Genomic DNA, 144,179 nt, shown 5'->3' with positions numbered 1-144,179 from the left:
TCCGACGCTCTTCTTGCCATCGCCTGAATACTCCTTTCGCCCAATCATTTTTGTACCTTGTCGTTCTTGGAACACATCGAGATAATTTCCTTTCAATATCTTCCTCAGTCAAAGGTGCCGCGAAACGGAACAGAAAATCATCATCATCATCATCAGCAGCAGCAGCATTGTCATCATCTTTCTTAAACTGCGACTGTGTTAAAAACATTTCGTCTTCGCTCTGGTTTGCCATGGTTAGCAATGAGCGGATTCAAGTAACCACGTGGTATATAACTGACTCACTCACAAAAAACACGTGCACTGCGTGAAAATCCCGTGCGTTTTCTAACTTGTGCATTAGAGTTGCGACATTGCTGTCATTCCGAATGTTCGCGGTATAGTGAGGTCCTAATTCCTTATAACGCAATATTTAAAATGACGGTTTATAAGCAAGAGAAAAAACTTCTCCTCAGTTTTGGTAGAGAATGTAAACCTTCGGGGGTCGGGAAATCCCTCGGGGCTACGCCCCTCGGGATTTCCCTACCCCTCAGGTTTACATTCTCTACCAAAACTTCGGAGGCGTTTTTTCTCCTATACTTCTAAATTAGTAACAAAAACATGTTTACTTTCAAACGCGAGGCAGGCTAGGGTACTGAGTGACAATGGTTCTATTCATAAAACGATCTATGTTTAAAATATGTAATAAAAGGGAAGAGTAATGTTACTTGTAGGTAGAATAATTGCGCAAATAGCTTACATGTACGTATCAAAATGTCAAGGTTTTCACATCAACAGGTGAGGTACGTCAAAGGATATTTTAATACCAGGTGAGAGTGATAAACTAAATATTGTACGCTTAGACCAGTTGTGTATTATACGGTGCAGTCTAAATGAGGAGACTCTTCGGAGTTAACAAAACAATCTGTCAGCAATCTGAAGTGAATGAGTGAGGTTAGGCAAAAAAGGCACAGCAGGGGAATGTACACCATTACGGGGCTCACCTTTATAACAGTTAAATATCAATAAACACATGATTATCATAAATAGATAAATCTTCAATTCCATGTTATAAGAGGAGAACCCATGGCTGAATTATTCAAGATCCCTATACCTGACATAAAAGATTTTAGTTTAGTTCAGCAATATTCAAACTATATGACGTCGATCTTTAAATAATCGAGTCTGGAATGTACAATCCAGTGATTAACAACATGGACACCGATCCACGCAATTGGGTTATGATGACATGTGTCAACAATCACAAATCTGGAAAACGATGTTTCAAAAGGTAACGAATGACACTAGCAATAGGGCTCAAAATCAACAAACAACGTGCCTCTGGGTCTTATGTGTAATTACCTCACGAATTTCCTGTCCCAGATAGAATTCTTCCACCTACGCCAAGACAGTGGTCAATACAAATCATTACAGTCCTACTACACATCGTACAGACCATACACATTGGTTCTAGTTCGGGGAGGAATCACATTTCTTTCTATGAGACGCCCAACCTACTAGCTTCAGAAGGCAGATACTTAACGGTGTCCCTCGGGAACACTCACCGATGGATATGTCTACCATCCTTATCACTGATATAATGAGTCACAACAGAGGATAGAGGAGGATTGAATGAAGAGATTGCAAAACATCCCACACACATATGTAGATAGCATTCATATTCTTCTTGGTTCTGCATCGGGTCATTCCGTCTGTATATTTGCAGCTATTGCAACATGTTTTGAAGGACATCATCACTTAATGCTGACTTCCTGAAAGGAGGTTCAGTGCTGAAATGGCACTCTTATGGTTGAAGCAGTAAATTTCTTTGGTTCCAGTCGTAGTTTATAAACAATTGGATTCTTTCAAAATACGTATTTCATCAGTGTTTTATCTAATCTAATACATGCGTATTGCCAATTATGTTGCAGAGAAACATCCCAATTTCATGATATTTATTTTCGGTTCGGTAATTTCATCCATGGCACTGATTTGTGTATCAGCGCTCCTATTTCTTTCTGCTAAACAGTTTATGAGGCATTAAGCCTGATTATACTGCAAGAAAACATTCATTACAACCGATCTATAGAGCGCCGTTCGTGCATCGAATCTTGGAGTCCGTCAATATTGTAATCCCTTTAGATTGTTGTAGACAAAGGGTCGGTATTTGGACACCCTCAACAGAACCAGTCCGTGCTGTACGTGTGAGACTGACAATCTACTGGAGACCCATATCTCTACATTTATTCCTCCGAAATAACGTAATTATAATCAGGAGGTCCCACGTAATGCACGCCCCAAACACAGGTTACAGACAAAGAAATGACCCAAATTCGAGCACTATTTGCACATAATTATGGTCGAATTGAAGATAAACATGAAACAGTCAATGCCAATCATGTTTGGGGAAGTCTGCTCGATGTTGTTCATCCCAAGCCAATAAGAGTCTGAAAGAGGAAAAGAGTGTCTTTCGTACAGTTTACAAGGTTCAGAGTATTTCATTTATGTTGGTCAATAAGTTATCTGAAAGAGAAATTTGTACTTGTGGATTATACCACGCCATGACTTCCAGAGGAATATTTCGGAACAGGAGATTTACTTCGAAAGTTTCCGGTTCTTCTTCGGTTGGGGTAACTATTCTTTTGTGATAGTACTTTGATCTATAACGATGTGACTGGTACTTGCCGGAATGCGGAAGTAATTGTTTTTGTGTAGATTTGTTTCTAAGTGCTGTGTTTCAGTGACGTAAAGTGCGTGTATGTGATGCAGCAGTGCCTCGTCCATAAATCTGTAAGCAACTGAACTTACATGAGGTTCTCCACTGTAAATCTGGACATGGTCGCATCACGTATTTGACAAGCAGATCCGTTCTATCTTAGGCCTTTGGTCCCAAATGATATATTTGCATGATAGTATAATTACCGTACGATAATATCAAATGGGTAAACTTTTGTAAACTTTTTATATTCCCAAACATTTGAAATTTAACAAAGAGAATTTTTATACCATGTTAAGTATGATGTCTCTTTGTTCTCAGTTTGATCACTTTGTCCATTGATGATTTCATAAATATCCTACCTACAAGATTATAACATTGACGGAATAGAAGCAGAACGTGATATCCGTCTTGAGCTGCAGTACTATTTTGTCATACACCAACTCTCCTGTCATGAATTAGTTTTAAGCCGACCAGTTTCAAGTAAGGGATGAAAGTTACATCTATTGGTCGTTGTCTAAGTCCGAATTCGAAGTGAAATATGGAGTTGGATGTGTCTCTATATCAAACACTTCGAGGAGTAGTTGACAATCCACGGCCTCGTAGAGAAAAGCAAAACTGAAACATGTATTTCCTCAATATAGTGCAGCTACCGATTCTCTTCTTATTACCTGGACTAAGTGGCCTAGTCCACCATAATGACATCCAAGGTACCCCAAGACAGGGCGACCATAACCGTTCTACAGCTGACATCTTCGTGAGTGGTGGTCACACGCTCCCATTGTTAAGGGGGTTATTACAAAAGAAGGATTGAACAGTTAAATCTAGGGAAATCGTTGGGTCAACAGGGCTCAATTTGTTATAAAATGTCTGAAGCATGCGAGTCCAGATACCTCTCGACACATTCTTCCTTGCCAAAGTTTCTGGGACGATGGAGTGTACTCTTTCCTCGAAGAGTGTGGGGAACTAGTAACATGGCGCGCTGTCATTCGCCGGTCGGTCATCATCATCGTCGATATTCAACATCACGTCTGACGAGGCAGGCCATCCACGGGACAGACTGCCGCCATAGCTCTCCCGCGTGCAAAACCCTTTACCGTAATATGAACAAGAGCATCTTTTGACTGCTGTTGTACTCATATAACGATTAATTCCACTTGGTGCCGAGCACTGTTTCTAGAAATACCTAAACGCTGAACGTTCCGTAACTTTGACCATTATCCAAACTGAACCCCTATTTATTATGCTGACTGGAACAATTTGTTCTGTCTACTCAGGGCTTTTTTTAAAGAAACGTTTAAACGTTGCATCTTGTAGCGTCCACACGAATAGATTCTATAACGATACGTGCATGATGTATATCTATTTTCTGGTGACTGTTCCTAACAACCTAAATCGTTCTTTTAAAAAGTCCAGAATTAGTGATATTCATGCCACACAGATACGTTTTCTTTGTAAATGTTCTATGGGAAGTTGAGCTAACATGACGATTATGAAAACGTTTCGTGTGATTGAGACTCATTTGCTCATTTGGAGTGGAATCTGTAGGACATGAACAAATGAAATAGGTAACCAAACATGTATTGTTTGGGTAACATGCTGTGCAATGATTTTTACGGTTCACACATCACATATTTAGATTACACATGCCTCTATGTAATCATAAAGCTTGTTATGAGTGGCCAAAATGTTCCTCAAAAGGCTGTGACATCACATGAAACATGGAAAAAGTTGCGTATTTACCCAAGGATGTATGTTTCCAATGAATGCTGCGAGAGTTTCACCAGACAATTTCGCCAGTAAACATGAGCTCAAGAGGCCGAATGATCGAGAGCACTCCCTTTGGCTCAGAGTAGTTGACTATTGGTTCGAATCCCAGTTCGATGGGTTCGAATCCCGATATCTTTCTTAATGGGTTTCTTTAAAGCGACCAACGTCTGATACCTCCATCCCTTGAATTTCTCCTACACTTAACTGACAAGTCGTAATAAATATATTGATAAATCAACTTACTCGTCTTTAAAGCAAAAGCACAAGAATGTCTTTGTATCTCACTGTATTGCAGTTACTGAGATAAACAAAAAACATCAGGGAAATCCCTGCACATATTTATTTTAGTGATTTCTTCCCTCATAGTATACATCTATGTCCACGTTGGGGGCAAGGCAGTTACATAAGGAAGGACACCCATGGGAATAATCTGCGCTCCGCTCTTGTGTTGTTTTCATGCAAATGGATCGGCATGTCAGCTCGGATTGGCAAATGCAAAAACAAGGACTTAGACCAAGAACGTGAACTTTAAATTTCAGGTATGTGAATGGTTTGATAACATTCAGTGCTAATCAAATCGGGGAATTCCCACCGATTGATTTACTTACCTGAACTAGAAATAATACAGAGTTGTCACAGCGCATCTGTTTCGTGTTTAGATCTGTAGCATATAAACATCCTTGTCAAACAGAAAAATTCTTTGCACAAAGGGTTTTGGTATTGGAGGATGTATTAAGTGCTCTTGAGACGGGCTTCTGTTTACATGGCGAGAACTAGAGAACTGTGTTTTGACGAAACCATGAAGTGTATTAGGTCAACAAAACGTAAGTATTGAAACAACTCAAAGTACCTCAGAATGAAAAACAGACACAATTCACACTGTTGACAAAGGATATGTAATCATATCACAAAGGTTCGCGCATTAAGTGGGCATACCATAATAGCCTTAGACGAAACTAGCTTCATAAATATTGAAGTCATTGATTTCACTTGAAGTGTTTGCTAGGAATTTGGAAGAGTGTCTGGTTTGTTTCAGATTCGAAATAAAATCGAAGAAAGTTGGTTACAACACCTTGCTGCGTCTCGTGAGACTTCTAAATTGCTTTACTCTTTCGTTGTATTTAAGATGAATCGATTAAGGTTAAAGAAAGGGAACTGCTGATAGACTTATAAGAAACTATGTGCATATCTAGAGACCGTTAAACCAAACAAAGCGGAAGGACATACATAGTGAACTCGTACACCCTGGACAAATAATAAATATCGGTCACTCAAAGAAATCGATGATCTGCGTCGGCGAGGAGGAGAGGAAAAATAAGTTTAACCTAACTTTTGACAGAATGCCAACATGTAAATAGGGGATCCAAAAGCGGATTTGAATATGAAGACACTCTAGGCATGTGTGGCCTATCAGTAAGCATCCAAGCTGTAGGCTCTAAGAACCTTTCAGTTTTGTATAACAAAGCTAGAATGGAAGTAATATGATATTGCCATTTCGTAATTTGCCTGAAGGAGATTGAACAAATATCCTAAAGGACCAACAAGCGTGACGGAACATAGACACTGACCACGCTAGTAGTGTGGTATGTTTGTGCACGTGCAATTTGTAGCGGATATCCAGTCACGTGATGTTGTTTTGTTAGCGGGGAATTAGGGAATGTATACACAATCAATTACACTACTTGGTTATTGGTCTCCGATGAAAATACATGTGTTGGGGATTTTCGATCACCCAACATCTCCGAAATTACGTCAGGAAACTATAAATGTATATCACAGTGGAACTACCCACATGAAGTACGGTTAAGTCCAAGTCTGTTTTTCGTATTAATTTCGAAGACATAGCACCCATCTGATAAGCTGTGACAGCCCATTACTTCAAACACACTGAAATTTACTGTGTGTGTGTATCCGTACTTGAGGGAATGAGTGGATGATACTGACAATGGTCCATTGGTTCCGCAAGTGCCACCGACTGGTGGTTGGGCAATTCCAAACGTCGACACCGACAGCTGAGTAATGTCTTCAATATTTAGGATGGGAACCAGAGACGTTATGTGACTTTGATATAGCCTCAGACACACTAACTCGATTTAAAGTGCCGGGACTCTCCCTGAAAATTAAATTGTGTCCACAAATGTATATATCTACGATTCACAGCCGTCTAATTCTTTCGTTATTGTCAAGACGTTTCTCAGTTGGTCTCGTCCAACATCCCTGCTTTGCAAGTCATGATTTTAGGTTTCTGTGAATTTGTACCATACGTTTTGGACTTTGTTTTTTACGACACAAAAAAGAGTATGAAACTAATGTGCTGCGCTGACGTGTTGAGTAATCCCGTTGAAAGTGTGGGCACGGTGAGCGGAGACATTTAAAGCCCCGCAATTTAAGGTTCAGAGTTACCTCCCTTGGTGGCGTGGTATCGAAACCCAAATTCGTCCCGATTATGTTTCTAGGTTTCACGTTACCCCTGGTCGAGCTAGGACCTGGATAGTCTCGGCTCTTGTGAAATTAGAATGCAAGATCGATACGTCCATTGTCTTTCCTTGTCCAACGCTTGTCCTTCTTTGTAGGGAACTTGTATACTTAACCGTTCAAGATAACTGGTGTTTTATCGATTTAACCCCCAGGATTGCAGTCAGTGGGTGAATAAGCTCAGCGTTGTCAACACTTTTTGCGATGTTGCAGGCATTGAAACTCATGAAACGAGTTTCACACGTTGTAAATTTAAGGGCAATCATAACAGAGTCGTCGGTGTGACCGTCGGTGTGCTTTACCCACAACACTCGAACGTATATCACCGTACCTGACTTAACATGGTAATTAGATGGCATGGTGTCTCTCTATGTGTTCTCGATGCCTAGCGTGATTTAGCCTCCAGCAACTTTATACCATATGATCATGCAAATAATAGTCTGGCGCTAAGTGTTAAGTGGTACGTGCCGGCTCCAACCCTGCATAATTTGAGTAGAGTATCCATGTAGTACTGGGCCACTGGATGTGAGACGATAGCTTTACATTCCGGCTGTGGCAGGCATCACACAATGCACGCACGCACGCACGCACGCACACAGGGCGAGAGTGAGAGAGAGAGAGAGAGAGAGTGTGTGTGTGTGTGTGTGTGAGAGAGAGAGAGAGAGAGAGAGAGAGAGAGAGGTAGAGGTGAGGGTGGCACAACTTCTCTAGATGGTGTAGTGAGATTGCCACAGAGGTATTGGGGGGAATCTCAGACATCGTACGTTGTACTGCACAGTTTCAACACGTTCAACAAGGTCGTGAAATCAATTCTCAAGTTCAGTAACCATGAGCTCCAGGCTTTTCGCGAACAATAAGCTGACACATGAAATATTGCTTAAACCATACTCTCTCGCACTCATCATTGGAATGTATGTAGATTCCTGGAGTGTTCCACGCCTTCCACTACGAATGGAGACTGGAATATCACGCGTGGATAGTGCTTAGTCATTTCAGGAATAGATTCATAAAGTGTTTACTTTATGGTGAGTGAGGGAGTTGGGATTTAAGCCGTTTTAAAAAGTGAGACACCTCTTATAGCAAAATTCCAGCAGCATGGCTGCGGTCCTATAGTAGAGCCTGGATCAGACAGTCCTGTGATCAAGAGCATTAGAATCGATCTCCGCAATTGTTGATACGATAACTTGTGTCAGATACGTCAGCGAGTCCGACCACCCGACCCCGTCAGTCACCTATTACGACAAGCGTCAAAATAAATGCTATCCAAAGGATTAAGCTTTGGTCAAAGTTGAGTGAGTGAGTGACTTCGGCTTACTTTGAACCCTCTCCTGGTAATACCACGTCGTGTCAGCATATCGTCGGAGGAAATCACAAAGTTCCCGACAAGTACTATTTTGGAAACTCACAATCAAAGACAAAGAGGGAACAGATAATCACTATCAAAGATTTCTGACTCTAAGTTTCGCAACCTTTCAAAGTGTACATTATTGAGTTAGATGACTGGGACCAACCGTTCTCCACTCAAAGCTGAAGCAATGGTTTCCTTACACGAATCTGTTTATTAGGTCACATGTCAGAGTTGTTTGTAAGATCTTGTGTGCTATAGGGTATAAATACCAGTTGGACGTTTTACAATGTCTGCTGGCTTATATATCATAATTAGTATTATCGATTTTGTATTCCCCTCTCGCAATTCACGGAAAGCAACCTTGATTGCCAAGAAGAATCACGATTTATCGAGGATCCTTCTGAAAGAATATCGGTCTAAACAACCCCTGACATTACTAAAGGTAACAGTTAAAACGTCCCCACATGTATTTCATGCTGGCGTTATCTTGATTCTCCTTAACGAAAGCTCGATGGAATCTGAAAACAGAATCTGAAACCTCTTCTTTTAATTCCTTTTGTCAAGTTCATATTGTAGCAAAGAGCTAAATACACTTCAAACTTGTCTTGGTATCTGCACTGCCATGAATTAAAGTTGACACAAAATATAACCTTACATTTTTAAAAGAAACATAATTTCAGTCTCCTTGTTCCTTTCAATTACACATATGTTTCGTCTGCTGATGGTGATAGACAGCTATATGTTCCAACTGATATGTTCTGACGTTCAATAAATAGAAGACTCAAACCCCTTTCCTCATTCATGAGAAATCTCCGTCAAAGGTAGAGTCCATTGTACAATTGTAACCATATTTGTTTCAGCAGTATTACAGCTGTTTGATGTTGTTTGTAAATATGTCGGATCTGAACCAGATAAACCAGAGATTGTCACCATGCGATACGATGACAGAGTATTTTTTTATGAATCATTTAGAAATAGTGATGAAAGCGGATGATTGGGAAAACGCGAGCGTATCCTGACTCACCGGTGACACCCGTCTTGAACATATGCTATGTCTAGTCATTTGAAATAATTCGGGAATGTATGGTATAAGTTGAAATAGGGAATTGCATTGAACATCATTTTTGGTCAATAATGCATCAAATTGGGAAATATCTTGCACGTCTCCCATAAAACGTCTAGAAATCTTTACTGAGGTCTTGAATGTTGTAACCTGGATCAAACAAATTCTGAGCAAAAATGGGATGACGCCCTGTGTTCTATAACGAAATTACTGAAAGATTTTAGCATGAAGAAAACACGATGAACATTGTAGCGTTATATTGGTAATGTATATATTATGTATACATGTGTCGTTAACACCCGGGGGTCCCATTTGACTGACAAGAGTCAATAACAACACTGGTCATTAAATTATGAAAGAGTTCCTTGAGTTCAAGTAAGTATTTTACGATTGGTATCGTTCTACACAGGCCACGTTCTTGTGCAAGGCGTGACGTTCAACGAAGCCCCGAGACAGTGTCTGTTTGAAATCCACACAAACATTGATTTCAGTGATCAATGTGATCATCAAACGAGCCCCGGAGTTTCGTGAACACGAACCAAGGTCCAGAGGTCAATAGAGAAAATCGCATGGTCCGACAGTGGTCATTGCCATTCATTGGCGGTCAATATTGTTTATCGAACAGAACAATGCCTAGCAGCTCTTGATCGATGGGGTATTGTTTTTCATATGTGAAAATATGCCCTCAATGCTAATGGATTTCCTCTACTTGGACCCAGTGAATATCGTCAACAGCTTTGGTATAACGGTTACATTCTCTGGCTTCACGACATTGTGGTTGTCTAATGATCGTCTAATTGACACCTCTTTCCAAGGACATCTCTGTGAGCCCTGGACTAAGTGGAAATTTTACATTACCACATATAATTGACGTGCTTGAAGTCTTCGAAATGCTGCAAAAACTTTTGTCTAGTTTTGATGTTTTACCAAACGTGTTGAGGTTGGACTTGCTTTTTTGATGTGCAAGTAATCTCATTGGCGGATTTTGTATGTTTGTTTTACCAAATCCAAATGACGTTCATGGGAGTTTATTAGTTTTCGTACCTACGGTGAAAAGGAGACTCCACATGTGTAGTGAAGCCTATGTTGGAGTCGGATTGTCAGTGTCGGGTGGCTTCCTGAAGAAGAGGCATGCAACTGATCTACTATACATAGTACTGTGTTCTGACTGTCCTGTTCTGACACTGGAACTGGAAAATAAGAGTCGAGATAAGGATGTGGTGTCGGGACTATCGATTGCTTTGATGGCTTTCAAAAAACTTTGTCAAAAAGTATGAAACAGGCTGACTTGACGTCAATTAGTTTTGGCAGTTTTGGGAAAACAGATTCGGCTATCGTTGGAAACGCGCATCTGTTATTCACAAATCGAATCACGGAAGTGGGGACCCTCTGCAGAATCATTAACAATTTAAACTTGGTGTTATAAGTTACTTTGTCATTGCTGCTATGATTCAGGTTGTGTATGACTGTGGCTGGCGTATAAGCAAATCTTTATTTATATGGTGCGATTTACAGTACCGGCCGTTTCAGGGTGAAAATGTTGTCTTAATGTGAAAGAGACACACGTGAAACAGATTTGTGATAATATTCCGACGGTATTTCTGAGCCTGTACTTGTATTGGACTCATTGGGATCTGTCATGAGTATTGTGGCGGCAGCTTCTCTGCTTGTGAAGAGATCATGCTAGCATTGAACAAGGGGGACCTTGGAGATTATGATGCTGGGTGCTATATTTCCTGGCTCCGATTTAATGAAGAAAAACTATGGTATATGTAAGAGTATTGATGGACATTCGTTATCAAATTGGACTCGATATGAAAACCTAATCATGCAGATATCCCAAGCACTCTTCTCAAAGAAGAGGAACTTCGTGCCATAAACACTCTTCATCGTGTTCAGGATAAGAGGGAAATAATTCGAGAAGGAACAGCAACCACAGCAACAGCAGATGCTCCTCATATGGCTGTGTTTCATAAATACTTGAAGACCTGTACGTTAGGAAGACATACAAGCCTCCTTATATAGGATCATGCCGTCGTCAATAGCATGCGTTGTTTATAATACAGAGATCCATACAAAATAAGTGATACACCATGAAGCCAGGCGTTCAAAGACAAGGAGCAGTAGTTGGGTATTCAATGATGCATCTCTGAACAAAGAGTTGGAATTAGGGATGGGCGGTCTCCTGAACAATTAGAGGATTGCAGATTTATATCAGTCTACTTCGACAGACCTTTGTCCTTTAATTCTCCCAGCAGAAGTACCAAGATACAAACAACAATACTATGTGTTGAATTTTATACTTCGTCGAATATGTAAAGTTGCTGCTATCTACTGTGGGAATAATTCATCAAGAGGCTCATGGAGTTAATCAGTCATTCAAAACGACATTAGAAACAACAATGTATTGCGAATCAATGTTCAGCGAAAGCTTTAAACGGCAATTGAGCAGAGCGGATAAAGGCGCGATACATGTCTAGTTTAGATGATGAGTTAACAAGATATCTGATAAAGTAAGCTTTATAGAACGGATACCTTCTGACATGTGGAAACGTGTGAGGTTCACCAGGAACCCGAGGCTGCTCCGGTCATCGGACCCTTCCTACTGTTGGTACCAGGTAAGTGCCCAGCGGATTCCAAGACTAAGTTGTGGACAGGAATTAAGAAGCTGTAGTATCTATCTTTTCAGTGTTGCGAGATGAAACTTTGCAATATACTGTGGGTCCATTGTTGTATCTTCGGTAACCAGGAAGAAAGTATTTAGGGAGTATCTAAGGTCTCGTTCCATAGAGAGTGAGGTAGATTCCAAAAGCCTGGATACCTTGGCAAACGTGTTGCGGGGGAAGATTGATGAATGTATCGCTCAGTGTTGTGGATAATATAGTGCTGCATGATCGTTGTGCAGAGATAACAGATAGCTGCTGGCGGCCGCGAGGACGTCTGTTTGATGTCATTGTTTCACTTTCATAACCTTTTTGTTAGGGGATGGTATATACCGTCGTTAGCATTAGATAATCGATAGTGGCTGGTGGTCGTGAGGACGAGTGTTTGATGTCATTGCTTCACTTTCATAACCTGGTATATACAGTCGTTAGCATTAGATAATAGATAGTGGCTGGTGGTCGTGAGGACGTGTGTTTGATGTCATTGCTTCACTTTCATAACCTGGTATATACAGTCGTTAACGTTAATGCAATTATGTTTTTATATGCTTCTACGCCATCTTTGCGATTTTAACTCGCTTTAGACAGTGTTCCAGGTACATGTATATCATGGCGTGTTAGCTTAACGTGGGAGGAAAGATATTTTCACATGAACCATGCAGCCGATATATACTCATGATATCGATCTCTTTATTGTCCGGTCCGGTCCAGGTTGTCAAGGTCGTTTCGTCCCCTGTCATAGAATGAAGTGTCGAGTTAAACGACAAACATTTAGTCTGTGTTGTGATTCACAGATGTTCTAACAGTTTGTATATGCTATTCATTCTTATTATTCAAAAGTCTAAAATTTTTGTGTTTCTGGTTAAAAATATCCCCTGGTGAAAATAACCCAGGTTAAACTTGTTTGAAGTCGACTTAAGACAGGTTTTTAGCCAAGTCGACCGCTCCTCGTCACTTCAGTGTCAAATTAGCTGGATTAAATGTCTCCAGCGCGAATAGCCGTCACACGGTGGACTACTACATCTATATATTGTTGGACGTTATGTTGTGACGGAAGATGAAAGACAACTCCTACATTGGCGAACATACGCCCTTACTTGTGTCCAGTAGCACACTTATACATGTTTCTCCCTTTGAAGATGATCTTGTTGAACATGTACTGAGACGTGTTGAGTTCTAACTCAGGGGTGTGGTTTCACACCATTGTCATGTTTTTAATTCCATTTTCACATGGTATATTTCGTTTGGTTTCTCTTCAAGGTATCAGAGTGAAGGCCAGTCATGTTCTGTGTCATGTGCATATAAACCACCACTTAACCATGCTTACTTAACCACCAATCCGTGAAGATGCAAGTTTGAGTTTGATTCTTAGCAGCCTTTTCCGACTAACAGGATCAGGTGGTCGGCATTGATATCCATGGTGCGAAGGTCTCTGCTCATGATATCTATAACTGGATTGTGGGATGCAGAAATTATAGTAAACAGTCAGCCGTCATTATTCTCATACATTTCTGTGTGCGGAGTACCAAAACATCTACCGACCCGAGAACCCACCCCTACCTACTTACCTACCTTTGAAATATCAGAGGTACATTATTCATGTGTATGTAATATCTATTATAAAAGTTACATAAATACTTTTAGGTCCACTTTACATTTCCCCAGCTGTATGTGTTACATGCTTGCTAGCACCACATATACTGAGAAGCATATGGTGTAATACTCATTGGTGTGCCTTTGCATGTGTTTGTGTTATCTGTAGGTCAGGTTACCACAGCTTTTCGATTACAGCTGTTATCCTATTTGATACTGATGCGTGATTTTGTTAAATTTGGATTTATTATTTGTTAAACATTTTCATAATACTATGACGGCGCGCACAATATCAGCCTTCGTTGTTAAACATACTGTTGTCAGGCCATTACATTATCTAACACACCAGACTGCATGACGTCATACTGACATTAATATATTAACTATATTAACTATATATTGACATAAAACTAAGAATATGAATAACCGAGATGATGAATGTTACAGAACATATTTACCACCTTGCCCAAAAAAGATTCGTTAGATGTGCTGATTACCCATGGACACACGGAGCTTTTAACAAAAATAGTAAATATACAATAAAGTATCAACCTAGGTGTAACATATTCGTCATGGTGCCATTGTACTCAGTATAAATATAAAACACAATCAATACGTTCAAATACACTGGTGTTGTATTTTTATGAAATATTACTTAATGTCTTGTTATGAAGATGAATTTCTCAAACGTCCGCACATTTCAGACGTTTTAGAAAAAAATATGCTTATATTGCTATAGTACTGATATTTCAAATAAAAAAGATTAAATGTCTCTGTTTAAGCTGTAACTGTAACTGTCAGCAACATGTGTGTATGCCGTGTACTAACTTCGTTGGGTCAAAAAAGGAACAATGAGACAATGTGCCAATGCATCTAAAATTTTTCCAGATGTTGAACTAGGCAGAAAAAACGAAAACGAATTGTATAAAATTTGTGGACAGATCACAATTGTAACCGTCAACATTGTATTCGCCACGCATTACGCCCTGAAAAAGCTTATACCGTTTCGGATAATATTTGTTCCCGCCCCGTGTAACCACGTCATATTTAAATTACTCAATGGTTCTCTTGATAAAAATGTAATTTGTAAAAGCGCGTTAATACCCCTGTACGTGATGGCATCTATAGGTTAAATCAATTAATCGAGGAAACGAGTGCCGTTGGCAAAGACTGTCACAAGTTTCACTCCAAGGTAGATTCAACTATTACATCTCAACATTTACATGACGTTTCTTGCTGAGCTTGTACCCATCCTGTGCAAACATTTTAAACTCTAGAAGTCACCACATTTCGCCATTTTGTTGCAAAGACCTGCAGAACGGGAGAGCGATGTCTCGTTAAAGCGCTACAAATGGGCGACATCGTATCGACGCGCAAAGAAGCAATAAAGCGCCATTCTATTGGCAACGCATGCTGGTGTTTATATGTTTGGCCCTTGTGGCGCGTCGTTACAACCACAGCTGGCTATCAATTATAATTCCTTATAAAGAGGCTATCGAAAAGTTGCATTGTACGGTGTCATCGCAAACAAGTCTGTCTAAAGGTATACTCCAGTACGCCACAAGTTGTCATATCGCGCGGGAGGTCGCACGCTCGCGTCATTAGCACATTGTGGAAATCAACATAGAAGATACACAAGAATACGTGACAGGCAAACTGTACCACCCGCTGCTACAATTCCACAGTTCGTAATTGTTCTTAAACTCGTGAAGCCATGTGGAGGCGATTGAAAAGATCGGTACGACGAAAGAGAGGTCCGAACCCTTCCGATGCGCAATGTACCTATCGGGTGAGTAATGTAATATTAGGCAATATATAACACTTGTTTTGCACGGAAATAGATTTACAACACCCTATGATAAACAACAACGAGCATAAATTCTCAGTATACGGGCAATATCTCTTTACGTGACTCTTCTTCCGCATGTTCATTTGTTTTTTAAAAGACACAACACAGGTAAAACACAAACATGAACAGTTCTCGTGTATAGATGGTTCATCTGAAAGACCATTTGGACAAGACACTTAAGTTTAAGCTAACATCAAACATAGGTGTGTACATTCTTTAGCCGGGTGTGTATTTTAACGAAAGAAAAAGCATTTTAAGTGATTGACAAAGTGAATATACTGTTTACTGAATGACTTGAGATTTGCTGTGTTTATGCCTATAAAAGGCCATGCTGATGGTAGGACAAGGATGGGTACGGCAGTTAAAGCTCCTGTGTGTAGCTGTGGGTGTCCGTAGCAAGTAACACTACGACCCACGTACAATATTCCATAGTACTATTAATTGATGAATGATGGACATATATCACTCTTCATGGTTGCACAACATTTGTCAACAGCTGGGGTAATGCCTACGATGTTTTGGCACATACAAAAGAGTCTTCAGTAGGAAATAAGTGCCCCTAGTCATTTTATTATACTATGGCGAGACGGTCGATTAAGATGTCGATATATTTACACATTTCTGAATTCCCCATTGATCAAATACCAACAAAACAGAGGAAGGGATTCTGTTGATTGGGTTTATGATTGCATTTATGACCGAAGCCGTCAATGCAAATGAACGGTTTAAATTGAATGGTAAGAATTCCAACTATGCAGGAAAACAAACCCGTAGGTGGGCAATGAACACACGATGGCGTTAAATGGGCAATGAAAAAGGAATCATGCGCTGTTGTAAAGCCATCTGAAATTCCTTCCTTATGCAAGGTTAAATTTATCTCAAAATGTCAATATCGATACCACAATACACATGAGAGAGAGAGTTAAAATATGACGCAATACGGGTAGTTTGTCAGACAGACAGACAGACAGACAGACAGATAGATTGTTTATTTGTGTATGTGGCCCTAAGGCCAATAGTACATCTGTAAAAACAGTTTGTCATTCATATGAAAATGAAAATTATATTGAAAGAAAACATTTCTACTGTAAAATGTCGCCGCGACAGTTTCATTGTGATGATTGGGTACAGACGGTGACATGACAGAAACATATTCCAATATGTTGATTATAATGTGTTACCGAGGAAAAGGCATTATGGTGTCCTGGTTTCACGGTTGAATTGTTAAAAATGTTGCAGTTTAATTGCCTTTCGTATTAAATATTAAAAACTGATACCTTCAAACACACAGTTTAATGTTTCTACAGACACACAACAATAACAGGTTTCTATAGCCTCTGGTTCATGATCTGGTGTCAGTGGCTTGTAGTGACTGGGTTCTGTAGGTATTAGTATCGCCCATTGTTCGGGGAATCGATAAAATATTGACCAGATTCAAGACACTCGCTTCTCCTTCCTTCTTCAGACGAGTTTTGTTCTGTAAACAAAACTAAACAAAACACAGCAGTCGATATATTACCCATAAAGCCATTAACCTCTCGACATACTTACGTGTTGTCCTTTTTGATTGGTGCTGAGTTCCAAAAGAATATCCGTTGGTGAGCTTAGTTCACAGCTTCGTTCCTGCTTTAAATCCTTACAATACTATTTCTTGCTTATCGTTGTAACGCCATTGGTGTTTTATGTTTAAACGCATAAGGTCGTAGCGGAAAGGTTGCAAATCCATATAAAGTCATGCATTGCATATTGATTGTGTTGTTCTCATTCTATAACAGGAATGAAAAACGTCAAAGTCAATGAATAATCTGTTTTGGTTTTCTGTAGAAACTGATTCCACTGGTTATAAATAGCAACTTTGAAAACTTTAGGAATGGATTACAGAATATCAGTGAAAACACCAGGTGTTCTTAAAGAATGGTTGGCATGCCCTAGCCTCTGTAAGCAGATGCCTGGTAATCAGTGAGATAGTTTGTAATTCGTCGACTTCAAAAAGAATGTTAGAATTTTATGAATATGTTTATATTGTTACCATTAATTTACTGTCTTCAACTCGTAAATAGTTTTGCTACGTTGAATTGGTAACTGGTCCGTCTGGTGTATAACATCATATTAACATCTGGTGTTAACAGGAGGTGCTCGCCCGTCACTCAATGGTCCGGGTTTGATTCCCCGCGTGGGTACAATAAGGTGTTCATTGGTCGCGGGTGAAATCGCCGTGGTGTAATTCCCATTCTTGATATTCTGAGGGACTACATATGAACGTTTCGTCACAATTTCTTTAGTGGAATGCCAGGCAAATGTTTTCGTAGCCATCGCTTGACTTTGCAGATGCCACAAGAAAAGCAAGCTTAGAGTTATCTTCCCTTCGTCTATTTGCATTCGCAAAGCATCGGTAATTTCCGCACATCATGCATGGTTCAATGTTATTCGAGTAAAGAAGTACTACCACGATGTACCGAATGAGTTGCCATTGACACCAGGGTACACAGAAATGTAACTCGCTTGTGAGTGGGGTACATTGCAAATACTAGATTGGCGCTCAGCCAATCAGCAAACCACATTTATGTGTGAGGGAAGATAATGTGCAAAGTCCATTTCTGATGTCCCCCGCCATGGTATGGCAGGAATATTCCTAATCGACTCGGAAAGCCTCTATTCGCTCACAGTAATATCTATGGGCCATTTTACTGCTGGCTTACCTGATCGTGTTGATATGAGAGACACCTTAAAATACCGCCCCAAGTTTATTAAGCATCAGTGTCAAAACATGTTGATATAGCACGTATAAAACATGCATATCAAGCTAGACAAGTCTAAAACCCCTTTGCTGCACATAGATGAATAGTATCCTGTCTGTGTTGTGCACGACTAGTAATTAATGATGCCGGTTTCCTTCACGTTCCGAGGCATGGTGAGATCGCCTAAGAGACACCTTCTTTTTACAAATACGCAGAACACCCTCCCATTTTTGCAATGGTGATAATAATACTCGGGCAATCTGGAATAGATATGATGTTAAAATATATTTGTCTTTCACATCTACAATGTATATGTATGTGTCTTGAAACGAATTGACGTCGTGATATTAAAGCAACACAAGTCCCGTTTCAACGTTAACAGTGCCATAGTCTGTACAGTAATTATTTTTTCGCGTTGAAGGTTGATATATGTTATTACTGGTGTAGAGTATGTTGAACAGCAAATGTCATTCGTTTCTACAGTCGTGACCCCTTGCAACCTTGGAATGAACAACTTTCATAGTGTTGGGGGCAGTTACGGTAGCCTAGTAGTTGAAGCGTTCGCTCGTCACGACGAAGACCCCGGTTCGATTCTCCATATGAGCTCGTGTTTTGTGAAGCTCACATTGGTATTGCTGGATTCACTCATAGAGGATAATGAACACAGCAGTTATATTCTTCACATGAGTACAGTATGTTCTGTGAAGCCCACTCGGGAATGAGCTTAAGGCTCAATTCACTCATAGAGATCTACCTGTGTATGTGGGGCTGAGGGGTAGCCTAGTGGTTAGAGCGTTCGCTCGTTACACCGAAGACCCGGGTTCGATTCGCTACATGGGTACAATGTGTGAAGCCCATTTTCTGGTGTCCCCGTCGTGATATAGCTGGAATATTGCTAAAAGCGTCGTAAAACTGAACTCACTCACTCACTCACTCACTCACTCACTCACTCACTCACCTGTGTATGTATATTCTGATAAACATTCAGGCTATATGATTGTATGGTAAAGTGCAGACAAACTTTTATGTTAGGCACTCATCACAACCTATTCCATCACAACATGCCTCGGGAAACGTTATGCCAACTCTTTGTCCCTTTCCATGAGGTTGAGAAACGTTATTTTCCAATGGAATTTGTATGTTTCCACTCCCTTGACGTCACGCACAAACGGTTTCAGAAAAAGTGAACAGTACGGTCATTGTTATTTCTGCTAATCTACAAATAAAACCTTGTGTCATGACAACATGAATATTGTCACTGATAAACTTTGAATATCGAATGATCTATAAATGATTAAAAGACCCAGTAACCTTGAGCTTCCATTGCGTTAAAGATCAAACTAGCCTACCACAGTTATCACCGATGACACCAAGTGTTCACTGAATGTAACGTCATATTAGTGTGTGGATTTAGTTTTACGCCGCTTTTAGTATTAATCCAAAATTATCTCGGAGTGGGGACACCAACGCAGTTAATAGGTTTCTTTCCCATTGAAAGGGTTATGTATTTGTCTTATTTCCAAAGGAATCGATTACTGTGTTAGAATACATCTTAACAATCTCTAACACAATACTTTGTGCAGGTTGATTAATGAAAACTTCAATATCCAAACGATACACAATGATTAAAATGTGTGTGAGTTTTGTCTAATTGTGTGCCAAATCATTCTAACGTCCGACTTAGTCTCATTTAACTAACAATATTAGTTTGGACTTGGCACACAAGACCTTTACTTTCATGAAAGACAATGATGTCTCAATACCAAAACGTCTGTATTTTCAAAAATATTTTTGACAGCGAGACAAATATATTTCCTGAATTGTGGAGAAATGCTTCACGAGCCCCCTTTTGAGGAAATTATTAGCTCTAATAGGGAGTAATAACTTCATCAAGTATTCATTTCTAGCTTTTGCTCTCTCTATGGCCATTCCACGCTCTGAAATCAGCTTCAGTGCAAAGTTCATGGCATATGGATTTACAGAAAGCATATTTTCGAGAAAAAGCTTCGAATAGGAAAAGGCTTACTCTCACCCGAGGTCGAGTCAGATATATTTCCGAGGAAAAGAAAATTACGTTTCATGATTGGTCGTGAGGTTTACCAATGTTGATACTATAGCCGTGCCAAAACGACTCACTGTGTCAATCATACGAATGCCAGGTGGTCAAAAGGCGAACGAGGCTCGTCACAAACACATGCAAAGGCGAGTCACATATTGCTCCAGAACACTCATGCAAGCTGCAATGTGTATTAGTCAATTCCAACGATCTAAATACAGGTTTAAATACATCCATATCACTACACAGTTAACGATGTAGGGGTAGCTTTGTGGTTAAAGCGTTCGCTTGTCTTCCAGATCACACGGGTTCGATTCTCAACATGGATACAATGTGTGAAGCCCTTTTCTGGTGTTCCCAGCCATAACTTTTACTTGAATATTGCTAAAAGCGGCGTAAAACCATACTCTCGCTCGCTTGCGTTTAAACGAAAAGAGTTTTGTTTTTATACGTATTTCTATACATTTACAAAAGTATTGCCTGAGTGTATCCACATGGTTTTCTGTGTTATCCAATGCTCGTCGTAAGAGAGGACTAACGGTAGCGGATGATCAGGTTCGCTGACTGGTTGACACATGACATGGTATCCCAATGGCTTATATCGGTGTTCATGGTGTTAATCACTGGATTGTCTTGTCCAGACTATATAGGTGTAATATGGCTGAGTGCGGCGTTAAACTGACTGACTCACTCTCGGTGTTATTTATAACTGACACATCTGTATAATGTTTACTTATTTTATTGATGTAGATCCAGAGCAGTGTGGGTTTACGTACCCACAGTATTGTATGACATGGGAGAGAACTTCAATTTCCCCAATATCACCTTTAACTGCATGTCGAGCAATGTTCGAGTTCATGCGTTTGGTGTCTGCTTGTCACCACTTTTGATGTCGACGATGCACCTTCAGCGAAAATTTCAAAAAGGTCATACACTACTCACTTAAACGTATTTGATCCCTGTTGCAACATTCAAAATTTCATTAAGCCTAGGCAAGTTTAGAAAAGGGTGTATGATAGGTAGTTAATTTAAGGCGTGTTCACGTTTGACACATCAGTGTCTACAGTGATATCCGATCCAATCTCCTATCGCAGCTTGAACAAATATCACAATCAAGCTTCAAGATGCACCAGCGCCTTGCTGGGCATAAAGTCGGAACTCCTTCTTAGTTGAGAACGTTTGTTGTCATAGATTTTGTTGATCTGTTCCCGCTCACGCTGTAATAATATGGAGACGTAATTAGAGCAGCATTGTTATCCAGAGTAGGGCCAGAGCTGATGATTCGGTGTGAGAAGTCTCACTTCATTAGAGCATAATATAACTCATAGAGAAAGTATTGTCTTTGATACTATTCACACGTCGCCTCTCTGAAATCATACACATGCATGCGCGCACACGCAGAGCCCACGGTTTAAAAAAATGTTTTTATGTTATGAACGTTTCGTTTTTCTCAATCCAAGTATCATTAAAGATTTATTTTAAAGTTCATTTTATTTTTTGGCCAGTATCGTTTTGTTAAACATGTGTATCGCAGCACATTTTTACCGTATGTGAACAACCTGTGCTCCTAAATTTCAAAAAGATGTCACAGCCACAATGTGAATCAGTCCCAGGTTTTAGTTGATGTCTCCTTGGATTCCCTCAAGCTTAAGGGTCTTGGTTACGTAGGTGGGTATCATTTTCCAAGACATCTGCGTTATTCTGATCACAACATTATCTATTATGAGTCATCATGGTGCAAGCGCTGTTTGTGTTACAACACTCACGCACTACCTCTGAATGGCATTATAAACGATACAGACGAATGAGGGCATCAGTCTCATGTCCTCTATTCCGTCACGGCAGCGTTATCATTCAAATGTCATTCAAGATCACTTCCAATCTGATTCCAGAATATACTGGAATAACTTAGGTAAGAGTAAATGACAGAGTTTATTTACACGAAGCACTCAGCAATATTCCATCTATTTGGCGGCGGTATGTTTATAATCGTGTCTCGATCAGCCAATCAAGTGATCAACAGCATGAGCACCAGTGTACGCAACTGTGGTACGATAAACCGTGGTATGATGACCACCTGATCCCGTTCGTCGTCGCATCGTTCGACAATGATGGATTACTGATGGTGAATTCTAACCCGAATCTTCACTGGCATCTGAGGGAAACCTTTCTGTTTGTCACAAGCGTAGTTCAAGGATGGTACATAAAGGAATCCGATGAGGATGATAAAATTGCTCTAAATATGCTCGAGATAACGAGATCTCAGTAGAAGGACTATGCTGAGTCGGTTTAAACATCGAATGGGTTAAGACAATTGTTACTTCGTCCGGTTACTCCGGACATATGCGGATTTTAGTATTATTAGTTTAAACGACACGATGTCAGAGAAAATGTCAATACCTTCCATTATTGGAAAGAAAAAGTCCAATTAATTGTTTTATTCTAACCAGACTCACTTATGTTCCGATTTGTGTTCTAATGAAATTGTGTAACACACTACAGTTTTAATTACTCTTATCCATGAGAGCCAATTTAATTTGTACATTGCTGTTTCCAGTCAGCGTTAAATAACTGTTAGCTTTCTTTATTGAGTGTCCAACTTTGTTGTCTTATCTTATCTTGTTCTTACAATGATATATAGCAACTATCCGTTTCCAGTATTCATTCACCCGATGAAAGAATATCGCAGCAAAACGCTTCGAAAAGTTCCACAGATTCTCTCCCAAAAAATGGTGCAATCTGCTGTGTCATGATAACCCCCATGATTTCAAAATATACACAGTGAAAAAACATGATTGTCGTATGTTTGATTGAAATGAAGATGTGATTCCATAAACATTCAGATAAGAAACCTAGATGTATGCGTACGATTTCAATATGCCCATCCTTCTGTTACACATACTTTAGAGTTACGCGTACCAAAACACGGACCGTGTCCGGAATTGAAATATATTGAAATATAAATATTTTAATGCAATCTACCTCACTTGGCTTGTTGCTAGTCAACAACGTTATCACCACCACTGCGGAAAGTTACACAGCAGATCAACCAGGCATCCCTTTCTTTAACGCTACGTACAAAAATATCTGTATGGACGATCTTCCCAAACTTTAAATTGGTAATTGCTGAAAATATAGACGTTAAAGGGGAAATTTAATTTTGAAGGGTGGGAATTCTTGGGGGATTTAAGATGCTAGAATCGGGGACGTGGTGATTCGTGTAAGACCCGCGAGACTCATTTGTAATCTCTGCGAGAGATAATCAATATGAGGCAATGTTTTAGTGTTCCATTGGTTCCAGTAAGTACACAGACAATGTCTGCTAAGGTTCCTTGTTTACGATTTTGGTAAAGCCACTCCTACATCAGAACCACGGGAATGTGCGTGTCAGGAAACGGATCTTGTTTTGGGAAGGTGACGCCATTGTTGCATATCATTTCATCGTTGGTCGTCCATTTGAAGAGAAGCTGTCAAATTATATGAATTCTTTTTTGAATAAACTGTTGTCAAACCAGTTCATGTTCTACCCGCGCCTTGACCGTCTTGCGAGAATCAATATGGAACTATGGCAGGGTGACTCTTTCCCATGACGGATATGTTTTCCCAGAGGTTGTGATATTATCAACGTTTATCCAGACAAGGGTCACCCTACACATGCACATAGGGCTCTCTATCTATCAACGTTACATTATCAACATAAACAATCCTGTAGGAGTGGGCCAAGGAACGGTTGCTCGCTGACATTCCACGAAGGAACATGCGTGGGCTTCACTCTCTCGACCCAAATATGTAAATTCTTGGAATATGGAGGTTTCTTCCTACCCATGCCAATTAGTTTTGATTCATCGTTGTCACTTCGATTCCTACCCAACCGATGACGTCATGGAGACCACGACAGTTCTATTTCACGATTGGCTAAATTTGTCTATTCGACGCGGAGATGCTGGAAATTCTCAAGACACCTGTACACATTGTTGTTTCTCGAGGTTGGCAATGCCTCTTATTGACAGACCACATGCAAATCTGGCGGATTTGGCCAGTATTTATTGACATTCACTGAGTGATTATTTCAGTGGACAATCTGTAATTACCATGAGCACTGTATATAGTGATTGGATTTACCAAACATTGTACGTTAGTCAGAAATGGTTTACATGATGACTGAAAGAGATCTATTGCCCTCTGATCCAAGCCAGACCTGGTTCAAGGTGAGATTTATGTTGGTTATTGTGTAACTTAAATTTAAGCCAGTATATCGTTTGTGTAATATAATTCCTTGGGAACGCACATTTCCAAACCAGCTGACCCAAGGTAGCTTTTCCGAAATATATAAAAGAATACAAATCAAGTTCATTTTCCTTTGAAGTATAAAGAGGACTTACCAGAATCATTTACTGGGTAGCTAGTGTTACTGTGCGCATTGTTAGAATGATAAGTGCATCATTCGAAACACATGAAGTCATTTACTGCTACAGTGAAACTGCTTCAGCAGAACCATTTCATATCTTCTAGGGGAAGTTTCCCAAACGAAATGCTCAAATGATGCATTTCATTTTGTTATCCTATTATCCAGTATGTGTAACAATGAAATATAGTTCTGATATCCAAATATCAAAATAAAAAAGTGCACGTATTTATTATCAAACAAGATCATTGCACCTGAGCAAAATACGAACACTACTCGACTTAGGCACAGCATCATTTTAAAGTCATTTTCCAATGTCCGAAGGAAACAAGATAATAGTTACTCAATCCGATGTATTTTAACAGCTGGTCTAGACGTAATTGATTTCTTGTGTGAAACTGATGTAACGAATCAATGTTAATTTGGTAATGGACTCTTCTGGATTGACTTAGGTAATATAAACTTGAGTGAGCAGACAAGCTAAGTGCTAACTAATCTAAAATTGCGTGCAAACTGACACGAGCTAACTTCTGTTTATGCAGTGTAAAAAGCAAATTAAGCCATTCACTTTAAAGCAGTAGCAAATGCCTCGTCAATTCTGGTACACGGGGGTGAGTCGTGTATATTGATCTAAGACGATATTTTAGGTGTATGAATAATTGTCAAAAGAAGGTGCGAACAGTGAAAAAGGCAGATGCTTCACCAGATGTTTTTCTTTCAAATTCCATTTTTCATAGTCCATAGTGATAAGAATTCTAAATACATCACAGCGAATCATCGGCAATGTTTCCATGCGAGCTAAATTTACCATTGCACGTTTTCATATGAAGAAGGTATCAGCACAAAAAGATAGAGTACATTATGAAATTAAAGTCTTAAATCGATAACAAATGAAACTACATCTGGACACAATTCATCGCCAGAGGAGCTGTTGCTATCATGATGAGCTTCTTGTATATATAACGCCATGTCTGTCTGACTGCATGAACGTGAACCTGTGTGGCCATTTTGGAAAACTCTCTGTTGTTGCATTTTTCCGTAGAATTTCACCTCACAATCGTAAACCTATGATTTAATGTGATGAAATACATGAGCAGTATCTCGACCAGACATAAGGGTTAAACTGTCTCACTAAATCACCTAAAGGAAATTAAGGCTCCATTTAAAGGCATACACGCCCCCGAAAGCCGAAAAGAAACAAGGATATCATGGTGGCTATTTATTGGCTTTTGGTCGGCAAAGACGTCATAGTTCCGTTTGCATGAGGGTAAGCCCACTTAGCTACAGTGTGTAATTCTTCAATTTTGCTGAAAGTCGAGCTGATTGGCAATGATATTCATGTCCACATAAGCCATGCTTTTTTACTTGTTGGTGTAAGGTGTTTGAGGTCTTGTGATACGTGCTTTGCGTCTTGTTTGTGTAGAAAGTAGAAATATATATTTGGCATCATGGGACGATACCTTTGATTAACAGTATTCATGGCGATGCTGATCGATATGTTTTCCTCCTGCATCGAAGAATATTTGTGAGAGCTGTTATGGATTTTGTACCCTTTCATTATGTGAATTGAACTGCTCTTCCGGGTAAATTGCACACAATCAGCTGATTTGTGTATATTGATTTGTGTATCAAAATTAATCAATTAATCGATTAACTACTTCCAACCGAATTACGAAACACATGCACCACATTTATACATACAGGAATGTTTTATATGGTCTGTGTTGATATTTACAGATTATGTTCCTCTGTTCCGGTAATGATGTTTCTCTTTCATTCCTAAGAAAAGTATTTATCTCAGAGTGCAACTAATGTCATGTAATACTGTCCCAATCTGAATGCTTTGGAAGGAGGATTGTTCCTACTCTGGCAATTTGTACTGGTTTCTGTTCTGAACTTGATTTGAGATCGGGGATGTCATGCGTCCAAAATTGACCACAGTGAATGTCTGGCGAATCAGTCAATACAAATTGTATCTGACTGGCGAATAGTAAGTCATTTGTGGTATAAATAACCGTGGAGGTGTAGGGATACTAGTTACTGGAAGAACAGAAGATGAAGTTGTAATCTTTGGAAGCATTATTTCCGCTATGTGAGTCCAGCAGTCGGCTCCAAACACCTTATTGATTTCCGCATGGCAAGCAATACACTTGGCATCGATGTCATGTCATTTACTCTTAATGTAATCTGCACCAGACATCTGGACCAAAGGATATATCGTGGCACTGATTTGGGAGGGGGGAAGGGGGGTAGATATACAAGGGACCAAACAATAAGCACAATACATCGGAGTTGAATGCTTTGTAATTCTGCAGCCACCAATACCAGGGCGAGTGAAGGTGAAAATCAATTCCAAGTACAGGGCCATGGTGACATACAGAAAGACAAGTCACTGCTTGACCATCGAAACAGTGTTGGTCTGAAAGGTCAAACATACGCAAATCAGGAATTATTATACCTTGGGATCCGACAAAAGGATATATACTTATAAGGTAATAGATCTACATCATGGGGAAATCCAAACAATGACAAGAGAAGAGATGTTTCAGTGTTACATACAGTCTATTTGATCGACATGTCTTCGTATCACAGTTGCGTTGATTGATGCTCATGCGATTGATCACTGGAGTATCTGGTCCAGACTCGAAAATGTTCAGACGGCCACCATGTAGCTGAAACTTACTTTTTCAAGTATTAAATATAGAATGGGGAATATGATAAATGATGTAATGTAATGTAATGTAATGTAATGTAATGCAATGTAATGTAATCATCTGATACTGCGAAGGGAAAATATTGACAGTTCCTGTCAAGCATACCATGACACAGAAAGCAGTAACTGTATTTATGAGATCTGTTGACAATAACACAATCGTCTGTTATGAATAGCCAGAGATTCAACTGGTAGTAAAATTTAATCGACAGAGATTATGACCCGTTAACTGATATCCAAGATGAAGATGTATTGCCTCAAAGGGATGTTATTCACGAGTACATCCCGTCATAATCAGCTGCTTGATTTATAGACATGATGCCCGCAGTGACCGTGATCCTCTCCAAGAATCAGGTTACACGTTCAGGGGATAAACAAGAATCGCGAAGTACTTCATTACTGATAATTCTCGGACGTTTTTTCAGACACGAAGTTTGGGACACTATGAACCACAGGCCCTCTCTGAAATCATTCGTAACTACTCGTGTCATTCCGGCAAGCCGGGTGGCGTGGCGTACCCCTGTCGTGGCCATGTTTACGACTGGGTCCTGTCTAAGCGCAAACGGGCATGGAGATGAAAATTGTCTAGTACTATTATCAAGGAAAGATAACTCTTAATGACATGGCTTTTAGGATATCTACATCCCGTGGGCAAATCAGCAATACGGTCATTCCCTTTGCAAAGATGTTTCACCCTTTAGCTCAAAGTTTTTGTTTAAATTGTGCTTTGTATAGTCTAGCGTTTCAAAGTTCAACGGTTCCGCCATTTTCATGTTTTGAAATGCGTTTTACTACGCGCGATTTGATTGGTTTGCCACGATTCTTGGCAATATTGGCGTGCAGCCAGTAGCTGTATATGATGTCACATCACTTGTCGAACCAAGTGTATTCTGGCAGACTGCGAAGCCGTGATATTGCTGGAATATCGCTGAAAGCGTAAAAACCCAACTCAGTCACTCACTCACTCACTCAGAGGAAACTATACATGATGTATGCGTTCTCATTCGGCACATGCCGAAGACGTATCGTTTTGGAAGATGTAGTTCCAGTTCATCTCATACGTCATGTAACATATACGCTTATTTCCACGTCACGAGACGTGGCCTGACACCGATTTTCATCTTTGCTCTCGGACCTTGAAGTATTACATGACGGGAGGGTGGTTTGTGCAGTGTATGCTTCACCTAACGTGGCCTTGTGTGTGTTGCAGTAACTACGATTATAATTAAAAGCAATAATCATTTGATCTGAGTAATCTTGTTGAAATACTAGACACCTGGTTGAGGTACTTTGTCACAATGGACACCATCAAGCGTGATTGCACCTGATCGATGAACATATACTGAGGGAAACAAATAAGGGAACATCACTTCATGGCAATCATTCGTTATTAAATTTAGACAGCACCCCTACCAACCCCAACACACACACGCATACCCACACGCACACGCACACGCACACGCACATGGCTTCTCAAATATTCACAGCCAGCTGGTAATAAAAAAGCGGCAAATATTGAAGGAACGCCTTGCATTTTCCCCTGTTCCTTTATTTGCTTCATTCAGTATATAATTTATAATTGTGCATGTCTTTGTAATTTCTATGTTGTATATTTCAGTTCCTCGCGGCACAAACTCTGAAGATTGCGTCTATGAATGGCTTGGGCGAACTGGACAAGCTTGAATCAGAATTAGAAGATGAAATCAATTATGAAAGTCAAGCTCCTCCAAGGGAAACACTTCAGAAGTAAGTGACATAAATAATATATTCCTATTAGAACGCAAGTCTATTTTCTGCACATAATCATCGTTTTATTGGATGCATGCCAAATTATTATAAGGGATGAATGAATGACCGCAGATGTGAAGAATTCTAAGAGATCACGCCTCTAGTGACTAATTTCTTGTCACAACGTTCTGAAAATATGTTAAGATCTGGTTAATAAAGCTTCCAGTATAATGACGGCATCTCACTAACCATTTCTGGCTTCAGATATAGATTGTGTTTGTTCTAGATCAACGGATCATTCTTGTTCTAACGTTGACTGTAAGGGACAGTGACACGTGAAAAGAGCTCTGGCAAAGTGTGTTGTAATCGTACTCGTAATGCCATATGTCATAGTCAGCTTGAATATAGTCTCGTATGTCAAATTGGCCAGTCTTTAAAATCTGGAAATCAAGGAATACGCAATGCTATGTACAAGTGCATGTCAAAAAGAAGACCTCACTACTTTTCCACTGAATGTCAAATAGGATAGAGAGACCTGCTAAATTTCAAACGGGATGTCAAAGTGCACAGGCAATGCCTTTTCACGTAGTTAAATAGAGGAGATCACACAACATAGAAACTTACTTTCAAGTAGCTGATCACAGTTCATACAAACTTAGTTTCAAAGAGCTGGTCACAATTCATGATGACTTCGTTTCAAACAGCTGGTGACAATTCATGATGACTTAGTTTCAAACAGCTGGTCACATGGGGTCAAACAGTTGGTGACAATGCAAAAGAACTTTGGGTCAAACCGTTGGTGACAATACATGGGGAGTTGGGGCCAAACAGTTCATGACACTACAAAGGGACTTGGGGTCAGTCAGTTGGTGACAATGCATAGGTACTAGGGGTCAATCAGGTGGTGACAATGCAAAGGAACTTGGGGTCAAACAGTTGGTGACAATGCAAGGGAACGTGGTGTCGAACAGTTGGTGACAATACATGGGGAGTTGGGGTCAAACAGTTGATGATACTAAAGAGGAACTTGGGGTCAGTCAGTTGGTGAGAATACACAGGGACTTGGGATCAGTCAGGTAATGACACAATATAGAAATTTCGGGTCAAACAGTTGATCACAATTCATAGACCGAAAGTTTCAGTTGATCCACTCCTTCGACACATCTTAACAGAAGATTCAACAAGACAGAAACGTAGTTTCCAATGGGCAACCAAACTGAACACACGGCGTGAAACAATCAACTACACTGACTAAACAGCGTCAAAAGGCTACCCTACTACACATATCCTTGAAATCAAACTGACACCAATACCAAATAACTAGGAAGTGTCAAATACGAGACGACACTGTCTGACAAACATTAGACCACACTACCGAGCCAGTTTGTGTTAAACATGAAACCACTCTGACAGAGTTATACGTGTTTAAACTTTAGTATTGAAGCATTCAATTTTTGCTTCCGTTCCTTCCTTACAGCTGCAGAATGACCATACTAATTCAATTCAATAAAACAATTCCGTTACTCGTTTATCAGGGCGGGGTCGTATATATTCCAAGCAGGTGACGACCAAATTATCAGACTGTGCACATGTAACGCAATGTCAAGGAGGAGACCTGATCTCTTCTCTTCACATGAGATACTGAAAACACAAAGACAAAAGCTGGACGTCTTGCTGACGTCATGGGCGACCTTGTTGTGACCAGATATAATACACTGAGTGCAACATAATGTATTCAGTTTGGGGACGCGTTACACAGTTAAGATATCTAGTTGAAATTATGTACGATTTTGTTATGGATCTATCACGTGACCAAAGTAAAGTGACGAAAACATGCGTGTAACAAAAGCATGATATTTTCTTATCTGTTGTCATTTAGATCTATACGTATAGTGTCAGAGTGACAAAAACTCCCGAAGACTGCATGATAAGACTAATGTATGTAGCTTCCAATTTATTTTCTTTTGGTGAGCAGTATTCGATCAGTTCCACCGTTTGTAGTCCACAGTCCAGCATTCTGTTTTCACAAATATTTCGACGAACGTCAGTTGGTACATTGGTTCCAGAATTGTTTGTTCAGTTGAAATTGAAACGTTCTTAGTAGAATTTTGGGAGCTGATGTAAGTTCCTTGTTTGGGCTTTAGAAATGTGTTTCATTAATTTCTTTCGGTTCTATGGAACGGACTTTTCTCATCTTTCCCCTAACACCTGGTGTCATCGTCTTTCATAAACATAAGTTTCAAATACAGATGTGCATGGTCTTAGGCAGAGACGTGTTACTATCAAGAATGCCGTTTTATATTTTAATTAAAGTACATACACTACAGTAGGTTTCCACAATTCCAAGTACTTCCTCCTGTGCTGAGAGAATATACGCTACTCCGTTTCCTGTCCGCCGTTCTGAAAAAATGCTATTCATCCGTCTCGCTTTCCAACTCACTAACAAGTCTGCTCGATCAATACTTGTAATAACATTAATCTGTCAGAGGCGAACATTAAATAATTCCTCAGAAAAAATCCCTTCTTTCAGCAGATCAAAGAAACTTGCCCTTCTGAATCGTATTAGCCGGAATACGTAATGCTCAATCATCCAATGTTCGTGCCAGCGTTTGAGTAGATGCATAATACAATTATATTTACACCCATACCCCTTTTTATCTAGAGCTTCTTCCACAAACGACACACACCCACATTGTGGTATGTAATAACGTCCACGGGATTCCCCTGCGGTGGCTATAAAACAAAGATGAGGATCAATAGAACAACTTGGCAATGAATCAAGATTCCCGTATTCAAAAACATTTACTGCGTCACCTTGGATAATTGGAATTGGGGATGAAAACACTCTCGTGTCTACCGCACACTGCAATCTTAAGTGCAGAGTAAATTGTTTAGGAGCCGTATATGCAGGTGCTTTGGAAAGTCTGTTTTTGAACGTTGGCAGCACTGCCCGTTTCATGTACTTAAGCCTCACTTTAGGATGGCCTGAAGCCTAAGATTTGGATATCAGTAAGAAGTGAAGGATGCTTTTAACGGGGTCATATCTGGTAAAAAGTTAATTGACTGCTGAAATATTTATGCTTAAATAAAGCCTGTGGACAGATCACGATGAGGTAATAGATGTGCAAGAGATGCTCATTGGTAGTTCATCGGCGGGTAATGTATTACTGTAGCTGAGACGTAAGATGTGTGGCCTCAACAACATTGTCATAAGTTAAAAATTGACTTCAGCAAGTATTGTATTATTGTTTCACCACAATGAATATCAGAAGATTGGGTTGGTGGAGCGGATGAGTGGGTTTAGTTTAACGCTGTTTCAGCAATAATCCAGCAATATCACGGCGGGGACACAAGGGATGGGTCTCGCACATTGATCCCATGTGGGGAATCGAACCCGGATCTTTAGCGTGATGTGCGGACGCTTCATCCACTGTACTACCCCAGCGCCCACTGGGCTGATGGAATATTAGCCATGATGCTGATAGGATAATGACCAAGAATTACTGAATCAGTCTAACAAGTACAGAGAAAACATATATATACGCTGCCTTAAGGAGCAAGAGATATAAATATAACTTTATTTAAAACACCCACAGGGTTTCATTTCACAGAATGGACAAGTCGCCCTCAGCAAATTGTGACTTAACAATCTCTTATATTGGTATACATCGAAATCGGCAGGTTTACCATATTTCTTGACTGTTCTCGAAAACCTGTGGACGCAACAGCTGGTCTGCATCAAAAACAACGGGATCCCTTGTGGGATTAGGTAAATAAAATACATGATATTCTCAAATTATGAAGAAGCTTAAACCTAATTTGATCATAGAAATATATGGCATGTTTTGGGGAAATTAATTTGAAATTTAAGGTCGATGTTTGATTCAGAACGCACTAGTTATCATCGTTGGTAATAGCTTAATGTTTTTCATAAGTCAGTTTCGTTTCTAAATGTACATTTCGTAATATATATTTAATGGAATATTTTACAACATGACTAATAACAAACATTCGGGACACAGGACGCGTGCTGGGTCATCGACCTATAAGCAATGCCATATCTTAAGATTGCAAAATACTAAAATAAAGCATGTATTAATCCAAATCGATTATGTCAAACCATGACCGTTCGCTTATTGAGTAACTTGCAAACCGAACATCAATGATTTTAATCTCGTATCAATATTAATGAAATGAAAATAAAAGACCTGTCGAGGTTGCAAAGAAAATGCTATACTGGAAAAAGGTCTGAGACAGACATGTCTCAACAAAATCAATTATAGAGCTGATATGGTTGTTCGCCCTCTCTAGTGTCTCTAAAGGTAGGTGGGAGAGTTGCCGCTATGATATAATTTATAATTGATTTCCTATTGTAAAGCGTGTATGGTCAAAGTGAAAGCAAGTCGAGACACGCGGGACTTCGTTCACAGACTGATTCGACCAAAACGGTCTGAACCCATGAAAGGCGAAACGTACCATCGATTCTTTGAGGAAGAAGGAAAGCCATCCATTATATTTAATTAGAAATTTTACTCAAGAGACACACAAAATTCTTTGGAAAGTTTCAAGCAAAACAATCGATAATTTATGGGATTTGGCAGAGATATGTTTTGACTTGATAAATGATGCCGCCCCATGCCCGTTTCTGTCAATTATCTGTAAGTGACATTGATCGTAACGTCAAAATACTCTTCAGTTCCGTGCTATGATGCCATAACTTTATGCCATATACTCCGACACTCGTGTGTTCTGTTACAGTAACGGTTCTTGTAATCTAGAGTGCAGAATATAGATAAACGTTGCCATAGACGCATGTATGAATGTACAGCCGAATAATGTAATTCAGGCAGACACTGAGGCAACACATAAAATACTTATGTGCTTAAACTTCCAGTGGATCATAATAACAAAGAAATATAATTCTAATAGGTTAATTAAGAAATCGTCTTTAAATAGCTTCCAGACCTAACCCTTCTGTTCCGAATCAAACGCGTCTATATTGTGTGGTTCTGTGACATCGCCAGTGTTGTGGAAATGGTAGTAGTTGTAGTAGTAGTAGTAGCAGCAGCAGCAGCAGCAGCAGTAGGTGTAGGTGTGTTTGTACTCAGTAATATCGCAGGTATATGACAGCGGTCTGTAAATAATCGAGTCCAGACCAGACAATCCAGTGGTGGACAGCATGAGCCTCGGTCTCAATAGTAATACTAACAGCAGAGGTATCAGGAACAACAACAGCAGCAGCAGCAGCAGTAGTAGTAGTAGTAGTAGTAGTAGCAGTAGCAGTAGTAGTAGTAGTAGTAGTAGTAGTAGCAGCAGCAGCAGCAGCAGTAGCAGCAGCAGCAGTAGTAGTAGTAGTAGTAGTAGTAGTAGTGGTAGTAGTAGCAGCAGTAGCAGTAGTAGCAGTAGCAGGAGCAGCAGTAGTAGTAGTAGCAGTAGTAGGATTTAAAGGCGTGAGTCGAACGTTATTGTATATCTATCTTTGTCTTTCAACAGAGTTCGCCGAAAGTTGGAACATTTTCTTCACTCCAAGCCCGTGTTGCTAGTTGTCGTAGTCCTCAACGTCATCGACTGTCTGCTTGTGCTCGGGGAGCTCACCTTTGACTTCAACCACGTGGGCAGTAAGTGAATGTTTGTCTACTTCTGTGAAACATGATTCTCAATTGGGATGCGATGACATGTGTCAACCATGTCAGCGAGTCTGGACGCCCGATTCTGTTTGTCACCTTTTACGACAAACATTGATTAATGAAGATCAGTTCTAACCCGGATCTTCTTGGATCTCATACTCAGTCTAAGTAAACTTAGTCTCAGTTTTATTCATTACACTGCACCACTGAGTCTAACAATTCCTAGTAGAAGGTCGCGTCCGGAAACTTTTGACTGTCCAATCAATAACGAGACGGCTAAATACATTAGATTTAACTAGTCAGACAACAACACTACTACTTCTTTGGGATCGGAGGGACTTACAAAATATTCAGGTTACTTAAATAGATAACTCCACAAACAAAAATCCGTATATAACACAGTTATGTTAGACTCAGTAGTGGAGTGTAACGAAAAGTTTACTTAGACTGATCGCATACTAGTCATCGTTATAGCTTCTAGTTGACTAGGGTCATGACTTTAATCCCAGATTATCCCACCTTACCATTCCAAGAATGACCGTGTTCATGGGAATATTGCTTAAAGCGGCGTAAAGCCATACTCACTCACTGCCTGTTTCACTGGATGTGTATTGTAGTGTGATGTCACAATGTAATGAAACACATCTAACGATTAATTTTCGAATAATGTATCAACAGAACTCATTTAAAACATAAAGTATTTATGAATTAATGCGTTATGGCATTTCAATTAATTACTAGAATTGATTTCACAGTGATCAAAGAAAGATAAAACATCATACTATCATGTATCTTAAAATACATGTATAACTGTCACACGCTGATATCACGCGTAAAAAGCGTTCTTTCGGAAGCGATTTCATAAATTATTAAAGAAATGTCGACAAGAGCTGCTTATTGGAACTTTTAAAAAGAACTCATTTAAATCCTAAGTGCAACCATTTCGAGTAATTTATTCAGCTAAATAACTTTTATGATTGGTGTTGGTTGTGTCATTTTGCAAAAGCTCCTTCTTCCTGTTAGTTAACAATTTCTCTTTAATGAGATTAAGAAAAAGATCCTTTTCAGACCAGTTCACGTAATCATTTCACGGTCGTGTTTACCCTTCATGAAAAAAAATCAACAAAATAAAATGAGTTTTAAAGTGCACTTGAAAAGTTCAGTCAAATGCAAGAGCAGCGAGACTGGGGTCATCGATCAAGTTGGCAACTCACAAGAAATCGCTTGCTTAATTGCACAAAGAATGGGAACATAGTAGAAGTAGGAGGGACACTCTTTCAAACGCCATGTAGTTATGTTGCAGTAACCGGTACACAATGCCTGACATTTACATATGAACGAGAATATTTAAAGGTTCAGTTAAACCTGGAGACATGGGTGATGAGATTTTACGTCTTGGTAGAAAGTATTAAAACTTCCTCATACCCGTGTCGGTATCGACTAACGCTTAGCCTTTGAAAATATATTTTTTTCGTTATCAAGTCTTATTTATCTTGTTATATCTTTAATTATTTACACTGAAAAAGATGTTAGATTCACTGGCTATGGGGTAGCCCAGTGGTTAAAGTGTTCGCTAGTCACGCCGCGTTCGATTCCCCAAAATGGGTTCAATTTGTGTGTCCACCGTCGTGATGTTGCTGGAATGCTAAATGTGGGGTAAAACTCAACTTACTCACTCAGTAGATACACAATCTTCAGTAGTGTGAGTGAGTATTCTTGTACCTCCCAATCACAACCTTGCTTCTTTTCGCTGTGAACGAAAGTCATGCTTTTGTTGTTTAAAGAAGACATTCTAACCCTGATTTTAAGACATGTATATGTTATAAGAATGCATTCGTTTATTTTATTCCAGATTTGATAAAAAATCATCAGCACTTGACCGAACACTTCCTCTCTCAGCTCCAAGACAAATATCCCGATTATGTCCACTACATATCGAAGCATGCGGTGGAGAAGACATATGATCGAATAGTCGCGGCAACGATAGACTGGACGGGCAATGGAACGTCCATGTGCAACAGCAACGACACCACTTCGATGCATCCCAGACATAAACGTGCTTCGGGGAGCGACGACGGTCACGACGGGGGACACAGTATTGAGGAAGAGATGGGTCATGGGTTTCACTTAACTTCTGTCGCCATCTTGTCACTTCTTGTGTTCATAGTAAGCAACACCCATTCTACAATCACTGTTAAACTCTTTTACTCTAGGCGATTATCTTCCCGTAACGTCGCCCAAACTAACACATTAACGGATTAACGATAAGGATGGATTATAGAGAGTAATACCCATTTACTGCTAAGGTTGCCAGGTTTTCTGATTATTATGTTCGTATTAAGAGGTTTTACTTCATATCAGTTAGCTTTAAACCTCAGTTTCCTTCAGTGGCATTAGTTTAAGCGACCATAGGTTTATGTGAATAACGGAATCAGGTGGTCAAGCTCGCTGACCTGGATGACACATGTCATCGTATCTCACTTACACAGATCGATGGTCATGTTGCTGATGACTGGATCATCTGGTCCAGATTCGAATATTTACAGACCGCTGCCATATGGCTGGACTCTTGCTTATCGTGGCGTAAAACTAAACTCACTCACTTACTGTCAGCATATTTCAGCTATGGTAGATCATACTATCACTTTAGAGAATGAGGATGGGTTTAGTTTCTACAAAAGGTAGACGCGTTGGTTAGAGCTCCATGTTAAGTGTTACATGATTGCAAAGAATAAAGTGATACTCGTATCAGTAATCGTAATAAGTACATTTTACTGGCGCCAGTTTCCAGGCCTACAACATCTGGTGTAAACCAAATCTGCGTGTATTGATGCGTTATTCGAGTGCCACGCATTGTGATAGATCTTGGTTTCTAATATGCAAAGAAACATGGTCAGCGGAGCGTGTTGACCAATATTAAATGCTGCAAGTGGAACGAATTATCAGATTTCCATTGTATGTGAAACTATTCGCTGGTGTGCCTGTGGTGTAGTTATGCGCCATAACTTGATGATGGAATATGGCGCCTTCTAGTATGAACCGGCCATAGAAGCAGTGCTTATTTCAAATCTGTCTGTCCTGTGTCTAGTCTATCACACAGAGCCTGCAACAAATGCATGAAAACCCAAAAGAGGCACATACAAGTCTGGCATATAGTCAAGACTACCACAGCTTTAGGAAAATAAAGAAAGTCGTGTCCTTTTTATTATATATTTTTTAATATAATTCAAGGACTGTTCTTTTATGTAAAACATGTTATTTCAGAGATGTGTTATTCTGTGCCTCCTATCAGCATCATGCATCCCCTGTAGCAGGGTATGACATTACCCAGTAGTTAGTCTGTCTCACCGTTCCTGAAGCACATTATGTCCCCTACCGCCTAGCCCTCACTGCAATGCATAAGCCCTAAGTGAAACAAGTCTAGATTTTCTGAGGTTCTGAATCTCCCATCTCACTTGGGCTCCTTTTCAAAATAAATGGGTTTATTTGTTGCTATCAACACTATATTTATTCGGGGACTAAGCATTAGTCTATCCAGTAGTTAGCAATCACTCTCGCCTTGGAGCCGCTCTACCCGAGGCATGATCCCCATGTCATTCCCAATGGTTCCACTGCTGGCTCTTGGAGCAATTGTGTATTGCTATTGCAACGCGTAGAATTATCGTCTTGCGATTAGCCACAAGTCCCCCCTCCTCCCTCTCCTTCATATATCAGTTGTCCCAAATGCTTTCCTCATTGTTGGAGATATAATATGCACTTATCATGGCAATATTGTCCGCTGGGTCACGTGAAAGAAAATATAATCTGAAGTTTTATTGTGTCAGTTAGTTCCTTCCATAGATAACCCCGTGACAGAAGCCGATAAAGAGTGTTCTAGAGATTTATTTAATTTTGCTACCAATTATCAGTGTGTGCGAGTTTGCTTTTGGTAGAAAAAATATACTTTTAAGGAAGGTCGGCATTCCATCTGAAACTATACTAGTTGAAACATGGCGAGGAATATGGATTACGTGTATTCAAAGGCAGAACCTTAACATAGTCCATAGATTGTCAATCAGTGAAGGAATATTTCCGTCTATTGTTTATACCGTTATACCTATCCTTAGGAATAAATAAATATCGGTAATCTCATATGTATTTCTTCTATTGTTTACAGACTGCCTTGAAGATAGGTGCAACAGTGCCTCGATTTTTCAGGAGCAAAATGCAGGTAATTTAATCGGCAGGTGGCAGTAAACAAATATTTTAATCAAAATATTAATACTAATCAGTAATCAGTTTCTTTGGAGCAAATATGAGAATGATTGTGAAACGTAATTTTTTAAAATAATGTATCGCACTTTTAGAAAATGTGGTTCCGTGGATAATGCTGGAGACCATTTTGGGAAGCATATTTAATGTTATGCGTGGAATTGTATGCCATTTTGTTTACGAAAAACAATTCAGGTGATTGACAGCTCAGTAAAAGGTTTAATGTGCATTTGATGTCTTTTAAAGTGCACATTAGGCATTGATCACCTTTAAAATGTGTTAAGCTACTTAAGGGTTTTACAAATGTTAATGCCAGGTGTTTCAACATTGGTATTCTTTACATCCAGGTGTTCGACGCCGTAGTCATCCTGATCTCCTTCATTATCGATCTCGTCTTCATCGAAGGCGTCATGAGCATGGACGTCAGCAACTACGTCATCGTCTTGACCTTCCTGTTGCCATGGAGAATCATCCGAATTCTGAACAGTAAGCAAAACTTTGGCTATGTAATCAAATCTGAATGATGCTTGTCAAATTCCTTTCCATAATCAGGGAAGGGTTAAACTTACAATTTCGACTATACCATAAGCAGACACCAGCTAAATATATAAAAGACGACATTGTAGAAAAAAACTTGTTTTCGAAAAACGAAAAGCAGAAAGAAAGAGAATGTCTTGAGCAAGTTTCTGAACAGTTTGTTTGCTAACACGACAATGCGGAAAATTTAACCTTGTTTTTGAAAAACGGAAGTGCAGAAAGAAACTAATGGTTTTGTCCAGGTTTGATCGTGGCGGTGATGGACAAGCACCGGTTCCAGATGAAACTTCTCTACAAGCAGAAGAAGAAGATTGACAAGCAGTACCAAGAGGCACACGAGAAGAACAAACAGCTCCTGGTAGGACACAAACACAAAAGTGCATTGTCATAGGCCCAGTTGTCCCCCTTTCAAATAACTAGTGAGTGAGTGTGTAAAGCTTTACGTCACACTCAGCAGCAGTCTAGTTATATGACGACGGTCTGTAAATAATCGAGTGTGTACCAGGTAACCCAGTGATCAAGAGCATGAGCATCGATCTACTCAATTGGGATAAAATGACGTGTTTACCAAGTCAGCAAGCCTGACCACTCGATCCCGTCATTCGCCTTTTACGATAAGCGTGGGTTTCTAAAAATGAATTGTAACCTGATCTTTACAGTTTGAAGTAACTAGTAAACATTTTTTGTGGTAGTGATAACATAAAATCATAAAAATCTTCGAGGCTCGCCAGTTTGGTGATTGCGCATAGAGCAAATGTGCAACCCAGACACACCACGGATTGTTGACGATCGAATGAATATATGTGCAAATGTCAACTAACTATTTTCAGGAGCTACTATTATTATTCTAAGACTACTGCAAATATCAACAGAGAATATTCATCTTTGAAATGAAAATTAAAACATATTTTGTAAACTTATATTTCATGGTACAGAAGAATCTTTTCAGAGGTTGGTTTGCTTAATAGAATGCTATTGTTTGTTCCAGAAACAACTTGAGTCCATCAAGGGCTTATGTTCGGAAAAAGGCATCACATCCCTTGAACTTGGAAAAGCACTTGGTATGTTGGTTATTAGATGTAATAAATGTCCAGTATGCCATTAGAAAAATAGGTAGGGGATGTTGGATTTACAACATTGACAAAATGACAATGATGAAGCCATGGAGAAAACAGATGATGAAGAGAAATTAAGAGAAAATGTGGGAATGTATACCATTCCTTTAGAAAAGTTTCATCTGAATGTGTATAAATCACTTTTTCTCACATGCCTTGGTATTGGCTAGTGGTATGCTCCTAAAATGGAATATCCCTTACTTGTTTAATGGTGTATTATTTGTAAATAAAGGAACCGGTTCCTGAAACAAATTGCCGAGAAAGACGGACAAAGTTATGTTCAATGTGATTTCATCCTGTTATTCCTGTGACATCAATCTGTGCTGATGACATTTAATGTTATCAAGTAATAGATTAAATGATAGGCAAACTGATAGATTTTAATGTGTAATAGATAAAACACTTTTGTACCTTTTGACATGAAGTCCAGCTATAATTGGTTGCTGCCCATTTAAGGCCTATACGGCTTGTATGGTCACTTACCATACGTGTAGTTAGTTATAAGGCAGTAATGTGATGAGTCCGTGGGGTCCTCTGCTCTCCGTCCAAGTACAAACCAGCAGTTTTATACTTGTCATGACATGGCGTTGACAGAAGAAGACGCCATTGATTGATGTTGCAACGTAACATGCTGCATCCTGCAATTTATCCACATTCTAATTAAATTGGGCTTGAATACATACATGTTTACAAGGCGGCCATTCATATTTATTTACCCTATGAAAACGGGATTTGCCCGGGGCGTCAGTCAGTAATCCTTAACGACAAATGCCGGGAGCGTCATGACAACAAAATCACGTATAGTTGTGACCATTTCTACTCTATAAAAATCTTTTATTGTATTCCCATAGTGTGCATGCTGTACCAGAAGGATATAACATAATGATTAACTTCAAAATTTATGTTTAAAAGTTATGTAGATGTGTGCCCTCATTATGGCAGCACGTAAAATGTCTGCACGTCAGTATCTAGACGTGGGGTGAAAGTCTGAAGGAATGCGGATCAATGACGTTTATGGTGATGAAGTGGGTTTGGTGCTGCTACCTGAATACAGAAACTCGATCAGTACGGAATACACGATTTAGGCTTCTGCATGTTTATCCTAGCTCTTCACTTCAAATTGGCCACAACGGTCCTCGATTATATGTTGTTATAGTTTAATACACAAACAGCAGGCGTTATTAAATCATCTACTTTTTGTCACAAGAAAACGGAAGAATCAAGATCCACATTTAGCAAATATATAACAAGTGGTTTACAGATTTGTGTTTTCTAGTCCCTTGAATCCTGTATTTGAATGAACTGGACTTGTATACTTACACAAGAGAATAGATAGTTAGGTGAAGATGTGAGTTCGTACCCGTTAGTAATACATAAAGACAAATCTATCTATTTATCTATCTATCCATCTCCCTATCTCTCATCATATTTAACCCAATCAACCTCACCCAACTGGAGACGCGCTTGCTTAATTGCTTCTGTCTACACTTCTGAAAAGAGGGAACCGCCATAGCAATAGATAGAAGAGACCTAGTGACACTGATATCCGCGAGCTGTATAGCATCAACTGTATAGCATCAACTCTCCTTTACACATCATGTTTTATATTTCCAGACCAATCTCAGTCAGGTAAGATGAGCAAGCTGAGAGCTCTCGGCAAGCTAGCGTTCCACACAGCAGACACACTGTCTCCCCATTCCCCCACCATCAACGGCCACGGCCCCATTTTCTCGCCAACGTCGCCGACCAACAGCATACAATCACCAAGCCTCGGCGACGCCCGACGTCACAGCAACAGCACGCCCAATCTTCCGGTCATTGACGAGACGCACGTGAATGTGGAGGATGCCTCTTCTAACTTATAATGAACCCAGCTGAAAATGGCATATCAAGAGATATCAAGCCGACTTTGGGTCTTGCAACATATTCGACTACACACTTGTTCCCTGAGTGAGTGATTGTTACTTACACTGTTTGGAAGGTGCCCAAATGCTGTCTGAAAACACTGTCTGAACCGGAGATAACCTTTCCACACTGAACTTCATTAATGACGTTATCGGTTATCGCATAATGCTTATTCCAGAGATGCAAAGGAAGGTTCAGTTGACTAAAGGGGGTCAATTCAAGTCCAGAGTTCCTGGAATATATTAAATATGGAACGTACGTTGCATATTAAGAATGGAGCGTAACCACATACCTGGACCTGGACAACTCGAGGGAGTATACCTACTTTGGCGCCGGCTTTGTTGAGGAATAGTGCGCTGGCACATGTGTATATCAACGTTTTCTGTTTCCAAGTGTTCGAGTGATGATGTGAGGAGCGGATACCTAGACGACAAACTATTTTAACGTTAAAGAGAATGTGTGATTAATGTACTAATGTCTGTGAAAATGGAATACAGGAGAAATAGGCCAGCACGTTGTGATTATATTTTCTCAAAATTCCGTATTATACTTTATTTTCTAGAATAATATAATATAGCAAATAGGTGATTATTCATTAAGTAAAAGCATTACACAACAACGATGAATTAATCAGCATTTCAAGTGTTAATTACTTTGGTACTGAAGTGAGGAAACGTGTTCAGGGTGAATGGATGAGGTACCGAGGAACCTTGTTAATACGAACATTGCTATTCCAGAATTTTTTTATTCCGGGTGTTCATAGTCCTGGTAAGATTCATGGGGAGATACTATACTGAAAGAAACAAATAAGGGAACACCACTCCATGGCAGTGTTGCTTTATTTGTTTCTCTCAGTATATGTCCTGTATTCTTTAGCTAGTTGGTCATTTCGGTAATATCGGAATGGCACTGTAGAGTTTGTTCATTTGTTCTTAGGAACGTTTCTATACGATCATAGTCTTTTTGTTGTATTTTAAATTGTCTTTTTATGACGTTTGCTTTGAATGGACCATCTTTCACCTTTGGGTGATTCACATAAATAGAAACCTATATTCAAATGTAGACAAAAGTTACATCATTCCCTTAGAAATGCACAGTCGATAGGAAACGCTCACTGTGCACAGGCGGATGATGCTAGTACTGACCAACGCCCACGGAAATGGGCTACTGTTCATGTTATGCTGTTGTGTACGAAACCTTCCACAAAGTACAAAACAACAAGAGATACCGTGTACACATTAAGCTAAGTTACACAGCAGATGTAAAATTGATTACAACAATATATAGTATTTACTGTGAAATACAGGACTGTGTTGGGATGCTAAAATAAAATCAGCTAGGCCTTCTTAATGAATTACCATTTACGCTGCGCGCGCAATTTACTTAGCGTTTTGATTGTATTTTTTAATTATTTTTTTTTCAAATAAAAAAGCATAAATTAATTTCTTTGATTTGATTCACAGTACACAAGTTCTGATCGTTGCTATGCAAGGTATAAGTTGGTTTTGCAGCCAAATCCGGGTATCACCTTCTTCGGAGTGTCACCAATATCTGTTCATGAAGTACGATGTTCGTTCATACCATGAACAGTATAATGACTCAAACTGGTTTGGGTTTGTTTTAACCAGTGTCCGGTGTTTTCGAGTTATAGCCGAAGTTGACTGTTTGATTGACTATGTAAAAACATGCAATACGACAATGCAAATGAAAAAAAATCTGTTATCAGCCTTTTGCACTGAATTTCTTTTGTATATACTGGTGTGAATATGTTGGTAATTTGTAAGTGGCATGTATGTCAGCAGTGGGTAGGGCGTGGAACAATTCTGTTGTATTGCATTGAACATAATACGATATTTCGTTAAACAAGCACTGTGTGTTTCTGTTCCATGTTACGATCGTACTCGACTGAATGATTAATTTTGTGTTTTGACCTCATTTCATAAAGTTTCATTAACACGCAGCAATGACGTCATCAATGACGTCATCATCAAATAGCTATGGTTAGTGGTGCTGATTTAACTCCAACTCTTGCTTAAGTGTGTGGATTTAAGTTAATATATATATATCCGAGAAATGATGTGATAGCCGCGTTACCAAAGCGATCGGAAATAACTATGCAGTTTTGTCACCGTCAAATCTATTGCAATGCATATGCAGGCGTCTTTAGTCTCGTTTACATTTTGATAGCAGTCCTGAGAAGAGTTGGGGGTAGTTTTTCTTTGCTTTATTCCTTCTGTGGTGGTAGTCCTATCTTTTTACATAGAAAATAGTCGTACATGACAATAGACGAATTATCTTCTTTTTGAGTTTACAATGCGTTTACAGTTATTGAACTTGGTGAATTGTTGTTTGAGAAATGTATCGTCGATGAAGAGGTCTTTGCGTAATGAATTTAAGAACACTGAACTAATGTTTCAGATGTTTTAATTATTGATGTAGTAAAATGAGGAAAGTGAACAAAGTTTATCAGTATTTCTCACGTTATGTGTTATTGGGAATTGTACATACTACAGATTAAGCGACCACATTGAACTATTTTAGATATGTCAAGGGCCACATTGAACTATTTTAGATATGTCAAGGGCCACATTGAACTATTTTAGATATGTCAAGGGACAACATTGATAATGAGCATAGGATACATTCTGGGGCCGGTACCTCGTATTGTATCTGTTAGTTTAACTCTATGGGTTCTATTCCATACATGAGCACAATGTGCAGAGTCCATTTCTGATGTCCCCCTGCCGTGATATAGCTGGAATATTGCTAACAGCGGCGTAAAACTAACCTCACTCACTGACTCACTCGAGGTGGGTTGAAATACGACCAAGGTCATTCTTGTGCCCTTCTATTTGAATCAGTCCTTCAATTGACCACACGTACTTTCCCAGGTTTAAAATAGTGTAGTAAAATAGTGGCCGATAAGCCTTTAAAACTTACAATTTCCAATAAAATACAGCGTGAAAAATATTTTAAAATTTCATCCATTTTCCACATTTTAATAGAAGTTTGTCATGCAAACGTTGGGTAATTTGCATGTTCAGTGTTTTTATTGCATTATTGTTTATCATCTCTTTCACGTGGCATGAATTTAGTTCTCTGAATGAAATTACCTTCTTAATTATTTCAATTTTCTTCGTGTTCATTTATCTCTATCTTTGACATATGCATTGTATTTTGCTATTCAGTTTGCACAGAGTGCATCTGTTATCCTTTATATGTGAGGAAAACATGTTTTATGATATAAATTTGTGTCAACACAAATGCACGAAGAAGAAACAATTCGAGAACCTTACCTTTCAGCAACGTGTTCATATCAGTTATGAAAATATTTGTTTTGTTTCGAAGGGAAAGCAAAACACTGTCTCAAAACATATAACAAATCTTTTCAACCGTTTCACACCATCTTGCACGGTCATTCAGTAAACTTCCTTAACCGTCTTGGTCCGGCATAATATCGAAATACGAATAATTCCACATTATTTCCATAGCCTCTGAGACTTCGAGTCAGTGAGGTTTCACTGTGTATCTTAAAGTGCTCTCTCAGTTGTATCAAAGACGTTGAGACTGTCAATGCCTTTGTGTTTACTATAGGTTATCTGAGAATGCCACGTATGCTACTTTACGACGACTGATAACGTAACACCTGTCATATTTGCAATTTCACTTTCTTAGGTTAGACTTTTTTGGTTGAGTCCCACCCGGGATTCGAACCCACACCCTCAGAGTCAGGCACCTAATCGCTAGCACACTGACTTTGTGTGCTTCTAGAATTTGTACTTTAATAAGAAAGTGAAATCCCAAATATGACATATGTTACATTTGGCCAGTTTCTAAACGGCATTGTGTAATCAGAATGGTAACGTTGTAAATAGTTCTTACAGCAATACATGAGATATGAACCACTGGTTCCCATGTTTTAGTCCTCAACTAGTGTTGCCTCACTTCTTTTTGGCATATGTCTATTATTGTTGACATCCTTGTACAGTTTCACAATAACGCTTGTATCTCCAATGATTTCTTGAGATTAAACAGAAGTTATATTTTTGTAGACAGACACATTTTACTGTTGTTCATTTCACACAACATGTTGGGATATGATCTGTTCGACAATCTGTGCAGTCATGTGTTCATGTTTACCAATGGAATTTCCATGTGCGCCGATGAGTGAATGAGTGAGTGTGGTTTTACGCCGCCTTTAGCCATGTTCCAGCTATATAACGGCGAGGGACACTGCGAAAAGGCTTCACTCGATGTTTCCATGTGGGGAATCGAACCCGTGTCTTCGGCGTGACGAGCGACCGCTTAGACAACTAGGCTACCCCACCGCCCCTGTGCGTTGATGAAGTCGGCTGAACGTTGGCTTGTTACAGACGTTCACATTTGTTACAGATAATGTCAGGCATAATTTAGTCACCTCTGAAACCATCGACTTTGCGAAGTGGGCGCGCGGTTAAAGCAATAGCTTGTCACGTCTGTGGACCTGAACCCCATTCCTCAAGGCGATCGTTGCAGTACGACTGTCGTACGTCTATGTTAGTGTAAGGGCGTTACGATCATCTTATCGTCTATGTTAGTGTAAGGGCGTTACGATCATCTTATCGTCTATGTTAGTGTAAGGGCGTTACGATCATCTTATCGTCTATGTTAGTGTAAGGGCGTTACGATCATCTTATCGTCTATGTTAGTGTAAGGGCGTTACGATCATCTTATCGTCTATGTTAGTGTAAGGGCGTTACGATCATCTTATCGCTTATGTTAGTGTAAGGGCGTTACGATCATCTTATCGTCTATGTTAGTGTAAGGGCGTTACGATCATCTTATCGTCTATGTTAGTGTAAGGGCGTTACGATCATCTTATCGTCTATGTTAATGTAAGGGCGTTACGATCATCTTATCGTCTATGTTAGTGTAAGGGCGTTACGATCAGCTTATCGTCTATGTTAGTGTAAGGGTGTTACGATCATCTTATCGTCTATGTTAGTGTAAGGGTGTTACGATCAGCTTATCGTCTATGTTAGTGTAAGGGTGTTACGATCATCTTATCGTCTATGTTAGTGTAAGGGTGTTACCATCATCGTATCGCCTATGTTAGTGTAAGGGTGTTACGATCATCTTATCGTCTATGTTAGTGTAAGGGTGTTACCATCATCTTATCGCCTATGTTAGTGTAAGGGTGTTACGATCATCTTATCGTCTATGTTAGTGTAAGGGTGTTACGATCATCTTATCGTCTATGTTAGTGTAAGGGTGTTACCATCATCTTATCGTCTATGTTAGTGTAAGGGAGCTACGATCATCTTATCGTCTATGTAACGATCATCTTATCGTCTATGTTAGTGTAAGGGTGTTACCATCATCTTATCGTCTATGTTAGTGTAAGGGTGTTACGATCATCTTATCGCCTATGTTAGTGTAAGGGCGTTACGATCATCTTATCGTCTATGTTAGTGTAAGGGTGTTACCATCATCTTATCGTCTATGTTAGTGTAAGGGCGTTACGATCATCTTATCGTCTGTGTTAGTGTAAGGGTGTTACGATCATCTTATCGTCTATGTTAGTGTAAGGGCGTTACGATCATCTTATCGTCTATGTTAGTGTAAGGGTGTTACGATCACCTTATCGCTATTATCGCTTTGTGAAAGGGACCAAGGTTCCATTCCCCTATTTCTAGTGTCCCCGGTCCTGACATCGTTGGGATGTTTGTAAAAGTGGCGGAACACAATATCCAAACGTGATTAACTGTACTATATTTTGTAAAATAGCGTTAGTATTTATTCAGACCTCACGCCATTGCAGTCGTCTTAATGAGAGCATGGACCTTGGCATTGCCCAGTGCATTTGGTCCTAGTCCACACGTATAAGAATAGTTGTGTGTTTGAATCATGTTCACATCACTCTATAGTTGATCAGTTATAACACAAGCCAATTGGATCGGGTGGTCAGGCTGGGTGACTAGGTTGATTACAAGTCATTGTGTCCCAATTGGGTAGGTCACTGAAAGGAAAGGATAATAGTGTTGGTCACTGAATTGTCTGCTCCAGACTCGATTATTTACACACAGACAAACACCAAACAAACGCACAAGCCCATGACAACTAATCATGACAAGAGGGTGTCGTGGATATGGAAATATTGGGGCTTCTGTTTCACGTTGGACCGTGTTTCATTCAGTAACCTGAACTTGTTACACACCAGGAATATAGATTGTTTCAGTAGACGAGCACCTTGAAGACCTAGCTGTGCTGGTCAGTTACAAGTCCAGCAAATAGGAACGTTGTAGTTACAGGGTCTATATTCACCTTAGATTGTTGTCGTAATTCCGAGATGATTCATACACTCATAACCTAAACACATATACTAACTATTTCTTTAATTGCAGGCGTATTAGGAAAAGCCCGCGCTTACACATGATTGTTGCTAAAATGGTTGGGCAAACCTCCAATACTGTCTTAATACACACCTTTGCAACCTATCGGGTTTACACGAAAACACTGGTTACCAACACGTCTGGACTGGCAGATGTTGAGGAGATGAAGAAGGAGGACAGTTTTATGGATCTACAACTTCTTTATTCTGCATAAGCGACGTTTCAATATAGACTGTACAAGGATACAGAGAACAACATACGACTACATGTCGAAACTTCGCCGATAGAGAATACAAAGTTGTATATCCATAGAGCTGTCATTCCTTCTTCACATACACTAACAACCTTGCGCATATACTCATGGCTATACACGATATACTGTCAATATACTGTCAACCATAACGCATATCCTAATAATCCAAAACGCATAAACTATCAACATAAACTCATAAACAGCCAACCACAAGCCCACACACCTCTATGTTCGGTATTTGTGTTTTTTGTGATAATGACGATCATATATGAACCAAAATATTCATAAATATTTTCGCCTAAATATTAATGCCAGAGGAACGTTAAATATTCAGTCATTCACTCTCTGTAACGACATTTAGTCCTGCTGCTGCTGCTCAACTCACAGCTTCGCAGTGCTCATCGGTTACGCCTGCACATACAACAGATCGTAATAAACCTATCAAAATCTTTAATGGCCATGTTTCATGATAACTGTGAAGATACATGCGTGCAGTAAGCCTGCTCGTCCGTAAGGTGCCCGACACACATGACGTAAGATAAAGGTCATAATTGCCACACAGCAATTTGTATTTGCATTTGACCTTTCGTAACTTGGTAGTTGTTTGGGTATTTTTGTCACTGACATCGACCTAGACACTGAAAAAAATTGAGGTAATTACCTTCCGTGAAGAATCACCCAAGACGTGTTCTTTATTCGTCGAGGTTGTCCTTCGCACCATGTTTGTCATAAGCTATTGCAGCTAGTCTGGAAAGGAGTTGGCGCTCCGCAGACCTGCAATATAACTCTCAACTCTGCGTTTGATGTTTAATGACGCACTGAGCAATATTTTAGCTCAGTGAAAGCAGTCTGTTAATGACTGTGACTAGATCTGATAAACAAGTTATAAGCAACGATCCGCGATGAGAAAACCTAACTACCTTATATGTTAAGTATCCCTTATTAACGGGTAATGTGTCTGTATGTGAATTATAACCCGGATTCCCACGGGGATTGTCCAATGAAAAATTAACACTTCGTCGCGTGCATTGCATTTTTGTCTCTGAAAATATGTAACTCTTGAAAAAGTGCCATTTAAATTAGACTGGATCCCCCAGAGAAATTAGAGATGATTAAGGTGAAATTTCATTTCACTTCATTTAGAGCTTTTGCAGGAAGCGCTGGTCTGGTTGGTTTGTCGTTTAACACATGCAATATTCCAGCTATATGGTAGCGGTCTGTAAATAATCGAGTCTAGACCAGAAAATCCAGTGATAAACATCATAGACATCAATCCACGTAATTGGGATACGATAACATGCGTCAACCAAGTCAGCGGGGCTGATAACTTCATCCCGTCAGTCGTCTCTTACAAGCTTGGGCCAAGAAAGACCAGAACTAACCCGTATCTTCACCGAGTGCAGCCTAAAACTGACTCTCACTCTAATCCATACGTTTAAGTGGAGCATCGTCTACTCCCCTCCCCCTAAAATCATCTTTGCTCTGGTTTTTGTGGTACAATGTCCTGGTAGCCAATGACAGATAAGAAAACTTTAAATTAACAAATACTCCTCATGAACATGAGTTGATAAAGGGCTTCATGTATTAGTCAGAGCCAAGGAAGTTCAACAGGTGGCATGGGACCGATGGAAGCATTTACTGATGACAACCTCAACGGGTACCTCTTGCCCAGTGTGTGTGTGTGTGTGTGTGTGTGTTGGTGGAGGGGCGGTGTTCCGCGCAGAATGACATAAGAAATTGTACTGTTTTCACATTCATAATGCTGTGGGAAGTAGTTCCAGCCTGTACATTCAGGTGCTTGCACATGATACTTCAAGACAGCCAGTATTAGCAGCAATACTAATATACAGATGTGATCAAATTGTCTTGATTCCTCGCAAGCAACTCAGTGTCTGTCTATTCTGTTTTCATCAATGTTATACCATTAGTACTGCAATGTGGTGTCCAACTCAGTAAAAGTTACAAATCATTGCATACTGACATGACCACTTATTTTTTCTTAAACATGATATAATCTAGAAGCATCGAAGTGAATGCCCATCAACCAACTTTGGTGAAAACATAATTCAAGTGCTCTCACTGACAAAGTTGTAGTGAACAACAACAACAACAACAACTTCACTTCCAATTCTCAGTTTATTTTAAAGACAAAACCATGCCATACCTTTTATCTGTCCCACATTTGTTCTCACACATGGTCTGTAAAGATATTACCTCTTGAAGTACATCAACCTGTACTTCCATATAATGCAAATGTCATAATAAACATGCCAGTTTGTAACCCATTCATGTAACTTACACAGAATGCTGAAGAAAAGCACAGAGATACCTAATAATTCGCTTCACTGTTAGACATTCATTCTTACATATAGCCATACTAAATGATGAAGTTGATAATCAGAAGTTTGGGGGTATGCTTGCCCCAGCATTCAACAGTTCAAGATAGATACAATTTCACAAAGACTGCCACAAATAGTAGATAGAACATGTGTCAACTGCCTAGGCCCATTACGGTCCTCACCAATGAAATCTTCAACTGAACAGATTTGCTTCCCCAACTGTCCACTGGATACGCTGCAAACTGTAAGACTGATTCATATGGGACTAACTGAAGTTGAAGATCTCAATATGTAGAGGAACTCCAGCATAAATCAACATAGCGTTAGTCCACAACTTCTTTAATTTTCATAAACTACCAAACCAACTTGGTAAATATATTAATGAGATGTATATGTGATTTATCAATACACATTTTCATATGTTAAATAGTAAAGACCAAGAGGTCTCATATACAAGGGAGGCAACACTTAGCTATCAAATAGATGTTAGAAAGCACCAACAGAAAACTGCTTGTACATAAAGAAATCACATGTGTGGTCCTAATGAAAGATGAGACGTTAGTCTTGTATGTGGCAACAGGGAAAGTATGGTTTCTAGTTAGTTATGGACACTTAAGGCCTGTACTTGTACATTCTGCCACCTTCTTGGAGATTCTCTGACCAGCACTCTTACTGCATACTTCATGTGAAAACTAATGACCATGCAACATTTGCAAATATACACATAACATTCTAATAACAAAATAAGATTTGTACACTATCTCAGTTTAAATAAATCAATCATCAACGCATTGCTCAAATCTATAATTTATGGCTGAAAGATAAAATGACATCAGCCAATCAAATATAGCTGAAATAACCAGAGTTATAAAATTACTACATATTTCAAATTTTATCTTATTAAATGCAACTGATTAGTGTTCTAGGTTTTATTCACAGTTGTGACATTAAATGTCATACTGCAACCTACATATTTGAGCACTAGGTTTTCAGAAATGTAAATATATATATCAATACATTTCTTCATAAAATGACCTTAAGTTAAAGTTTACTGATATTAGAATATGTGAAGAATATGTAGAACATTGTGAGACAAAGGAACAAGAAGTTAACTGCCAATAACTGTCAGTAACCATGGCAACGCATCTGCTTCAAACCCATATTACATAAAGCAGTAAGAAAAATGTTAGTTAAAAGAAAGTGTAACAGATTATGTAACACTTTAACCTTGGTACCTTTTCAACAAATTCTGTTTACCAAATAATTAACAAGCACAATAGGATAAGCCCCAAATCATTTTGAACTTTTCATAACTGTCCAAAGGGATGTAAGGGACATAACTCTTGTTTCAAAATAAACCTGGCAGCTACATTTTCAAATGATTACTTCAATGTATAAAGTTAAACAAATTTGGAAAAGATTGGGCCCAACTTCTCTCCATTTAACTACAAGGACAAGGGTATATGTACAGGATTCAGGACTCTTCACATCAATGACAGAGGCATAGATATATGTAGGGTGTGGCTTGATGCAGCTTGTTCTTGAAGTTACAGCAACAGATTCATGTATGGTTGTTCTGCTCTGAACATCCAAGAGAACATCCCCTTCACTCTTGCCAATCTATGTTCCAGCACTCCATCAACACTTAAAGTCGTCCATGCCAGTCGAGATGAAAGTCACTTCAGGTTCTGTATTCAAGCCCATGGCCCCTGAAATGACTTTGTACATATATGTACATCAAATCTCGGTCACGTAAAACAACAGTTTGTCGCAAGAAACCCTTTCCCGAATTTGAATTGTTCTATCAATTATGATGAGGCCACTGCTCCCTCTGGTGGTGCGACAGATGAGTCTGCGACCTTGGCGGGCACTGGGGCCTGTGTTTGTGTCTCGTCTGTGGCAGGCTGCTCTGTGCTACCATTAACCACAGGTGGAGGCAGGGTCATCACAGTGCTGACAGGTGGCAGGCCGACATTGGGGAGAGGTCCAAGGTTGGGCATAGGAACAGGAGCTGGCAGTGACACTGGAACCTGGGGTAGGCCTGCTGGAGAGGGAAAATGAAAACATTGTTCAAACATACTGGGACCTACGACACTTTTAATTGTGAGAGTTTTCTAGCTTTAAGAGTTCATGCTATAAACATCAAAGAATCAACAATCAGCTTCACAAGATACCCCCATAAAAATATGTTGTAACGTTGCAACAGAAGCATACAACCTTAAAGGTCACATGCAACCAAAAAATCAAACATAATTAAAACACATTTATCATTTATTCATGACATATAATATACATTGCCGCTTTTAAAAAAACAAATAAACACAATCATAAGCGTACAATCGCGATTCAAAAGTGTTATATTTTGTACTTGGGCTTACTTCCCCCGAAACGAAGAACTCGGGAGACCGAACCCAGTCATAGCGGGTGGATATGCACTCAAGTGTAACGACGGCTTCCGATTGGCTGTTTCATTTGCTGATATGCTGAGGGTTTATTGCGTGTACAGAAAGATGATCTGTTAGATGGGCATTTTTGAAGTATAGCCAGTCACAAGAAAGTAAGATTCTTTATGGATAACAACTTCTTTCTGTGTACTTGATGCGTCGTTTCAGTATGGATTCATATACTGTTATCAAACAAAATCATATACACGAAAAGAAGTCGTTATCCATGAAGAATGTATATAGAGATGTTGGGTTTGGAAAATACATGTTCTCGGAATTAGCGCTCGATCCAATAAAAAATCATGTCAGTAGAGATGGTAAACTACTGCGTGGCTGGAATCTGTCATTCGTCCAAGTACAAAACAGGACTTGAAACTGAAAAGAGTTTGCACCAGTTTCCGTCAGATCCACTCATCCGAAAAAAAATGAATGTAGTTTGTTTGCAACCCACAGACATAAAAACATGTCATGTGTATCACACCTGCCTAATTACATAATGTGGCAGACACTGGACTCGGGTGCACGAGTCATAAATGAACTTATTTTCTTTTTGTCGTATAGTCTGATAGGTGTTAAGTTCAAATTGCACGTGGTCAATGACTGAAGCTGTGTATTGCATGTTGTCTTTAGCAGGCAGGCAGACAGACATATAGGTGTGAATAAACCAGACACTGAGCTTTCTCGGTGACAGAGACTGCTTACCACAAACAACAAGTTGTTTTACGTAACGAGTAGATTATTTACTTGTTTGTGTATACAACCAAGATTAGACTACTGCTCACGACCTCAGACGTTGGGCATGCATACTGTTTCAAGCTCCGCGAACCTATTCACTGCGCATGCGGAATGGATGCAGTGCAGCACAGCTGTTGAAACCTGTTTTCCCCCCAGCGCTGCGTTTTTTTCCAACTTTATAGGTTGAATTGGCATTTGTTTCAGTAGTGCATACCGAAAGGTACCAGAATCTGCAAAGTTGTGTTTTACGTTGCATGTGACCTTTATCTTTGGATAACCACTCAATATGCATTCATCAAGTGAAGAGAAGCTAGTGTTAATGTATCTATCATATACACTGTACTCTAGATGAAAAAAATGCATAAACTGTAGAGAGTTTTGCAACTGGATCCTTATGCAAACCATAACTGACCAGAGTAATGCAGACACAGACAATACATATCTTGTCCCTTTCAGTGGCATTCCTTATAAAGAAAAGCTTTTAAAAACGTTAGTTCCTTCTCAGGGAAGTTTCTTCCATTGTGACTCAGACATCAAGGCAAGCAAAACAAAGGGACATCACTCTGAGGTGGACAAGGATCCTGCCATTTTACTGGATGAGAGCTTGTGACTTCATGTAGGAAACATGGCTGTAACTGGTAATATGTGATTTACAACTGTTACAGAAAGGGTGTTCCAACGTTCCAACTTTGTTGCATGTTAAAAGATGACACTACAGGTCTCACTGTCAGAACACACAATAAGGTGAGTCCTTACCTCTATCTTTAACATGATGACTATCTACTTTAATTACAACACCCTCCATCTATGATTGTCTAAAATGAGTTTGGATTTCTAGGTTAATTCTTAGAACAATAACTACCACTTACTTGTCATAGGAACATTCATAGGAATTCCTGGAGAAGCCAGTGATGACAAGGGGGGCAATGACACAGGGGGCATGCCTGGTAAAGATATCGTCGACGTTAAGGGTGGCATTGATGACAATGTTGGTAGACCTGCAGGGTTGGGCATGCCAGCAGGAAAACCTACAAGTAATCACAAGTACTTGTGAGGTGTGTATGTTCATAATATAAGTGAGCAAGCAATATTCAGAGTAATATCACTGCAGGGGATACCAGAATGAGCTTCACATGGCCATGAGATGAAGTCCCCAACTCTGTGGCTCATTTTTGGTACATATCAATCTGTGTTGAAGTGCAGAACTTAACATATCAACATGATCATTTCTTTTGACAAACAGGTCAAAGCAGCAACAGGTGTCACCATGAGCAGACGTATGAGAGACATGGATGTTATCTTTAGTAATTCACCAATACCTGATGCAAGACAGACATGGTGTTGTCGTGACTGACTCACCTGTAGCAGATGTAAAGTTTGGAAGGGGGACTGGGGGTTGTGCAGGGAAAGCTCCACCTGGCGGTGAGGCAGCAGCAGGAAGACCTCCAGGAGGCATCACTGGGATGGTAGGAGACCCTGCAACATCACACAAAGGTTGTCTGGGTATGGAAGGCTGAAACTGACCCGGACCTCGTTACGGTTGTCATTGGACATACTAGAGTTATGACTGCCTTAGTGTTAAGATCACTGTGTGGAATTATGAAAGGTAAGTGACCTCAAGTTGTGAAGGAAGTATGTACTTGATGTATTAATCAGCATGGGTTTTCCGAAGAATGCTTTACGTCATTAACATCTGTTTTATTATGATATCTGCACAGAAACAATACGTGCATGAACAGAAATATCTGCAATTTTCAGGACATGCCGAAAAGCATAATTGTAGGTTCAAAACAATTACTATTACTACCGAATTATTGCCTGTACATAATGCAGCATGCTCATACTCAACCTAAGGAGACACAGGGGTATGTTGTCTGTAATGCCTTACAGTTCACAACGCTTTACTTTTCACACATCATACAGCAAGAAGTCCTTCCTATTAGAACACTGTGTCATGTTCATTTTACAATCATAATGAATCATTTATTTCCTACCTGTGTTTAATGACAAATTAGCCATGCCTGCTGGCAGTCCACCTGGAGAGGTGCTCAGTGAGACCTGCAACAAAACAAGTTTAGATGCATGGGTCATGACAGCTGAAATCACATGGTAACCATGCAGTCAGCCAGGTAAAGTGTGTGGACTGCCAGGTGGTGCAGTGGGCGAGCTATCTAAGGTGTCAGGATAATAATCAAGCGAGCTTGGAGGTGCTAGGATCGATCCTAACTGTGACCGGGTGTAAAAAATCTAGGAGTCAATCTTGTGCGCAGACTCTATCAGTGTTGTAACAACCCCTAGTGTGCAGTACACAACCCTGTGCACTTAAAAGAACCCATGAATTTGTTGGTAGATGACCAGATGGTGGCCACATGAATTCATGGAAACAGCAAGTTGTGGGTACAGCAACATGCAGTAAACTTGACAAAGTACTCTGACTATGTGTCCCGTTCCACCCAGCTGTGAATTGGGGAACATCGTAAGGACAGGAAAGCCACATTAACTCAGTGAACCTTTGGAACAGCAAGAGTTGTATGAGTTGAGATTGAAAAGATGATGTACTGTTGTAATGGGCATCTAAGGGAAAAAAGCACTCCTGTGCAGTTGTGCTGGATATGAGCGCTATACAAATATTTGTATGTGTGTATGTTAGTATGTATAATGATGACAGGAGAAATCACCTCAGAGAACCCATCTGGAGACTTAGCTGGTGCTGCTGCAGAAGCAGCCTGGCCTGGGGGAACTCCCTCTGCCCCAGGCTGGTTAGGTCCAGAGGGGAACTGACGCTTTGGGATTCTATGTAGGTAGCCATACCCAATATTGCAGCCAAGGCTGGATACACGAAAAACAGAACATGATTCAAACTCAGTGGAAATACATACAAAAAAATGTTCACTTTTAAAAGTCTGTTTAACACAATATACAATATTCCAGACAAATGATGTTGGCCGTTAATAATGTCTGGCACTGATTCAAGCAATGAAGTCATGGTCTTCTAGTTGACAAGGTTATTGTACACCTATGAAAAGACGACTACCCAGAGAGATTCATATTACAGACCATAAAGTGGAGAAATTCTATCATCATGATCATAACTGAGCTTGTCATTCATATCATTTACAAAAGGCAACAAAAGATTACATCTTCACCTTCAAAATATGATTACAAATTTATGATACACTTCTTCAGCAGAAGTCATCAAAGTTGATGCAGCAAATGTTAACATCACTTACCTCCCTTCCCCTCCCCAGGCTCCATTGGGTGTGATGGTGACTTCTCTACATGAGTCAGTATCTATGTTGTACACATACAGCTTCAGGGGTTTGGCTTCATGTGATTCGATTAGAGTGAATAAATCTTCAGACTGAAATAATAACAGAAAAGAGGTTATGAGTGTTAAAATGGTGCAGATTCAAAGCGTACTGGTTATTTGAAAAACGCAAACATCCCCTTTGGCAAGAGAATGGTCAGAATGAGTAGCAGTGTCCAAATAAGCTAGCCTTTAGGTTGGTTGGTTGGTTTGTTGTTTAATGCTGCATTCAGCTATATTCCAGCCATATGGTGGCGGTCTGTAAATAATCAAGTCTTGACCAAACAATCAAGAGATCAAAACCATATGATTCATCATCAGACACACTAACTTAGTTGACACTTGCCATCATATCCCAACATGCTCATGCTGTTGATCACTGGATTGTCTGGTCCAGACTCACCTATTTACAGACTGCCGCCATATTGAGGGAATATTGCTGAGTGTAGTGTAGTTTTACGCTGTACTCAGCAATATTCGAGCTATATGACGACGGTCTGCAAATAATCGAGTCTGGACCAGACAATCCAGTGATCAACAACAAAAGCATCGATCTGCACAACTGGGAACCAATGACATGTGTCAACCAAGTCAGCAAGCCTGACCACCCAATCCTGTTAGTCGCCGCTTATGACAAGCACAGTTGCCTTTTATGGCAAGCATGGGTTGCTGAAGGCCTATTCTACCTCGGGACCTTCACGGGTGTCACTCACTGTAAACTGGTATGAATGTATAGTACTTCCCACTGGTTAAAGTTTAATTCCAAAATAGCTCAGAGTGAAAATGGGATCAGCCACCTCATCATGCATACATTAGACAAATCTGTTATCGTTTTGGCCTGGCATGTGGTGTTTCATCATTCAACATGTTCAACATTCAAGCCAACAGTAAGAACACTGATTTGCTTGATAATTGTGTTCACCATCTAAAAAATGTTATAATGTTTTACTACCAGTTATGAATGCTACCCTGCATATAAAGAGTTTCCATCTTCAGCTCGCTACAATTAGCTGTAATATTGCTGATGCAGCACAAAGCAATAATTTCATTCATTCATTCTCGCTGCAGACATGGAAACCAGTGACATGACCAACACTCCACACTCACAGGTGCCATAACATTGAATGTACCAGATCTTAAGAAATGACAATTCTTCATCATTTATTGGATTGATTCAAATTGCCACTCGATCATACTATCAACAAAAACATCTGTACCTCATGTAACACTGAGTCTGCCCCGATGACGTAATCTGTGTTTGATTTAAGCCCAGCCAGATCAGCAGGAGAGTTTGGTTGCACTTCCTGTTGACAAGGAACAAGTTCCACAATGTAACAAAACAACATCTGACAGTAAGAACACAGTTGTTTCCATATTCAGTGCTGTAATATCATTAATAACAATGTCATTTTGCTACTGTTACAAATCCTAAACATCTTCAACTTTCTTTAAAGTACTATCACTGTTTTCACTACATAGTGAACAACACATGTATGTCAATGTGCAACATTTTACATTATTTTCATTCTTATGTGAATGAATGTTGAGAATCAAAATATTAGAATAATTTCATATGTCATAAAATATTCTTCTTTGGCAATCATGTTAACACCTGACACTGCTCTAAATATTATGAATTATTCATTTATTTACAATTTCAAACCCTGAGTGACTAAGCACATGTAAAAAGTCACCTGATGTAAATATAAACAATTCCTTTTCCTAAAACCCATCAAAAATATTCTTTACAAAAAATTATTATACTGTGGCATAATCAAACAATCTAAATGCCTAAAATGACAAACACTGACAATGACACAATTTTACTGTGTCTGAATCTGATGAGCATGACAATATAGGGGAGATAACTGAGAACTTACCAAGATGTGCCATACATTCTCGTTAGCTCCTTCAAAGGAACAAAACCTGGAAAAAACAACACATTGGTGAATATACCAGTATCGGCAAAAACATCTGATAACAAATATGTGGAGAAAATAGAAAAAACACTACACCAACTGTTGTAAAAATATCATGATTTTTACCCTAATTTTACTGCCAAGGTCATTAGTATGGATAATAAGAATAATCCCTTTAAAAAGGGCAAAGGTCAAGGAGCATGTAGTAACACTAATATTACAAGATGAGAAATTTAGTGTCTGCTCTGTAGAGATGAACACTACAACACAAAGACTCAACCACCCTAGAAACACTGATGACTAACACAGAGCACACCAGATGTTGCCATGTGATTTACTTCTAAATAAGAAAGATAATTACACAGATCATCAATACTTGTGAAGAAGTAACCACATGGTTGCTGAAATGATTGTAACCTCGCCTTCAATCAATAGTCAGTAATGATCAACAATGTGTTGCATTGAATGATTTGACAAAGCAACTGGAAACTTGAACGTACATACATGCATAAAAACACTGAACATTATCATCAACAGAATGCCACAATCATCAACAGTGCGCAAGACTGCACAAAATCAAGGCAGGGGTAGATTAAACCAGCAGTTGACTGCATGATCGCTGAAGGCGTCATCTGGACATCATGACACATGATGATGAATGAGTGAGTTTAGCTTTAAGCTTCACTCAGCACTATTCCAGCGGTGGTCTGTAAATAATCGAATGTGGACCAGACATTCCAAATTTCCAGACATCAACAGCATGAGCATCGATCTGCGCAAATGGAACCGATGACACAAAAAGTCAACCAAGTCAGCGAGACTCACCACCCGATCCCATTAGTCACATCTTACGACAAGCACAGTTGCCTTTTATGGCAAGCATAGGTTGCTGAAGGCCTATTCTACCCCAGACCTTCTTGGGTCCACAAGATGAGGATGAGTGAGGAAGCTCAGTTTTACTCCGAACTCAGCAAAATTCAAGCAATATAGAGGCAGTCTGTAAGTAAGTCAGTGCACTTGACCACCCGACTCCATATGTCTCCTCTTATGACAAGCTGGGGTGAATTCTAACCCGGATCTTAATCCACGGGTACATGATGATGAGACTGAACGGACTCTCTTCTGACAACAGTCTATGAACATAACTACTTACGATCATCCCTAAATGGACACACCCACAATCATGTATCCTGTTTGTGGAATCACTAGTAGTACATCATGCCATGAAACACATTAAAGTGTTATCTATCAGGTTGTCAGGGTCCAAATTCATACCTCTAGCAGGGAGCGAGTGAGAATGGGTTTAGCATTATTCCAGCAATATCATGGCAGGACACACCAGAAATGGTCTTCACACAATTTACCCATGTGGAGACCCGGGTCTCAGGGGTACCATGTGAAAGCTTTAATCACCTGGCACTCAACCAACCCCCTTCAGACTTCAGTCATATTAAGACATGGATGGCAGATGACACTCACCATACAGCTGGAATACTGCTGATTCAGCTGGGCCATTACTGACTGTGACAGTCACTCATTCACCTGCATGTGTTAGCACTAAGCTGAAATCACTCACAAATGTCACATTTTCAGCACTGAACATGTGAAGCTCTGTAAGAACTCCACCTTAAATCAGTGTTTACAAGATATTCGGAGTAGTACCGCCTCACCTAATGCTGACCCCCAGGAGTCCCTGGCCTCCCCAGCTGTGGCTGGGGATGATGGTCACCTCCCTCACTCCCTGGGTCTTGCTGCTGTACACGGTCATCTTCACGGGCTTCTCTACATTGGTCTTAAGTAATTCCTTTAGAGTATCATTATCTTGGTTCTGAAAGTGCAGGTTGATGAAATCATAATATAAAACTTCAAAAGATACCTTGTCAAAGTCTCACACTTACACTCATGATGCCTACTGACATCAACAACAGTTTCCAGGACTTTTCTTGCTCCAGTGTGCTACAGCTGTGCTACAGCCGTGCTACAGCCATGCTACAAGGCAATTCTGATCACACATATACCACATATACTCAAAACATTATTTTCCATTACATCTATATGTTTACACATATAAACAAACATGTTCTTTCCACTACATTTTAAAATGTAAATATTGCAATAAACAATGTAAACATGGTAAACCGCAAATAAGATTAAAATGCAACCTTCATGTTTTTCTTCTGTATGAAACAGATCATATTTATTTGCTCATATGCAAACTGAGTAATCTATGCATTATTCATGATCATATTCACCTGCCTGTCCAAGTTCCCAAACAAATAGGCCAGAAACTTACCAATCTAGAATTTCCTATTGCCACAATGAAATCGAAGAACGCTTCAAGACCAGCTTTGTGACCAGGTGATCCCTCTTGTACCTGGACAAAAAGCAACAACAGGAAGTGAACATCAAAATCAATTAAAAGACGACTAAAATTAAATTTAAATATACAAAACCTTGCAAAGGTAACAACTAGTATATAATGCAACTAGTCATTAAAACTAACAGGATGCACTTAAGGGATGTCCTGACATGTTCTTACTAATCATTCCAGTAAATGTTCCAGCGTAGTTTGTATCTGTTTATCATACATATCATTCAAAAGCGAAATCCCAGCACTGGGGGGAAAAAGTGGCTTCAACAGCTATGCTGTGCTGCAGTCATAACGTATGAGGTCATGAGCAGTAGTCTAATCTTGGTTGTGTACACAAACAAGTAAATAATCTACTTGTTACATAAAAATCCCTGTAGATCGTGATCAATAGCCTCTGTCACAGAGAAAACTCAATGTCTGGTTTATTGACACCTGTATGTCTGCCTGCCTGTCTGCTAATGACATATACCATGACCACATGCAATATGAACTAAAAATCTAACAGGCTATACACCATAAACAAAACACATTGATTTATGGCTCTTGCTCTTGATAAAGGCTTCTTATCACAATCAACATGTATTCGTAAGTGTATCTTTAGTACTATATGTATTTTTAATTACTTCATTATTATTTTTCACCATGTTATTTTCATACGTTACAAGTGGAATTTTCGATTTTGATGATTTGTAACTAAAAGTCACACCTAAAGGTATCAGAATCTGCAAATCTGTGTTCTGTGTTCGTGTATGCTGTAACAATTCTGAAGCAAACACACAACAGTCTTCAAGTAAGTTCAAGGCAACAATAGACAGTTAAACAGTCATGGGAACAATGCTTTGAATACCAAATTTTGGTTGTCAGAGTGTAGTGCGAATCGTATGTATGGTATGAGGATTGATTTACACCATGTTACACAGAATCAGCAAATCAGCAACTTCCCAGCTGTGCATGATGATATGCATCATTGCATAGTGTGATACAAATATGTGTGAAATTAACACACAAATTACATTGGTCCAGAATGATAAACATGATAAATAGTATTTCACCAGCACAGCCATTACAACATTCAAGCATGGTAACTCAAGCAATAAACTGACCAACAAGTGCAGTTAAGTCTTGCTGGCCTGAAATATAAATAATATCTTTAGGGTGATGTTTGTACAAAGCTATGGTAGGTGATGCAACTCCCAAATTTTAACATAGACATAAGGTAGTTTCAACGCCTGGTTTGCTTGGTATGACAGTACCCCGGGCTGGGTAACACAAACCAGCATGATACCTGATATTTCACGTCAGCTCCAGAAGTATGAGAAGTGATCATAATAGATAATCATAATATTTGATTACATGCTGATTACAGAGACTTAAGACAGGTGGTGCACTGTCAGTACAAACTAACTCTGTAGCCTCCGAAACTGAACTAGTTGTTACGTTTCACTGTTCACACATTAGCTAAGCCTGCTTACAAACGAGATTGACCAAACTTTACCACATTAACAAAAAGTGACATAGATCTTAGGTATTTAACACTGTTTTTAAAACCAATAGACAGGTAACACATTATGAGAAACAAACAGAAAAATCAGCTTAACCGAAGTGAATCTGAGACTTGAAAGAGTCACAGAATCAGAGGATGCTTGCATACTAAGGGACACAACTCTACCTTGTGTGATGATATCATGCATTATTCCAACCATTGAACCAAGCAAAGATAACTATGAAAATGTAATATAAACTATAGCCAGTATCATTCTCATCATAATGACCAGAGCAAATATATATTGCCAATTATTTACTCTATCATTGCTAATACTGAGTCAATGCCACATCAGAATGTTCAAATTCTAACCTAGGAACATTATGGTACAAGAAAACAGCAACTATGCAGTGAAAGGAAGCAATACATAATACAAGAGCTACTTACTTTAATCTTTGAATCTACCCTACATACTGCTGACATATCTGAATTCACCATTTGCTAGTGCCTTACAATGCATATGATACATTGTACATCATCAAAATACAACTTACTATGTACATACCACATGGTGCAGCATTTACTTGCATGTTTCATCCATGTTGATACATAGAATCATGATAATTGTGTACATCAGTACATGTGCAGAATGCAACATACTAACAAGTTGTATTGTAGATAAGGGTTGACGATATGTGTCAGAATTCAGTGTGGTCAGAAAATGGATTGTGACTCATTCTTTGAGTGGTATATGTTTCACAGAAGCAGCAGGTCTCTTCTGCATCTGAAGTCCAATAATGGTGTTAGTATCTGTTCCGACACATCATACTCAAGAAAGAGCAAACAAGTTAACATTCCTGAGTCCAATTATCTTTACAGATCAGTGTCTACAAAGACTACATTCAGTATTGTGCTGAGACAAAAAGCTTGAACTGATGTAGGTATAGCATAAACATAGCACATGGAAGTATAATCATGCTGAAGAAATTTTGGACAACAGATCCAAAGACAAAAACAATGAAAACTTTACAGAAACCTCTCCCATCTGTTTCAGATGCCATCTTTTCCACCCCTAGAACTTCCCCCTTTCTATTAACTTTAATGAGAATAGCATTATACAGCATGAAAATTTATCACATGATCATCACTGATTTACAAGCTGCCATGGGTACTTATAGCTGAAGGGTCTGTCAACATCTACGTGTCCAACAGCCAACACCCTTTATCTGTTTATCAAAATCCATAAAAAAATCGGAGTGATTAAAGTTTAACACCTACTTCAATAACCGAATCCGTTGACATTACCTTCTATATGAGATCAAAGATAGGTTAAGTAAATATCAGATATGCAACGACAAACACGAATGCTACTCCTAGATTATTCATGTTTGCCGGACCTGTTACAACCTGTGCTCATCCTTCCAAACGTTAACAATATTCTGCGAAGTTCTCTGTATCTAAAGTAGTCTATGAATTGGAAGCATATAAATGCATGTCTACTGCTGAAACCTGAAGCATTACACCGAATGAACATGCAATATATGCTTCAGCAAACCATCATTTGCAAGCAGATGCTAAAATGTATCATCTGTCACAGAACTTGTTGAAGATCAAAATAAACTGAACTTTTCTGTAAACATTCACAAACAGGTTATATTCTCTGTTCAGACATACCCGTAAGACATGATATCCTTCGGTGCCACCACCGGGGATCTCGGAACTAAGAGAGCCACCCATGTTTGTAAGGGTACCGAAAGTTTCCGACAGTTGCTAGTATTTTAGTTGTCGGACAACCAACATGGCCGGAGACGTGGCAGCGTGTTGCATTGTGGGCAAACAAACTTCCGGGTGGTGATTTCTTACCTCCCTTGACGGCTTCCTGTGATCAGAAGTATACGCGGAATAAAATATTTGACGAGAAAGAAAGAAAACAAACAAGCAAACAAATAAATAAACAATAGACTAGTCCCCACAACCCCAACCCTCCCACTAAAGACTGAAGTATATATACAAGATATAAAATTTACCTTTGAACATTCTACCTGTGAGATAAAGTTACTTAGTGTGATAGTCTGGTATTGTAAAAGAAGCAATTAAGTGGATCGAGTTGTCAGGCTCGCTGGATGGACTCACCGTTGACGAATGCCATTGTATCGTAGTGGCGTTTATTGATGCACATGATGTCGGTCACAGTACTTTATCATGTACCGACCTCCATCCATCACACAGACCTAACTGTAACATTGCCGAGTGAAGCGTTAGACAATTAACGAAAACATTTGTTGAGTTTAGGGCAAAATAAAACGAACGATGGTCAGCCAAAGTTGTATATTTTACCTTAGGCCTCTGTCTGTTGTCAGTTATCACCCCTACTTGATTTCATAACATAGATTCATATATGTTTGAACAGGGATACTCTACAACAGGGATAGGTCACTCGTTTGCTTTCTTTACCATTTGTACTAATTAACGTGTGCCTCGTCATGCTCCAACACTCACAGTGACTTGATTCGTTCCTAGCTCAAATTCAGTTGTGTTTCACAGAACTTCAGCCAGTTTATTGTATCAGTTTATTTACAATGAATGAATGAATGGATTATAGTAAGAATTAAGAGCAAGAATTATGTGAATGAATGAAAGAAATAAAGAAAAGAATAAAAGAAAGAAGTACATATGTGAATGAATGAATAAATGATACACCGCGGATTTCCCTCCCAAAAGATATTAAAGAACGAAAATGTATCGCGAGAACACGTGTTAACATCAGCTGTCCTTTAAAAAAATCTACTTTGAGACATTTGTTTACATTAATAATTAATTCAGATATCTTATTGCATGTGGGGAATGGAATAGACATGAACAAAATGTTAACTGATACTGTCACACACACCTCAAAAATACAGCTTAAAACCGTCACAAAGCGTTCTAAAACACCTTTCCAGTTTTGTTAAATAATAACATCAACAAGAAAGAAAGAAGTTATGGAATTTTAACCCTCAAGCATCAATGGCGAATCAGAGCAGATCGGCGATATGTCATATTTTTCACACACCTCAAATACACCCAAATATTTTGTTTTAGATTATGAAACTATCACTTTTATTTGCAAACGCTCTTCACCTGATAGTATATTCCCTTCATAAGAATCAAAGGTGTATGTGAAAGATGTTTTTGAAGTAAAAACTAGAAACACTCAAACAAGGGCTTGTAGTATTTCAGTGGCGGATCAGAGCAGATCGGCGATATGTCACGTATTTCACACACCTCAAATACACCCTAACACTCTTTCTTAGATTATGAAACTATCATTATTACTTGCAAAGACATTTCACCTGATAGTATATTCCCTGCATGTGAATTACAGGTGCATGTGAAAGATGTTTTTTGAGGAGGTAACCAGGAATACTCAAACAACAGCGTATAGCATTTTAATGGCGGATCAGAACAGATCGGCGATATGTCATATTTTTCACACACCTCAATTACACCCTAACAATTTTTAAGTCATAGGACTGTCACTATTACTTGAAAATACCTTTCAGCTAAAGGCATGCTTTCCTTCTAAAAATTAAACGAATGTGTGAAAGAAGTTTTTATCGGCACAATTTAGTCTATCTTCACGGTGAATCGAGAATAGAAGCCAGAGAGCTGTAACATACTTGAAACTTTACTACACATCTATTCTGTCCTAATACGGACACTAATACCAATTATTTGATTTAAACTGAAGTGACAAAATAGTTAACCTATCTTCAACATGTAGGATTTCTGTTGTTACAACACTCAGCGAACATAATCAGCTGTTGAAAATAAACCGGGCTCAATCCTACATACTTCGGTGCCACCATATTGGCTACACTGGTTACGTAACCACCCGAGACATACGTTCAGCGGTTCTTCGAGGATTTCTTCTCCCCCTCTATATAGGCTTTCTGGTTTGGACAACCTAAAAACTGAGAAGCACTTTACTGTATCTAGTTGTTTTATTTTCAGCCCAAACTATTTGCTTCTGTCAAACTTATACATTGTGGTGTTTGCAGCAACTTGGAGAAGGGAGGACACTGCAGTGCGGCAGGTAATACACACAGCTGGCACGTGAACGGCTTGCGGGCTTGAATGGGTAAAGGGAGACAACTCTTACAGGTATGTTGGTATCGCTTAAAGGTGGCGGACCAAATCTGAGTCTCCACATAAAAGATACTGTATGCTCAGTAACTACATATTTAAATATATTCCATGAATCTAAACTTTAATGCTTGCAAAACTGTCACTGACAAACACAAGTTGTTTTCAACACATTTATATGCTGTCATCTAAACGACGAACTGTGGGTGATACGACTGAACAGGCCAGAATGCCGTGCTCTCTAAATCCACGCTCAGCTCAATTTTACCACTGAGGATAAGTGAGTTGCTTTATGCTGCTAATCAGTCTTGCACCTGGAATCAGGGGGTTACTCGCTCGCTGACTTGGTTGAGACATGTCATCACACCCCGTTTGTGTAGATCGGTGCTCATGATGTTGATCACTAGACTGACTTCTCCAAACTCGTTTATTTACAGACCGCCGTCATATAGTTGGGATATTGCCGAGTGAGGCGTTAAACAAACAACGAACAAACATACATGCACCTGTTTGAGACGGACCTTACTGCAACGGCCCAACAGATGGATCTAAAAAATATTGAAATGTGTTTACCGGGTATTGGAGAACAATCCAGAGATATTATGGCGTGCCTCTGGCGGTTTCGCAGCGACTACGTTTTTCCTATGTGTAACTGCTGTTTTACAAATCTACGATCCAGTTTCTTACACGCTGCGGTATAGTCAATGTATCAACACACCCAGCACACACAGTGCCACGAGGGATATGGTTTAGCCTAGTGGTTAAACGTTCGCCCCTCACACCTAAGACCCGGGTTCGATTTTCCACATGGCCATAGTGTGTCCACCGCCGGGATATTGCTGGAATATTGCTAAATGCGGCTTAAACCATTCTCACTCACACACTCACCGTGGTGACACCGGGGTTCGTTTGTTGAAACGATTATACGTATGGGTGCAATAAGAGAAGACAATTTAGGACGTCCCCTACCCTAATTACTCAGAAAAAATGCTGTAATATTCAAGTGACTCAGCGTTTCTGTTTGAAGAATTTTGCAAACTTGTTTCCCATGGCACACATGAAATCTTTCTTCGTTTTGGGTTCATAAATAATATACTATCATTCACGCACCCTCATCAGGACACGTACTCCAATTATATCTCGATCCCCTCATCCCTGCCCCTTATTCTTCCTCTCTACCTTCCTCTCTCCATCCCTCACTCGCTCCCCAGCTTACTTCTCTCCCGTCATGTGCCTCATTCACTCACCCACTCACGACTCATTCACTCGCTTCATCACTCAGCTACACATTCACTTACTTCATCACTCAACTACACATTCACTCACTTCATCACTCAACTACAAATTCACTCTTTCACTGACTCCACTCTCCATTCCTTCTTCCCTCACTACTCCCTCTCTCACTCACTCTCACTTGCCCTTTATTCCTTCATTCACTTACTTCTTCCCTAATCTTTCACTTACTCCTTCACTGTCCCTCACTTCATCACTAACTCCCTCCCTCCATCACTCGCCCAGTACACGCGTTTTCTTTACGATCCCTCCCACTAGTATAACCTTTTCACAATGCCCGGATATGCAGCAGTATAATCACACGGTTGTCATTAGGATTAGGGCCAATTTCCTTTATTGTACACGTGTGTCACCTGTCAGCATCTATAAGTGGAGTAGTGTGACTACATGGAAACCGTGTGTGTCATAGTCGTGTTTCCCGAGACCTAGTAAAATCCCCTGGTTACCAGGTTCCCGCGTTCCACCTACCGAATGGTTGACACGTCACACCCAGCAGAGGAGGTTATTTGATTATGGGTTAAGAGACCACGCCGAAAGAAACCCCCAATGTGCAACATGAATCAATATTACAAGTCTCCATTGTCTAGCTGATTATATCTTGGCAACCAAGTGGTCGACATGAGGCGGGGATGACCCCGCTGACCCCAGGAATGTGTGGCAGCAATTTTACATCTTCGACTGGCGGTTTGTTTCTTTGGAACAAACGACATTTTGGTAAAACGACGTGCCGTCATGAAAAATGGCGATGATGACGTTGAGTCCATTTAACGACACAAATGTTTGATTTAGTTTCCATTAAGCTTCATCAGCAAAATCTTATAAGATATTAGTTAGTATGCAACACGCGGTATTGATTTCATTTCCTATACATCACATTAAATGCATGTATATTGTTGTATATCATTTATCGAGCTTCTTGAACCATTGTTCAGAGGCGATGTGGATAGGAGTGCTGTCAATGATTGCTGGTGAGAATTTAATATCTGTGAGACAACTCATGCGTATATTTAGTATCAGTCACGTAACCTCTCTCTCTCTCTCTCTCTCTCTCTCTCTCTCTCTCTCTCTCTCTCTCTCACACACACACACACACACACACACACACACACACCATGTCATTATCAGGCCACTCCCGATATACACACATGACACCAAAAACATAACACAAGGGGAATTTCGATATAATATAGCACATGCACAATCTCATAAAACATTTGCCGAATTCCATGCTAGAAATCACGCCCTACCACACCATGCCACAACATGCCACACGGCATGCATAACATGAACACACCCTCAAAAGTTACCACACCACAAGATACAAATCACTCCACACAATGACACAGGCCATTCAACTGAAAATGCCACTTTAATCCACGCATCAATCAGCCGAGCAACCCATGGACACCACTGAGCATAGCTGCATCTTCCATCGCACAACACTCCATACCTTACCACGCAATGCAGCACACCACAAAAAACACACCACAGACACCACTGAGCATAGTTGCATGTTCCATCGCACAACACTCCATACCTTACCACGCAATGCAGCACACCACAAAATAACTCACCACGAACACCACGGACACCACTGAGCCTACCTACATCTTCCACCGCACAACACCCCACATTTTACCACGCAATGCAGCACACCACGTCGAACAACCAAATATCAACTTTACGCCACTGCAAGTCTCATCACGCCCTATCACGTTCTATGCCATCTGTAAATCACAACACGGTATGCAATCATCCATCCCCTGCACATATAGGCATGTACCCACCCAAACCTACCACTGCATCTTCCTTGTTATTCATAAAAGACTAAACATATCAGCCCGTATTCAAATCATATGGACAATCCAAGCGTGAAGTAAAAAATGAATAGCTATATTCTAAACAAGCACTACTTCCAGAACCCTTATCAATCCTCTTTCTGCATTGTCACAATAGCGTCACATGAAACCGCTAGGGGAACGATAGTTAAACTTAATTCAGCTGTGACCAACAAACGCAGATTTAAGACCTCACGTGCTGTCTTTTTCATTATAAGTGTTTTGCATTACATGTTATGTTTAGAGATGAGCGATTAAACAAGTTAACACGTGTCACACATAACAATAATGCACATATAGCACTATTGTATTTATCTCATCACTATTGTCTTAACTGTTTTAAATGGGAAAATAAACCCAAAATGAATCACACTTGTCATAAAAAGGCGAATAACAAGGTCGGGTGGTCAGGCTTGCGAACATGGTTCACACGTGTCATCGGTTCCCATTTGCGCAGATCGATGCTCCTGCTATTGGTCACTGGGTTGTGTGGTTCAGACTCGATTATTTACAGACCGCAGCTATATAACTGTAATATTATTGCGTGCGGCGTAAAACTACACCCACTCTCATCAAGTTACATCAGTACATCTTATTTCAAGATAACACCTTTTCGTTTATTTTTTTGATGCCATTCTTTCCTGTCATGTATGACTCGTGAAGGTCCCGGCGTAGAATAAGCCTTCAGCAACACATGCTTCCCATAAAAGGCGAGTATGCTTGTCGTAAGAGGCGATCAACGGGATCAGGTGGTCAGGCTCGTTGACTTGGTTGACATATGTCAACAGTTGCGCAGATGGATGCTCATACTGTTGATAACTGGATTGTTTGCTCCAGACTCGATTATTTACAGACCGCCGTCATATAGCTGGAATATTGCTGAGTGCAGCGTAAAACTAAACTCACTCACTCCTGTCAACTATCTTACCATGTACATGCTGCAGTCGACGGTGATCATATTCACATCTACATATACACAGACGCAATACTTATTTGTGTGTATATATATAATGTATATATTTTAACCTTCCAACCTTTCAACATCTGTATGGTTAACACGTTATAGCCTTATGTTCTAGCTGACCATACTGCATTCAACAGCAAGCATGCCATTACCACGTGTAAGGTTTTGAGGATACAGAACAGTAGATAAAGCGTGCATAAATTACAGGATCCAGAACATACGATAAAGCGTAGAAGGTTTTAAAGATACAGAACTTGAGATAAAGCGTGCAAGGTTTTGAGGGTACAGAACATATTATAAAGTGTGCAAGGTTTGGAAAATACAGAACATTCTAGGGACGCGGTGGACAAGCAGCTGAAGGCGCAAGGCATGTGATCCAACGGTGATAAGGTACCGGGATGAAGTCCACATGTGGCCGGAGTCAAGTTTGTGCGTAGACTTTCAGTGGTGTCAATACCCATCCGTGTGCTCTTTAAAGAATCCACGTATCCGTTGGTAAAACGAATACGCGAAATACCTAGTTGTGGGTACAGCAACGTAGAGTAAACTTGGATAAATACTGTGACGATGTGTCCCAGTCCACCCAGCTGTGAATGGGTACGTCATAAGGATGGGGAAGTTACATTAATCTGGTGCGCCTGGTAGGCTGCAAGAGTTTTATGATCCCCAGGGAGTTGAGATTGAAATTAAGACGTGCCTTTGAGATTGACATCCAACGACCGAGGGGAAAACAAAGCGAACTATCAACTGGATGATGGCGTTACACAAATATCATCATGTATGAAGAAGCTATAAAAATATTAGTATATGAAGTAAAGCGTGCAAGGTTTTCATGATTTTTTAGGATACGGAACATAACAGAAGAAGTGCAGTGTTTAGTGGATACAGAACATAAGATGCAGAGCGTAAGGTTTTGAGGATACAGAACATATGATCTAGCGTGCAAGGTTTTCATGATTTTTTAGGATACGGAACATAACAGAAGAAGTGCAGTGTTTAGTGGATACAGAACATAAGATGCAGAGCGTAAGGTTTTGAGGATACAGAACATATGATCTAGCGTGCAAGGTTTTCATGATTTTTTAGGATACGGAACATAACAGAAGAAGTGCAGTGTTTAGTGGATACAGAACATAAGATGCAGAGCGTAAGGTTTTGAGGATACAGAACATATGATCTAGCGTGTAAGGTTTGAGGATACAGAAGATAAGATAAAGCGTGAAAAGTTTAAAGGATACAGAACGTAACATCTAACATGCAAGGTTTTGAGGATAAAGAACTTTAAAAAGGGTGAATGGTTTTGAGGGTACAAAATGAAAGATACAGTGTGCAAGGTTTTGAGGATACAGAGCATAATGTGAAGTGTGGGGTTTTTTTTAGGATATAGAACATAACATGATAAAAGTTTTAGGTCAAACATAAAGAACATCAAGCGTGTGAGGTTTTGAGAACAGGCCTCATAAACAACACGTACAAACGTGACAAGATTTTTAGGCCAATCATAAAGCGTAGAACGTGCATCCCTTTCAGACTACAGGCGCAGGAAGAAAGTAATTAGTTTCTACCAATGGAAAAAAACCCGACAAAGCAACTACAACAGCAAAAGAAAAAAAAAGAAAAAAAAGAAAAACCTTCCTATCTCACTACATTAATAAATATGTATCTCATATCTCATTGTGTCGCGATCCCACACTAAATAGAGTCGCATCATTTCCCCTCATCATATCTCACGAATCTCATATTATCTAATCAAACACTATTACTTCATATCCCTTTACGATATCACATCGAACTCATGTTATCTAATCAAACAACATCACTTCATATTCCGCCAACACATCACACCATCATCAAGTTATGTATTCAAATAGCATCATTTTACTCCCCGTCAACATGCGACACCATCATGTTATCAAGTCATCTTGCATCACTTAGTATCCCTTGGGCACGTCACACCAATGTTTTTGTTGTCAAGTCAAATACCAGCAACATATCATGATAAACGTTCCACCATCTATTCCCACCCTAGCACTATGGGCCTAGAGTTGAGCACGTTCACCGCCAACACACAGAAGTCACTCCCAAGCACTTAACACTAAAATAACGAAAACGAAAGAAACCACCGTCGAATGTTGTGTTGGGATATTCAACCAACAAGGACAAAACTCTCATCTTTCATATTTCCCTGCTTCCGGATCTGTCACCACTACACCCCGACATCAAATATATGACATATTTTTATATCTGTCTAAAACATGATACGTGATATTTTCCTGCTGACAACGGTCTCTCCTCAACTGTCACCATCGACGGAGAAGAAGACACCAGTAGTCTTACATCCACGAGTTCTATTGCACGAAACGTAATGCCCTTAACCTTATTCATTGTTGAAATTTGGGGGTAGAATTTGCAGACGACACAAGAAAAACAAATTTAGGGGTATCTCCCTTACGTCGCAAAACATCGGTAATTTCCGTACATCATGCGTGATTCAATGTTTTTCGAGAGAAAGATGTACTACCACGAAGTACTGAATGAGTTGTCATTGGCAGCGGGGTACGTAGCGGTGTACCTTGCTTGTAAGTGGGGTTCATTGAACATAATAGAACGGAGCTTAGTCAATCAGAAAACGACATTTATGGGTGTGGTAAGATAAATATTAATGTACGTCAGTTCATTCATGTTAAGACGAATGGAAATGCTGCATGTGTCTTAATCAAAGGATTCCATGTTATTAAGCATGATTTCACAATATTTATTCAATGGTTATGTACATATTTGGGTCACTGTCAGCTGAGATTCGATGAAACACGTGATGGCATTTTTACCTCTCTCAGGGGCGTGGATCAGTGCTTACCTATGTAGCAATTATATAGCTGTTAAATCATTATGAGTAAACACTATTTAGCATCGTACTGTATGAACCCACCACAAGCTAGCACCTGCCTGCCTGCCTGCTTACTTAATACAGTTATAACATACAATTCATTGTAGCAGAGACCAAGGGTAGAGTAGGCAAATGTCGTGTTTATGTCTCATTACGAAAACAATTATGTGAAAAGCTAGTCATCAAACAGTCATTTTAACTCTTCAGCCCTTTATAGAATATAATGTGTTATCGCGAGGTGCTTTGAGTCTGCTTACAGAGCGGCATGAAACATATTAGGTAGGAAAGGTGGGCCGAGCAGAAATTCAGTCATAAGACACTACACAACGTTTTCTTCAAGAAATTTAAAGGTCCAAAGATATTACAGCTCTCTTGAAATCCAACTTGGAGCTAGGGGCTGGAAAAAGTTGGGTAGAGCGGAGATTGAGGTAGTGGTGGTGGACGTGGGGTCTGGAAACAGTCTAGGGTGGAGATTGGGAGTGGGAAACGTGAAGGGCGGAGCTGGGGATGGAAGATTGTGGATGGTGGAGCTGAGGGCGGAGGTAGTGGTTTGTGGATCTGGGAGCTTGAAGCGGTCCAGGGTGGAGATTGGTGGTGGGAAACGTGAAGGGCGGAGCTGGGGATGGAAGACTGTGGATGGTGGAGCTGAGGGCGGAGGTAGTGGTTTGTGGATCTGGGAGCTGGAATGAGTCTAGGGTGGAGATTGGGGCTGGGAAACGTGAAGGGCAGAGCTGGGGATGGAAGATAGTGGATGGTGGAGCTGAGGGCAGAGGTAGTGGTTTGTGGATCTGGGAGCTGGAAGCAGTCTAGGGTGGAGACTGGGGCTGGGGAACGTGAAGGGTGGAGCTGGGGCCGGAATACAGTGGAGGATGGAGCTGGATGCTGATATAATCATTAGGACGTTTAATCATGAACGATATCATGAACCAGTGTTTGCTCAATCAAATCATTCAGATATTGGTTTCTGTTCATGCATGGATTGATTCGATTATGTAAACGGTCATCACTTGAGCCAGCGTGTTGACAAATAGTGCTTACAGCGTATTGAAAATCGTATTCATCCTTCCTCGGTCCAGTTTGAAATGACATATTTCCCTTTTGGTAACACTCGGATGAGTTCTTCCATGAAAAGGTAATATTTTCAAGGGTTTGTACAACTTTAAAAAATACTGCAGAAATTGCATGTAGGATGTAATCAATCGTAACATAATACATAGTTACAGAGACGGTCCACATACATATTTTATTTGACGTCAAACAAATGACAGTATACTTTATGGATGTCAAGTTGATATTTTTTTAATTTGAATTATTACCGATGTAGCATATAAGCTGGTGTGACATTTCGTTACAACATTGACTTGAACTGTTCTTTAATGAATGTGACTTACACGTGGGGCACACTTAATCTACATAAGTATTGGTTTTTAGGCAAACGCGTTGAGTAAACACGTGCTTGGGGCTAATTCTGTGCACATTATCAAACACCTGAATGGAAGATTTTGAAATCAGTCATTTATTGTAAGTCATACGATATCAAATGAAAGTTCTATTATAAGGTATCAGACCCACTGGTAACTTCAACTGGTAACTCTCAAACTTCAACAAACTGAAATGATCGAAAAGATGGACTGTTCTGGTTTATGAATACAAAAATGATCATGTGTATTGGTGAGGTTCGCATAGTGAAATGATCATAGCTGTTGTTGAGGTATATATCACAGAGTGAAATTATCATAGCTGTTGTTGAGGTATATATCACAGAGTGAAATGATCATAGCTGTTGTTGAGGTATATATCACAGAGTGAAATGATTCAACTGTTGTTGAAGTACATCTGACATAGTGAAGTGATCGTTACTGTTGTTGAAGTACATCTGGTATAGTGAAATGATCATAGCTGTTGTTGAGGTACATCTGGCATAGTGAAGTGATCGTCACTGTTGCTGAAGTACATCTGGCATAGTGAAATGATCATAGCTGTTGTTGAGGTACATCTGGCATAGTGAAGTGATCGTCACTGTTGTTGAAGTACATCTGGCATAGTGAAATGATCATAGCTGTTGTTGAAGTACATCTGGCATAGTGAAATGATCATAGCTGTTGTTGAGGTACATCTGACATAGTGAAGTGATCGTTACTGTTGCTGAAGTACATCTGGCATAGTGAAGTGATCGTCACTGTTGTTGAAGTACATCTGGCATAGTGAAGTGATCGTCACTGTTGCTGAAGTACATCTGGCATAGTGAAATGATCATAGCTGTTGTTGAAGTACATCTGGCATAGTGAAGTGATCGTCACTGTTGCTGAAGTACATCTGACATAGTGAAATGATCATAGCTGTTGTTGAAGTACATCTGGCATAGTGAAGTGATCGTCACTGTTGTTGAAGTACATCTGGCATAGTGAAATGATCATAGCTGTTGTTGAAGTACATCTGGCATAGTGAAATCATCATAGCTGTTGTTGAAGTACATCTGGCATAGTGAAGTGATCGTCACTGTTGCTGAAGTACATCTGGCATAGTGAAGTGATCGTCACTGTTGCTGAAGTACATCTGGCATAGTGAAGTGATCGTCACTGTTGCTGAAGTACATCTGGCATAGTGAAGTGATCGTCACTGTTGCTGAAGTACATCTGGCATAGTGAAATGATCATAGCTGTTGTTGAAGTACATCTGGCATAGTGAAGTGATCGTCACTGTTGCTGAAGTACATCTGGCATAGTGAAGTGATCGTCACTGTTGTTGAAGTACATCTGGAATAGTGAAGTGATCGTCACTGTTGCTGAAGTACATGTGGCATAGTGAAGTGATCGTCACTGTTGCTGAAGTACATCTGGCATAGTGAAGTGATCGTCACTGTTGCTGAAGTACATCTGGCATAGTGAAGTGATCGTCACTGTTGCTGAAGTACATCTGGCATAGTGAAGTGATCGTCACTGTTGCTGAAGTACATCTGGCATAGTGAAGTGATCGTCACTGTTGTTGAAGTACATCTGACATAGTGAAGTGATCGTCACTGTTGCTGAAGTACACCTGGCATAGTGAAGTAATCGTCACTGTTGCTGAAGTACATCTGGAATAGTGAAGTGATCGTCTTTGTTGCTGAAGTACATCTGGCATAGTGAAGTGATCGTGACTGTTGTTGAAGTACATCTGGCATAGTGAAGTGATCGTCACTGTTGCTGGAGTACATCTGGCATAGTGAAGTGATCGTCACCGTTGTTGAAGCACATGTCTGTTGTCCAAACGTGTTGGACATCTGGCATGCTAAGACGACCATCATTATTGGTCAGGTATTCCTGGCATACGTATATGTCTTGTACTGTTTTAAGGTAGATCTGGCGTCCTGGGATATCCACCGTTGTTGCTGAAGTAGGCTTGAGGGGTGAGTGAGCTTAGTTTTACGCTGTAATAATCTAGTCTGGACTAGACAATCCAGATATCAGTACGATACGATGACATGTGACCACCCGATCCCGTTGGTCGGCTCTTACGACAAGCATGGCTACTAAAGATCTAATTCTAACCCGGGCCTTCACGAGTGTCTTGTTGGGGTATGTCAACAGGGTGAGATGTCCATAACTGTTGTTGAGGTATGTTTAACAGGGTGAGATGTCGGTAACTGTTGTTGAGACATGTTTAACAGGGTGAGATGTCGGTAACTGTTGTTAAGGTATGTTTAACAGGGTGAGACGTCGGTAACTGTTGTTGAGGTATGTTTAACAGCGTGAGATGTCGGTAACTGTTGTTGAGACATGTTTAACAGGGTGAGATGTCGGTAACTGTTGTTGAGACATGTTTAACAGGATGGCATGTCGATACTTATTCTCAACTTCAAGCAACATATTGAGACCTCACTATATTGAAGTTACAGAAACCGGAAATTCGATTGATCAACCAAAGTAGAGATATATCTATAAAAGATACAACAATTACGAGTAGGTCCAAAATCTGACATGTGTATTCTAATCCACGTCAACTGAACATGTGCCACTAATAACTTCTTAATTTTAATACACGAAATCCCTATCAAGCACACTGTATCACCTACTAAACATCTACACTAAGCCAACACGTGAAAAACATTTAATTAAACCATACGTGCAACATTTGATTAAAAACTACATATACCTGCACTATTAAGAAACCATATATACTTCAAAATAAAATGTCACGTAAATGAAACATTCAAGTAATAATCAGCTCAATAGTAAAGAAGCTGTTTAGAAACCCTGATGAAATGTTTCAGCTGAATGAAGGTATTCAAGAGAGGAGTGAATGAGTGTTGTTTTACACCGCTTTTATCAATATTCAAACAATACTCTAGCAATTTTACGACGGGGGATATCAGAAACTGCCCACAAGAGTGGTATCGACCCCGATTGTTCGCGTGACGAGCGGACGCTTTAACCACTAGCCTACCCCACCGCCCCTTCAAGAGAGAGTCATTACCAGCAGCGTGAGATGTTGGCTTCTCACACACCTGATTCTGAGTGATAAAGCCCAGTGACCTTGTCGACCCTGTGTTACTTCCAACTACGTATGTGCATGCTTATTCTCACAGTGTAGAGACTCAGCCAATTAAGAGCAATCGGTTGTACAGTGGTATTGTGGGAACACCGGAAGTTCATTTTCGTCATGGCTTGACCTCATTTCGATCATTCTTATGATGTGTTTTAGTGTAAGTGGATTGAAACATTGTTCCAGCGATTCCTTTAACGTGTGATCTGATGAGTATCACGTATGGTACTGAGATGTTTGAATCATATGTCGTCTTTGAAACTCGCAGTCATTAATTTTGCGTCAGGGCATTCAATGTTCAAAATGTGGATTGTTGTGTGTGAAATGTACAAATATAAATTAAGAGATAAGTAAAATTTTTCTTCTTGTTGTGTGAGTCCGTAAGAGATAAAATGAGTGAATGAGTGGGTATTGGGTGAATGAGTGAGTGAAGGAGGGAATGATGGAGTGGGTGAAGGAATAGGTGGGTGACGGACTGGGTGATGGAGTGAGTGAAGGATTAGGTGAGTGATGGAGTGGGTGAAGGAGTGGTTGAAGGACTAGGTGAGTGAAGGAGTAGTTGAAGGAGTGAGTGAAGGACTAGGTGAGTGACGGAGTATGTGAAGGAGTGGGTGAAAGAGTGAGGGAAGGACTAGGTGAGTGACGGATTGGTTGAAGGAGTGGTTGAAAGACTAGGTGGGTGAATGACTGAGTGAAGGAGTGAGTGAAGGACTAGGTGAGTGACGGAGTGGTTGACGGAGTGAGTGAAGGACTAGGTGATTGACGGAGTGCGTGAAGGAGTGAGTGAAGGACTAGGTGATTGACGGAGTGCGTGAAGGAGTGAGTGAAGGACTAGGTAAGTGACGGAGGGGGTGAAGGACTAGGTGAGTGACGGAGTGCGTGAAGGAGTGAGTGAAGGACCAGGTGATTGACGGAGTGCGTGAAGGAGTGAGTAAAGGACCAGGTGATTGACGGAGTGCGTGAAGGAGTGAGTGAAGGACTAGGTGATTGACGGAGTGCGTGAAGGAGTGAGTGAAGGACCAGGTGATTGACGGAGTGCGTGAAGGAGTGAGTGAAGGACTAGGTGATTGACGGAGTGCGTGAAGGAGTGAGTGAAGGACTAGGTGATTGACGGAGTGCGTGAAGGAGTGAGTGAAGGACTAGGTGATTGACGGAGTGCGTGAAGGAGTGAGTGAAGGACTAGGTGATTGACGGAGTGCGTGAAGGAGTGAGTGAAGGACTAGGTGAGTGACGTAGTGGGCGAAGGAGTGAGTGAAGGACTAGGTGATTGACGGAGTGCGTGAAGGAGTGAGTGAAGGACTAGGTGATTGACGGAGTGCGTGAAGGAGTGAGTGAAGGACTAGGTGAGTAACGGAGTGGGTGAAGGAGTGAGTGAAGGACTAGGTGACGGAGGGGTAAAGGAGTGAGTGAAGGACTAGGTGATTGACGGAGTGCGTGAAGGAGTGAGTGAAGGACTAGGTGATTGACGGAGTGCGTGAAGGAGTGAGTGAAGGACTAGGTGATTGACGGAGTGCGTGAAGGAGTGAGTGAAGGACTAGGTGATTGACGGAGTGCGTGAAGGAGTGAGTGAAGGACTAGGTGAGTGACGGAGTGCGTGAAGGAGTGAGTGAAGGTCTAGGTGAGTGACGGAGTGCGTGAAGGAGTGAGTGAAGGACTAGGTGATTGACGGAGTGCGTGAAGGAGTGAGTGAAGGACTAGGTGAGTGACGGAGTGGGTGAAGGAGAGAGTGAAGGACTAGGTGAGTGACGTAGTGGGCGAAGGAGTGAGTGAAGGACTTGGTGAAGGAGTGAGTGACTTGGTGAGAGTACGTGAGTGGAGGAGTAGGTGAGTGAAGGAGGGAGTGACGGAGTGAGTGAAGGACTAGGTGAGTGACGGAGTGCGTGAAGGAGAGAGTGAAGGACTAGGTGAGTGACGTAGTGGGCGAAGGAGTGAGTGAAGGACTTGGTGAAGGAGTGAGTGACTTGGTGAGAGTACGTGAGTGGAGGAGTAGGTGAGTGAAGGAGGGAGTGACGGAGTGAGTGAAGGACTAGGTGAGTGACGGAGTGCGTGAAGGAGTGAGTGAAGGACTAGGTGAGTGACGTAGTGGGCGAAGGAGTGAGTGAAGGACTTGGTGAAGGAGTGAGTGACTTGGTGAGAGTACGTGAGTGGAGGAGTAGGTGAGTGAAGGAGGGAGTGACGGAGTGAGTGAAGGACTAGGTGAGTGACGGAGTGCGTGAAGGAGTGAGTGAAGGACTAGGTGATTGACGGAGTGCGTGAAGGAGTGAGTGAAGGACTAGGTGAGTGACGGAGTGCGTGAAGGAGTGAGTGAAGGACTAGGTGAGTAACGGAGTGCGTGAAGGAGTGAGTAAAGGACTAGGTGAGTGACAGAGTGCGTGAAGGAGTGAGTGAAGGACTAGGTGAGTAACGGATGGGGTGAAGGAGTGAGTGAAGGACTAGGTGAGTAACGGAGGGGTGAAGGAGTGAGTGAAGGGCTAGGTGAGTAACGGAGTGGGTGAAGGAGTGAGTGAAGGACTAGGTGATTGACGGAGTGCGTGAAGGAGTGAGTGAAGGACTAGGTGAGTAACGGAGTGGGTGAAGGAGTGAGTGAAGGACTAGGTGAGTGACGGAGTGCGTGAAGGAGTGAGTGAAGGACTAGGTGATTGACGGAGTGTGTGAAGGAGTGAGTGAAGGACTAGGTGAGTGACGGAGTGCGTGAAGGAGTGAGTGAAGGACTAGGTGAGTGACGGAGTGTGTGAAGGAGTGAGTGAAGGACTAGGTGAGTGACGGAGTGGGTGAAGGAGTGAGTGAAGGACTAGGTGAGTGACGGAGTGCGTGAAGGAGTGAGTGAAGGACTAGGTGATTGACGGAGTGGTTGACGGAGTGAGTGAAGGACTAGGTGATTGACGGAGTGCGTGAAGGAGTGAGTGAAGGACTAGGTGAGTGACTGAGTGGGTGAAGGAGTGAGTGAAGGACTAGGTGATTGACGGAGTGCGTGAAGGAGTGAGTGAAGGACTAGGTGATTGACGGAGTGCGTGAAGGAGTGAGTGAAGGACTAGGTGAGTAACGGAGTGGGTGAAGGAGTGAGTGAAGGACTAGGTGACGGAGGGGTAAAGGAGTGAGTGAAGGACTAGGTGAGTGACGGAGTGGGTGAAGGAGTGAGTGAAGGACTAGGTGACGGACGAATTATTTCAAACCTGTTTCAAACCTAATCAGGCAATGAATCGCCCCCTATCCGTTCTGCTTCCGTCACTGCATTGTATTTGGAGAGAACGTGACGTGCAACACGTCTTTAGGGTCATGCGTTTTATCATGAACCACTTAAAAAGGAAGACAGAGCATTTTTTCTAGCTACATATGCATTATTCGATAAAACGGTTAAAAGTTACCAAGGCAGTTTGCTACACTCCGCGAAGTATTTGTAGTTTTGGGCTGTGTCACTGGTTATTAACCATTTTTTATGCTATGAGCTTTCCGCACTGGAGAAAAAACGTCTTTTACGGAAGTATTACAAGTGTTATTATTAGAATATAACATAATTCATTTCACGTAACTAAGTGCTTACGTCTCGCGTTGTAGGTTAATAAGTTCACGCCGCTACAAAACGCACCCTGTGACATTAACTGAAGAAACGTTCTAAACTGTATTTGCATGGGTTTGTATTAAAGTAGATCCGCGTTTATCCATGAGCTAGTCATTGTTTGATACATAGAGGTAAAACATGACTTTAAAAGTCCTGACATCCATCTGCTCCTATATTTCCCCTGTTCTATCATAAGTATTGATTTTTCTGTGGTGATTTGAAGAGCGATAACCAGAAACAGAAATTTGGACTTCTATGGTTTATAGGATTTTGAAACAGGATAAAGTGAGTGGGTTAGTATGGTTTCACACAGCGTTTAAATAATTCCTGCAATATCACGCCAGGGGGATACCAGATGCTGGCGTTACACATTGTATTCATTAAGGGAATCGAACCAGGGTCTTAGGCGACACGAACGAACCTCTTAACAGCTTTATCCCCATTGAGTGTTGAGTGGATCCGGTAAGACAGGGCATACTTACCTGGGCGATTCATATGAACAGTGAAATCTGTTCCTGCTGCAGCTAGTCCTACAGATTAGAGTTCTCGTATGCCTACATCACATGAATGTAACGTTTGATGCCCTTTCGTGTTGTCCACCTATGGCATTGCTTCAATACCCGAGAAGATCCAGGATAGAATCGGTTTTCTGTAACCCATGCTTCTTAAGAGCCGGCTAAGGGAATCGAATGGTCAGGTTCGCTGACTAGGAGGATACATGTCATCGCATCCCAGTTGCTTAGAACGATGCTCATGCTGTTGATCACTGGACTATCTGGTCCAAGCTGGACTATTTACAGACCGCCACAATTTAGCTGGACTATTGCTGAGTGCGGCATGAAACAGCCAACAGCCAACAGCCAACAGCCAACAGCCAACCAGCCAACCAGCCAACCAGCCATCCAGCCAACTAACCAGCCAACATTGTATGTGAAGGGAGAGATGTGTTTATGTTTAGGGTGCAATGTGATATTTTGGATATGAGGAACATTAACCCTGTTGTATGGTGGTAATTTCTGAAAAATTCGCTGTCAAAATGTGTTTCACATTATTCGAGGATTTGGTTTCATTTCAACTAATAACTATTCTGTAACGTCACTGAAATAGCTACAAGCGTAAAAATGACCATTGCTCTTAGAATTAGCTACTTTAAAACGTTTTCGTAGAATTCTCTAGGCGGGACACTAGTAGTTATCTACGCCAGCTTAATTTATAAACTTCACATTCTGCCCCCAGCTCATACTGCCTACACTAATTGTATCTACAACATATTGAGTCCACAACTCAGTCGGGATACATTTTAAACCAGACAAACCTCAGAATTCAATTAATCAGTCCGTTTGGTAACAAGCTGACAATGAGGAACAAACTACTAGACCATGAGAACGATAGGATGTTTCTTCTTCATTCAGTTCTGCAGTTTACATGTGTACGTGGGTGTGCGTGCGTGCATGTCTGCTTCCTTTCATTTTATTTTCCTTACTGTATGGCATAGACTAGAATAAGGATATCCTGATGCTTTGGTGATTATCAAATTATCATATTACCGGAGTCCAGACCTCGTATCTCCTTATTGTCCTATTGTGTATATACTGCTCCTTACTGTATGGCATAGACTAGAATGAGGATATCCTGATGCTTTGGTGATTATCAAATTATCATATTACCGGAGTCCAGACCTCGTATCTCCTTATTGTCCTATTGTGTATATACTGCTCCTTACTGTATGGCATAGACTAGAATGAGGATATCCTGATGCTTTGGTGATTATCAAATTATCATATTACCGGAGTCCAGACCTCGTATCTCCTTATTGTCCTATTGTGTATATACTGCTCCTTACTGTATGGCATAGACTAGAATGAGGATATCCTGATGCTTTGGTGATTATCAAATTATCATATTACCGGAGTCCAGACCTCGTATCTCCTTATTGTCCTATTGTGTATATACTGCTCACATTTCATCACATAAGATATTCAAGGCGACCTTAGTAACTTAACACTACACCATCTATGTTTTGAGTCAACTTGTCATTTAATTCAAGAGTTATTTGAATTAAACAGTATGTGTTTCCCCAAATGAATAGGATAGGTGAATAGGCAAATGCCATTTAAATATCTCTCTCTAAAGAATATTTAACAATTTATATAGCATAGAATACACAAAATACGAACACAGTATCTGTGGTTGCAAGTGAAAAGTTGTACACATATAAGTCAATAATAAATAGATATGCATTCATGCACAACGGTGACTACATGCATAACGCATATGCACATATTCGACTGCATATATATCTCTCTATATATCGCACATCACACACACAAGTATGAAATTAACTAGGACAAATATTTAAGCTTTAAATCTTTTAAATTTCACATAATTACAACTGATCAGATTGTATTTTTTCATAGATAAGATAAAATATTTACTTTACAAACTAAAAAATGAGCAAAGCGTATGTTGGTTAAGCTGAAATGCATAACACTGCCGTATCACATGACCACATGCAGCACATGATGAGTCACGGTGACACATCACGACGCAGCCAGCTCATGGTGATACATGAGGATAACGCATGATAACACATTCAACACATGGTGACACAGCCAGCACACGATGATACATGAAGACACATGACAATGTATAATGACGCAGTCAGTACATAATGACATCTGATGACGCAATCAGCACATGATCGCATATGATGACGCAGTAAACACATGACAAACATGATGACACATGACGAAGCAGATATGCTAAATATTAAGACGCACTCGCTCATGGCATATATTTTCTGAATTACCGCGCCGTTTGATTAAGGTGTCCGCTTTTCACTTCATGTCGTGTTTGTAATCCTAATGAATGCATTTGCTATTTTCCACCCCTCATATAGAGCTAACAACACAATTGAAATGTGTAAGAACGGTCTGATGAGGGTAAACTCACTCGCACTATACTAAATGAGTTCTTGAGCTAGGTACTTTCATTTTGTTTGTGCGTACCCTATGCTATGCCATGCCATGCCTTGCTATTAGATATTTGTACAGCGCCCATATTCAGTTGGTTCAACTGCTCAAGGGCGCATTGTTTTCTCCAGATCATTGGATGCCCATCACAACGGCACAACCTCAACATCCTGGGGATCATACAACTTTTGCAGCCTACCAGGCGCACCGACTTAATATGGCTTTCCCATCCTTACGAGATACCCATTCACGGCTGGGTGGATAGTCACAGTACTTTGTCCATGTTTACTGCACGTTCTTGTGCCCGGAACTAGGTGTTTGTACGTATTCGTGTGGCCACCATCTGGTCATATACCAAAGGATTCGTTGGTTCTTTTCAGTGCACAAGGTTGTGCACTACACACTGGGGGTTGTGACAACACTGAAAGAGTCTGCACACAAAGTGAGTCCAAGGGTTTCAAGCTCGCTGGATCACTAGCCTGGTGCCTTAGCCAGCTCGCCCACCGCACACGAATGATATGAGTACGAATGCCCTTGAGACACCGATGATTTTGGATTGTCTCATTAATGTGACAAAGAGACCATACAGACTGTATCACTATGCGCATTGGTTGTCTCGTTTATTTGAAACAATAGGCACGATAACCCCGTGATAACCAACCATACTATGTTTAATGTCAGTCTACCATCCATTTTGAAGACTAGTTGCGTATTATGGTGAAGAAGATAAAGGCAATGAAAACTCGTTTACCCGGACGGTAGGTTAAAGGAAATACGTCCACATTAGCAAATATTCTGATTAACGAATCTTGTGCATTGAGTAATATCATTAACGTATGGAAGCAATAGTTAGGAAAGAACAGGCTCCAAAATGACGGAATCCGGTTTAATGGGATTTCACTGAATGATATCCTGCAAGTAATAAACAACATGAGTCGCTCCTTAAACTTCTAAGACATTTCAAATCGACTATCACCGTGAAGTACAAGCACTTCTTATTCTGAAACTTTCTGAAACCACTGTCGCATAATGCATGTTTTAGGATGTCCCAACCGTTACGAATCGGTGTGCGCTAAATGTCGCTGTTTGTCTAACAATAAAGAGTTGAATAAGTTGATGACAACTGACTTTATGTAGCTAATTGTAATCTCATAATGCCTTGGGTTATTCACTACGCTACTCCACTGCCTACATTAAACATGGATGTATTCTTTCTGTTGCCCGGTAACTTTGTAATACTTGAAATGCTTCAGCTGTGAGTATTGATTTGTTGTATCCATAGCAATTGACCGGTAATACTTGATTATAGTATAATGTATACATTGATATCGAAATCATTCATTGGTAAATTGTGACTGCGTTGTTGTACAGGGTTTGTCGTGTCAGTTACGGGTGTTTAAAGACTACCTGCACTAGACGGCCTACATTGAACATTGACTTATTCCATCCAGAAATAATGCGGACTGCATGACAGTACAGTAATTAGATATCTTACCAAAAGGGCGTATCTTAACCATGTATGTCAAAACAGAATTGTTTGAAAAAGTAATTGTACACTCATATGTATATCTTCTATTATAACTTTATTTAAACTGACATTATTTGTGTTCATTATAATCAAATTTCATTTAAGGAGCATATTTCCTTTATCTTAAAACATTGAGCAAATGAAGAGAACCTGTTTGGAACTGGTTACAATAAATAGCAGATATTTTCATGATTGGAACAGGTTACAATAAAAAGCAGATATTTTCATAATTGATTGAATTTAAGCATCATGTTTGCCACACGATAAACCTCGTAAGGTTTGAGTAATTGTCGCATTTCAGCACTCAATCGAAATAGCTACTACAGGCATCATTAATCAGACAATGATATTGCCCATCAACTGAAGAACAAGGGGACAACATGAAAAGATGAAGCAATTGTTGAGTTATTTATCCTCTTATATCAACCAAACGTGAGTCATTGTACGCACTAACTTAAACGTCATAAGACCATCATAAGATAACCAGTGTACGACTCCGACCATTTCATAAGTTTATGATAATAAAGCACCTACAAACACTGCTAACTCCAGGGATTTGCATCAAGTCAAACGCATTAGTCGTTGGAAACACGCAGGTAAATCAGTTGTTTACTTGGAAAAAGGAGAAAATGACACATCGTGCAGTGAATACCAAAGAAATGCAATTCGGTCATAACTGTTTTTCTTTATTAATCTGTAAAGATTAATTAGATTTTAAATGTCATTCCTGATCAAACCACATTTGAACCTGAGCGGTATGAAGCTCTTTCAAATCTGCAAAGAAAAAGCACGGGCGATTGCTGTTATAAAAACGGGTGAATGTTGACAGGAAAGGCTCGTACAATGTTGCATTACGTTACTGGAAAATCGACTCTTGGAAACTTGAAGTAATCCATCGCCTTTTAAATGGTTAGCATTGGTAACTTTGAAACATATATCTGCCGTATACTTTGTACGTGGTTATTACTCCTATTATTTGAAATAAGACGAACTACAATGTTTGTCATTAGTCCTGGATTGGTTATGAATGGGTATCAAAAGTGACACAAAATGATGAAAAACTGGAATGAATTTTTGCCCATATCACAATCCGTAGCGAGATTTGAAAAAAAAAACAACAACCTTGACCTATTCAATCGCTAGGAAGGACCAGACTGTAGTAGACGCCCTCAAAAGCCCTTACGTGGGCGTGAAATGATTACACATTGAATAAAACTCGTCAATTTTCCATTCACATTGGAGTGTAATACCAGTGCATTGATGACAAGCCCGTCGTGATCGATTCCCAGATCAATTTACCTCAATCATCTTTGAAAGTCTTCTCACTTTAATTTGACATTTAACGCAATGAAAGAGTTGAAATCGCCCCGCCCTCTCAGATGATCATTAAACGAAAAACGTGGTGGAAAAGAAACTGACACGTTCTTTAATGGAAATTCGATTTCCAATCGTATGAAATAAGTGAGCAGGATTTTGTCATAGATTCACATTCATATTGCGACTGTTGATTTACAGGCAGCGTTCACTACCAGAGTAAATGACTCTAATTTTACGCCGCTGAAGCATAACAGCGAGGGATACCAGAAATGGTCTTCACACAATGGACTCATGTGGGGAATCGAACGCGGGTTTTCGGCGTGACGAGCGAACGCTGTAACCACAATGCTACCAGAAGGATATAATATAATAATATAGAAAAGATGTAATATTGATGTAGCTCCAAATGTGGGGCCTGCAGGAAAGGACGAATCAAAATACTATAACATTACAAAAATAATAATGCTTATTTTACACACAAAAACAGCGAATTCTTTACCGTCTGGTCATCTTTCCACAATCAGTTTACAGAAAATATTACGTCTGAAAACACATTGTTAGTGTATGTAATTATTATTATGTTTTGGGAAGGCAGAGATAATGTATGCAAAACATATTCAAAGATGTTTATTCGTTGCGTGATGGGGATTTGTGAAGGTGTACATACTCATATGAATATATTCTACATGTATTATGGAAATAAGATGAAAAAAAAGAAGTAATATTCATATGTACTGAGCTATGTGTCTTTATGTAGTAACACTTAGACAGGTCCATGATTTGTCTTTGGAGAGGACGTGACTCCATTCACATTGTCGGAAGTGGGGATTAGTTCCGGAGTCAAGAGAAAATCAAACAGGCTCCAGAGCGGGCGTTCTCGCCACTGTATCCGACCACTAAGTTTTTTACTACTTTACTATCCAACAATTGCATCATGCTATGACGTTAATAGGGGGCTAATTAATATATTTGCACGTATACCAGATATGTCAGAATATTGCGTGAAGTAGTTCTCTTTCACTTAAGATTATTTCTGACTGATCAACTTGACTCAGGAATGTTGCTATTATACCAATACTGAGCATGACAATCAGCTGATTAACAAAGTAAATATATAACTAACTAAATAAGCGTTCATAATTTATAGCCATGGGGGTGTGAATACAGTGATGATGTGAATGCTCCCCACCCAACCCTACACACACAAGCACACACACGCGCACATACACGTACACATACGCACGCACACACACACGTATACAAACGCACGCACACACACGCACACTACACACGCACACGCACGCACGCACGCACGCAGTATCAATACCAGACCACAAAGTCAAAATCAGACCACAGTGTCTACACCATCCTGCTTACCTATGTACACTTACATCTGTATCCATCTGCTTACATATATGTACTTACATCTATATTCTGTCTCCTTACCTATATGTACTTACAACTATATTCTGCCTACTTACCTATGTGTACTTACATCTATATCCTGTCTCCTTACCTATATGTACTTGCATCTATATTCTATCTCCTTACCTATATGTACATGCATCTATATTCTATCTACTTACCTATATGTACTTACATCTATATTCTGCCTACTTACCTATATGTACTTACATCTGTATTCTGTCTCCTTACCTGTATGTACGTACATCTATATTCTATCTCCTTACCTATATGTACTTACATCTATATTCTATCTCCTTACCTAGAAATACATGTCACATATATGATCATCTTTTACTTCACACCTGTAGTATATAATCTGTGAGGAACATAACTATTTCATTATATTTAGATATGTACAGCAAGTGGTACACAGCGGGACAAGGTTTCAGTGAGAACACTTGAAAAATTGAGCACTAAAGTGGTCTTCTATAAACTATAAATTTTACACAGTCTACATTCATACAGAATCCTTTTGGTGGTTACGAAAGATTTTGATACATATTCCTGTTTAAAGTTTAAATATATGTCTACAGAAGGAGTTTATAAAATATTCTTCAATTCTGAGCTGTTTATGCATTACACGTAGTCATGACACTGTGATATACAGATGATATGTGCTATATTTAGAGATATCCTTGAATCCTTGAGTGTATTTAGTATAAGGTGTTTGAAGACAGTTTATTTGGGGGGATTCAATTTTCTTTGATCGGAGTTTTGTTGACCGAAACCCAGGTTTACTTTACACACTAAGTAAAGCCCAGTTTTACTATAAACACTCAGTAAAACCAAATACGTCTTATCATAACACTTTCTTTGAAACTGTATAATTTGGTATCCTTAATGATCTTCACATACAACTGCATTGGCCCTGTTGATTTTAACAGTAATAATTTTGTACGTGCATATCAAACATAACAATGCCCGTTCCTTAGCAACGTATCAGTATATATATGTTGTCAAAATTTTTAAAGAATAGAACTGTCGAGGTTCTTAAGTATGCCCATATTGTGTTTGGGTGGCGCTCCACCTTGTATTGAGTGACTGTCTTGGTAGAAATTCCAATGAAATTAGTTTCATCATGGCCGCCGATCGTTTTTGTCATAACATAAGTCTCTCGCCTTAGCATCCCGTGATTAGAAACAACTGTGTATGACTTTTGTGCTTCCATTTGAACAATTTGTCCTGCAACAAATGTTTGATTCCGGTGCAGTAGTCGAAATCATTATATTATCCTAATACTCTCTTGGTGCAAGAATATGTTGTCTAAAATCAGGCTATTGATAGCTGCTAAGCGCCCTTACCTAAGACCGAGATCTTAGCCTCTTCCTAAATCTAGCTGTGCAAAGACGTTATCTTTGTTTCTAGAGTAACACATGAGTTTGTCAATGCGTGCAGATTATTGCATCAGTTTGTCATTGTTTGTGTGGTAATACATGAGTTTGTCTGGGTTTGTAGATTGATACATGAGTTTGTCACTGTTTGTACTGTAATACATGAGCTTTTAATTTTTTGTAGAGTAATACACGATGACTGCAGATTAAGACGTGTTTGTCGAGTAATACATGCGTTTGTAATTGCTTGTAGATCACAGCATGAGTCTGTCATGGTTTGTAGAGTAATGCATGAGTCTGTCATGGTTTGTAGAGTAATGCATGAGTCTGTCATGGTTTGTAGAGTAATGCATGAGTCTGTCATGGTTTGTAGAGTAATGCATGAGTCTGTCATGGTTTGTAGAGTAATGCATGAGTCTGTCATGGTTTGTAGAGTAATGCATGAGTCTGTCTGAAAATGCATGAGTCTGTCATGGTTTGTAGAGTAATGCATGAGTCTGTCATGGTTTGTAGAGTAATGCATGAGTCTGTCATGGTTTGTAGAGTAATGCATGAGTCTGTCATGGTTTGTAGAGTAATGTCATGGTTTGTAGAGTAATGCATGAGTCTGTCATGGTTTGTAGAGCAAAGCATGAGTCTGTCATGGTTTGTAGAGTAATGCATGAGTCTGTCATGGTTTGTAGAGTAATGTCATGGTTTGTAGAGTAATGCACGAGTCTGTCATGGTTTGTGGAGCAAAGCATGAGTCTGTCATGGTTTGTAGAGTAATGCATGAGTCTGTCATGGTTTGTAGAGTAATGCACGAGTCTGTCATGGTTTGTAGAGTAATGTCATGGTTTGTAGAGTAATACACGTGTCTGTCATGGTTTGTAGAGTAATGCATGAGTCTGTCATGGTTTGTAGAGTAATGCATGAGTCTGTCATGGTTTGTAGAGTAATGCATGAGTCTGTCATGGTTTGTAGAGTAATGCATGAGTCTGTCATGGTTTGTAGAGTAATGCATGTGTCTGTCATGGTTTGTAGAGTAATGCATGAGTCCGTCATGGTTTGTAGAGCAAAGCATGAGTCTGTCATGGTTTGTAGAGTAATGCATGAGTCCGTCATGGTTTGTAGAGTAATGCATGAGTCTGTCATGGTTTGTAGAGTAATGCATGAATTTGTCATGGTTTGTAGAGTAATGCATGAGTCTGTCATGGTTTGTAGAGTAATGCATGAGTCTGTCATGGTTTGTAGAGTAATGCATGAGTCTGTCATGGTTTGTAGAGTAATGCATGAGTCTGTCATGGTTTGTAGAGTAATGCATGAATCTGCCATGGTTTGTAGAGTAATGCATGAGTCCGTCATGGTTTGTAGAGTAATGCATGAGTCTGTCATGGTTTGTAGAGTAATGCATGAATTTGTCATGGTTTGTAGAGTAATGCATGAATTTGTCATGGTTTGTAGAGTAATGCATGAATCTGCCATGGTTTGTAAATTAATACATGTCTTTGACATGGTTTGTACCAGGGGTCGAAAGATTTAAACACCCCCAAACATGCATCAAACGTCAGTTTGTACTTGTTGACAATATGGGCTATGTCCGACATAACCAGTATAAGTCTCCAGATTTCTCTTCAACGGCTCATCCCGAAATACTTCAGTTCCGTGATGCTAAACAAACGAAAACAAAGTTTGTACCTACAAATACCGTTGTACCATATGATCTACTTAATCTATCTTCAGTAATTTATTCTACCCATCCGTCTAGTTGGCCTCAGTATATCCACCACAACAAAACCTTGCTCTACGCATCAACATATCACCTACACTGCACGCCTGTCTGCTTTTTGCATTCAACTTTTACTTGCTGACTGTTCCGCCGATCTGCGAAAGCCACTAATCCATTTACCTTCCTGAGTTATCTCACGACCGAACACACTACATGCATATAATTCAGACCGACGTCAATACAAGAAAACTAGCGTTCCAGATCAGTTACCTTTCAGCTAACCTACATACGTACGTAAAGCCACCGCCTTGCTTGCCTATCGACATATACTCAGTGCTCTTAATTATGCCCATGGTTGTTTCTATACTATTAAACTACTACTACTACTAAATACTCAAAGATCAAAGGATCATATACATTCTGTAATCCTCTTGATACGGCTACGTAACTGACATAATGGAACCAGTCCATATACATATAAAGATATTGCACGAGACTCAAGTGACAGGAAGGAGAAAGGCGAGAGCAAGGCTATTTTATTATTCAGTAACTACGGTCGATTGGATATTGACATACTGACATACTGGCACACTGAACATTCTCACACTGACGTCACAGCTGGGAAGTATGGCGGCCTCGTAACGTTATAATTGCAAATACCAGTCAAATACGTTAGTTCATAGTCTGTGGTAAGTACGTAAAGTCAGAATTGCAAATACCAGTCAAATACGTAGCATGTATTTTATGGTGTGTGTGGTAAGTACCTAACGTCACAATTGCAAATACCAGTCAAATACGTTATTGCATAATATTTAGCCGATTTTGGTTCAGTATCGGAAGAAATGCGACATGGAAGTTGTGCATGTAGGTGTTAACATCTTTGGTAAAAAACTTCTGTATTGAGCTGACAAGATAATGATCTGATTATTTGCATGGGTCTCCTTTCACAAAGCACTAAGGTGATCGTAAGTCACTAAGGTAACCTTAGTGCAATGTTAAAGAATGGGAGTTGATGTTAACCTCAGTAAAGGTTGTTTCGTGAGAGACACCCGTTTAGGAGACACCCTCAAACATTCCCCCCGGGACACCAGCATCAGGTATAAGTACAAGTATGCACAACGGACCCTTGAAGATCCGGATTAGAATTGACCTTCAGTAATCCATACTGACCGTGAGAAGCGACTAACGGGATCGAATGGTCAAACTCGCTGACTTGTTGACACATGTCATCGTATCGAAATTGCGTAGGTCGATGTTCATGATGTCAGTCACTGGATTGTCTGGTCCAGCATCGATTATTAACACACCGCTATCATGTAGCAGCGTAAAAATGATACACCGCTATCATGTAGCAGCGTAAAAATAAACTCACTCACTCATCCACTCACTCAAGTACAACAGCTTCTCTCGTTTCTTAAGAATGACGCAACAGCGAACGTTCATTACAGTGTATAAGAATACGTCTTATCCAATAGGAAGACTAAGGATAGGATATGTAATTGTGACAATGGAACAAGCACAAGCGAATCTTCATTTTTAGAATAGGTAGGTACGTATGTATGTAGGTTGGTAGGTATTTAGGTATGTGTGTAGGGAGCTAAGTAGCTGGATGGAATATATATATATATAGTTAGATTTTATGTTAATAACCATTTTCTCTACAACGTTTGACTTATGTAAATATTCCTTACCACGAAATAAGTTCTAAGAACAATGTCCCTACACGTTTTCCATAACTTTACTTCCTTGGTCGGGCGTAATTCATTTAGGATGAAAATAGCACCTCTCTGTAGAAGGTTTTAATATCTTCCGCATGTAATGTAAAGGTTTTCTCATAATATGAGAGCCCTTTATGATCCCATGCTAAGAAACCACTTGACATATCCGGTAAATCTTGAGAACTAGACCCAGGTCCCAAGTTTAATTGCGTCATCACCGCTGTGTTTTTATAGGCTCATTTCACTAGATCTATATTACATTTTCTTTGCTGATCGACGCGCGTTACGTCCTACGTCACAAAATGGTTTCGACCTAACGGAATCTCCACACTGAATATCCAAAGGGCGCACAGGCAAATGCTCGCTACAACTAACAAGAAAGAAATCACAGGTCTTTTTAAATTTATGGCGGAGGCGATCGTTTCCTTATAAAAACCCAATCGTATATTATCTAAATTAAACGTAGGCGCCTGCTTCAAGGAGAATACCTGAAACAATCAGTGGTTCTATTTCACGCATTTTTTTCAGTAATTATGCCAGTACTACATCGATTAAAGAATGCGACCTCTTTCTTTTCTTGTAGGATAGACTGTCCAGCAATCATCTAGGTTTGGCATGTTACCATCATATACTAAGTGTGCGGGAGTTAAAGTTATACGTTTCCTTCTCCCAGACAGACCTACCATGGAAGCATCAAAAATCATATTTGCCTAATAGTTTGATAGTAGCAACGAAAGAGTCTCTATTCCATAATGGTACAGATAGTAAACGGTGCTTCTTTGTACCAAATGTACTGAACATATAATAAACATTTCATAATGACCCTTTCAAGGATGTTACAAACACTGGGGTGCTGGGCACTGAGCACCATGGTCAGATGTTACAAACACTGGGGTACTGGATACTGAGCACCATGGTCAGATGTTACAAACACTGGGGTACTGGGTACTGAGCACCATGGTCAGATGTTACAAACACTGGGGTACTGGATACTGAGCACCATGGTCAGATGTTACAAACACTGGGGTGCTGGGTACTGAGCACCATGGTCAGATGTTACAAACACTGGGGTACTGGATACTGAGCACCATGGTCAGATGTTACAAACACTGGGGTACTGGATACTGAGCACCATGGTCAGATGTTACAAACACTGGGGTACTGGATACTGAGCACCATGGTCAGATGTTACAAACACTGGGGTACTGGATACTGAGCACCATGGTCAGATGTTACAAACACTGGGGTGCTGGGTACTGAGCACCATGGTCAGATGTTACAAACACTGGGGTACTGGATACTGAGCACTATGGTCAGATGTTAAAAACACTGGGGTACTGGATACTGAGCACCATGGTCAGATGTTACAAACACTGGGGTACTGGATACTGAGCACCATGGTCAGATGTTACAAACACTGGGGTACTGGATACTGAGCACCATGGTCAGATGTTACAAACACTGGGGTACTGGATACTGAGCACCATGGTCAGATGTTACAAACACTGGGGTACTGGATACTGAGCACCATGGTCAGATGTTACAAACACTGGGGTGCTGGATACTGAGCACTATGGTCAGATGTTACAAACACTGGGGTGCTGGGCACTGAGCACCATGGTCAGATGTTACAAACACTGGGGTGCTGGGTACTGAGCACCATGGTCAGATGTTACAAACACTGGGGTGCTGGGCACTGAGCACCATGGTCAGATGTTACAAACACTGGGGTACTGGGTACTGAGCACCATGGTCAGATGTTACAAACACTGGGGTACTGGATACTGAGCACCATGGTCAGATGTTACAAACACTGGGGTACTGGATACTGAGCACCATGGTCAGATGTTATAAACACTGGGGTAGTGGGTACTGAGCACCATGGTCAGATGTTACAAACACTGGGGTACTGGGTACTGAGCACCATGGTCAGATGTTACAAACACTGGGGTACTGGATACTGAGCACCATGATCAGATGTTACAAACACTGGGGTGCTGGGTACTGAGCACCATGGTCAGATGTTACAAACACTGGGGTACTGGATACTGAGCACCATGATCAGATGTTACAAACACTGGGGTACTGGGTACTGAGCACCATGATCAGATGTTACAAACACTGGGGTACTGGGTACTGAGCACCATGGTCAGATGTTATAAACACTGGGGTACTGGATACTGAGCACCATGGTCAGATGTTATAAACACTGGGGTAGTGGGTACTGAGCACCATGGTCAGATGTTACAAACACTGGGCTACTGGGTACTGAGCACCATGGTCAGATGTTACAAACACTGGGGTACTGGATACTGAGCACCATGATTAGATGTTACAAACACTGGGCTACTGGATACTGAGCACCATGGTCAGATGTTACGAACACGGTTACAGTGGTTACTTCGTTCCATGGAGAGATGTTACAAACGCCTGGGCAAGGTATAACAAGTAATGTTTCAAAGTGCACCTGTCCACTACTCGCATGTTGCTCTGGGATGTCAGTTGAATGAAAGATACCTGATGTTTCGCTCAGTGGAAATTTAGGGTTAGAATGAATCTTCAGCAAGTCGTATTGGGGGTCAGACGCGATAACGTGATTGATGAATGACATGTATCTCAGGTTCGCAAACCATGCACATGACGTAAGTCTCTGCACGTTGTGGAGTGGTCTGAATCATTAACAGATCGCTGCCATATTGGACTATATAGGAATATTGATGACTGCAAAGTAAACAACAAACAAATTGTACCTAACATCAAAACAGTGACAACACTGTTTAAGTGAGTGGGAGTATTTGAGTATTTGAGTATGTGTGTGAAACATTTCGCAAAGATAAACCCCATGGCAACTTTGCGGATGAGCTCAAGATTACAAGTTAACACACTGTTATCAGTATTACAATGAATCTTAGACTAGAATTTTGATTACGATATCTTGAACGTACACGAAATCTGTAAATTTCCTTCAAACGGAGCGCTTAATCGTTAACTTGTCTTATTGAATAGGATATCAGGTTTTGAATCGATAGTGAGGTAGTACTGTTAACGTCGCTGTGAAGACTACTTCAATCCTTTACCAACGTGCATGCACGCACGTGTTGCTGAGCGTACACAGCCTCTGTTTTAGTGCTAGTATACTGAGACACCACACCTCAGCGGCCAGGGGGTCAAACCACCACCGAGTTTCTAAACACCAAGCAAATAGAGAGTTCGTTCAACGTTGTGAAAAACTGAGATGATTGAGTCATCTGATTCCGGAGTGTACAGCGACTGGTTGCATTTCAGAATTTAATTAGTAGCTTGATACTCCATTTCTCGACACATCATCTCAAGATGATACAATGAAATCTTTTAGTGCATGCAAACCGTAGCACACAACTCAAAACACCAAGCGCGTTCTTTCTTCTATGTGAGTGAGTGAGTTTAATTTTACGCCCTACTCAGCAATATTCCATCAATATGGCTGCGGTCTGTAAATAATTGAGTCTGGGCTAGACAATCCAGTCATCAACAGCATGAGCACCGATCTGCGCAATTGGGAACCGATGACATGTGTCAACCAAGTCTGCGAGCCGGACCACCCGATTCCGTTAGTCGCCTCTTACAACAACTATAGCCGCCTTTTGTGGCAAGCATGGGTTGCTGAAGGCCTGTTTAACCCCGGGACCTCCACGGGTCTCCCGGCAAGCATGGGGTGCTGAAAGCCTATGCAACCCCGGACCCCGTACTGAAAACCAGTTCTAACCTGGATCTTCACGGGTATGCAGGCATTAGCGGAGGTGGGCAACACAAAAAGGAATCAAGCGTTACATCCACGTGAATGAAGACCAAATCTCTAACGTATTTTTCGGTCATCAACAAATCGTTGACTGTTTGTATCTTTATACCGCGTTTCATGTTCAAGATTAGGTAAACGACCAAATACATCGGAGTAAATGAAAGCTTAAGTTTATCCATATGGCAATGGTAATCAAAGGATGGAGTGTATGCTAACATAATCAGCTGGAAGGTATGTCTAATGAAGCATTTAAAACCTCTAGATTATTTTTTAAAAATAATTTCAATGTTACTGACAAAATACATTAGGGATCGTGAATACCTTGATCATGTAGGAAGTCAATCTTTTATGTAAGGCGGTATTTCATTTTTTCACAAACCACCAGTTACGTTTATGAAAGACTGGACAGGTTTTTACTTGTTAAAAGTTCAAAGTAGAGGTTTTAACCGAACATACCGACCAGCTTGGAAACCTAAAGTGTCACGTGACCTAAATACGTCAAAAAAACATTCCTTCTCCGTGGTCTTCACCAAAACACCCAGAAAACACGCATCCCTAAAAATACCTTTTTTTCAAAACATGCCTGCACGATGGCTTATGGCACTGACATCAAAAGAACGCAAGTCTGATTTAGCATCCTTGTTATTGAGAGCAAGAAAAAAACTATCTCTTCCCTACGGAGTTGTGCAAAAAACTCCGACAACAACGCTTTGTGACAGTAAGCAACGAGCACGTGTAATTACTTTCTTATCATATTGAACATGTATATGGATACCAGCTTCCACAACACTGCTGCTACACGAAACAACACATGACATCGTTCATGCGAGTTAGCCTTTACCATTGGAAGCAGTAAAGATATATAAAACGGTTATTATGTTCAAGCGACACATAGCCAATCAGTTCTATGAAGCAAATGTAATTATACTGAAGAACAAATATGATGTCTCTTCTGACAAAGAATATTGCCCTTGTTGACAGAAATAACAAAGACTAGAAGGACCATTTCAATAATGTCAATGGCTTCCCTTTACCTCATGGGTCTAGTGTTACAGAGGATTATCACCAGTCAGCATTGTAATGTTTCAAGATAGATATCATATTGCTCTTGGCTGTAAAATATCGTTGTATCTGTGTCATGTTTTTCTGTCTAAACACGTTACGTATTGCCATAAAACTGTTGTGATGATGGTGTAAGTAGCTGCATATGAAGTTATGTCGTTACCTGTTAGGCCAATTCATATCAATGTAAATGTGACTGAGTGCGCACGTGGGTGCCGTGGGTCTGAAGGATGGGTGGGTGCGGCGGGTTTGTTATACATTGAACAACTGAACAATATTCAGTAATACTGACGAGTGAGTGCGATGTGACAGGCAAATTTGTGGTGCAACACCTTTAACACAAGGATGAAACGAACGAGCACAAGTATGATAACTATGCTTGAACAAATCAGGCCGAACAACGGTTCCTGCCACATGTAAGGGGCGTAACTCTAAAAGGTGAATATAGGCGACTTAGCGTGAGTGAAAGAGTTAATTCGGTTTTATGCTGCATTCAGCAATATTCCAGCGATATGGCGGCTGTCTGTGAATAATCGATTGATCCGGAGATCGAAAGCATGATCATCGATCTACGCAAATGAACAACGATGGCATATGTCAAGCAAGTCAGCGAATCTGACCCTCTTGCTAAAGTCAATTCTAACCCGGATCTTCACTGGTGCAGCACCTTAAACATTATATCATTTGTGGTAATTGGGTGGAGTTTTTCGTCCAGGACAAATAAGAAAGCTCGACAAATTCTAATTATATTCATGAAACTCAGTACACAACGCAATTAATGTGTATGGGTGCCTGCGCGCGCGTCTGTATGTCTATGTGTTTGTGTTTGTGTGTGCGTGTGTGCGTGTGTGCGTGTGTGCGTATGTGGATATATTTGGAAAATATTCACAAAGATATGCATGATATATGTTTCAGCGAAGGAACGTTCGTCCTAGGTCACGGTCACACAGTCACATAGACGGCGAGTAATATCAACATTAAGAACACCAACGTACACGATCCTGATTCGGTAAGTAAAGAGCCACTACTAGCTTTTTGTTCATCGACCAACACTCAAGCCTTGTCGTAAGCATGTTTAGCAACATCCACACTCACTAACACTGATAACAATGTATTATTTATCATTATTTATCCTACCATCGTCTTGTCATCCTCTCTTTTGTCAGTTCTTACAACATACAAGACATTTCCCGCATACCCAGGACAGAATTCCATACAAGAGTCTAGCGCAAGATCGGTAGCCATGTGACGCCATTGTTATTATTATTCCTTTATTTCACAGAAAAAATAAAACAACTACATGATAGACAGCTCACAGCTGTATCAGGAATGTTGCTGCACCACTTGTAATATTTTTCGGAGTGCAAAGCAGAACGAAATGAAAGATCTTTATCATATAAGTTAGCATCAAATTGGATCCAGGGTCCGCATCTCGAGCACTCAATGAAGAGCGCGCAATGGTTATGGGAACAACTTCGATATTATGAAGAACATTACTACGTTGCAAAAATCTGGAACTATTTCCTGACAGTTTGGTTATAAAACCAACAAGAACTAGCGGGATCTTGGGAGCAAGGAACACGGGGATCAAATCACATGATAATCATGACCTTTAAAACAATCCAGACAAGGTTTGCAAGATGTCAACGCGTAGCTTCAAAGCACCACCTGGTTACTGTGTCATATGTCTGATAGACAAATTCCAAGCGTCTCCTTGATAAAAAAACAGCTGACAAATTGGTTGTTACACACACATTATGTCTAAAAAAATCTGAAACTCGATAATGAAAAACGCTCGAATTATCCACATATCCAACACCACGCGTGCCATCACAGCATGGGTAATTAAAAGCTTACAACCCATAACATTCGCAGAGATTGAAAAAGGAAAAGCTTTAACACTTTCAATGCTGTGCCTATTTTACCTTCAGTCATTATAACAAACTTTCTCCACGAAGCACACACCTTTGCGAAATCCCTTAATGGTTCATCAAACATCTTTTTAACTGTCAATGTAATTTAATATGAAAACTGGTCTTCATACTACAAGATACAGTCATGACTCCTCAGGTTTTCGTGTACTACCGATATTGAGAGTACTGGAAATTCAAATCTCATTAGTTCGTGACCATTAACAGTTAAGATTTGATCCTATGTTACACGTCTCCGGCCTGAAGTCAGTGAATATAGAACAGTAAATGCTTGTGATCACCATCAGGTACAGGGAGTACATAATGAAGGTGTCACGTTGAACTACACTGGTCTCGAATGTTGTTTAATAAACGTAACGAATAGAAAATCAAACGGTAAGAAATATGTGGATTGAAATTTCGTGCGAACACATTTTCCAACTTTAAAATTGATTTCACTCGGCGGATCAAATGCTCGTTGAAGAAAGGTAAGGAATGAAGGTTTGAAACAGTGAAGAGTAAAAAGAGAAACCCAAATAATATGTATAAGTAGAAATGTATCTAACAAAGGAAATATGAAACTGGAATTAAACCACATGAGATATATCAAATGAAAGATTTTGTGTTTTCAAACACTCTCGATTTACATACTGAAATAGAGAATTGTCATTTTCATAGACAAAAGGTCTTATTATTCTCATTTGCATTTCAAACAATATTTAACTAAGTTTTGGAATTACGGGTCTTTTAATTATTGCGGTAATTGTTGCAAATTTCAAATGCGAACACTGGGAATATGTGTCGTTTCAAGTCTGTTCAATTCGTCTTCATGCGCAAAACTTTAAAAATTATTCTCGTTAAGTGAGTTTAGACTACATACTTAAAGCTGACTGACAGTTCAAAACGGAAAGACTGTCTTTCAAACAAAATATCTGTTGAAACAGTTACATAAAAGAACCAACTTCTAAACTCATAAAACAAGAATAACAAGTAATTTTGTTTCATCCAAACAGATGAATACCCTTGATATTCGTTAGAAATATAAGTCAAAATACGTACATTGCATCAATGAATACCAAGTACACTGGACAAAATGGCATGAGAATTAGTATTGTTGTAAAAATCTCAAACACAATTCACTGTTTCGTCTTGTGTCCGGCCTAGTGTAAGGATTGGCTACAAATAGGTATCATTTATGCAGATGACAAAAGGTAAAAAGATGAACACTTGCTACGAAATTCACGTAGTAAAACGTGTTTGGAAGCAAAGTATGCACGGGTTGAAAGGAAGGCGTATGTGCAATAAATATTTTTAAGGATCTTCTGGAAACAGCAGAAGAAACGATATGGTGTTTACCTACTTCAAACACACCTGACAAGAACCTATGGCAATTTAAAAGTTTTTAATCTCTGCTAATGATGCCATTTTATCTTGACTTTTCAAATTCTTCAAAATATATTACTTTAATTACATTGCAAAATCTTCAAACTTACGGATCTTAATGCTTATAACGTGCACGTGAACTCATAACTTTAATGTGTTCGTCTTTCCATACACATAATTATGCAAAAACCTTTCCCCGATTACTTAGCAACGTTTATAACAGTAAAATGTCAATGTATAATGGAGCTTCATATAAAGAATAGTCCATAATCTATACCGCGATTCCTTGGAGTAGTAGGTCAGACTGAAAACTCTACAGTCCAACATCCGAGGATACGTAGAACACGTTTAAATATTTGTATGTATGGCATACAAGCCTTTCTATCAGATTTGATTTGTGCCAAATACAAGTCCAGGTAGCACAGATTAAGTGACCGTGTGTTCTGTGCCGTTGAAATGTCTCCAACTAACAGGACTGACCCCTAAAGCCATCATGAGAACATGGTGTCAAGTTTAGGAAATGATGCTTATTGATTTTATCACAATGTTGGGTGGAGTCCAGTAGGCGCCTGTGTCAACGCCTTTCAAATGTTGTCATTTAAATTTTGATAAACAGCTGAAAATTAATTTCTTAAGTCTCCCTTTCTGTTGTCGTTGCCCTTTACATTCCATGTACTCAAGTAGCATGGTCAGAGTGGTGCCGACCAAATCTACCAGCACAGCCGATCACAGTTAGACGTTTTGCTGATGCATGAGTTGAAGATCATTGTGTCAAAAGATAAGAACATACAGTGGAATATCATTGTGTCAAGAACGTATAGTGGAATATCATTGTGTCAAAAGATATGAAAATGCTGTAGAATATGTCTGTGTCAAATGATATGAACATATTGTAGAACATCGTTGTGTCAAAAAATACGAACCTACTGTAGAACATCGTTGTGTCAAAAAATATGAACCTACTGTAGAACATCGTTGCGTCAACAGACATAAAGGGGCCTACGAAAATATTTGTACCTCGAATTATCCAAGGTTTGATACAAACGCAGAAAGACGACTAAATAATTAATCCGGAGAAATTAAGTAAGGACTTCACCTCAGTGTTCGACATGTATGCGTGTGACTGGAGTTGATAAGGAATATACATTTTGTGTTGATAAGGCTTATGCATATATGTATTAATACTAGCACTTCCTTTCTGCGCTGAACAGCATCATGCACTACTTCGGAAGGATATAACCTCTAGAGGAAATATAGAAATTCATTCATTCGTTGTTGTTGTTATAAGCGCAGGTAGTGTATCAAATATGTTGTAACATATTCCCTCAATGATGTAATGTCGTCAGTTTCTGCATCATCTCCAGATGGTTCACTGATGGCGGTCTGGTAGTCAAAGTCAGTATACAACGTGACGCTAAGAGACCATTGCTAAAACTTAAAAAATAAATGATGGCAGTTAACTACTAACTTTACCTGACCAAAACGTGCTACAGATTTAAAGACGAACACAAGCAAAAATGCTTAATCAGCAAGTGTGAATCATCCTGTTATGGTAGACGCGTGAAAAACATTCCTAATCTGACACCATCAATCACCAAAGTGATATCAAATGCAATTCCTATTCTCATGTGTACCTATCCTGACTTGTATATCTCCGTGTTTATATGGGGCAGACAAATGACTTGACTTGCACTAGTCTGTGATGGGCTCCACCGGTTATCGGGATATTTGACTGGGATTCATAAACATAATAATGTACCTAAAACTTTAAAAGGACATTTCTGACATCAGAGATTCCACTGATCATGACGTATTTGGTTCACCTTTATTCATTTCATGGTATTGCTTGGAAACTGACTGAGCGTTCGTATGGGCATGGTGTATTCAGTATCCTACTTCCAATCCTCACAGACAGAATTTCACATTTTGCATTTGTCGTTCACATGACAAAATACCTTGATGTTTTGATAAGACACCATTAAATTAAAATGACTCAATATCGATCGACATATAACAGAAGAACTATAATGTACACGTATATGTACCACTAAACTGTTGTTTCTTCTTATATTGTCAATATTTTGATGTGCCACCAGGTTCTACCTGATGAGCATGTTTTCATGATAAATGTTTACCTCCCACAAAATAATTTAGTCTAATTCTGAAATGACATGAATTTCGATTAAAATAATTTTTGCACGTTTATTTGTTAGCGACAGAAAATAATACACAAATGATGTTCTATTTCTTTACATTTTGCAAGAATTTGCAAAAGTGTTCGAATTCAATACTGCCATTGTTTACCTGTGTTCAAGGAAACAAGCACTACTCCATGGCTGTAAGTGGTTAATGCATTATTCCAAACTTTTTTTGCTGTCTAAGTGCAAAGGGAAAAATATAGAACACGTCTTAGAAAGGATCACAAAGAACGCTGCGTTTCAAGACGTCCATGGGAAGGCATCAAATCTCCCCCATAAAGCTTACAAATGAAACTTGCTTTCATATCATACAAGTGTATGGACCTTTCAGAATACCTTTGATAATTTTGTTTTAAAAATACAAACAATTAATGCGATTCAGTAATCTACTGCATTTAAATTATCCCATCATCAAGATATTCAACATGCATGCTGATTTGGGTCATTTTACAATAAAGAACGCAATGCAGGCATGCAAGGTTGAAATTATTACTGAGATTTATTTCACAAAAGTAGCAAATCTATTTCCATATGGTGTCTTTAATGTTTTAAACCGAACTACAAGGACACGAAGTACCTGTATGTATGCCCAACTTAGAAATACTCAGAAACAATACAGGAGGAGGGCCATGTATGACCTATCTCATTTCTACACTCCAAAGTGTATTTAGAAAAGCTTGGATCATATAAGTTGACGGGTACATTAAACGAAGTGAACTAGCTTTGACCTCACGTTCAGATTCATTCGAAGACTCGAACTACTTTGTGACGCACAAAAACGAAAATGGTTAGCACGTGCTGTCGTCTACACCCTCCTTGTTGACGAAATGACAAAATGGTTTCTCAAAAACGGTTCCACTTCTTCAAGCGGAAAATAAGAAATAATTGTGCAATACTGTGCATATATACACCTGGAAATTAATCAAGCAACACCCCAATTTTTTCTATTGGAGCAACTTTGAAGTGTTCTGACAATCAAAATATGCCGGGTTGATATAGTTTGACACTTTTTTATTCAACAGACGATCTCTGACAAACAACTTAAAGGGAAAAAGTATCAAGACTTTGCTTTATTGCAACGAAATCCAAATTCTTAAAACTGTCTTAAATTCATGAAAAAATGGACACAATTTACTATTCATCCACAGACGTTGTTGTCAGGTGTATTAACACAAATGTCACATGGAAAGAAAGAACAGTCATCTGAGAGTCTGCACACCGACTTTCATCAATATCTAGTGTGTCCTCCCTGCGCACGCACCACCGATTCCAGACGCCTCCTCATTCCTTGGATGAGTCTCCGGATCTGATTCTGGGGGATCCTGTTCCACTCCTCATGCAGGGCAGCCGTCAATTCGTTGAGATTATGGACTGGTGGGTCTCTCTGCCTCACACGACGGCCAATAAAGTCCCACAAATGTTCAATGGGGTTGAGGTCAGGGCTCATGGCAGGCCATGGAATTCTGTCAATTGCATTTTGCCGCAAAAAATCATTTACAGCATGCGCCCTGTGAGGTCTAGCATTGTCGTCCATAAATATGGGTCTCGTTGCCAGAGGATGGTTCTCAAAATGAGGTACCACAGCCCTGTCAAGAACCTCCTGTTGGTAACGAACACCGTTAAGGTTGCCACGGATGGTAATGATATCCAACTTGCAGTTCAAGGAAATGCACCCCCATACCATAACGGAACCTCCCCCAAAGGCCACAGTCTCCTGGATGTTCCGTGGAGCCATTGCTGTGTTCCTCTGCCTCCAGACCCGAGTACGACCGTCCACCATGTGCAGCAAGAACCGGCTCTCATCTGAGAAATGGACCTTCCTCCAAGAGGCAATGTTCCAGTGCAAACGGTCATTACACCAGGCCAGTCGGGCTGCCTTATGGGCTGGAGACAGTCTGGGTCGCTTGATTGGCCTCCTTGCCCGGTATCCTGCAGCTTTCAGACGATTCCGAACAGTCCTGTTCGAGATGGGTCTCCCTGGAAGCCACTCCTGTCTCAACCGAGAGCTCGAGTCGAAGGACCTGCGCCGTACAAGTCTCAGTAAAGCTCTGTCCTCCCGGACTGTGGTCTTCCTGGGTCTTCCTGGTCTAGGCAGGTCTTTAACTTCATTAGTGGCCCGGTATTTTTTCAAAAGTTTTGAAATTATGGAATGATGTCGTCCGATTTGAGTCCCGATTTGTCTTAGAGACATACCAGCATTCCTCATGCCGATTATTTGCCAACGAGTGGCCTCTGATAATTTCCTACGTGCCATGACATTGAAATTAATGAAAAACCGAATGCAATCGACAACCTGCGCTTGTAAACACCCCAGGGAAAAAGTGCATTTTTCGAAAGTTGAGGTTAAAGCAATGCACGTGCGCTGTGCAAGCTTCACGCGCGTCATATCAACCCATGAAAAGCTCATGCTGTATGTCAATACATCAAAATTGAATAATCAATCATCAAAATTACTTCGTTAAACTTTGTTAAGTTTTTATGTGTCTTTGAATTTGGTGTTGCTTAATTAATTTCCATATGTATAGATGTGGCATTGTATGTATTTGAAATGACAGGTAGGCCTCCAGCTGTAATAAAACATTTAGTAACAACTAAATCACCAGGCATTCGCAACATATGTTTATATCAGAATACCAGTCATAACTGTTTTGGCATTACTTGAGCTGAAAATCCGATATTGTATCATGTTTTGCTCGCAAATGAGAGCCAGCCTTGTATTAACAGACTTTTTTTCATATTCTTCTCCCACTCAAAAGGTCAGAAAATGACATTTATGTTTTATAGGAATCGAAGTGACACCTACCTTGTCTTCAATTACCGTGAAAATAATGACATACCAATTGCAAAATAGGGAAGGGTGGGCGATTGAAGTCTTGAGGATGTTTTATTGAAGGGAATGTCCAGTAAATTTATAAACGTTGTTATTTGTTGTATTTCAAATGACCAATATGAAATGACCATAGATATATGCATAATAACATAATATGAAATAAATATTCTATACAAATTGCATGTCTCGAAGAGTTAATAAACATAATATTGAAGAATATACTTAATGGGTTCAGGTCATATGCAACAGTTTACTGATCCCATATGACGTGGAAGAGGGTGGAGGGTGGGGGGTGGGGGGTGGAGGTGGGGTGAGGCTGAGGGAGGGGTCAGTTTCGATCTTCTATGGCAATGTAGGAATTATCTCCATTGTAATGTGAGCAGAGCCAGAGGTCATGTTTACGTATTTACGTGAGCTACACAGAAGTCTTATACTTCCCCTGGGTATGCCTCCAAGATCAATTAAAAAAAGCTGAAATGATGAGAGACCCTCTGAATCATTCCTGATGGCTTTGTCAAAATTGGCAGGCTGGATTACAACCCTTTTTTGGTTTCTTTTTTCCTTGTTTTTTGCTTTGCTTTGCTTAGTTTTTGTGCTGCCCGTACAAAAGCCGTCTCCTTAATAAGGCATTGTGAACAGTTCAATTCTAATGTGCATGTTCTGTGCAACACGAATGTCACGCTTACATGGAGAGCGCCAAGGCTGTGTGTAAACTATTGCAAATAATTCTTTTACCACGCAGCCATTAAAGTTGACTAATTGTTTTCGGTTTATAAAGTGTTAAGCGTAGATCCCAGAAATTATTATTTAGTTTTGTTATTCCTTAACATACACCTGTTGTATAAAAGTAAAAACAAACAAATAAAAGATCTCTTGTAGAAAGCTTGTAACTGACTAAACATTATGTATGTTTCTTAAGGAACAGGTGAGTAAGTGTATTGCATATTGTGATTTATTCCATTTCTTTGTTTGCTAGGTTTTGGTTTTGTGGGTTTGTTTTTGCTTTTTTGTGTCTTTTGTCTATGGCGGAATTAAAACCTCTATGTCGCTATTAGATATTATTTACATGGATACTTTATTTGCAAGGCATAAAATTATGGACCAGTTTTCACGGACTTTGTCAAAATTTCATTTCACAAACAGAAAGATTATCGTTTCCAGTTGTCGTTAAATTTCCGTATGGTTCTTTAGTTCATGAACCGATACAGTTCCTCTCTTGCATCATGTAGAATTATATTATTCGGACAAAGTAGGCCTGATGCATAGGGCAACATGACCATGGAAATGAACGCGACACAATTAAGTATTTATAATCCTTTTACAAAGAAAGAATAAGATATATCATTGCCATTAATGTTAGTCGTTGGTTCCAGATGCAGTCGGGAATGAACAGCTGACGTTCTTCCACCAAGAAGCGTAAACATAGCCCAGCATACATGCACTAGAAAGTACAAGTCCTGTATACTGAAGCAATCACAAACAAAGCGATGCATTTCACTTAATCGAACATATCTTTTGCATCCTACCTGCAGTTGATTTAAAAGCTAGATAGAACCAAAAGTAATGTTAAGCGTACAAATTACACTTAATTAATAAGAGTAAAATTACATTTAGTAGATGGGATAGATAGATGAGATATTCAACAAAAACAATTTAATTGGGGCAAATATTATTTGAACATGGATGTGGAAGACAAGCTATGAAACAGTATGAGTGATTTTATTTATCATTAAGCACATTAAGTGTGTACTTAGAATACGTATGTTCTTTCTGTATCTACAATGCTTATGAGACTATTGTTCTGCACTAAAAATGTATATTTTCGATTGAGCGTTTCATTGCAAAACAGAAATGATTACTAGCTAACCTGGGACATGTGTTTCATCAGTATACCGCAGACATGATTAAACATGTGTTTCTCACATCTGTTTGGCCTTGTAAATGAAAAGCCTAGGGTCTGCATACTTCCCACAGCAAAAATGATCCACACGCGTAGAGAAAAGAAAATTTCAATTACGTCCAATGAAGTGGAATTGTTAAAACGCCATTACAGTCATGACAAAATGCCTCGAAGGTAACGACTGCTTATTTTTTTTAGCTCGCTCAATATACCATGAGCGTGAAAACTTGCACATATTGTGTATAATGACACCACGAGATTCTTGCCTCGATGTAGGAATGCCAGAATATGTATCTAGCAGACTGGGGATGGTGGAGCGCTTTACGGAATGTGAGCAGTATTGCAAGCAATGCAATTAATAGCGATTTGCAAACTTGCTGCTTGGTTACGCGCCAGTCTGTGATGAAGCACCAGCGTCGTTTTTATTTTACTTAGCTCATCAAAGTAATTTTCTAAATATCACGTGGTCTTTTTGCAATTTGAAATTCAGCACACTCTATATCATTTGCATTCTGAGAGCACAAACTATGTTTTAACTGCCAGGGAATGTGAATGATTTCAAATTGACTATGGCTTATGCCCTGCTTTGAACTTCAGCTAAACAAAATGACAAAAGTAACAGAGACATTGCGTGCTGCATTTCACAAAGAGAAAGGACCGCCGCACCTTTGTAATAAATTCAGTGTAATAATATTCTTTTGTATGGTTACCTGTGTTGCATGTTAAGCAAGTATTAAAAGAATGCCCCAGTCACATAATGTAGCTTGGAAAAACATTGAGGTATTCTTATATCTTTTACACCCTCCCCTGTGGTGAGACAACTTTAGCAATACAGGCTATCGAATCAGTCCCCGTATGTAATTTCAATATCGTTTCCGCGCACCTCTCGTAAAAGACATGTCATTCATTATTCTTTGAATCTTTCTGTTGCGATTATATTAGGCAGATAGAGAAAATATTTTTTACATTAGCCTCATAAAATACTTCAAGCGTGTATTGAAGTAAATGAATACTTCTTATGTAATATTCAGCATTTGATATGTTTAATATCAAATATTTAATATGATTTTTGATCTGAAGTAGTGGTTTGTTTAATCGGTAAAGGGACCACCGGCCCTTTCTACACATACATGTCAGATATATCAAAATAATGACATGACATTCTGATTGGTAACATTTTTTATGTATTCTGGCATGCTTACAACGTGCCTGCTAACATTTCCATATAGTTTCACTCTTGACATCGTCAGCTTTTAGTTATATATCATATACAATGGATCTTTATGGATCGGCCTACAATTATATAACCACCCTTCGATTTGTACAGCAATCTGCAGTAAACCTCGGCAAGGTAGCGATGTTTTTGGATAAAGAATGGCAATTCAAACAAAACACAATGTGAAATAAACTTAAAATATAAACATACTGTAAAGTAAGAAAATGCACAAACCATACATGTAATGAATACGACGGCAGCGCATTGTAAACCAGAATGCCTGCACACTGCAACACGTCTAATGGTCAAAGCCGATGTTGTACCTACCTGCTGGGTATATTCGTGATAAGACGGTGAACATACAGCAAGACTTTTTCTAACCTGTCTTCGATATTGCAGAAGGCACCCTACTATCCTTTCCAAAGATGGTTCGCCGCTTAGGAAACATGTGTACATGTAGAGTCGTTAGACATTGTTCACTCAATGCGATACACATGCATGTATTCCGATTATATCGCGTGACACTTATGCCATTTACCGTCAACCTAACTTGTACATATATGTGTTTTTCTCATCAGTAATATTATCGTTTGCTTTGAGACACAGGAGAGTGAAAAAATATTAGTATCATTTGTCAGCTTTGGTAAACAATATAACAAAAAGCTTCCACAGAGAATATGCCACAGCAAATAACTCACTGACGACGTGTAAGGGTTTATATTGTGAAATGTTCGCAAGTATATGCCATTGGCAATGTATTATTAAATATATTTCAGAATGGTGAAACTAACATTTTGACAGTTTGTTGTGTGGTACAATCACAATTTCTCAGAAAAATACACTGTCAGTCTAGTATACAACTGCACTACCTGGAACATGTTGTCATTTGTAATTGTCACAACACTACAAAGAATGTTCAGCAAATATTTCCCAAACATTATTAGCACTGAAAACAGAATACATAAAGCTTGGTGCGTGAGCCTTTGTGAATGACATTGTGTTGCTGGATCAGTGAAACATTGGTTTCCATCTTGTGAAATAAATGGAATTGTTCATGGGTTTTTTGCACATCTATGATTTTAGCCATTTGGACAAGATTGTACAAAGTCTATTATGAGTGTTGTGACACGGAGAGCTACTGGATGAGTTGTTTAATATGATTTACAAATTATTCCATACATATCATGATGTGGGATATTGAGAGGTACGTAGAAGTTAGTATTCAGGAATGAGACAAAATAGTATGGATGTCAACTTCTTCTATATTTCCACACAACGTTTCTGGGCTATGCCTTATCCCTTCGATCTGACGTTCACCTGACGTTCACGTGACGTTCACCAGACGAAAGGACAAGTAAAGGCCCAGAAACGTTGTGCCAACAATATAGATGAAGTCAACATCCATAACATGTTGTCATTTTTCATATCATGATTGAGGTAGCTGGATCTGGGAGCGAAACTGGAAGTTTTTAGTATCGGTTCTATTCAGAAACGATGAACGTGCCTAATTCAAGGAGTGACTGGGAATGTCATGCATTATGTCCATTCAAGACTCCTTTCTCTGCAGCTTTTACATGTCAAGCTTGTCCTCTGAACACTGAACCGTTTTTTTTTCAGAACAGAAAGGTTACGTGACAGTATTTACACGTTTTAGTAGAAAGCCTTGCTGGTAAAATCGATGCGTATGTGTTATATACCATATCTGTATTGCTGAAAAAGCACTTATTTTAGAATAATGTAAACTGGCATCGAGCGATCTTTCTGCCTCACAAAATATAATTAAAAGCAAGGCGTATTTAAAAGTAATTCATTTTTATGGTTAAAGTCAATTTAATGTGCAATTAAAGTTTCAAAATGTTGTTTAAGATGAAGTGAAAAAAGTTTTTTTTATAGTTTGAATAGCATTTGTGATGACAAGGAAGCGGCGATCAAATGATCGAGTAGGTTGGTAATCTTCTTCGCGCTTCCCACATAAACAATACAATTTTTTAATTGATGCAGCTGTGCACGCATGACACAGGTACCGTGAAAGATATGCTCAATGCCCAATCCAATTAAAATAGAAATACTCTGGGGTGACGATTGCACATAAAAGATTATTCACCTCTTAACAGACGAATGTTTTCACACATCAAACCTCCAATGAATATCAAATAAATGGAATGAAGTGGAATACACCAACAGACTATTAACATGATAAAGGGATTTACATTTTTCAACTGTCGAGCTTCTGATTTTAGGAAAAACGTTTTTCAAGCAAACTTTGTATTCAGTGTTTCATTTAGTGTCTTCTCAATTGCAATAGAATAATCCATATATGTATAAACAGGTATTATGTGAAGAAAGTATGCATGTCCAGTTTACCAATCAACTTTACTGTTGATAATAAGTAACATTTTTGTTGAAGACAGCTAAGGAATTTGATATCATTGGGAACAGAAGATTAGGTAATTGTAGATATTTTTGTGATTTGAGGTTGATTTGTGAATGAAAGTCATATGAATTTATTCAAACGCCGGCGCCTGTGTACATTTCAGTTTCAGTTACCTAACCTTCTGAAGTAAGTTTCGCAATTAGTCAGATGCATCATATATGTAAATACAGGTTTGTTATGCAATTTCGTACATGTAATGTTCATTATGCATCCTCTGAAACACACTGACGACAACTGTTTTCTGTCAGTACGCCTGTACTACACTGAAAGTACGCAATATGCTTGAACATAAATCTTTGTACACCCAGCCAAATGTAAATTCTTCCACAATCGTAGTGACACATCTGCCTTGATTTTCTTTATTTTACTGCATTCTTGTAAATTAATTCTTTAGAATATCTGTACATGCATGTCCATAGATGATATGACGCTTAAATGAATTTGGACCACGAACGTGCTTGTCTGTCTATCTCTCAGTTAAATGTAGACCAGCATAACGGTTTAATGTTTAATGGAACTTGTGTTATTCTCACTAAACTTAAACTTATCAACAGATATAAGAAATGGCTTTACTGGATGACTTCGTGACTTAAAAACAGGAACCTGCATGCAATGCCTAGACATTAATTCAAATAGCACGGAATGTGTTAATGCTGCTTTATTCTACTTTCATTGCGGCGACATTTCATAAATGGCACTAACATGTTACATTTTCGGAAACCGGCATTTTACTTTTTATGATTAACATATACTGACAAGATAAAACGATTGGGTTAGGTTTTATATTGGTTTATTTTTAGTCTCATTTTCAGCCCGATTAACGCTTATTAGGAACAGATATGGCCATTGATATAAACTACTTTAAATAATATTATTCCAATCTGTTATCTGTTACACTGATCCGAAGGACTTTCCACTGGACACCAGTTTCTATCTCACCAATTAACATATTTGCTGATAGGAATACTGCATGCGTAACAGGTATACTGAACAAAAGCCACCATTACTGTTATTTTGAGTTCCGTAATACCAATATTTGTTGCTGGTTGTCTAACGACAGACGAAAAGGTTAAATTAGCGACAATGTTCGCTCATCCAAAACACAGGATTTCCCCAAATGATAAAAATCCCTGTATTGTCTCGAAGCATGCGTCGGTACAATAAAACCTGTTCATACAAAAATAATCTAAAGATCTGTCTTAATGTATTGCATTCAGTAACCCAGCGTTCTGGCGTCCAAGAGGCTGAATAGTTGAGATTGGCAGACAACAATGCTTTTTGCCTTGAACGAAATGTTCACATACTGTAAAAACGACATGACGGCGATACACATATATGTCCATGTTTTTGTTAAGGGATCTGATTAAATCTCTGTTTTCATCCATCATTGAAGCTTGACAATCCACATCAACTTATGAATTATGGCAAAATCGTTTTTATCTGAACAGTGTAAGTGAATGTCTTGGAAAGTTCAAATGCCAAGCACATTTTATATCTGGTTCGACATATTACAGAGTATTATGTTAAAGAGAACGTGCAGCTGATGATTGGTTGGGTTAACATTGCTCTTCACAAACAAACAAGCATGCATGAACAGAGTGGGCTGCGATTTCGAAAGGAGAGACTATGACCTCATTTTGGACCCTTTTTTCCCTCAATGCAAAACAGTAAACACCTACGCATGCAAATGAATGATAGCCAATGATCATTTCAGAACTGGGCGTTGAAATTCACCAACACGAGTAGAATGAGTAGTTTAGGCGAAATCGAGTTGCCAAGGATACTATTAGATGTTTCGCAAATATTCTAATAAGTGTATGCATATGTGCGGGTAGATAACAAAAAAACATAATGAAAATAAACAATAAAACAGAAACGATCAGGGCCTCCACACCCCATCCCCACCTATAAACAAACAAACAAACATAATGAAAATATACAATAAAACAGAAACGATCAGGCTAGCTATTCTCGAAATGTTCGTAGCTCTACGAACTTCTGAAGCCCATTCTTAACACATTGGCTACAATCAAAGTTACGAATTCTTAGGGCTACAAACGTTTCGAGAATAAGGGTCCAGGACCTCCACCCCCTACCCCCACCTATACACAAACAAAGAAACTAACAAATAAATAAACCCATTACTGATATCAGCCTTATTGTTCAATTTAGGGGGAGGGAACGTTTACTGTTTCTTGCTTTGAGTCTATTTGACATTATCTCAAAGATGTGTGTTATTGGGGATTTGAAGGGCTATGAATGGAAGACTATGAAGGGACCTTATAGTCAAACGCCTAGACATTATATGGCATAATTGTTAAGATGCAATGCCGTTTGAAATTGATGAAATGTAACGTATGTAATAATTTGGGATTACCACTCTTGGCTGCCAGTTTTAATGAAGACTTCGTTGTCGGTTAAAGGCACGGCGGTTGATTGGGTTATATTGCTCACTTCGTGAGTCTACTCTGGCAGAATAGATTCGAATCCCCGATGGATACTAATCTGAGAAAGTGTAACCCCGAATAGAACACATGTTAGAATACTGATGATAATCTGTGGACAATATCTGACTGACAATAAAATATCTCCAAAATATAAAAGTCGGTCAAACAGAAACTGTTAATCATGAGCGTGTGATTGATTTACAAAATATATTAGTATAATGGTGATCACTGAATATGTATGCTATAAGATAGTCTCTTTAAAATAATGTATTGTGTGTGCTTATGTTGGCCCTGTGATATATTGTTCATCGGAGAATTTCAATAACGTGAATAAATCAGATGCGATTCAAATGTAGCGGACAATAAATCAGAATAACAAAGGAAAGTATGTGGGTCTGTTATATCAGTTGATCGATAGATGTGTTTTAGAGAGCATTTGCATGTGTGTGTGTGATTGCATTTGTGTGTTTGTATGTGTGTGCGCTCGCGCGCGTGTGTGTGTGTGAAAACATATGACCGGTCTAATTAATTGTTGGAAATGGCATAAAATATGTTGTGATGTATGTCATAGCTAAATTGTTTCACAGACTTGATGGTAATAAAATTACACTTAACCGAAAAGTATAATTCTTTCTACTTCCTTATTTCCTCGGATGTCGGATCCTTACACCAGTTAATACGAATCCACCTTAGTGTGCTAATATAATTCATTTTTTATCATTTGACAATTTATTCCGCTTTGTGTTACGGTATGTTTATTGAATTATTGATTCCATTGTTTCTTTCAATTATAATGTTCTAGTGTGGATACAGCAACCTCGGGCGTGAAACCAGTGCTCCTACATATCAGTGACCTCTGTTTCGTAACACTATTCCAGTCAATAGGAGCAATATCAACACAGTCACAAGCATCTCAACGGTAGTTTCCGCTATTCCATGCGCTCCAGGTCTGCATTATTGTAACACGCAACTGACCGGAAGTAAAAGGACCACCCTGAAGCTCTGGTCTATGGCAATGACCGTGTTTAGTACAAGCACGGTATGAGGCTATACTGACTGCCAAATAGCAATCAGTGTACAACTGAACACACAAGCACCCATTTAACAAGCCTTTGGACTAGCTGTACTTACAGTCTATTCTGTTCCGTGGGTGGTACAGAAAAACGTTTTTGTTCTAGTGATGTCGGAGTACCACAAAGCGATCATTTCGCTGACAATGCTCGGTGCTTGCCGAATTTCCAAGATTTGTTATGCTATAAATCGTATCCCTTGTTTTCAGTGTACGTGAATGTTGATAGTAATTGTTAAATGAATCAACCACACCGTTAAGGGTTGAAGGAAGAATATTGCGTTGATATAATTGCGACCGCCTCTGTGGTACAGTGGATATTGCATCTGCGGGAAGACGGGGTTCGAATCCCGACGGCGTCATAGTCAACGGCGTTGAAATATGGTACTTGGTTACATATCATCGTTTGGAAAATAAAATCAGAACTGATCGTCTCGTTGTCTGTAACCAGAGTCTAATTTTGGTAATCATGTTGAAACTGTGACTTGATATCTTAGTGGCCTAGCACTGTAAAGCTGACATCGGATTAATGCGCCCGCACGCAAACACACACACACACACACACACACACACACACACACATAAACACACATAAACACACACGGAGAGAGAGAGAGAGAGACACACACAAAAAGACATACATACATACACACACACACATACATACACACACACACACACACATACCTACATACCTACATACATACATACATACATACATACATACATACATACATACATACATACATACATACATACATACATACATACATACATACATACATACATACATACATACATACATACATGAAAAGGGATATAGAGACACATTATTACTACTTTTATGGGCATTTTTGGTTAATCTCTAATTCACCTAAGTAGCTTCCAATCAACTGTCTCAATTTTCTGATACAAGCTTTGTACATCAGCCTCATCTAAAGTATTCACAACTCATCTCTAATGCATTCAAATAATGTCTTGTGTGTACATTCTCTCAAAAACATTTTCTCCTGTATCACTTGCTTGACAACGACAATAGAAACTATATCGAAGCGTCGCATTTCACAGTATAGACAACTTGTATATCCATAAAAATACCTTCCTTTTTCAGAAGGACATATTTGGTACTTTTTTGGTACTGACGATTCTTGAAAGCATTGGCCTTGCATTTCGTATATGAGCAGGAAATCGACTATGCATTGGACATGAAATGAAGACACCAAAGGAATCTTGGAATCTTTTTTTAGTCTTGCTGGACATCAACTAAAGTCAGCCGCTTCTCATGCAGTCTTGTGTCGGGTTTTACAGTTACTAGTACTCTGAGGGACCGATTACTGTCATTACTGACTCGTTGGAATTGCCTTCGTGGGCAAGGACAGTCCGAAGTAAACGACGTCTTGGACGTCCACCTTCTTGGCAATGGCTATGGTTCTGATAGATCCAGAAACAGGATCCTGGAGTTTTGGGGGTATACATTAGTTAACGGGACTTGCTTATTGTACTGTTAACTGTATCAGGTCATCGAAGCCAGATTTATACATCTTATTGTGTCTCGGGAAATTCGAGGTGATATGTTGCTACGTATGAGTCAGTAACATGAACAAGAAGTCAAACACCATTAAACTTCATGGGTATGCTTGTTTCTTGACTTCCCCATTGATTGATTGGTTGATGGATTGATTGAACACTTACCAATATTCCAGCTATATGGCTGCGGTCTGTAAATTGTCGAGTCGGGATAAGGAAATCCAGTGATCAACAACATAAATATCGATCTACGCAACTATGATACGATGGCATGTGCCAACCAAGGAAGCGATGTTGACCACCCGATCCCGTTAGTCGCCTCTTACGACAAGCATGGGTTGCCGAAGACCAGTTCTAACCCTGATCTTAACGAGTACCCGAATATATAAATTTCTGTTATGAGTAAGTCCAGCATTTCACATTTCGTTCTCCAAGTAACCGTCCGTTAACACTTGCGTTCACGATTGACAAATCACCCTGAATCTCGGACGACATACTGTTAACTGCATCTCTGGTTAGATATGAACTGTTTCCTTTAAATGTCCAACGTGCCATCGAAGAAATCAAACACGTCTATAGAACCCTGTTATCTGAGTCATCTTGTACTGCACTAACCCCGTCAAATGTCCATATTGGTGATGAGCATTTCATTTCTGTTCGTGATTCGTTAAAACTACTATATACATTATAATATAATTCATGAAATTGGAAATTAGTAACATTTATGTGCAATATGTCGGAAACTTGTAATCAAATATGCCTGTTCTTGACAATTGTGTCTGTCCTCATGAGACATCAAACACATAATCAATGTAGTTAACGCAAATACAGTTTCATTATATATGCGATGGACGGGATCATTAGTAACAGTATTACAAGAAAACGTTTATCACAAGAACGTATTAATTAATCTGAGGTATAGCCGTCTTATGTATGTTCCTATGAGTTTTAATTCCAGAAAAAAACTTCCTGGAAAGAAAATACAAGTGCATCATTAAGAGCACTGGGTGCTTATCAGCAACAAAATAATACATATTTCATTCTTGAATGACAATATCTGCATAGAAATATACGATGCAATGTGTAAATTTCATGATCAAATGGACTTTTCAAACTTTTTTTTGGCCATCAGGTAATGATAAATGCAATAAATATCTTATGAACCTACATTACATTCTTCAGGAACAGAAACGAGGTTATTTTCCAGTGCCACAGTGATCGAATGCAGTGATATGTTTTATCAGACAGACATTCATTTCCTCTGTGTTGGAATTCTTGAGAAAAACACAACATTTCCACAAAATAAATGAGGAAATTGGTACACTTGCGTGTTGTGTAATTGCGTTTGAAAGTTGTTCTGGACACAAAGGAGAACTTGTGAGTTTAATTTTCTTTTATGTTTGATAAATGTGCTCGGTACAGTAGTAAAATGGATGTATACCTCATGAAAGAAATGAATTGCAACTATGTTATGACTATCCAATGCAATTCCAGCCCGTCAGTAATGACATACTATAAATAGTAAGATAACTATTCATTTATCGCATATATGCAGTTGTTGTCCTGACCCGAATATAATCGTTGGTCTTGTAGACTTCACTGTTCATGTTCAATTACACACTATTAGTATGTCGAATGTCGTGGCAGTTTCATAAAAGAATGAGCGAGTTTGTGATTTTCAGCGTGATATAAACATTGTTTTTGTTCTCAACTGAGATGAGTATTCAAATATCAAACGTATGTGTGTGTTTTGGTGGAAGTTCTTAAAGAAGATTGGTTGTATTAATATCTCACGTTGCGAACGCATGCAAATGAAATTGTTATAGCATGTGTGGGATTTGTTCTCATTGAACTTTACATCCGTAGTTTATAATCATTGGAATACTGTTATGATGAAACGTGACACGTAAAACGTGTAGTCTGTTACACAGGTAGAGGGCGGTGTGGTAACCTTCGGGTTAGCCCTCGCTCGAGGACCAGGATTCGATTTCTCTTATGGGCACAATGTGTGGGTCCATTTCTAGTATCCTCCCTTGTGAATATTGCTCGAATATTACCCGATGGCCAAAAAACGTTTGAAAAGTCCATTGGATCATGAAATTTACACATTTCGGCTTAAAACCATACTCATTCCCCCATTCAAACGGTTTTCTCAGCTGTTTTGAACTTAACACCAATATGGATCTCTGCGGAAGGATAGTCAAAACTGTATTTTGTAACAAAAACGTTATATGTTTAAAAGAAGTGCATCAACGTCCATGACCTGACCTCATTTATATCGCCATCCCACAGCGCTCAAACTAACAGGATACGTGTAATAAGTGAATACTGGTTTCAGTGAATATCAATAACACTGGCAGACATTCAGGGTCATTGCAAAATGACAATCGCACAGGTCAACGACAGAGCAATCTCAAGATTCTGTCCTCCTTGTTGTAGATCTATCAAGCGATCCCGGCATACCAGATTTTATACAATGCAAACAAATCGATATACCAATTCTATGTTTATCTTTGATGGCATAATGTAACTTTTGAAACGTTTCTCAAAAACGTATAGCCATAATGTACGACGTGCACAATAATCCAAAAACATAATGGTTTAATGTCTGTTTTACATTGCAACAGCGATGTTTATGATAAGTGAAAAAATATATAGGCGCTTAAAGATTTCTTTCAAATATCCTTAATCTGGCTTGAATAGAAAGAAAAAAAATGTTTAAAAAAAACCAGACACATGATATATAGAGATTTATGTCCGAGAGAGTGATTGGGAATGTGTGGCTGTAAGACTTGTGGTATCAAAGACAACCAACAACGAGAACTCTCTGGTGATTATGGCACCACAAATGTGCTGTACCTGAGACAACTAGACATCCTCACAGACACAACTAAATGTAGTGAAAAACGAATGAGGGCAATAAGAGTATATATGTTTCAGAACATGGCATTGACATTCAGCTTTAAACGAGCGATTCTTTGAAATGAAAATGTATGTTTTGAAAAAAATATGAGCTGTTCCAAGAAAGACTGGAAGGCTGAATCACATACACCCATGTACCCGTTTGGAGTAAAAACAGGTATTTAATTATATACTGGAAGTGTCATTCGTGTCTACACTAGCGCGCATTGTTCTTCAGCTTTAAAATACAATAGAAACTGAGCGAGAAGGATGAACGGTTTCATGACGTTTTTCAGAGACATTGTCTATTTGTCACTGATGTGTCTCTCTTGTATTTCTGTCATGAGAATTAATTTCGTGACTTTGAAATACGTTTGTTCATCCTTCAAAATGACTACATCCACACACCAGCAGGAACAACGGCATATCACCTTGTACTATTTGACAATTTGAAAAATCAGTTTGAACTCTAGAAATCAAACGTAAGGTGCGATATTTGCATTTTCTGCGCCGCACTACTCAAATGCAACTTATTAGCAAATCCAAGGTGTCTGGAAGAAATTGAAACATCTCTGAAATTACATGTACAGCTGATTAAAACAAGTAAATCGAGAAGTCTGACTACGAGTAGGGGTGAGTGAGTCAGTTAAGTTTTACGCCGCACTCAGCAATATTCCCGCTGAATATCAGCTGCTTGTATATAATGGAGTCTGGACCAGATAATCCAGTGAGGAAGTAATTGGTCAATTACTTGGATTTAACACCCGTTGAATTACAACCACGTGTGACGGGTGGTTTCATTCAATGCATTAAGTACAGGCAGGCAAGGAGCATATATCATTCCCAATTCATCAACCACATGCGGACAGAAGTTTAACGTGCGACGCCCCTTTCTTTGACACTAGTGAGAGGTGGGCAGCAGAATTCAAACGAAGGAGATGAGAAAGATCTTCAGCTGATACCGTATAGCTACTGGAACACTTTGATGAAATATGTTAATAGATGGAACACAATTAGAAGAATTCTGTTGATGAGGAAATTACTAGCCTGAGGTATTTCGTCTCTGGTAAGATCGTACGTCGTTGTGACGCAAATCCAACTAGTATTCTTTCAAGGATTCAACAGCCCCTACTAGGGATATTGCTCGCCTGTGCTATGTTAATCTCCTGTGGCAACTACAATTCCGATTTACGACGAATCGCCTTGGAAACAAACCGACGTATGTTGTCATGAATTTTTATTTCAACTCTTTGAGCATGTTTGTTGTACACCAGATCCCTTCACTTCCTTCCAAACTTGAAGTGAAAAATGGAAATGGTTGTGATATTGTTATGAAGGCAGCCGTCTGATTCAGCGACACCCTGACTTTCCAACATCGTTTGCACTGGTGTGGACATCGTATACGATTAGTTTAAAAAAACAATAATTATTCAATTAATAGTAAATCATATTAATCTTACAACTGTCAGGCTACCTAATATTGGAAGTCAGAGTAGAGTTATGTGAGTTGTCAGTATTAAGTAGCATTACTGTATAGAAGCATTGTCAAGTCACTTGAACTTACGATTGTTGTATTCCAGTACACCAGACACGCGTTTCGTTCAATAGTGTGCCCCAGACTGAAGACATATCCCCGCTATATTGACGGTTGCCATATGCATACGAAGTGTGTCAGAAAGTACTCTTATGTATACAAACATGAATAGCATTTGTAGCAGATGTGAGACGAACAGAGGCTCGAGGCGTATAAGATCGGCTAAAATGGTCAAGCCACACCGCATTCTACCAATACAATTTAAAATTCGCTTTCCGGGCCATAACCACTAGAATAGAGAGCCTGTTTACGTATAGATTTCGCAGTGACTGGACACGAAAACGGGATTTCCTGATCAACGAATACATTACTTCCCCCAGCACCTTCATCATACTTGGCTTGTCATGCACTCAGTTGCTAGACAGTGACCCGCGAAAATCCGGTTTAGAAATGATCTTCGGTAGCCTGTCGTAAGAGGCGACAAAGGATCGGGTAGTCAGGCTTGCTGGCATGGTTGACATACATGTCATTGTATCCCAACTGCGTTGATCGATGCTCATGTTGTTGATCACTGGATTGTCTGAGCCGCGGACATAAAAGTGCAATACTGCTGCGGCGTAAACCTAAACTGGTTCACTCACTCATTCCTCGGGTACTGAGACCTTACAATTTACCTGTGTTAATCGATTGTGTATGTTATGTTAAACACCACAGCTTTGCTGAAAGCTGCATTTCTAACACCAGGGATTCGCCCCAGATGCTCTTTCGCCACAAGATCCATAACGTGAACAAAATGTTCACAGGCAACGGACTCTGACCACTGGTTCCCAACTACTAAATGATGCTCATTAATGAAGCAGTATATTCTACCCTGGTGAAACATTCCTGATCAGTAAAGCATATGAAACATAACCAACCAAAATGCTTTCATATGGAGTCTATATCATGTTTCACGTCGTATGAAACATTACCAGCCAGAATGCTTTCAATAGTAATTAATACTGTGTTTCACGTCGTGAGACTTCTGATAAATGGCGTATGAGTATATGAAACATAACCAAACAGTTTTCATTCATAGTGAGTGAGTTTAGTTTTACGCCGCAATACTCTAGCTATATGGCGGCGGTCTGTAAATAATCGAGTCTGGACCAGACAATCCAGTGATCAACAACATGAGCATCGGTCTGCGCAATTGGGAACCGATGACATGTCCCAACCAAGTCAGCAAGCATGACCACCCGATCCCGTTAGTCGCCTTTTATGACAAGCATAGTCGCCTTTCATGGCAAGCACGGATTGCTGAAGGCCTATTCTACCCCGGGACCTTCACGGGTCGTTTTCATTCATATGTTATACTATATTTCATATCGATGTGAGAGCTCTGTCAAATGGCGTTTGATCGAGACTGATCCACTGTAGATTGACAGCACGGAATAATTAAAAAAATCAACCATGGCATTTGTGATTAAGGATAGCATGTGTGGATTGTCTGTGGGTACATGTAAACTAATAGAAATAAACTACATCGCCATCGTGTGTACAATGACATCTGGCAGTTTTATAACTCCAGTGATTGAGTACACCACAAGAATACCGACTCCCGAATGGGTATTGCATGGTGCACAGAGCAGCATGTTAAAAAACGAGTTGTGTTTATTGATACGGATTATGACATATATTAAGCTTGAACAAAAGAGCAATACTTTATCACTGTCTGATTGTTGGTATGCTAATGGTTCTATCATCGTCGATATTCTGTGTCGTGTTAATTGTATGGAGCCTCGAGCGTGACATTGACCTGAAAACTTATAAATATTTTTGCGTTCTCCTTTTTATTATCCTATACATTATGATCCAGGTAAAAGAATTAATCAAATAAATACACAGTATTCATGTAATAGGTTTTACATGTCACGTTTTAATGGATGGTTGGGTGGGGTTACAGAGCTGCATGAGCGAGTGACTGAATGGGTCTAAATTCACGCAGCTTTGTGCAGTACATTATGTATAGTAAGGTGTATACGATCAGTGGGGAATCTTTTCCAAGGTCACTGTAACATATGATTCTGCTAATTTAGATGTAAATTTGTATCAATTGTATGCAAATATGTAATATTTCTGGACTTCGTGTTACAAAAGAGCAGAATGTTGCATGGCAATAAGCCATCCGCAAGTAATCAGGGTTTGATTAATCAATTTCTGACAAAGCTAGAATTCACGGCAACAGGTTTCTTGTGTAACATATGCTCAGCTTGAAATTACACTTTCTCAGCAAAGTACAGAACCTAGAGTTCTAGAACCTTTATTAGGTTGGGTCCCATCCAAGGTTCGAAACCCCACATTCACAGATTCAGGTAAATACTCGCTAGTATTAACCTCTGCTATCTAACCCACTCAGTCACTCGGCTTTGACAGAATGGACGATACAGTTATCCGTACTTCACAGAATGGTGTACAGAATCTGTACTCCACTGAAAAAGTGTAATGTCAAATATAACATGTGTTACAGTTGACCACATAGAGTAATTTCATAGCTTTTGGCCATTGAAGCAGTGCCAATTTACACTTGTTAGACGGGTGCACAAAGTTCGTAATCTAGGCAACCAGTTGACAGACGTCAATGTTTGTGGAAGCCGCGGTAGCAGATTGGGTCAGATCGATGACGTTGACTCGGCGTTCGTGGGGTGGATCGGACTTAGCCCAACAAAAGTAATAAAATCTATACTTTATAGTGTACTGGAACAATAACAGTGGAATCCTTTTAACACTTTCAAAATGGCACTGTGTATCCACACGGTCGTACGCGACGGGATGTTGCTCAGTCAAGGCGCTGGTACACAGTCACACAATGTTATCACGCTCGTATACAGAATCATATTCATATTTCTTGTGCAACCGTGTTTGTTTTTCCTTGCTCTATCATTCTGCTTTGACGTCAATAACAAATCAATAATAAAATACATGGAATTTACTAGCACGATATTTCTAATAGTTACCTATTAACACACGCACGTATGCACATACACATATAAATACATAAACAAAACAAACCGGAATATTGAGCGAACCTGACCACCCGATCCCTCAGAATATGTTGCAATATTTGCACACAGTACACAACAGATGACTATGAGCATCACTTGCATAAACAAACGTCATTGAGAAAATTTCTCAAATTTATGTTGACATGCCAGTTGTCGATGGGTGGCAATTTGTTGACCAGTTTATTCCTTGTTTTTTACATCGACATATGTCGGTTACACAGCTACCCTTACAAGAACATACACAAGAACCTTGTGACTTACTTGCTACACTCGGTCTCATTACGAAAACTCGTTCAGATACCATTGGAAGCTCACGAGTTTCGTATAATTCGTATGCGATGAGACCGAGTGTGGTATTTTATTTCTAACCCACGTCTAATGTGCATTGAACTGACCAAATAACGTATTTCTGTTATTTTTATGGTATCAAACCTAAACCGGTTTCATAAAGAGGTTGCGGAAGAATTGTGTACTGTAGAACATTTTCTTGCACGATGTCTTCCACAATGCGTACAAGTTGTAGAATGAATGAATTCAGGTGATTGTTTTGAATAAAAAGTAGTTCTGTTACAAAGCGGACTGAGAGGTCATCAGTTATCCAATGAAACTGGTAGAATCTCAGAGCACATCATTACGACACAGGGTCCCGTTTCACAAAGCTGTCGTAAGCCTAAGATCTCGCAACTTTTCTCGTAGCATCCGTAGCTCCTGTGTTACAGTATAGGAGGCACAATAGCTAAGAGAAAACTTACGAGATCTTAGGCTTACAAGTGTTTTGTTAAACGGGCCCCAGGGTCTAGATTTTCGAATCTCTCTTAGCGCTAAGGTAGTCGTAAGTTGATGTTAATAAGTGGCACTTACTACTATCTTAGCGCTGAGAGAGCTTCGAAAATTTAGGCCCAGGGGCCCGTTTGGTACGAGAAAAGTTACGAGATCTTAGGCTTACGAGAGTTCTGTGAAACAGGCCCCAGGTCAACGGAATACGACACTCGTGTGACGTTTCATATGCAGCTACCCATACGCTGAACACGTGGGTAATAAAAGGTCCTACTCTTCTTGCACCATCCTGAAGCTGGTACTCCTGTCCACTCTTAATGGATGAAGGTTCCTTCTCCGTGTCTGCAGAATCGAAACACCAACCCCAGTCACCGAAATCCCTATTTGTTAATCTTCAAATGAATTGTAAACTATATTATAGGCTATTAACACACGCTATAAACTATATATAGGACCATGTTGCGAATAAAGCTGTCTGTCTGACTGCCTACCTTAAATCACTCTCTGGCTATGTCAGAGACCTGTTTTGACAAAATCTGGTTTAGTGCGAGGACACGTAGAGATGTGATTATCACCTGTATGGTGCGGTCTCACTGCTCGATCTTCTCGACCTTAAGGCCGCGTAGGGGGACGAATTGGTCGATTTTCAGTTAAGTCGAGTCAGGTCAGGCCTGGCTGGTTCAGGTCTACCAAGGTTTCGTAACATTTTTGACATGGCAAAAATTTTCGCGACCTTCGGTCCGCGATGGGGTCAAGACCAGATCGAGAATAGATCGAGGTAGGTCGAAAAAAGGTCTAGTTTAGATTGACATTAGGTCGAGTTGGTCGTGCTTAAGGTCGAGCTGGTCCGAGCTGGGTCGATCTGTGTTCGTGTTTGAGTTGATCTGTACTCAGCATCGACTCGACCTTCAGTCGACCAACTCGATCTGGACTCGACCCGAGGTCGCATATCTCGACCTAAATTCCACCTAATTCAGTGTCAATTAATGGTCGTCATCTTCCCAGTTGCTCCATCAGAGCCAATCAGCTGTCAGTGGTAGCACACCCTGCTGCTACTAAGAGGTCCACCATCGTCTTTTGTGCTCTCCTACAATCCGCAGTGCAGCGGAACAGGCTGGTTTATTCCCTAGCTTTGACTACAGTGCTGCAGCAACTTTTGTCATCCTGCATATTTTTTTTATTTTCTTCATATCCATCGCCTAGTGTAAATGTAAATACATCTTGCACAACTTTAATACAGTTTCTTTTGTTTCTTTGGGGTTCCGTGTTCACCGTATGCTGTGTTATTTAGGGAACCGAGGAGGATCTGGAACCACATAGGCAGAATACCGAAGGTATTCTCCACCACTCGTCGGCCCAAATCGGTGTCCATCTGAAGATGTTCATCATCCAGATGTGGAGTGGAAAAGCATCATCGCTGATGAAAAGGTATGGAACTTGACGGGGGAATATAAAGTCATCACCCTCAGTCAGATCTCGTAGCGGTAACTAGTTGAAGATGTGGACGTCTGATGCTTCTAGTCGGCAAGACAATGGAGAAGAAGTTCTTGTAGTTGCAGAAGATGGACCCGCTATTGGGAGGTTTCTTGTTGCGTGTGTACACCGCCATCAAATACACCGGGGCAAAGTGAAAATTGTCGCTTTCACATTGTCACGAAAGCACAGCATCCCATCCGCTCAAATTCCACTCATATGAAAGATACTCTGATGAGATTGACCCTTAAAGCTGACGCTGCGGCTACATGGGAGGGTAGGCATTCTCTGGTGAAAAATTGTCCTTAAATTTATACAGTCTGTAAATCAAGGGTATAGTCTTCAGAACATGGAATTTCCATTGAGAACCTGTCAAGCTAAGATCTAGCAGATATCGTTCTGGTCGACCTAGGACGAGACTGACTTGAGATGCGGTCGAAATTAGGTCGAAATGCAGATCGAGCACAGATCTAGCTGATCGAGTTTAGGTCGAGTACAATATGATCGAGATAGGTCCACTGAAAGTCGAACTGAAATCGAACTGAGGTCTTTACGAATCCGTTGTGAGGTCGTTGTGAGCGGTTAAATTCATCCCATGATTTACCTCCAGTCTGCCAACAGACCTACAATTGTCCCAACACATATGCTATCTTATATGACACTGTTCTTGAGCAGACTAGGGACACACTGTTGATTTATGTACAAAATATGCTCTCAAAAGGTTATTGAAGACAAGTTAAAAAGTTTACTAAGTGAGTAGTGTTCACCTTTTACACGTTGTATTTTCCTGCATGTACGGAGTAATGCATTACGCACTTTTTCAGGCTGCCCATCTGTGACACGGTGAGCTTGCCAACATACATTGCGTTTATTTTAGAAAAAAACCCGTTATTACAAATATTGAAACAGACACTAATCTGTAATGCCATAATCGATATTACTGATAAGAGGAATTTAGGTCAAAATCCCTGCGCTGCAGATGTTGAAAGGCTCCGCGCCTACAGGAGAAGATAGGATGCGGATAATTGGACTTGGTAACTTCTGAAGGATCCCTTGACGCATCATGTAAGAGGTGCTAATGAGGTTACTGGAAAGCTGTCTAGCGTGCCGTCGACTTACACTGGCCATTACTGCTTCAAATGATGTCAAGGCCAGTCATGATGTTGATGGCGCGGCTTGTTGGAGATATGCATTATGGAAATCGATTGACAGCGTAATATTCCACTCAGGCTTCCTCGCTGATGCTTAACTGTGATCTGATAGATGGCTGGTTGTGATAGAGAAGTTTTCTCAACAGGTGATATGACAATCAAACTTGAATCATGGATGCAGTGCTGTCACAATGATAGTCCATTGTGCTTGTGATTGAGCTAAGCGTGCTGTTGGGCAAACACAACCCAAAAGCCTTATCACTGAATAAAAAACATCAATGTAAGACATAGGTTATACTTTGTCGTATTTATACATGTATGTAGTGCCTACTAGATTTTTAAAGTACACGTATTTGGTTAGTTTAAACAGAGTACACAGGAATTGTCTCGCGGTCCCTGAACCATTTCCCTGCATGCTAGCACTACCTGCAATGCTATAGCCCTAAATGAAGCAAGTATAGATCTCTACGGGTTCAGAATATCTGGTCTCCCTGGGGCTCCTTTTTGTCAATTGGGTTTATTTGTTACAATCAAAATTATATATATATAAATTTATATATATTCAGAGACTAAGCTTTAGTATAATAGGAATTGATACGACACGATGATGTGATATTCTGTGAATATAGAGGACTGGTTTAGTAATATTCCAGCAATATCACGGACACCGGGCATGGGATTGTCACTCTGTGCCTATGTGGGGAAACGAAACCGTGTCAGCTACCTCAGCGCTCACTTGTAAATACTGGACCAAACAAACAGTGTTCAGTATCAAGGTCACTGTGATCGATACACGTTAAACCAGTGGTTGATATTATGGACATCTCAAACCAACCTGGTTAGATGATACCATATCAGCACTTTACGATTCACAGGTTAATGCACACTTACATGCAGGAAGCACGGTGGTCGATATTCTGACCAGCAGCTCCGAGAGGGTATTTCCTGTCAGTCAGGTATGGACGTCTGCACGGCGGTACCCAGTAGGAATGAGTAAATATTTTTGGTTTAACGCTGACTGATTAGTAAAGGGTCACTTGGTCAGCTTAAACTGTGAAGAAAGCCTATTGTTAGCAGTGTCAAACGTTAACTGTTTTACCGAAAACCTGAAAGGTATCCTAGCTAATGGCTATGGTGACCAATGGTTTCCGGAGCCGTTACGAGTGGAAAGGTAGCCTAGTGGTTTGTTTCGTCCGTTCGTCACACTGGGTTCGATGCCCAAAACGGGTACAATGTTTTCAGCCCATTTGTGGATTTCATCGTCGTGATATTGCCGGAATACTGAATAAAATCATACTCACTCACTCACCCATGAGCTTTCCCTCATTAAAGTCATAATTTTTTATGGGCACCATCCTTGCGTTTTTTCCTGCGCATTGGATCGTGGGTGGTGTAGCCTGCCATACAGACCCTGAAACAAATATATCCAAGAAAGCCCATGCAAGTCTAGAACATGTGGCAAGTCTGGATTCTCAGGCTTCATTTCAATATATTATCATTTTTTAACTATGGACTTTTTTCATTCAAATATGGTCATTTCGGGGACCTGTTGTTAGTCTAGGGATGAGGCTCCTGTGTTTGAGACTTGAAAGTATGTCAGAGCAGGTGTGTTGTGCCACGGTTACTCCTGTTGAGATAAGTAGCTGAACATTACTGGCGCTCGAACACACACAAAGTGGCGACGCTTGTAGCCCCAGTGAGTAAGGCGCTGTTCATATCAATATTTTATCAATATAGGCGATGGTTCCCACAAATTTTACTCGTTTAGGAATCGAAACTCAGGTTATATAACGAGAATAAAACACGAAGCATGAGACTACCTCACTGCACCCGTAAAATAGTAGATGTTTGTGCTTCACTATGCTCTGGTATGATTGAGTGAATGCATAATCGACCATGTTACATTGTGACGTCACTTCTTGCTAGTAATGGTTCTTAGAGAATTACCTAGTAGACAATCAACCAGTCGTGTCTCGGTTTGTATTGTCCCAGAACAATGGAACAATGGGAAGTATAGTAAGGACAACGTGTTATGATTCTTGTCAACTCAGTAGCTCAGTGAATGAGTTTGTTTTTACGTCGCTTTTAGCAATGTTCCAGCAATATCACGGCGGGGGACCCCAGCAATTCTACTTCACACATTCTGTTCATATGAGGAATCGAACCCGCATCGTTGGCGAGACTAGCGAAAGGTCATTGAAAACAGTTATTGCGCAACAGCATATTTTAATGTGCAAGAGTGGAGATTCATGTAAGACTATCTTGATAAGCCTCATCCTCAGAACAGAGCGAGAGGGTGAATATTGCTTAAGCAGCATATTTTGAAACTGAATCCAACATGCACAAAAGTCAATTGAGATCACATGTATTTCCCACTGTTTGGGCAAAGATCATTTAAAGAATACGAAAACGACAGCGTTTGCGCATTTCGTTATCTTAATCTCACCGTGGAAGATAATACATAGCTCGGGCATTGTTCCCTTGCCCTAGAAATTCTATCAATGTATTGGACATATAAAATACAAATGTCAATGCACAATGAACATGATCATTGTTTTCAAACTGCCAGCTGAGTTATGAAAAAAAGTGGTGAACTTCAAGAAGCAATAAGCAGCGTTATGTTTAATTCGCCATGCCGCTGTCACATGAGTATGACTAACTCTAGCGTTGTCAACAAGGCAGCGTTCACGCCGATGTGACGTCAAAAGCGCCAAACTATTTACCTGACGTCAAAATTGACCTTTGCTGCGTGTACTAGCCCTGGAGGTATCCTCGTTGGTCCTTTACCATATACCACCTCAGGGGGAGATGAGGATAAAACATGGAATCAACATTCAACAGCTGTTTATCCTTGATATGAACGTTATGCTGGAATGCAGTTTCATAATCAACTGTATCCTTACCAACCAACCCCATTCGCCTATTCATAAGTTTACTCAGAGGCATATACAGGATGTTGAAGACGATGTGACGATTGACATACCTTGGCAGACTGCTGTACAAATTAAAAGAAGTGAATAACAACGAAATGTCAAGAAAAGATTGATTATTGCGCTCAGTCTTATATGTAATGAGACAAACGTATTATGCCCCAGGTAGAATAGTTTATCAGATTTCTATGTGGCTAGCTCACCTAAGACCATTTCATTTTTTTATATCTATCTCCATAAAGTTTTGAACAGAGATAATTCGTTCACTGAATTTGTATCTCAAAAATGGGGGATTCGTGTTATTTTCTATGATTCAATTGGTACAAACAAAACAACCACAGATTAAAGATTTCTGACATTCAGTCTCATGAAATCTCGTCTCAGTCGGATGCAGGCAAGCTTCAAGAAACTTAAAATCATTTTATGAGAGAACTGTGTCAATGCATCGCAAGGAACAGGTGGCAAATTATCTGCCAATTAGCCGTCTATCGGTCTCATCTAATGGACGCTGTATTCCACCGGCTCTGGAAACCTTAAGAGACATTTCACAGTACATCCAGGTCACGTCCTTGGAAGTACGCCTCGGGCTAAGCTTCTTGTCGACGAGGAGACATTAAGTAGGCCTTTCCAAGATGGCGGAGGCTACAGACCCGACGCTCATCTTTTGTCGCAAAGGTCACGTGACCGCATTCGCTCATAAGCTTCCTGTTTCCCCCTAGCAATTTTCGATATCGATTGGGGATGAAGAATGCTGACCGCATGCATACAGGTTCCGCCAAAGGTTTTCGTACAGTCGTTTTCCTTTCTCATTACATGGGGTCGTATAAAGTACGATGTTCTTTTCGTAAGAAAATCACGTGCGTCGGCATTCTTTGTTCGATGGTCGGGAGAGGAGAGCATATGCAACGAGACTATATGACCTTGACTCTTCAGGACGTGTTTTAATTATTCTGAAAGATTTGATCGTCATTTACTTGTCTGATCATTTAACCCTATGATCGCTTGAATCACTGTTTATAGGTAATAAAAAATACTCAACATATGATTTTATTAAACTGGCACGTAATCCTTGCCCAAATGCCTCATTAGTGACTCTCATTGACTTTCAGTGATGTAACCAGCACGCTACATAGAGAGAAATAAATACAAGATTCACCAAGTCAGCGTGTATCAGATTTAAGCCGGTGTTACATTACCCCAAAGAAATAACTAGACAATAAGGAAATGTTGTTTTTTTTAATTATGATGTACCGTCAAACAAATGCTATAACGTAATATCATGAAGTGAAATAGTTACTTTCCACTCTGACAAAGCAGTTGGTCTCCATGATCATTTCTTGAATGTTTGAATGACAGTGAAATGTCTGACTCGAGGGTTGTAGTATGTTAGTTTCTAAAACATGGTCCCACGTCACCGTAGCAATATGTCCACATCATGAATTGGATTCACACATTGTAACGCATGTGAATCGAATCCGGAACGCCTGTAAAGCCAGATGATGAACCAAACCGCCTACATGAAAAATGTACCAGTAAAGGTCATCACTGAGTTCCTTGACCTCGGGACAAATGTTGGCATAACGGTATTCAAGTGTTCGTCTCTTGCCTGTGATCTTTTAACATGAGATAGGTCCAGATATTGAAATCACCTCCTTCAATCACCCACACCCACCTATCACAACGCTGTTGCCAGGTTCCCTACTTATCTAGGACTTAAATGTACATTCCAGGGGCCAGGGGAAAGCATGATTCAGAAGCATGTACGTCACCGTCTTTGCAAATAATTGACGCATTTGCAATGAAACGGTTAAAGAAGAAAACTGTTGCCTGACAGCTGACTCATAAAAACGCCATCTTTGCTGAAAGCAACCCCCCAAAAATATTCTCAGTTAGGATTCCGGTTCATCATTGGCCACCAGAAACATGTACATTTCGCATCAGGACTGCAACAGTGTGGCAGTTTTAAAGTAGTTGATGTGAATACCTTTATCTTGTCGGTGGTGTTCTGAGCCATTGGGTCAGTGGGTCTCATATACGGACAAACTGTTTAACAGCCATTCATTCTGTAAGTCGTGTCTTCAGTCCAGTTTGAGTGGATCTTAGGTAACATTGCTCACCAAAGAAGTTTAGTCTGGTTGATGAGTTTTTAGTTTCTGTCAGAGCTGAGATATCCTAAAGGTGGATGTACGATGGATGTGATGGGGTATTTTGAATAGAGTGAAGTTTAGTTAAGATATCTGCTGAGGTGCTGACTAAACGGCTGTTGCAGCAGTCAGGTCTGAGGGTTATATTTCAGTAGAATATGAGTTGCCCCTGAAGATGTTGACTAAATTGTGCAGACGTGACTGTATAACTTGCCTTTTGTTACGAAATGGAACTAGCAAGTATACTTATGTTAACGTGATGAAGTTTGTTATGTGTCAGTGCCAAGACAGTGTTGACGACTTTTCGACCGACAACATCCAAGTGGTCATTTCCCTGCCACCACGACACCTGAAATATGTGGCCTGTCAAAAGTTGGACATCGTTCTATAGCTAAAACAAATAATAAAAAAATAAAGCAAAACCAGAATTTGCCGTCAAATTTTGCTCTTTGGGATGGTGCCGTCAGTGACGTTTAACGCCATACGTTGTGACCTTGTCATTGATGAGTCTCATTTAGGGAGGCTTCACAGTAACGTGTTTTCAGTGCCCAGTTCCAGTGGTTTCATTGCCGAGAGATGCATCAGGAAACACACATCTTGACAGAGTGCAGGCCAGATGTTGCCGGGACTACAAACCGAACTGACACCCCTGTCAACCCTGTCTCAATTTACTGTGTGGGCAAAGGCCCCAACGCCTTTCATGTCCGTGATGGTAATTTCGCTCTGAAACTCATGCATTCTTGAGGTTGTTCGAGGAACTCTACTACCATGAGATCGCACAGACCCTTTGTACAACATTCTCGTTAGTTTTATATGAAACAAGGCTATAAATATAAACACATGTGAGTGGTGCCTAATAACCCTTGACGCCTCTAGGGCATGTATGGGTGGTGCCTGATAACCCTTGACGCCTTTAGGGCATGTATGAGTAGTGCCTAATAACCCTGACGCCTTTAGGGCATGTGTGAGTGGTGCCTAATAACCCTTAACGCCTTTAGGGCATGTATAAATGGTGCCTCATAACCCTTGACGCCTTTAGGGCATGTATAAGTGGTGCCTAAGAACCCTTGACGCCTTTAGGGCATGTATAAGTGAAGCCTAAGAACCCTTGACGCCTTTAGGGCATGTATAAGTGGTGCCTAATAACCCTTGACGCCTTTAGGGCATGTATGAATGGTGCCTAATAACCCTTGACGCCTTTAGGGCATGTATGAATGGTGCTTAATAACCCTTGACGCCTTTAGGGCATGTATAGGTGATACCCAATAACCCTCGATGCATTTAGGGCATGTACGAGTGGTGTCTAATAACCCTGAAGACTTTAGGGCATGTCTGAGTGATACCTAATAACCCATTACGCCTTTAGGACATGTATGAGTGATACCTAATTAATGCTTGACGCGTTTGGGGCATGTATAAGTGATACCTAATTAACCCTTGACGCGTTTGGGGCGTGTATGAGTGATACTTAATTAACCCTTGATGCGTTTAGGACATGTATGAGTGATACCTAATTAACCCTTGATGCGTTTAGGGCATGTATGAGTGATACCCAATTAACCCTTGATGCGTTTAGGGCATGTATGAGTGATACCCAATTAACCCTTGGTGCTATTAGGGCATGTATGAGTGATACCTAATTAACCCTTGGTGCATTTAGGGCAGGTACAAGTGATACCCAAGGATGATTCCATCCTAGCTATATCGTCCACTGACTCAAAAGATAAAGATGACAGGATGCGGTGCAGGGTGACACTTCAGGAACTTCGAAAACGGAGAGTACTCTCCTGGTTTCCACATGTATGCATGCCTAATGTGCTACATATGACCGTTCAGTACAACTAACTGCAAGTAACCCTAAGGTGGTCAATTTTGTTATGAGCAAAGACATAGACTCGCGAGTACGATGCGGTGTTTGAAAACCGTTGTTTCGAACGTACAGTGACAGAATCATTGCACATAACTAGCAGAAAGCGCAACGACTACTCACCTCACCGTCAACGACTTCGATTGACAACCAAGGAATGCTAAAGAAGGTTCAACACAGAGCCAGTCAAAGTGTGATCAGCAGGGGTAGAACCATCAGTCTGCATCAGCTACCCAGCGACATACATAGGGTCGACACTGTTCCACCGCACAACAGAGAGACTGATCTCAAAGACATCACTCTCCAGTTGCACTGACATTCAGAAATGACCTGCTGAAACTGATGTTTTTCACTCCCAGTGTCTATGAGGCAGATCACCCATCACGGAGGTCTTCTATATTCAACCCACTGACTCGACATCACAGGCAGATAGGTTTGCATTGGGATCTGGACACAAAAAAAGATTTCGCAGAACTCGGCAATGCTCTTGCTGAAGAATGGAACCATCTTCTTTTGGCAACCATGCATAAACGTATTTGAAGTGACGGTGCCAGGCGTACACTAAATTGAATCTCACGCCTGACATAAATATAAAAATGGAACAATTACATACTTGAATTCTAAAATTCGAACATTCAGATCCGTTCTCTGATTGATCCTTGTATAGAATTGCCTGAAGAACTAAACCTTTCAATAGAACGCATTTTAATTTGTTTATGCACGGTATGTCAAAGAAGAGGATATATCTTTTGAAAAAGAGGAGGAAGTATTTAAAAAATACATCAGCATGATCGATGTGTAGTCGAGCAGTTTTAAACAGATTCCTGTTCCTATCCAAATGGAAATTTCATAACATCTTACGAATAATTCAACAGAACAACAACAATAGAACAAAGAACATGGCCCAGTTAGGAATATTTCTTAGTCTAGTGGAGCAACAAGCTGACGGAGTGAAGAACCTCTTTGTGATCCTAAGCAGAAAGGACAGACCTCGCTCACACACAGCATGAAAAACCTCCCCAACTAAGGCTAAGTTGATGTCCATATTTAAGACGCGTTCAAAACTAAAATGAAAGTGTAAGGTATTAGTGTGGATTGTAGATGCTCGCCAAAGGCTGGGCTAGAAGAAGTAATGTAATTGCATAAGAAACTGTAACATACTTCAAAGGCTCTTATTAATCGGGTTTTACGTCCCTGAGAGACGTGGCTGACTAGATGACCAAACCAATATCACATAATTGGTAATAAGCTGATGATTAGTTTAGGAATCCCTGCCGGGAGCTCGAGTCTGCTGTAGTCTTGGAGATTCTCCATTGTCTCTAGCCAAGACTTCCATCCAATACTCGATTCTTCGCTGGCGTATAGCTACACATGTAACATTATCATTCCATTCCTGTAAATAACAATATGCGATTATTACATATCGTCAGTGACATATCTTATCAAACCATGTCATAAAAGTCCCGGATTACTGAGATGAATTTGTATATTAGTTTTGATTGTTTATTGTTTAACGACTCACTCAGCAATATATCCGACTCAATCCAGGATATATAGAGGTTGTCTGTCAATAAATTGTACAAGACAATCTAGCAATCAACATCATAAATATCGATCTACGTGCGTGGGATGCGAAAACAGACAAGTCAGCACGCTTGGCCACCCGATCCCGTTAGTCGCCTCTTTAGACAACCAATAATTCGTGAAGATCAAGCAAGATCTTCACGGTTGATATATTTGTGATTAATAAAAACGGAAGTAAGCAAATTCAGAAACTCTGCATAGAGCGGATTCAGATAGTGAAAGAGATTTGTTGTGTGGTAATCAGTTATTCCCCTGCAACGATACCCTATATATTCTATGTTATCGATACCATACACTGCACATCAGAAATGTCTTTTCTTTAATGCCGATATGTAGCGAAAATAATGCTGGCTTGTAAATATAAATGCGTAGCCAAACAAACGAGTGATTGATATTATAAGCAGCGACCTACGTGGCACGATGAGACTCGATCAGCGGTCTTACTAAGCCTGACCATTAAATGACGCTCTCACTGAAAAGTTCTCGGGATGCATTATAACCTATAGCTCCTACAAGGTCTTGGATCCTGTATGTGAAACAAAATATGCTGCAAAATGCATCTTTTCTCTGAAGCAGTTGGCCAAATTCACAGTCTTAAAATTTACTTGCCATCTTCAGATTTGTGAGTCTTTACAGTACCAAAGGAAAAGTATTTACGATATGTGACAGTCCACCGCCCTGGTCACACAATTTGGCAGTAATATGTTAGTAAAAGGTACACACGCGCAAACACGTGACAACCTGACAAACAACGTGTTGCTGATGACGTCTCATGTGTGAGGACATTTATAACCCGAATCGTTTTGCCAATCAATCTAAGGTTCTCTGATTATAACTAATAACTGTGGCTGACGTGAATCGTACTACAAAAATACCCAAATGTATGCCTTGGCCATTGAAAAGCAAGAGAAAGTACAATATAACTAAGCATTCACCCCCTGGCTTAGCCCATGCCGAAGTCAAACTGTTGACCTTTTCCTTAAGCCATGCCTAACCCTGACCGACACTTACGCTTACACTTCACTGGCCTTGATGCTAATTTCTAATATACCTCTGTAGATATTATACTTCATTTTTTGCACTTCATTAGAAAAACACCTGTTCCACAGTACATGCATAACCGTTCCGTATGTTTGTCTTTAGAAAAATCATCTCTGCATTTGGGCAGAATGACGTTTCAGACTATAAATAATAAAACATATATAACGATCACAAAAACATGCGCATGAGTTACAGGTAAATACATGGGTAAGGTTATTATTCGGGTTCTCATGTATCAATGCTCATTTTGTGTCATTTGGCAGACTGACATATTGATTACGAACAAAACTATCCCACAAGTAAGATATAATATATTAGTGTTATTCTTATTGATGTTGATGTGATGTTAATGATTCTCACTCAACCCTTTATTAAGCGCTCCCAACTGAAAGCACAGTCCACTGTAACGGCATCATAAGCGGATCCTGTTCCTACACAAACACATGCTGAAAAGAGTGAAACATGGACAAACACGGGATCCTACTGAACAGATCAAAATAGGGACTTATTTTTGAAACAAATTTAAATTTAGTGAATAAACGATATACACTTTGTTTCCCAAAATAAAGTTTTAAAATGAAGACATCTAAGGCTTGGGCTGACTTAATATTGCTTGACATATATAGAAGTTTGACTGCAGAAAAGGTGAAGTCATCCTCTTCTTGTTCAGGCTTGAGTGTAGCTTTATGTCACTTTTAATTCTCATGCACACATTAGCACATGAAAAAGCTGAAGGAATTTGACACACAGCCAAACTACAATGTAGTTCACAGTGATATGCTATACGAGGAGGTGTTGTGAATGGAAGACTTTCACTGCCCACTTGGCTCTCTATTATCCAAGCAAACCGAGCATATGCCAGGCAGTCCAATGGACATTTTATTACGTCGGGGTCTGACGATCTCCGATTTCCTGACGAATTTTAATCTTGACAAAATGGGGAAGTTCCAACTACCACTGTCATCCATCGGCCATCGAGGACACTATGTTTTCGCACATTTATTAGGCCTGAGTCATACGGAATCACAAGCCGAAACATATAACACTGACACCACACATACAGGGAAACCCAGGGAAACACAAAGGTCATGATGCAGACATCGTGTACAACTGTATGTTCCGGTAAAGCATATTTTATAGACATGTTGCAGATCATTTCCAGGGACAAACTTCTGCTTGCTGATAACAACATTAAAGATCAAAGAATGTCGGTTTTAATGCTTAAAATATTCCAGAAAGACTAATGTGCAGTATTCATAATCATGGAAGGTTGTGCAGTCAAATGATCCTCATGTGCATTGTACTGTTGTATTACAAATTCTGAGAAATGAGCCTATAACCAAATGTGACTAACGTCTTGAGACTTCCTTTCATTGCACTTCCTGCAAGAAGGGCATTTGGGTAGCCTAGTGGGTAAAGTGTTCCATCGTCACGCCAAATGCTTCAGTTTCCTTCACTGACAAAGTATGTACCACCATATAGCTGGACTAGGGCTTAAACTACAAACAGACTTAACTCCCTGTGTAATAATGAATCAAGACTTTAAGGAGGATACACCCTTGGAACAATTGTAACATTTGTCATATTTGAGATAACACTTTCGTAGTTAAGTACAAATTCCAGTACTTTTTGGTTTGACTACTTTCTTAATGACATTGTGTAATCATAGCCTTGGAACAAGTTGAAACCAGACCAAGACCTTTGATGTCAAAGGCTGCTATCAACTTTATTGGTCATGTGGGAAGTGATTTGTTATTGACTATGGTTGTCTAGATTGTATGTAAGTCAGTATCTTTATGTCTTTACCTATTACAGATAAACTGGAGAGGGTATTTTCCGAACATGGGATGTGTCCCCATAGCAGTGTAAGTATTCATAATATATAAGAACGACTGGCGTCTTTTCACTTCCTTCATCTCATATATTGGAATGTTTCTGCATGGTTTCGAGAAAATGTGTTAGATTATTTTAAAGTGACAACTTTTAAGAATCTGTAACACATAAATAATTTAACATGTAGTAGCATTTTCTTATAATTGTTAATTTATCAGCCAAAGGTAACTGATTGATGAAAGCAGATTGATGAAAGAACAATTAGATTGAAATATTACGTCAAAGCGTCACATCTGTCGTTTGGTACACACAGGTTAACCGTCTGAGACAAGGAGTGCAGGAAGAGGTTTTGAAAGGAAATGGCTGCACTGGTTTTCATATTCCCAAAGTGACCAATTACTGATTCAGCAAAGCTGACGCTTGGTCAGGGAAAAGCAAAGGAAACCAGATTCCCTTGACAAATGTATTAGGGTACAGTTTAAACGTAAATATGCGGCTGGTTATAATGTATACCCTGCGTGATTTTGTTGCCTCAAAATAATGATCCTTGCCCACTATATACGCCATAACTTTATCTGACACTCATTCAGCAACAGTAACAGTGCCTGTGATGCCAGAATGTAGTTTTCACTCACTCATGTATTCAACCGTAACATTGGCGCCAAAACTGGCAGGACAGTTTACAAAAACTGGTATCATTTCTACCATTCTTACTAAACCAGTACCATCCGTTGAAGTTACAGCCAACTCCCAACTGTGACAATAATTTGTAAATAACTTTGTCATGGAAAGTGGACTTAGGAAACAGATTTCTTTTTTTATAATGAATAAGACAAAAAAACTTTCATCAGCTGAAAAGTAAGAAAGGGCACACAATATTTGTGACAGAAGTAACGGGTTCTTGCAAATGATCTCCTTGCATTAGCTAATACCCGATCCTCATCCGCGGATGGGTGGGTGGAGTTCATGCTCTTGATGACGGTACAGATGCACCGACAATTGATGAAAGGGAGTCCAACATGACCGACGGTCAAGCTGTGCCGCCAGCACATCAGACTGACGCATGCGAGGAGCCAGTTGGACAAATTGTTCAGCGAGGACAAATTACGCAGGGCTTAGCGACCGAATTTTGGGCGGGTTGGGCTATCGATCCTGCTCGGCTGGAGGCAGCATCTTTGATGACAGCACAAGCGCCACTGTCTCGTTAATAACAGGCTACCTGGCAGTGTGTGTGAGACGTTCTTGCCATCACATGCTCTAGGTGCAGCAGCTTGCTCGAGAATGACTCACACATGTCATTCACCAATGCAACAGACAGCTGTACTTATTAAAAAAACCTAGAACTTTTAACGTTTTTTTTAATCCACGTCGCCATACTACTATAATGTTTCATCTTCCATCTTACCGCTTGCAGATGGCGGCCAGTCATGGCTTCTATACTAAATGTTAAAACACCTTCGGCAAAATATAGCTCTATAAAACAACATTGCTTCTTTCAGTTATTCACATTCACATTGCTCGTCCAATCTTATGGATGCTGATATTTTGCTAAAAGTTTACCAGAACGTACAAAACGTCTGTCCATTTACATGGTGGTTTGGGGATCAATTCCTAGCCGGTGGAACAGTTTCACGATACATCAAAGAGTATTGACATTAATTCACTTCAGGTGCCTAAGACGTAACATTGTTCTAAAATGCCACTGCTTAAAGCAGTGATGGTAGTTTGTCTCGAATGTGAATGGTCCGTTCCTGTGCCCTAAGATATATACCTTGAACCCAGTTATTCGAAAAAAACATCGGACCATGCATTACTAAAACACTGTTGTCAGTAGTCTAACGTGCCCAGTCAACGAACCTCCATTGCAAACAGAAACAGGATGCATGACTACAGTTTCATATGCAACAAGATTTCCAAAAGGATGTGTACATTGGTTTCATATATGTACACATGCAGATTGTGGTTCTATCAATAATGGAAGGAGGGCTATTTACATCACAATGTGTCTTTCTTGTGCGTCCCGTTCACAGTTCATGGTCACATTTATCATGAGATCAATGGCACCAGAATGACCTCATGGCTTACGATCTAACCAGGCGTACTAAAGTTAGGCAAGTGTATGACAAGCAAACACCTTCTAACGCCAGACAATAGTCGCTGCCAGACCCCAGCTGTCAATTATGCTTGGCTTTCAGTGCGTGTCCAACTCAGCTGCAACGAGCATACACTGAGCATACAATGAGCATACAATGAGCATACATTAATAGTAAAAGTACGCTTATATGGCGCTCATATCCAGGCACTTTGCCTGCTCACGCACATTATTATCCCCGGTCATTGGACACTATCATACTTTCCGAAACTTTCCATGCTGTCTGTAAGGCGCAATGAACGGAGCCCTCACATTGCGAGTACATCCTCCCCGATACCTAGCTGGGTGAACTCACAATGTGAGTCAGAGTATCTTGTCCGAGAATATTACTGATATGTGCTCACCTCGGGACCCGAACCTGGGTGCCTCCACCGGGTATCCAACCCGGGCCCTCAGCGTGATAGGCAGACGCTCTACTGCCACTTTTGCTCTCCATGTTTCTGATCTGTAGAGTTCATTCTGGAGACTTCTTCCTGCAGATTTTAATCGTTGGATTGAGACAGTGAAAATGAAGTGAAACTGCGTATGGACAATTTGAGTATAAGCAGGCTCGGAGACTTCATGACTAATGTCATCCTCAGAGACCCACTTGGATTCAACTTTAGCTTAGAGATACCCATGCCTTTGAATCACGGGCACCTTTATCACATATTTTTAAAAAGTATCATTAATGGGTTACAAGGCCACTGAAATCATACATTCATCACATTTACAATGCGCTACAGTACAGAGAGACGGAAGCTTTTCATCTTCGCCCACTTGTATTTCATTTGAAAGAAGTACCTTATACTTTTACAAACTGTTCAATGATTGGATTTCGCCTCCTGCTTTCAAATGATTTACTGACATTTTCCTCACAGGCTTACGTTACGTGTCATCCTGCGTGTTAATGGCATGTGTCCACGTAACATTTATGTTGTTATTTCAGTTTCATTTTTCAGAAATGCGACAATGATGAAAGTGAAGACCTTGAATTCAAAAGGGTAGTAAATGTGCCGCGTGTTTCATGTTAA

At 39.9% G+C, this 144,179-nt stretch overlaps 2 protein-coding genes across 3 annotated transcripts; one reads left to right on the top strand and one right to left on the bottom strand.

Moving 5' to 3' along the window:
- The first annotated feature begins 15,139 nt into the window (after nucleotides 1-15,139).
- On the top strand, nucleotides 15,140-46,585 carry LOC137297589 (uncharacterized). The gene is made up of 9 exons (XM_067829438.1): nucleotides 15,140-15,393; nucleotides 28,984-29,111; nucleotides 34,587-34,711; nucleotides 36,573-36,886; nucleotides 38,877-38,930; nucleotides 39,319-39,457; nucleotides 39,751-39,866; nucleotides 40,497-40,569; nucleotides 42,238-46,585. Exons 1-9 carry the CDS (start codon nucleotides 15,319-15,321, stop codon nucleotides 42,486-42,488), a joined length of 1,275 nt encoding a protein of 424 aa, XP_067685539.1. The 5' UTR covers nucleotides 15,140-15,318; the 3' UTR covers nucleotides 42,489-46,585.
- Nucleotides 46,586-51,269: 4,684 nt separating this feature from the next.
- LOC137297676 (Golgi reassembly-stacking protein 2-like) lies at nucleotides 51,270-111,787 on the bottom strand. 2 transcript variants are annotated; one of them, XM_067829590.1, is made up of 13 exons: nucleotides 111,586-111,787; nucleotides 65,884-65,985; nucleotides 65,425-65,629; nucleotides 62,190-62,270; nucleotides 61,567-61,724; nucleotides 59,858-59,903; nucleotides 59,195-59,281; nucleotides 57,901-58,031; nucleotides 57,349-57,499; nucleotides 56,665-56,728; nucleotides 56,030-56,146; nucleotides 55,540-55,698; nucleotides 51,270-53,535 (listed from the first exon to the last, which is right to left on the bottom strand). In XM_067829590.1, exons 3-13 carry the CDS (start codon nucleotides 65,485-65,487, stop codon nucleotides 53,300-53,302), a joined length of 1,293 nt encoding a protein of 430 aa, XP_067685691.1. In that variant the 5' UTR covers nucleotides 65,488-65,629; nucleotides 65,884-65,985; nucleotides 111,586-111,787; the 3' UTR covers nucleotides 51,270-53,299. The 2 variants fall into 2 exon arrangements, with proteins under 2 accessions (XP_067685691.1, XP_067685692.1); XM_067829591.1 differs by lacking the exons at nucleotides 65,884-65,985; nucleotides 111,586-111,787 and having other exon boundaries at nucleotides 51,270-53,532; nucleotides 65,425-65,600.
- Between the last annotated feature and the right edge of the window lie 32,392 nt (nucleotides 111,788-144,179).

Source organism: Haliotis asinina, chromosome 10 (genome assembly GCF_037392515.1).
Source record: "Haliotis asinina isolate JCU_RB_2024 chromosome 10, JCU_Hal_asi_v2, whole genome shotgun sequence".
Classification (NCBI taxonomy): domain Eukaryota; kingdom Metazoa; phylum Mollusca; class Gastropoda; order Lepetellida; family Haliotidae; genus Haliotis; species Haliotis asinina.
The sequence above is the reverse complement of the archived record's forward strand: the minus strand, read 5'-3'. Positions and strand labels throughout refer to the sequence as shown.

What these genes read in the sequence shown, in the direction of transcription:
- LOC137297589 (XM_067829438.1), top strand. Translation starts at nt 15,319, where the DNA reads ATGTGGAGGCGATTGAAAAGATCGGTACGACGAAAGAGAGGTCCGAAC. An exon ending in CCAAGGGAAACACTTCAGAA is followed by an intron (nt 29,112 to 34,586) that starts GTAAGTGACATA and finishes GTCTTTCAACAG; the next exon opens with AGTTCGCCGAAAGTTGGAAC. An exon ending in TGACTTCAACCACGTGGGCA is followed by an intron (nt 34,712 to 36,572) that starts GTAAGTGAATGT and finishes ATTTTATTCCAG; the next exon opens with ATTTGATAAAAAATCATCAG.
- LOC137297676 (XM_067829590.1), bottom strand. Translation starts at nt 65,487, where the DNA reads ATGGGTGGCTCTCTTAGTTCCGAGATCCCCGGTGGTGGCACCGAAGGA. An exon ending in CAGACTCAGTGTTACATGAG is followed by an intron (nt 58,032 to 59,194) that starts GTACAGATGTTT and finishes TTATTATTTCAG; the next exon opens with TCTGAAGATTTATTCACTCT. An exon ending in GCCTGGGGAGGGGAAGGGAG is followed by an intron (nt 57,500 to 57,900) that starts GTAAGTGATGTT and finishes TCGTGTATCCAG; the next exon opens with CCTTGGCTGCAATATTGGGT.